Source organism: Pseudophryne corroboree, chromosome 2, assembly GCF_028390025.1.
Source record: "Pseudophryne corroboree isolate aPseCor3 chromosome 2, aPseCor3.hap2, whole genome shotgun sequence".
NCBI lineage: Eukaryota > Metazoa > Chordata > Amphibia > Anura > Myobatrachidae > Pseudophryne > Pseudophryne corroboree.
Genome location: NC_086445.1, coordinates 352,461,720 through 352,605,898, shown reverse-complemented (window position 1 = coordinate 352,605,898; position 144,179 = coordinate 352,461,720). Strand labels below are relative to the sequence as shown.

Sequence of the window (144,179 nt, the reverse complement as noted above, 5' to 3'; positions counted from 1 at the left end):
CCAGGTTAACCAGTGGTATATCATTACAGTATCTCAATACTAAGACTTAAAGTATAATCATACTCTGTGTTTAAGGTTTAAAAGGTTATTATCTGTGTGTATGCTCGCTGTGTGTATTCCGTACACTCAGCGCAGTGTTTGTACGTAACTTGCGTGCCACGTGCGAGGTCTTTGTACGCAAATAGCGTACGGAGTGCGTAGCACGTGCACGTGGTTTAGCGGCTATTACGGCTTGAAGGTATTAGTAAATAGCTTGTGTTAAAAAGGTAGAAAACTGACACTATCAATTGGGGCCTCGTCCTTCCTCCACATATCCGCACTAGCGAACACAAGCAGACTTTATCTGTCAGCAAAGGGGGAAGGTAGTATCCCTTGGTATCCGTGTTGGTGGTTGGGGATACGGTAGTGCTGACTAGATAAGCGTCTGCATCGCTACGTTGTAGGAGTGCTGGTGGAATCCGGAACCGAAGAAGGTAAGAACATTAAGCTATTGTCTTTTTAAATCTGGTTTTAATTTCTATTTGGTGCCAACTGCACACGCAGATTGGATTGCTTGTCTGTTTAAATAGGTTTAAAAGTATTTTTAATCGCTCTGCATAGCTTGATAGTTTTATTTTTAACTCAGGCCTAAAATAACTTTAGGGGCTGGCATGGTGATTTTCTTTGTGACAAAAGGAGCCGCATGGTCTGTCCTCCATTTTGTGTAACCCTCATGGATGTGGAAGGGGGAGGAGCAGCAGCCATTTTGGGAAGGTCAATTTTTTTTTCTCTGAATGGCTGATTTTCAGTTGACTCGGGAAATAATCAGCCATCCATTGTCAAAAAGAAATCATCATTTAATGAGTTTTTAATGCATTTATCTAATCCATATCATAAATCAATTATAAATAGTTCAGATGGGGATTAGTGAAAGTTAATAATAAAATAAATATTTGAACGACACAGAAATAAAACAAAGTTTTTTTTTTCTTTTTCTCCCTTCAAGAGCCTGTTTAACTCTGCTACTTGTGAGATGGGCCATTGAAATGCAAATGAACCTGTGTAACTGGGTTTTTTTTTTTTCTCCCAGCAGTGAAAGAAATCGCCTTCACAGATAGTTAAAAAGCACATTCATATGCAAATTAGAAGCACTGAATAAGGTCTCATAGATGTAATAGTGATTAGTACATATATGTAATATTATATGTGCGTGCTTACATCAATGTATGTTATTAGATTAATTTAGAATTGCATTTTCACCTGTGTATTTTCACATATCTCACTTTCCTGTTTGCCATTTATCATTGATAACGTGCTGAGAAAGATTTGTTGCTATTAGTAGTTAAAAGTAAAAATAATACGTAAAGGAGTAATTTGTAAAACACGCACACGGCTTTGCCTAAAGATACAAGGAAAGATCTGTGTGGTGCTCGGTAGATGATTACAGTTAAAGATCATTTACATTGATATAAACGTGTTAGTTGTATTTCTGTGGACATATCTGGCCTGCGTACACGTGTCTCTAACAAGGGGCAGAACGAGCGTACGCAACGCAAGGGCCGACGCACGGAGCGTATATTACGCAACGAAGCGTACGGATACACCCACGTAATACAAATCACACGATAGTATTGTTTTAGTAGGCGATACGGAGGCAACGCAATAATAGCGCAAGTCAATCTCAGTGTCCTAAATTTTAATCTAAAAGGAACCTTCTCTAGTTGCAACTCCTCTGGTACTAGACTGCGATACTGAATGAAAGGGATTTCTGTACAGAAACGAAAGTAAAGAGTATATGAGGTGAAAGAGTGTGTGTATACATATAAGTTTCTCATTTTTGGTTGGAACCTAGAAGTCGAGTTCTCGTGAGGTACATCCGTGAAAGTGACGGCGCGTGGTGGCTTGGGAGGCATCCCTTGTTAAATATTGAAATAAGAGCATTAGAGTATAGCAGATTAGGAGGTCTACTGTAGACACAGACCAGGAGGTCACGGACCAGGAGGTCCAGAGACAGACCAGGAGGTCTAGGTACAGCAGACTAGGAAGTCCGCTATAGATAGAGTCAAGAAGCACAACCACAGGAGGGTTGGTGCGGTACCCATATAGGCCATTACGCTCTGGCTGAAGGAATTCGCAGCCGTGATTTTCGATTCCGTTGGTCGTTCCGCACATAAGATTAGTTGCTTATGTGCAGTACGATTGTACCGCATGTAATTGTGTGCATTAGTTTGTAACTTGACCCAGTACCGTTTGCGTACGCTAGAGGGGTCATAAACGCTATTTGTACATTCTAACGTGATTTGTGTACATTTTTTTATTTTAAGGGAGGTTCGCTGGTCACTCAGGAATTCTCTAACAACCGATACTTGCTGGGGACGGGTAACCTACTCCCACACGCCCCAGTAAATAAAGGTTTATAGGGGCCCTAGGTTGGGTACAGCAGCTCTGAGTCAATGATTGAAATACTGGCCAACGTGGGCGAGAAGTGTGTGAAAGCACTCGGTTGAACTTTCACCGTCGGCCTACCCCGGACATCTTGGTTTTTGTAAGGGTTCGCTGAAGACCCTGATTTGAAGGTCAGAGGTAGTGAAAGCAACACCTGCAAAGATGGGGGCCAGTTGTTCAGGTAGGGGGCGAGCAACCTTGGTTCAGGTTGATTTAGTAAGCCGGCCAATAGGGTCGGCAAGGTATATCATGTGTGAGAAATACGGTTCACACACAGAGGTTTTGTGCGATGAATGGGAAAGAATGACTGTGCATGACGGGGAAAAGTTCCCACGGGTAGGCAGTTTTAGCCCCAAGGTGTTACAAAATCTAAGGAGAAGGATATGTCTCATTAAATCTGCAAAGAGACGGATCCGACATTATGATTGTTTACAGTTATGGCAACGGGAAGGTGAGAGACAAGGAGGATTAGCTTACACAGCTGACTCTCACTTTGGTAAGAAAAATATGGCAACAAGAGAGAAAGTGGTTACAGAGAATGGCACACTGGGGTATGATAAACATGCACTTAGCAACTGTATTATTGATGATAAGAATAATTGTAACCAATGTAACAATGATAAAAGTAAAACTGTTAAATGTACAACTGATAACCCGTGCAAGTTGCACCCCATGTTAAACTTCCCTCAGGATTACAAGCAAGAAAGTGAGCCCAGCACGATGTCGACACCTTTTCCAGCAGCCATCATACAAGACATCCAGGTGGACGCGACCCAATCGGTAAAGGCAGTAGTCAAACCCCCTAACGGAGGGTCAGGTGAGGTCGTGTCCACAGGTACGTACGGTGTTATATATCACGCACAAACAAATGTACCTCATATTGTAGAGCCAACACAAGATGATGTAGTTGAATTTAATCCTGTCAGGGTGATCACAGTCCCCAATGGGAAGACTGACGCTCAGGGAATCATTCCCGCCAGGGACAGTGCAATGCGCCGTCCCTGGTCCCGGACAGAATTAAGAGCAATTATGTCTGAATTCCCTGATCCTAGGAAAGATCTAGTTGCATGTCAGAGGTTTATTAAAGAACTAGGAAACTCCACAGAACCCACCAACAAAGAGTGGCGGACAGTGCTGAGGGCATGTTTGCCCTCCAGTGTTGACCCTGCGAAGTTTATTACTGATTGTAAGTTAAACACAGAAGTACCTCGTACGGAGGAACACAATCAGGAATGTATTAAGCAGATCAACCGACAGTTAGGAGTATATTTCCCAGCCGTTGTCGAGTGGAACAAAATCTTCTCCATAAGACAAAAAGAAGGGGAAAGTACTTCTAATTATTTCAATCGAGCACTGCAAGTAATGGCTAGAGACACTGGGATCACGGACATTGAGAGAAATGCACAGCATAGAGAGATAGCGGTTAAGGTATTAATGAATGGTTTAAAGGAAGTGTTGAGAACAAGGGTACAGACCACCAACCCAAACTGGAGAAATATCTCGGTGGCTGCATTAAGAAAGTCCGCTGTGGGGCATGAGCAAAACATCAGCAAGCACAGGGAAGCACAGGGAGGTAAGAAGCCTCAGATCCCTGTGGGTAAGTCAAAGGTGATAAGGTGTTATAATTGCCAGAAGGAAGGTCAGTTTGCATGTAGTTGTAGGTTTAAAGATCCACAGAAGGTATATCAACCCCCTAGACAAAAACACGAGCAGAGTTATGACACACAAAATTGTAATCAGGGATCATATAGGAAGAAGTTTGGGCCGCACCTGTAATATGCAGTCAGGAAAGGTGATCATTAGGACTGATAGTAAGCCTGAGGTTACAGTCAATGAAATTGGGAGGTCATTCCTTGAAGGCACAGGGACGGCCGGGTAAACTTTGTAATTTATCTGTAAATGTTTCTTTTTCCCCATCTCTGACGTTCATCGTCAGAACTCAAACATCACATAGCTACTTGGTCTTTGCAGAAGTCTACCTAACCCCAGTGTGACCTACCGACATCGGTGTGTCCTGGCCAGGCACAAAAGGGTGGAGTGTGGAAATACTGGTGGGGGAGACTGCGCAAAGATACCAATGGATGTGATGGTGTGACAGCCTGATGGTGAGCGGAAGATCTGACAATTTTTTGTTTGTTTGTTGTTTTAGGTAACATATATATGAATTGTTCTCTCTCTCTCGGTTTTTTTTTCTCTTCTCTCTCATGTTCTCATGCTTTACAGATGGTATGTCACACATCAGTTAGACAAATGGTAATGCAAGATTTTTGCTCCTTACAGAAAGATCGCTGATTTGGAAGGAATATTGCACCACCGGAATGTTCGTTTGGAAGACTGAGAGACAGCACCTTTGAGATGACAACAGAGCAAGAAGAACAACAAGACTAGAGGACAAAAGCATCGTAACATTTTTCTTTCCCCTCAAATTATTTTTTTTGTACCCCCATTACAAATTTCTCTTTCTACTCCTCTAAGATGGACTTGCCCCAAGAGACTGTGATCCGGATTTTCCTGTTGACCCTGTTGTTGACCAGAGCAGTCTGTTTCGGTGAGAGTACCATGGAGGTCGAGAAAGGATCTGGAATGGGTTCTGATGACCAGGATGGAGGCGTAGATTTCCAAGAGCAGCACAATCACCGAGTAAAGGCGAGTATCAGAAAACGATCTGGTAGCATTGACAATAGAAGGAATTGTGAAGGATTGTTAGCTGAAGAGAACTGCATCTGTAGGCATTGCGACAATATAGTTGAGGATGGGTGCATCAAGAAATGTCAGTCCAGTTTTAATGTCCACATGGACCGGCATCCATTGAGTGACTATCACTCCTTAGTGGGTAAAGTGTTAAACCAGACAGACTGTTGGGTATGCTCTCAAGTACATCAAGGTCATAGCAAATCAGGACTAGTACCATTCCCTTTAACTGTAGGAGAGGTACTTGAGTTAAGTGGTGGGAGGCCGGTGGACAAGAGGTTTAATATCTCTAGTCCTCCTAGTTTGAAGCTCCACAAGTATCATGTGGATAAGTCCTTAGTATGCTTTAACATTTCCAATCCCCGATAACCGGGAAATTGGGAAGTGTCATGGAGTAATCAAACCATGACATTTTCATATAGAGCCGATAGAATGCCCATAGACACAGAGCTTATACGCCAGATAGCCAACAGTGGAAAATATTTCCGGTATAAGTACACTCTAGGAAGTAGGACCATGCGAGTTGGAGAAGTATCACCAGGATACTGTGCACATATCGTACAACCGGATACGTGTACTAGACAGATGGGAGAGTTAGGGTTAGGAGATTTCACATGGAAAGTTTGTAACATGGTTATGTCATACTCCGTCCCATATGTTCTCCCCGATGATGCATATTTCATATGCGGGAGGAAGGCGTATAAGTGGCTTGCCCCAAACTCAGAGGGATTGTGTTACATTGGAAAAGTACTGCCTGAAGTAATGACTGTATCCCATATCAAAATGAAAGACATTCACCGCGGTGCCCAAGCTCCTTATACTCACACTCATTACGAGCACGTTGTTAAACGGCACCTGATTGAGAGGACAGAGCATCCGGCCTCTGATCTGATCCATGAATCCACCGGGATTCAATTCCTACTCGCGTTAGATATCACTCGTACCGCCAGAGGAGTGATAAATTATAGATATATATCTGCGCTAGCAAACTTGTTAGACAATATCACCGAAATGTATGACGACACGTTCAGGTACACTGGGAAAGAGTTACAAGCCTACAAAACAGAGCTGGTTCAGCATAGGATGATTCTCAATTATCTCACGGCAGTGACAGGCGGGTATTGTGTTACCCTAGCAACTCAATATGGAGTAAAGTGCTGCACGTATATTACAAACAGCACTGAGGACCCGGCCGAGGTCATAGACCAAAAGATGGATGACATTTTGCAATTGAAGTGGGAGTTTCGAAGGAAACACAATCTCACACTCGCTGCTGTGGGTAATGAGCTGACCAGTTGGGTGTCATGGTTGAACCCACGAAATTGGTTCTCTGGTTTAGGAGAATGGGCCCAAGGTATTATAATGGATGTAGGGAAATTTCTCTTGTGTATTCTGGGAGTCGTCATATTGGTTGGTCTGATATTTAGATGCGTTCGGACTTTAACGAAGTGTAAAGGTAGTACCAGAGTGATGAGTCTGAGGAGCGAGGACACTGTATTAACAACAACTAATTTGATTTATGACCCAACGATAGAGACAATGTTGTGATGAAAATGTGATTCCACGGTCCGTTTCTTTCACCCGTTTCTCCTTTGTTTTCCTCCAAGGTACAAAGACATCCGCTTGGAAGAAGAATTTGACAACCTATTTCATACAGACCATTGATGAACTATGTCACAGACCCCCCCAATATCCCTAGTGACTTTAACTTTTTACGAAAGCCCAATAATTTAGAGACTGTAATTTTATGGACACTGGAAAAGCTTTTGTCGCCACCTATAGCAGGAGCACCGAGAGACATCGGACAACATGCACATCGGGACAGGACATCAGACAAGACCTCAATCGGCGACTGTTTATTTAAACTCACATAGTTTACGACTGCATTTATAACGATTGTTTCTTATCTTCATCTCTACAACCTCCAGGTAGTATCTCACATAGTCGACAGGTGATTCTCACATATTAGCATTCACATGTTCCCCCCCCTTCATGTATCATCAACTAAATGTGCGCCCCCATTTGTTGCAACCAGAAGCCGAAAAGAGCTCGGTAGAGTTTGACAGCCCATCCACAGACCCGTGATACGGGATAAGAAGGATTCAAATGTATACTTCGCAATACCTCGAAGCTTGATTTAAAACACGTACGGCACGATGATACATGACCCCTCAAACATGGATTTCATACACACATGCTTTTCACTAGGTCATACTTTTCCCACCTTCTCCTCTCCTCCCTTTACCCAATCATAAAAAGGTATTTACATGATGACATATATTTTTCTGTTTGAACTGTTTAGGAAGTGGCAGTTATTGGTGACTTCCAAAGGGTGGACTGTCAAAGTCGAAAAATATAGCGACCTATGATGCCTTGTACTAACCCCATGCGCTTGCCCGCTGCACGTGCACATTCTCTCCCGTGCGTGCGCATATTCGCAGTTGCGTGACGGCGCCTCCACGGTCGTGCGCTCAGGCGCGTGGTATGTGCATTTACGGTAGAGTTTGTGTGCGTCTGGCGGGCGACTCGATCGTTACATAGTTAATCCAAATAGTATATTTTATAGGTTATGGTCCCTTTAATAATATCTGTAAGTATGTTTAGTGTAACTGGTTCATGAACAAAGGAATTCCTCTTTGCATGATACGAAGGGTCAGACAGGGTCTGAACAGTGGTGTTTAGTACCTAACCGAAGAGTATTTTATTAGAAACATTCCGGTGTTGGTTAGGAAGAGATCGGTCGCTCCAGCGTATAGTTATGTTTAAAAGAAGTTAATGGACTTTAAAAGTATTTGCTGTTTTATTACACATGTGGTGTGAGTCCTGAGAATCCCTCCCAGCTGAGCATTTTGGAATAGTCACAGCCCACCTGTTCAAACTAACCTATGACCTTTTGTTATAATGCAAAGACAGGTTTCTGTGTCCAATGAACAATAAGATTGCAGGGCCCTTTGTAGTGTACTGTACTTAGTGTATATAAGAACAAGCCAGGCTGGGCCAGCTCAGTCTACTCTCCACAAAAGGTTTTCATCATTGACTAACTAGAGAGCTGGATCCAGGACTGCACAGCGATCATTCCCCACGTGTGTAAGTTCTCTGTAACCAACTTAATCTCTATCTGTATTTGCGATACTCTCTCTCTCTCTCTGTTATTGTTTAGGATTAAGACGCTATTGTATAGTTATGTGTAGTTATTCTGTTTAGATATTGATGTTAGTTTGTAGTGTATAAGCTGTTAACTGTATTTTCCCTTTTTACATAGCTAAATCTCGTTAGTAAAGGTGTTGGAACCTCAGCAAGGTGTCTGTGTTTCTCTAGCTAGTACAAAGGGTTTCTGAGTATCTCAATCACTCAAACAGCTTGCTTAAATATCCAGGTTAACCAGTGGTATATCATTACAGTATCTCAATACTAAGACTTACAGTATAATCATACTCTGTGTTTAAGGTTTAAAAGGTTATTATCTGTGTGTACGCTCGCTGTGTGTATTCCGTACACTCAGCGCAGCGTTTGTACGTAACTTGCGTGCCACGTGCGAGGTCTTTGTACGCAAATAGCGTACGGAGTGCCTAGCACGTGCACGTGGTTTAGCGGCCATTACGGCTTGAAGGTATTAGTAAATAGCTTGTGTTAAAAAGGTAGAAAACTGACACTATCAACACTCACCAAAATGAGCTCACTTATCCTCACAACATCAATGGATAAATGGATAAATGAATAAATGATGGGGGTTTAGTTAGTGAATTGGCCAATGCATGGAAGCCTGCATACCGCTCCAAGGTACCCCACCTTCATGCAGGTCCTACACTATCACCAAATCATAAAAATTAAAACCTGGCAACTGTATCACATAATATAACTGCAAATATGCCCACTTGGTGTAAGGTGTACCTGCCATGAACTGCATGGCTTTTAAAAGGTACACTAGTCACCTGACACTGGCTGATAATTTACTAAAGGGCAGCTGACACAGGTTTAGGATAATTGGGGTGCATGAACAAAGTTTGTGGCCACAGTTAATGAGTTAACCAAGGATTAACCCTAAAATATACCAGCAAATAGAAAACCAGAGCACTCGCCACCCCAGAAGCGGGGTGCAGTATCTGCACTCGCCACTAATAGGGTGTGGTGCATGTAGCCTATGGCCACCTACTCAAAAATATAGAAACAAAAAGTACAGCACTCACCAAAATGAGCTCACTTATCCTCTCAACATCAAGGAGAGCGAAATGACAGGCATAGGAATGGAGAGAGTTAAACCTCCTGTGAGGGGTGGACCTAACTGTTATGAAAAGTACAGCCAATGGTAGAGAGGGGAGGGTTCAGTATATATAGGGATGTATAGGCTAGCTGAGTCTCTCTTGCTGCTGGTTTGCCTTCTGGTGAGTGTTGCTGAATTGCATATTCACTAGTGTTTTAGCTAGGCTAGTTAGAGTATTCAGGTTTACACTGAAAACTGTTATACTGTTATATAGTATACTGTTATACTATTATAGCTGTTATACTGTTATACTGTTGTACTGTTATAGCTTCACCCTCCTCTCTCATCTCACCACACACTGCTTTGGGATAATGGGCGCCTCTAGCCCCATCCGTTCTGCCGGGATCCCAGCTCGTTACCGCTCACCAGGCGGTGAAGCTGGGTCCGCGGATGGGCCTGCTGGCTCATCTGCCCGTTCCCCGTCCATCGGCGCCGACGCGGGTGCCCGCGCGGCGGTGGCTGGACGGACCCGGTCTTCCCTGCCCCTGGTTTCGGGTCCGGTAATAACCTCCGTCCGCGAGCGGCGGGGTGGGGCTGGGGGCACGCGGGAGACGACCGGAGGAGGCCGGGCATCGGCCTTCACCTCCACCTCTTGAGGGTGAGGCGCCATCGCGCGTGTGCGCCAGAGCGGGCGGCCAATTTGGGCTCCCATCCCATATCCCCACCCGTCCCCCTTGTCACGGCCACGGGGTGATGCCGGGCGAGGGGGTCGGGGTGAACGGAGAGCGGCGGCGGGTCGGACGAGGCCTGTCGCGGGGTCTCGTCCGGTGGTCCTTTCCAGTGGCCCTGATGCTGGAAGGAGGGTAGCGGGAAGCGGCGGGCCATGTGCACGGGGTGCGCGCACGCACGCGCTCTCAGCCAGTGGCGCCATTCGCGCACGTGTGCGTGCAGTGGCCCCGCCAGTTTCAACGTCTCCCCTGCTGCCTCCCTTGCAGCCGGAGTCCGGCGGGGAGCGGTGGTGGGGGGGGGCGTCCCAGGATAGAGCGCGGCAGCATTGAGCCCTGCAGAGGTGCCTTCCCTGCAGACGGAGAGAGCTCCGGCCTGCGGGGGGAGGGCACGCGCGGGGGGGCCGGTGGTAGGCACAGCAGCGATAGTGAGGGCCAGCAGGCGCAGGATAGGATAGATGAATGGTGGGGGGCCACGCCAATTGTGGTCAGGGGGGCCAGCAGATCACCAGCAGGCCAGGCGGGGCATTGGCCGTCGGGTCCCTTATCAGCACCTGCCGGCCGATGGGCCAGGAGAGGGGCGCTGGCATCTTCGGGGGCTCCCGCCGGTGCCGGCCGCGACTTTAGGTGAAGTCAGGAGGCTTCCGGAGAGTTGGCATCGGCTCTGTTGACGGTGGTGGCGGCATTGGGCCCATTGGCCGCAGCCGCATCCCAAGGGGCAGCAAGGCATTCCAGCGCGCGCGCAGAAGCAAGGGCGTCCGGTACGCAGCCGGGGTCAGTGGCTCAGCAAATAGCGTGCGCTTGCCGTGACCTGGGGGCGGCCGCGGCGCAGTTGGGACACCGGCCAATACGGACGGAGCGCGGACGCGAGGTGGGGACGTCTTTGCCCCGGAATGCTAGGCATGCCCCGGGAGTGGTTTCCGGGTCCAGTGCTTTGTCTTCTTCTTCAGGTGATCGCGGAGAAGTTGAGGTGGACATGAGCGATGAGGAGGATTTCGAAGTTTCCACACCGGAGGACTCCCAGTCCGAACAGTCGACAGCGTCAGGTGAGGTTGAGCAGTCGGCGTCGGGCTCCAGCGCGCGCTCCAGTTCTCTCAGTTCCTCCTCTTCTTCATCCCTGTCGTCGCAAGCGTCCGACGTCAGTAGCACGACTAGGGCAAAAAAGCGTGCGACGAAGTACGCTAAGAGGGCGGCAGTGCAGCAGGAGAGGCGGAAGAGATGCAAGCGGCTTAGCAAGGACGCTCGCAGGGCCAAGAAGCGCCGCGATTTGCCGGGAGTAGTCCACTGTGATTATACGGCAGTGTTGAGGGGGTTGCGGGATAGCTGCCATAGGAAGATCTGCAGAGGCGATTACGTTGATATGTTCGTGCTGACTAAGGACGCGAAGAAGGAGTTTAAGGCAGCGACAGCTAAGAAAGGCATCGGAGCTGAAGCTTTCCGTACTTTCGACAACTGGCTGGCCGGTTTTTGCGTCTTTGCGGTGTGTTATCTGGAAGATAGGCCTGAGGAACATATGAACGTCATACGATACCTGCACTTGATACACGATATGCAGCGCACATCGTCAGGAATCGAATGGCGGATGTATGATGAGAAGTTCCGAGAGAAGCAGGACTGCTTACAGATTATTGACTTTGGTTGCAAGGACGTGGAGGTCTGGCTCCAGGTCACCCGGGCTTCTCAACCCGCAAAGGAGCACCGGATATCGGGGGCGGACGGGCAACGCGTAGGGTCGTCCGCCCAGGGGCGTAGCGCGGAAGGGGGACCGGGTAGGAGAGGTAGGTTGGCTATCCGCGGGGGAGGGCAAGCCACCGCGAGGGGGAAGTGCTTCGCATTTAATAATGCGACCTGTTCCTTCGGCAAGGAGTGTCGGTTTCGACATTCGTGCTTGCAATGTGGCGGCTTCCACCCGGCCTCCAACTGTTTTAAAGGAAATCGGCAAGGCGCGAGGGGAAAGCAAAGCTACGCAAGACCCGGCGCGAGCGGGATCGCTCCACAGGGCCCCAACGCCAATTAATTTGGACGCAATGTCCAAATGGTTGGATTGGTATCCGAATAGTACGGACGCTCAGTTTTTGTTTCAGGGTTTTAAGTTTGTTTTCCGCTTGCCAGTTGCGGGCGAAGTATCGGTCAAGGCTCTCCGGAATCTTCAGCCCGTTCGCACCTTGCCGTCTGTTTTGCGCGAGAAAGTTGATAAAGAGGTGCGAATGGGTAGGATGGAGGGCCCGTTTAGCTCGCCCCCAGGGGATGACCTGGTCATTTCCCCAGTGGGGGTAGTTCCCAAGAAGACTCCGGGTGCCTTTCGGCTCATTCAACATCTTTCTTACCCGTCAGGGTCGTCGGTCAACGACGCGATACCACCGGCACACTGCTCGGTGGTGTACCAGTCGTTTGACGAGGCGCTGGAGTTGGTTCGTAGTTACGGCCCAGGAGCTCTGATGGCTAAGATCGATGTTGAATCCGCGTTTCGGTTGCTCCCGTTGCATCCGGACTCATTCCGTTTTATGGGTTTTCAAATCGGAGCGGAATATTTCATTGACAAATGTTTGCCGATGGGATGTTCCGTTTCATGCTCGTTTTTTGAAAGGTTTAGCACGTTCTTGCATTGGTGCGTGGAGTCTTCTTCAGGGGGTCATGGAGTTGCGCATTACCTCGATGATTTCCTGTGTGTGGGACCGGCGAATTCGCCGCGCTGCAGCGACTTGCTGTTCAGCATCCGAGCGTTGTTTTATCACGTTGGCGTTCCTGTGGCCAAGGATAAAACGGAGGGGCCGGTTTCCTGTTTGTCGTTCTTGGGGATTAAAATCGACACGATGGCGGGATCGTGTCGCCTTCCTCAGGCCAAGGTCGCGAAGCTCCGCGAGGTTATTTGCCAGTTCGTGATGTCGCGCAAAGTCACGCTTAGGCAGGCGCAGTCCTTGCTGGGCCTCTTGAACTTTGCTTGCCGGGTGATCCCGATGGGCAGGGTTTTCTGCCGAAAGCTGGAGAGGGCGACGGCGAAGTGTGCCAGGCCGCATCATTAAATTTGCTTGTCCTCCGAGATTAAGAGGGATTTGCCGTCTGGGCCTCGTTCCTGGAGGACTTCAATGGGGTGCGTATCTGGCTGGCCCCAACGATCGACAATGCTAGGTTACAGCTGTTTACTGACACGGCGTGTTCCTCTGGGTTCGGTTGCTACCTAGAGGGATCTTGGTGCGTGGCTTCGTGGCCTGAGGAATGGCATCGCGAAGGTTTCACTAAGGACCTTTTGCTGCTGGAGCTTTTCCCCATTATGGTAGCGCTGGAGGTTTGGGGCGATCGTCTGGCTCATCGCAGCATTTTGTTTAGATGTGACAATCTGGGCGTGGTGCATGCGATCAATAACCAGAGGGTGAATTCGCTGGTGGTTCTGAGGGTGTTTGGGCGATTGCTGCTGACATGCTTGCATAAGAATGTATGGTTCCGCGCGCAGCATGTGCCAGGACTTGAGAACGGAATTGCCGACGTGTTGTCCCGCGGTCAGTGGGAGAGATTTAGTTTGTTGGCACCCGAGGCCAATGAGCGGGGGTTTCAATGTCCCGGTTATGTCTGGCAGGTGATCGGACCGGACTGGAGGGTCGAGCGATGCGGTCAGTGGCTCCGAACACGCTCAAGGCTTACGGTCAAGCTTGGAGCGAGTGGGAAGAGTTTGTCCAAGGATGTAGTCAAGAAGGTAAGAGCGGGCATCGGATGATGCTTTCTTTTATTTGGTAGCTTTTTGTCACGGGTAGGTCCAGAGTGGTGGTGTGCCGGTACTTAGCAGGGATTTCGTTTTTTAATAGAATCAAGGGTGTCCCTGACGTGACAAAGAGCGGGTTTCTTGTAAAGGCGATGAAAGGGTGGGCGCGCGTGGCGCCAACGCCGCCCGATAGGCGACGCCCCATCGATGCGGCCTTGCTACCGGCCGTCATCGATGCGGTAGGCAGTATCGCGTCGTCAATTTTTGAATCGTTTTTGTTCCAGTTGGCATTCTCCATGGCTTACCACGGAGCCTTTTGGGTTTCGGAGCTGGTAGCGCCATCTAAGCGGGCAGACTCGCGCATGCTTCTGGATGACGTGGTGGTGGGTGAGAGGTCCTTGATGTGCAGATTGCGTCACTCTAAGACGGACCAAGTAGGTAGAGGGCGATGGGTCACTCTGGTACCGTCTCTGGAGGAGAACATTTGCCCGGTGAGATTGGCATCGAGATATGCAGCAGTTCGGCCCGGTGTGCAGGGGTCGTGGCTGCTGCATTATGACAGTTTACCTTTGACGAAATATCAGTTTCGTTGGATGCTGAGCCGCTGTCTGGCGAGCTTGGGCCTTTCACCTGCTGCTTTCGGTACGCATTCTTTCCGAATCGGGGTGGCGACGTCGGCTGCGTCGGCGGGTTTTTCCGTTGCGGAGATTCAGGCAGTGGGGCGATGGAAGTCGTCAAGTTACAAACGATATATTCGCCCAGTTTCATGAGTTTTCAGTTTGATTAACAGTTCAGTTTTATTAGACGTTGTATAAGTTCATGTTGTAAGGTTAAGTACGTCCTTGTGCAGTTTGTGTCTGTTCGTCTCCCTTGTTCATCCTACTCAGAGATTAGCTACTCGCCGCTGCTGGCAGCGGGGGTCTGGAGTTCTTTTGCAATTTTTTGCCTGACTTGACGGACTGAATTCCAATCTACAATTTGGCTGATTAGTTACAACACGAAGTCCCTCAGCAGGTTTTTACGCTTTCACCTCCAGCTGAGTTCTTACATGTTTTTCTCATTTTAAACCCCCCCCCCCTTTTATTTTCCTTATTTTACTTTGATCTTTCCCTTTGTGTGTTTATGTTATGCTTCGATTGGCTGGAAGCTTGTTTAGATCGGCTAGGCCGTGACTTATGCAAGACACGAAATTCCTTTTTTTCTTTTGGCAGATCCTTTAGGTTAATGCATTCAATAAGCTCCTGTTAGGATACTTATTAACCGATTTTTACTCCTTTCCTTCTCTTCAGGCTGGGTAGAAGACGATTTGGCAATGGGTAGTTGGCCACTCTTATGTTTACTGGGCAGCCAGGTTTTTGGCCTCGGAGGGGGCGTAGTTTTTTCCTTGGGCTCATGGCGTTCGTTGGCTTGGTTGGCGGGGGATGATGTGGCAAGATCTGAAAAGTAGATTGGTCAGTCAGGTCAGCGAGCATGGAGTCCCTAGGGTGCTGGTTGTCCATTTGGGTGGCAACGATCTGGGGAAGAGGACATCTTTGGAGCTGCGATGGGCCATGATGGAAGATCTGGCCAGTGTGGCCGCAGCGTGGCCCAATTGTGTTTTGGTGTTCTCTATGATGGTGCCAAGGTTGCATTGGCGAGGAGTGGCGGACGGTCGCCCGATTGATGAGTCCAGGCAAAAGGTGAATGCGGCGGTGGCGAAGTGGGTGTTGGCTCACGGAGGGAAAGTGGTTCGCCACCCTAGGATTCGGTTTCGTGCCAGTCACCTTTTTTGGCCTGATGGTGTGCATCTGTCCAAGGAAGGGATGTTGTTTTTCCTGGAGGATCTGTTTCTGGTGTTGCAGGAGTTAGGTTGAGGGTATGGTGGCGGTGCGAAGACTCTGGGGAAGAGTCTTTCGCTGTTGGCGGAAAACAACGGCAGGTTGTAGTTTGACTTGTTAGTTACAGTTGTTTACAGTATTGGTGCGGTTTAGGTGCACTCACCTCCATTGACTTTTAAGGCCGCTAGATCACCCATCAGGGGGCAGCGTCATCACCCATCAGGGTGGGCAGTCAGCGTGGAGGTCTGAGTCGGGCACCTATTACCTATGTATGGTTTGTGGTAAATTAGGATCATTTGGGTTTTAATGTTTTTTGAGGTTATCGTCAGTGGAAAATAGCCGTTCCTTTTTCTGCCACCATATGCCGGCTGAATCGGCATGTTAACTTAAATTTTACTTTACAGGTTTTTTCTAATGGTTAGGGTACAATAAATAGCTAACAATTTTCTGCCAAATTCAAGTCTCCGTGTCATTATTTCTTGGTATTAAAGGTATTGAATGCTTTACTTTTTGAATAAGGGTCCACACATTATCATTAGGAGGTTTAGGAGAGCGAAATGACAGGCATAGGAATGGAGAGAGTTAAACCTCCTGTGAGGGGTGGACCTAACTGTTATGAAAAGTACAGCCAATGGTAGAGAGGGGAGGGTTCAGTATATATAGGGATGTATAGGCTAGCTGAGTCTCTCTTGCTGCTGGTTTGCCTTCCCGCCCTCCTACTCCATTTGGTAGAGGTTTTGGCACGAAGTGCCTTGTCTCTAAATTGTTAGTTGTGGTTTATCGTTGGCTATTTGTTGGCGGAAAAGAACGGCAGGTTGTAGTTTGACTTGTTAGTTACAGTTGTTTACAGTATTGGTGTGGTTTAGGTGCACTCACCTCCATTGACTTTTAAGGCCGCTAGATCACCCATCAGGGGGCAGCTTCATCACCCATCAGGGTGGGCAGTCAGCGTGGAGGTCTGAGTCGGGCACCTATTACCTATGTATGGTTTGTGGTAAATTAGGATCGTTTTGGTTTTAATGTTTTTTTTTAGGTTATCGTCAGTGGAATATAGACGTTCTTTTTTCTGCCACCATATGCCGGCTGAATCGGCATGTTAACTTAAATTTTACTTTACAGGTTTTTTTCTAATGGTTAGGGTACAATAAATAGCTAACAATTTTCTGCCAAATTCAAATCTCCGTGTCATTATTTCTTGGTATTAAAGGTATTGAATGCTTTACTTTTTGAATAAGGGTCCACACATTATCATTAGGAGGTTTATGGATAAATGAATAAATGATGGGGGTTTAGTTAGTGAATTAGCCAATGCACGGAAGCCTGCATACCGCTCCAAGGTACCCCACCTTCATGCAGGTCCTACACTATCACCAAATCATAAAAATTAAAACCTGGCAACTGTATCACATAATATAACTGCAAATATGCCCACTTGGTGTAAGGTGTACCTGCCATGAACTGCATGGCTTTTAAAAGGTACACTAGTCACCTGACACTGGCTGATAATTTACTAAAGGGCAGCTGACACAGGTTTAGGATACACCAAGTGGGCATTTTTGCAGTTATATTATGTGATACAGTTGCCAGGTTTTAATTTTTATGATTTGGTGATAGTGTAGGACCTGCATGAAGGTGAGGTACCTTGGAGCGGTATGCAGGCTTCCGTGCATTGGCCAATTCACTAACTAAACCCCCATCATTTATTCATTTATCCATTGATGTTGTGAGGATAAGTGAGCTAATTTTGGTGAGTGCTGAACTTTTTGTTTCTATATTTTTGAGTAGGTGGCCATGGGCTACATGCACCCCACCCTATTAGTGGCGAGTGCGGATACTGCACCCCGCTTCTGGGGTGGCGAGTGCTCTGGTTTTCTATTTGCTGGTATATTTTAGGGTTAATCCCTGGTTAACTCATTAACTGTGGCCACAAGCTTTGTTCATGCACCCCTATTATCTTAAACCTGTGTCAGCTGCCCTTCAGTAAATTATCAGCCAGTGTCAGGTGACTAGTGTACCTTTTAAAAGCCATGGAGTTCATGGCAGGTACACCTTACACCAAGTGGGCATATTTGCAGTTATATTATGTGATACAGTTGCCAGGTTTTAATTTTTATGATTTGGTGATAGTGTAGGACCTGCATGAAGGTGGGGTACCTTGGCGAGCGGTATGCAGGCTTCCGTGCATTGGCCAATTCACTAACTAAACCCCCATCATTTATTCATTTATCCATTGATGTTGTGAGGATAAGTGAGCTTATTTTGGTGAGTGCTGTACTTTTTGTTTCTATATTATTGAGTAGGTGGCCATGGGCTACATGCACCCCACCCTATTAGTGGCGAGTGCGGATACTGCACCCCGCTTCTGGGGTGGCGAGTGCTGTGGTTTTCTATTTGCTGGTATATAAATATCTATATATATATATATATATATATATATAAGCATGGATTGATACTGCGCCACATGTGAGATAAAACAAATATGTTGTAAAATGGCAATAATGTACGACACTCCCCTGTGTTACTAATGGGGCGTCAGCTGGTTCCCTCAAAAAATACAGGGGTGGTAATTCATTGAAAGTAATGTAATAGAAAGGAGGGGATGAGGGAAAAGTTGCGACCACGGTGTCAATAAATTAAAAAATTGCCAATAAAATAGGCAATAAATTAATATATAAAAACTATTTTATTATTACATTGAAGATAAAAAAGAGACACATAGAAATTGGGACAACAAGAAATACACAACTGAACTAAAAGCACTAAATGAACATATACACTACAATAAAAATGATAAAATTTTCCTTATCTTAGAATGAGACTTCTTCAAGGGGTAGGGACAGAAAGAGACTGTGTGTCTATTTATAGCCACAGTACTTAGTGGAAGGATTATGACATCATCGGGGTCATGTGATTCAATAAAATAGTATATGCATTACAAACTGCTCATATGTGTGGAGTGATAGTTAACATATTGCTAGGATGTTGTTACAGGAAAAAACGAAGGTATTTGCAAGTTTAAAAGTACTTTAAAAGTTCTTAAATAGTGAAAATGCGGAATTTCCGCCACACTTCCGGTGACGGCGGACGCAGCGCGTCATTTCCGCCCCACTTCAGGTTCCTTCTGCGCATGCGTCCGCGGCGGTTCTGTGTTTCACTGTGGTCCTCTGTATGTGTGTCCATTGGTTACTACTGGAGGCTGCAGTTCACAGGGGGATAGATCAGGTTTAGTTATGTCCATATGACGGTGGCCATTTTCAATGGGATTATGTCCATATATCTCCTGGTTGCGGCGGCCATTTTCTGGTAGTTCATCTGACGATTTACTTGTCAGATACCCCGGTATCCGTGGCAATAGCTCAGTACATATAAAATAAGAAAATAAGAGCATCAGGGATATGTCATTATTTACAACCATAGTCTAATTTGGTCATATATTTGCTGAAGAAAAAAACATAAATAAAGGGATACTTATTCTGCATCAAATAGAGATAAAAATACTGCTATATGACTGCGGGCATAAATGCTATACAGAAATTAAAAAATAAAAATACTTGAAAAAGTAGATTAGATAATGAATAAGGGTGAAGTGGGAGATTGTTATGTCAAAAATATACATACACATATTGTATGTAATGAATAAATAAATATATAAATAGTATAGAGAATATATATAAAATGCACAAATATATACATATAAAAGTGTATATAAAATCAATTTATAATGCGTGGACGTGATTAGAATGAGTGTTACGTAGTGAGTGTGGTAGTGGATATGCACTTACGGATTTGTGTTGATAGGGGGGGAGGGGTAATAGAGTGTCCAATGTGATTTAGTGAATTTATATTCACACGGAGTAAATTCCTTTCTCAGGCCCCTATTCATACCCGTTTTATACAGTACCTGATCTTCCCAGGTGGTCCCCCTTCACTGGTAATGATCAGGCCCAACGCTGCTTGGCTTCCAAGATCGGGCGTGTTTGGGCATTTCCAGCGTGGTTTGACTGTAACGATGTTGTGCCTTCTAGGGTGTCACTCCCGAATAAATTTCACATAAAATATAAATTCTAAAGTGTTGGACGTTACGTGATGGTGAATAATTACTGGAGGTAATGTGAGGTGGAACTTTGGGCAACTGTGGTAGTGATGGGGAAATGGAGGATGAGACGGGGAGTGGGGGGGGGGCGGGGAAACAGTGGGGGGTTAGGGTGGGGCAGGGGGGTAAGGGAGGAGGTAGGGAGGGCAGCGGAGTAGGGGGGGGCAGTGCATTAAGAAATGGGCTAAAGCAAAGCTGATTCTATTACCGTATCTCATAAAAAGGGGGCGATCTCGTAATTGTCGTTAAATCCTTTCGGCTGTAATGTCTGTAATTGGAATATCCAAAACATCTCTCGACGTGACAATTTATTGGCGAGATCTCCTCCCCTGTCTCCCAATTTCACTAGTTCGATGCTTTGAAAGTCATAGCCTCAGGATTGGAGTTGTGCGCAGAAATAAAATGTTTGGAGACAGCATGGCTCTCCACTTTGTTCCTGATGTTTCTCACATGTTCTTGTATCCTCATCTTTAAGGGTCTTTTTGTCTTCCCAATGTACTGTTACGTTGCATCGCCCGCACTTATAGGACCCCACACATTTAGGCCATGTGTGGTCTTTTTCTTGGTTGGTCCTTAACATGCTTGGGGCTAGAAGGTCCTTGAGGTTTCGTGATTTTTTAAAAACTATTTCCGGATGAGGAGGGAGGATTTCTTTGAGAATGGGATCCATGAGTAAGATTTTCCAATGGTTTCTGAATGATTCTCGGATGGATTTCTCGTGCCGGTTGAAGGTTGTTATGAAAGCTGTGCAGTCTTTTGATTTCTCCCTTGTTTTGTACTCCAACAGCTTGGATCTTTCCGTTTCATTGGTCCTGATAATGGCTTCCTTCAAAATGGTATCCGGATATTTCTTTTGTTTAAATCTGTCTCTTTACATTTCTAGCTGCATCTGGCAGTCCTCTGGTTTGCTGCAATTTCTTTTGATTCTACTGAACTGGGAGAATGGGATGTTGTTTTTCCAACTTTTGAGATGATTACTCTTGTAGTGGAGATAACTGTTAGTGTCCACCTGTTTAATGAAGTTCTTTGTTGTAATCCTCCCATTCTCTCCTGTAAAAACCAAATCCAGAAACTCAATGTGCTCTCTACTCGTGTTGGATGTAAAGACAAGATTCATTGTATTGGAGCTGATATGTTTAAAAAATTGGTTAAAATATTCCATGTCACCATCCCAAATTATTAAAATATCATCTATGTACCTCCGATAAAAAATGATATTATTGTTAAAAGCGTGATGGTCATATATAAAAACTTTTTCCCAACAACCCATAAAAAGATTCGCGAAACTGGGTGCAAAATAGTGCCCATGGTGGTGCCACACTGTTGTAGATAAAACTGATCCAAGAACTTAAAATAATTATGGTGAAGAATAAAATACATGATGTCACAAATAAAATCCTTATGGTTTCCTGTTAATGAGGTATCATTATCCAGATATTTCTTGCAGGCTATTACTCCCTTCTCATGCTCAATACATGTGTAGAGTGATTGAACGTCTATTGTAACCCACATGTATGAGTCCTTCCACTCAATGTCCTTAAGAAGGTTCAATACCGACGTTGTATCTTTGAGATATGATGGGAGGTCCTTTACCAATGGTTTTAAAAAGACATCAGCATATACGGATAAGTTAGAGGTAAGTGAGTCTATGCCCACCATAATTGGTCTTCCGGGCGGGTTATCCAAGCTTTTATGAATCTTTTGTAAAAAATAAAAGATGGGGGTAGTGGGTTCTGATCTCATTAAAAACTGGTACTCATCTTTCGTGATGATACCTGTTCTTAGACCGTGTAGTAAGAGTGTCCTTAGTTCTTCAATATAGTCATCCTTCGGGTCTTTAGTTAGTTTTGTGTATGATTCCTCATCTGATAGCAGTCTTTCTGCCTCTGCGATGTACTTGTCCCGATCCATGATGACCAGCCCCCCCCCTTTGTCAGCTTGTTTTATAATGATCCCTTTATTCTTCTGTAGATTTTTGAGGGCCTCACTTTCTCTGTTACTAATGTTCTTTCCTTTTATCTTCTCTTGATCCATGTCACAAAGGTCTTTCTTCACTAGTTCATAGAACATACTGATGTTGCTCCCTTTAGATTCCAAGGGGTAGTACTTGGAGATAGGTTTCAAACCTGATTTAGAGCGGCTTTCATAGTTAGCTATAACCGCATCTTCTTTTTTTAGGAAGTGCCTTTTTAATGTTAGTTTCCTAACAAATTTGTTAAGATCGATAAATGTCTCGAACGTATTAAGGCCTCCTGATGGTGCAAAGGAAAGTCCTTTGTCTAAAAGGGATAACTCTGGTTCTGTTAGGGAATGTTGGGATAAGTTAAAAATGCCTCTTTCTCTTGGATTGGTTATGGTTGTTACAATGTTCTTTTTTTGTATTCCCTCCCTCCTGCCTCCTCGGGATCCTCTTCTTCTGTATGTCTCCTTTTTAGGGGCGATGCATGCCGTATGTCTTCTTTCACTGAGTGCCCTATCGTGTTCTTTGGTCTTGCACCCGTTCTTAGGGATAAAAAATCCTGGTCTCCATTTGAGCCACGTCTCTGTAGGGTCGTGAATCTGTTTGATGTCTTTATGCTATTGGTAGGGGTGTCCTTGGTCCTGTTTTGAGTAGTCTTTGTACTTGTGGGGACAGTTTTCCAAGTCCCCCCATCTGGTTTCTGATTAAAATGTCCATTTGGTCTGAACCTGCTCCAACTCTTCACTCGCCCTTGTTCGTAGTCATTCTTGTCCCTTAAAAATGTCTTTTCCTTCCCTTTAATCACCTCTTCTTCGATGTGTTCCATTCTCTTGTTGAGTACTTTTTTATTAACTTTGTAGTCCTCCTTGTCTCTAAAAGGTTCCAACTCTCTTTCCTTTTGTTTGATTTCCGTCTCTATGAATGAGAGGGATTTTTCTTTTCATCGACAAGGAGTTTCATTAGGTCTATAGAACAGGTGTGTAATATTTTGTCCCATTTTTCTATGAATGCCTCTTCCTGATTGCCAAATGTGGGTTGTTTTAGTAATCTAAGGCCCCTTGGAACCCTATCCATTGATATATAATGCTCAGGGCCCTTAACATCCCACCATGTCTTGACTTCTTTGATGAGAAGTCTTTCTATTCCCCAGAAAAGATCATCTATATCGCATGGTTGGGTTGGTTCATTAACAGCAACACTTTCGTTAAAAATTTTCTGGCACCACACATTTCTTTTACTAGTATGATCTGTGTTTCTCAACATTATGTCGGGTTTACCCCCTCACCAGGCCGCAGTAAAAAATTTATACCAGAAATAAGTATAAAAGCAGGGATTTATACTGCATCACATGTGAGATAAAACAAATATGTTGTAAAATGGCAATAATGTACGACACTCCCCTGTGTTACTAATGGGGCGTCAGCTGGTTCCCTCAAAAAATACAGGGGTGGTAATTCCCTGAAAGTAATGTAATAGAAAGGAGGGGATGAGGGAAAAGTTGCGACCACGGTGTCAATAAATTAAAAAATTGCCATAAAATAGCCAATAAATTAATATATAAAAACTATTTTATTATTACATTGAAGATAAAAAAGAGACACATAAAAATTGGGACAACAATAAATACACAACTGAACTAAAAGCACTAAATGAACATATACACTACAATAAAAATGATAAAATTTTCCTTATCTTAGAATGAGGTAGGTACAGGTCACCCAACGCGTTTCGTCTGATGAGACTTCTTCAAGGGGTAGGGACAGAATGAGACTGTGTGTCTATTTATAGCCACAGTACTTAGTGGAAGGATTATGACATCATCGGGGTCATGTGATTCAATAAAATAGTATATGCATTACAAACTGCTCATATGTGTGGAGTGATAGTTAACATATTGCTAGGATGTTGTTACAGGAAAAAACGAAGGTATTTGCAAGTTTAAAAGTACTTTAAAAGTTCTTAAATAGTGAAAATGCGGAATTTCCGCCCCACTTCCGGTGACGGCGGATGCAGCGCGTCATTTCCGCCCCACTTCCGGTTCCTTCTGAGCATGCGTCCGTGGCGGTTCTGTGTTTCACTGTGGTCCTCTGTATGTGTGTCCATTGGTTACTACTGGAGGCTGCAGTTCACAGGGGGATAGATCAGGTTTAGTTATGTCCATATGACGGTGGCCATTTTCAATGGGATTATGTCCATATATCTCCTGGTTGCGGCGGCCATTTTCTGGTAGTTCATCTGACTTTTTACTTGTCAGATACCCCGGTATCCGTGGCAATAGCTCAGTACATATAAAATAAGAAAATAAGAGCATCAGGGATATGTCATTATTTACAACCATAATCTAATTTGGTCATATATTTGCTGAAGAAAAAACCATAAACAAAGGGATACTTATTCTGCAAAAATACTGCTATATGACTGCGGGCATAAATGCTATACAGAAATTAAAAAATTAAAAATACTTGAAAAAGTAGATTAGATAATGAATCAGGGTGAAGTGGGAGATTGTTATGTCAAAAATATACATACACATATTGTATGTAATGAATAAATAAATATATAAATAGTATAGAGAATATATATAAAATGCACAAATATATACATATAAAAGTGTATATAAAATCAATTTATAATGCGTGGACGTGATTAGAATGAGTGTTACGTAGTGAGTGTGGTAGTGGATATGCACTTACGGATTTGTGTTGATAGGGGGGGAGGGGTAATAGAGTGTCCAATGTGATTTAGTGAATTTATATTCACACGGAGTAAATTCCTTTCTCAGGCCCCTATTCATACCCGTTTTATACAGTACCTGATCTTCCCAGGTGGTCCCCCTTCACGGTACTGATCAGGCCCAACGCTGCTTGGCTTCCAAGATCGGGCGTGTTTGGGCATTTCCAGCGTGGTTTGACTGTAACGACGTTGTGCCTTCTAGGGTGTCACTCCCGAATAAATTTCACATAAAATATAAATTCTAAAGTGTTGGACGTTACGTGATGGTGAATAATTACTGGAGGTAATGTGAGGTGGAACTTAGGGCAACTGTGGTAGTGATGGGGAAATGGAGGACCTGTGGCGAGCTCGCAAGGGGCTGCGTTTCACTTGCCATTCCCCCTGCCGGCATTCTACGGATTGTTAACAGAAATAGAGGAAGCCTTCTGTCAGCGCAGCTTAGCTGCGCCCACAGGAGGCCCGCCGCCATGTTCCCGTTCGCTGGGGCTGCGTGTTATGTCATGCAGCCACCACGATCTCACCCGTCACGCCCCCATTCGCACCGCACTGCCCACACAATGCACTATCTCCACCCTGGAAACGGAGCGTTGCAGCCCCGCAACCGCCTCTGCCTGATTGACAGGCAGAGGCGATCACATTTTCTGCTGACCCCCGGATCATAATAATTCTGGTTGGATAGCGATTTGCGATCCAACATGAATTAGCCCCATAATCACAAACGCCACAAAAAGTGTTAACTGCGATAGCAGAACCATATAGCCACCAGAACCGAGGTGGCTATAAGCAAAGAACTGGAGGTTGTTAACAGGGGTAAAATTATAAATTTTTACATTTGTATTAATAGTGGAAGTGTTTTTAAGCAAATGAAAGATAGAATAATGGAAAAAAAACATTTAACCCCCATCTGTAAGTTCAAAACCCCCATTTCCCATCAATGTACCACCTCAACATACATGTCCCACAATATTTATCCCAAGATCTTTAGGGAAAATTACCTGAAAATAATGTCTTTATTTACCAAATTATACTATTTAAACTCCTCTAAATACGTTATTCTTCATTAGGAGTGGTGTAGCAGGGGCATAACTAGCGCATTACAAGCAGGACACGTGCTCTGGGTGCTGTTGCAGGCCCTGCCGGCGGCCAGGGCATAATACCCACACCAAGCCCGCACACGTGCCAGCTCACATGCCCGCCACCATTGTGCCACAGGCACTTGGCCTTTACAATTGCACAGCCAAGCAAGGCCCACGGTGACTCGGCCTCCCACTTTGCTAGGGCCTGTATCGCGCTCCTTGAGCTTCAGTCTGCTGTAGGCCTCACCGTCCCTACCAGCTCCCAGGGGGGTGAGACAAGAAACACAGAGAGGCACAGAATAAGGGAAGGCGGGAGAGAGAGAGGCATAGAATGAAGGGGGAACACAGGGAGTCATAAAATAAAGGGGGGGGGGGGAATGCAGAGAGGCATAGAATGAAGGGGGGACACAGAGTGGCATAGAATAATGGGGGTGGGGCACTGAGAGGCGTAGAATAAGGGGGGCACAGAGAGGCAAAGAAGGAAGTGGGGACATAGAGAGGCAAATAATGACAGGTGAAAGGGTTACAGAGAGACACAGACTGAAGAGGGAGATGATGCAGGGGGGATGTGATGGTGTGCTGAGAGATGATGCAGGGGGAGGTGATGGTGTAATGAGAGATGATGACGGGGAGGTGATGGCGTGCTGAGAGATGATGCAAGGGGGGGTGATGGTGTCCTAAGAGGCAAAGGAGGGGGAGGTGATGGCGTGCTGAGAGATGATGCAGGGGAAGGTGATAGTGTGCTGAGAGAGGATGCAGTGGGGAGGTGATGGTGTGCTGAGAGACAATGTGGTGGGGAGTTGATGGTGTGGTGAGAAACGACATGGAGGGGAAGTGATGGTGTGCTGAGAGATGCAGGGGGAGATTATGATGTGGCTGAGAGACGCAGGGAGGAGATGGTGTGGCTGAGAGATGCAGGGGGAATGGTGTGGCTGAGATCACAGGGGGTAGGAAATGATACAGAGAACATGAGTTTGGTTGAACCGCTATTGTATAATGATGACCTTGATATTCCTACACAAACAGAAATCTTCCAGGTGATGTGACTTACATGAATAGTGAATACCGACTTAAGACACCATCTTCCCATGGAGGATGCATTTCTTCAGAGGTTCTACATTGCGAGAAACCATCATATAGGTAAGGTGCATGTGCAATGGAAAGGAATGTGCCCAGAGTGAAGAGAGATGAGTAGCGTGTCATGTTGGTATGGCCAACTTTAAGTAGCCACGCCTCTTCTGGTATGTGGCCACACCTATTGTATGTGCCAAAGGCGCGTGAACATAGTGTACTTTGTATTTGTGTGTGTGTTTGGCGCCATTTTTCATCTTGCCCTGGGTGCCGAAGACCCTAGTTACGCCTCTGAATTGCATTCACAATGATTTTGTCACAACAACAAAATCCCACGTTGCTCCTAAATGAATTGACCCCTAAGTGTGTAATGGATAACAGAGTGGTAATGAAAACAAGAAATGACAGATGGTTATAAATAAGATATGATGATTGGCAAGCTACAGTAATGTTGGCTAAGGGAAGAATCACAAATAAAATAAGATTTTACACTTACCGGTAAATCTATTACTCGTAGTCCGTAGAGGATGCTGGGACTCCGTGGGGAATAGACAGGCTCCGCAGGAGACATGGGCACTTTAAGAAAGACTTTAGACTCTGGGTGTGCACTGGCTCCTCCCTCTATGCCCCTCCTCCAGACCTCAGTTAGAGAAACTGTGCCCAGAGGAGATGGACAGTACGAGGAAAGGATTTTTGTTAATCCAAGGGCAAGATTCATACCAGCCACACCAATCACTCCGTATAACTTGTGATAAACTACCCAGTTAACAGTATGAACAAACAACATAGTCTCGGTCCAAACCGATGAACTATAATATAACCCTTATGTAAGCAATTGTTAGGGTCTCCTGCCCTGTGCTGCCACGTCGTCATGGCAACCGGGAGACAAGTGCTAGCGGAGTAACCTGAGCGCAGCTGATACTCCGGTTCGGGTCTTTTGCTGTGCAGTGGTTACAGGCATGGGATCCGGTGCTGGTTTTTGTGCTCACAGTCTGTGAGGTCTGAGGGGGGCGTGGACAGCACCTGCTTTATAAGGCCTCTTCTCAGATTAAGCAGATGCTGCTGAATCTTTGTTGGTTAGTCAGTTCCTGAAAGTTAGCCAGTACTGTGTAGCTTTGTATTTTGTTATTGCTTACTGCAAATAGGCCTGGGCATTTGGTACTACACTCTGCCAATCCAGACCTAGCAGTAAGACTGGAGTCAGTCGTTTAGCCTGCTGAGGTTCTTTTGCTATTCTGTGAACCCAGCAGGTTTGTGGCTGTACTTTCAGACCTGCCTGCATAATCCTCTCTCACTGTGCAGGGCGTCCATGTGTCAGTTTAGTGGCAGTAAGCTGAACCTGGGCTCTGCAAGTGAGAATTAGGATTGTGGAGACTCTCCTTGTGTCTATTATTCCATCTCTGACCAAGGAGTTTACTGCCACACCCGTTGGTAACCCTTTAGGGTTTTGCTGTTGCCCTTAGCAACAGCATTTCGGGTTCTCTACGTATTAAAATACAACATCTTGCTTTTTCCATCTGAGCATTTCTAATACTAGGGAGACACCCAGTTTCTTAGCCTCTGGGCTTCTCTGTTCACTCTGTGTTGGTTTTGTTACCCTATCACCTTCTGTGTACGTTATGTCATATTTCCCAGTCTGTCTGTGAGTTCATTTGTTTTGCATCCCTCTCTGTTCAGACACCAGTACATTCCTGCAGGCACTGGTGTGTATAACAGTTCAAACACCAGTACATTCCTGCAGGCACTGGTGTGCATAACATATTCAGCAGCCCAATACTCCTGTTGAAATTTTGTGGGAATATGGAGCATACCCCTCAAAATACGTTGCAACAGGTGGTCGATCAGGTGCAGGTCCTGACTCGTCAATTTAATGATTTGTCCATTAAAATGCACACCTCCCAGGCCGCTGGCGGAGCTCCCGCAGCAGCAGCACCTTCAGGGGTTAAGGAGCCGAAAGTAAATCTTCCGGATCGTTTTTCTGGAGATCGCTCGCAGTTCTTTTGTTTCAAGGAGAGCTGCAAGTTATATTTCCAGCTTAGGCCTCAGTCTTCTGGGTCAGAGATTCAGCGGGTGGGCATAGTGATTTCCTTGCTACAAGGAGACCCACAGGTCTGGGCATAGGGGTTGCAGCCTGACTGTCCGTCGCTTAAAAGTGTTGATGCTTTTTTTACGGCACTGGGCATGTTGTATGATGACCCTGACAAGACGGCCTCAGCCGAGGCTCAGATTTCGATCCTTAAGCAAGGGCGAAGGCCAGTTGAGGTTTACTGTACGGAGTTTCGGAGGTTGGCCCATGATACCCAGTGGAATGACCCAGCCCTGAGACACCAGTACCGAAGAGGTCTTTCTAACCAGATAAAAGACCAACTGGTACAATATCCCTTGCCTGATAGCTTGGATCAGCTCATGCAGTTATCCATCCGGGTGGATAGACGGCTGAGAGAGCGTAGGCTTGAAAGGGAGACCGAGGTTTCCTTCTTTCCCAAGGGAACCTCAGACTCTGAGGAATTTTCCGAGGAGCCTATGCAGATTGGGGCTACCCGCCTCTCCTCGCGTGAGAAGACGCGGAGGAGACAGCAGGGGTTGTGTTTGTACTGTGGGAATAAGGGTCATGTGGTAGTATCATGCCCAGAAAAGCCGGAAAACTTCAGGGCCTGAGGGTGATGGGAAATATCCTGTCAGGCCAGAAGTCAGAATTTCCCAAGAAGACTTTTATCATTCCGGTGACCTTGAAGATCCTCTGTCAAACTGTCAAGACTGAGGCCTTTGTGGACAGTGGGGCCGACGGGGTTTTTATGGACCGCCAATTCGCCCTGAAACACTCTGTTTCCTTAGTACCCTTGGCGTCAGAAATTGAGATTTGTGGGTTCAACGGGGAACCATTATCCCAGGGTAAAATTACCTCTTGCACTAGCCAGATTTCTTTGTTTATTGGAGCCACACACTCTGAAAAATTGTCCTTTTATGTGACTGTCTGTACTTTTGCCCCATTGGTGTTGGGGTTACCCTGGTTAAGGGCCCACAATCCTCAATTTGACTGGGTCTCTGGGGAGATTCTTAGTTGGGGTACTGATTGTTTCAGGAGTTGCTTGAGCCTTCCAGTCAGGCTCTCGCAGCTAAGTTTGCCAGGATTGCCAGGGTGTTATGCAGATTTTGCGGACGTGTTCTCCAAAAAAGTTGCAGAGGTACTACCTCCCCATCGCCCCTATGACTGTGCCATTGATTTGTTGCCGAATGCTAAGCTTCCCAAGAGCAGGTTGTACTCCCTGTCACGTCCTGAGACTCAGGCTATGGCAGAGTACATTCAGGAGAACTTGGCTAAAGGATTTATCAGACCTTCACAGTCTCCAGTTGGGTCGGGATTCTTCTTCGTGGGTAAAAAGGACGGTTCATTGCGACCCTGCATCGACTTCAGGGAATTGAACCGTATCACGATTAAAAACTCATACCCACTGCCTCTCATTTTGGTCTTGATTGACCAGCTTCGTACTGCCACCATTTTTTCTAAGATTGACCTACGCGGTGCGTACAATCTAATCCGAATAAGAGAGGGGGATGAATGGAAGACTGCCTTTAATACCCACTCAGGGCATTATGAATATTTGGTGATGCCTTTTGGGCTCTGTAATGCCCCGGCAGTCTTCCAGGATTTCATGAACGATGTGCTCAGGGAATATTTGGATAGATTCTTAGTTGTATACTTAGATGACATCCTAATCTTCTCCCATTCCCTGGAGGAACATCGGAAGCATGTACGCTTAGTCCTCCAGAAACTCAGAGACCACCGACTTGGGGCGAAGCTGGAGAAGTGCGAATTTGAAGTTCAGCAAATCGCATTTCTAGGATATATTATCTCCCCAGAAGGTTTCCAAATGGAGGGTTCCAAGGTACAGGCAGTCCTGGATTGGGTGCAGCCCACTAGTTTGAAGGCGCTTCAGCGTTTCCTGGGCTTTGCAAATTTTTATAGACGATTTATCGCTGGATTTTCGTCTATAGTGGCGCCCTTGGTGGCACTCACTAAGAAAGGGGCGGATGTTGCTCACTGGTCTCGTGAGGCCAAAGCGGCTTTTGCCCGTCTCAAAAGGGCATTTGTCTCGGCCAAGGTGCTGCGACACCCAGATCCAGAGCGTCCTTTTGTGGTGGAGGTGGATGCCTCTGAGATGGGTATTGGGGCAGTGCTCTCTCAGATGGGAGTGTCTGATAATCGCCTTCATCCCTGTGCTTACTTTTCCCGTAAATTTTCGCCTGCCGAGATGAATTATGACGTGGGTAGCCGGGAATTGTTGGCTATTAAGGATGCACTCGAGGAGTGGAGACACTGGCTTGAGGGGGCTAAGTTTGTGGTCTCAATTCTCACCGACCATAAGAATTTGGCATATTTAGAGTCAGCGAAGCGTCTCAATGCCAGGCAGGCAATATGGGCTTTGTTTTTTGCTCGCTTTAATTTTTTGATAACATATCGCCCTGGGTCAAAAAACATCAAGGCTGATGCGCTCTCGAGGAGTTTTGCTCCAATCCAGGAGACCACCGAGGAGCCGTTGCCCATTGTGTCCCCATCATTTTTTTAAAGTGGGCATTACCCAGGACCTCTTGTCATTAGTCCTTAGAGCACAGGAGCAGGCTCCTCCAGACCTTCCGGTAGGTCTTTTGTTTGTGCCTCCTAGGTTAAGACAGCGAGTGTTCCTGGAATTCCATGCCAAGAAGTCGGCAGGTCACCCGGGTATTGCCAGAACTCGGGAGTTGCTATCTAGGGCGGTGTGGTGGCCCTCGGTGGCTAAGGATGTGGATCAGTGGGTTCGGGCATGTGACATCTGTGCCCGAAATAAGACTCCTAGAGGGGTTCCTGTTGGCCCATTACATCCACTCTCTATTCCATCTAAGCCATGGACCCACATTTCAATGGATTTTGTTGTGGACTTGCCCAAATCCTCTGGGATGACAGCCATCTGGGTTGTCGTTGACAGGTTTTCGAAGATGGCGCACTTCGTTCCACTGGTTGGGCTGCCATCGGCCAGACGCCTGTCTGAATTATTTATGCTGCATGTTGTGCGCCTCCACGGGTTGCCACTTGATGTGGTCTCTGACCGCGGATCCCAGTTTGTGGCCAAATTCTGGAGGGCATTTTGTTCCGATCTCCAGATTTCTGTCAGCTTGTCGTCAGGCTACCATCCGCAGTCTAATGGGCAGACTGAAAGGGTGAACCAGACCTTGGAGCAGTTCCTCAGGTGTTATGTCTCCAAGTGTCAGACTGACTGGGTTGCTCATCTGTCAATGGCGGAGTTTGCCTATAACAACGCGGCTCACTCTGATACAGGGATCTCTCCCTTCCTTTGTGTGTATGGGCATCATCCTAAGGCCAATTCTTTTGACCCCCTGGACTCCACGCCTGGTGGTTCCTCTGTCGTTTCGGTCCTTAGAGGTATTTGGAGGAAAGTGAAGAAAGCCCTTGTGTCTGTGTCATTAGTGACCAAAAGGGTTTTTGATAAGCGGAAAAGACCCTGCAGCTTCAAATTAGGAGACTTCGTCTGGTTGTCTACCAAGAATTTGAAGTTGAAACAGCCATCTCATAAGTTAGGCCCCCGGTTCATCGGCCCTTATAAGATCACCAGGGTTATCAATCCGGTGGCATTTCAGTTAGATCTGCCCCGTTCTTTGGGTATCAATAAAACATTTCATTGTTCCCTTTTAAAACGGGCGATTAGTAATCCTTCTTCCAGAGGAAGACCTTCCCCTCTTCTGATACGTGGCCAGAGGGAGTTTGTTGTTGAAAGGATTCTTGACTCCAAGATGGTTCGGGGTCGGCTGTCATTTTTGGTGCACTGGAAGGGGTATGGCCCGGAGGAGCAGTCGTGGGTGCGCAGTTGTGATCTTCATGCCCCCAGACTGATACGCTCTTTCTTCTCGCAGTTCCCCGATAAACCCGGTGGTAGGGGTTCTTTGACCCCTCGTCAGAGGGGGGGTACTGTTAGGGTCTCCTGCCCTGTGCTGCCACGTCGTCATGGCAACCGGGAGACAAGTGCTAGCGGAGTAACCTGAGCGCAGCTGATACTCCGGTTCGGGTCTTTTGCTGTGCAGTGGTTACAGGCATGGGATCCGGTGCTGGTTTTTGTGCTCACAGTCTGTGAGGTCTGAGGGGGGCGTGGACAGCACCTGCTTTATAAGGCCTCTTCTCAGATTAAGCAGATGCTGCTGAATCTTTGTTGGTTAGTCAGTTCCTGAAAGTTAGCCAGTACTGTGTAGCTTTGTATTTTGTTATTGCTTACTGCAAATAGGCCTGGGCATTTGGTACTACACTCTGCCAATCCAGACCTAGCAGTAAGACTGGAGTCAGTCATTTAGCCTGCTGAGGTTCTTTTGCTATTCTGTGAACCCAGCAGGTTTGTGGCTGTACTTTCAGACCTGCCTGCATAATCCTCTCTCACTGTGCAGGGCGTCCATGTGTCAGTTTAGTGGCAGTAAGCTGAACCTGGGCCCTGCAAGTGAGAATTAGGATTGTGGAGACTCTCCTTGTGTCTATTATTCCATCTCTGACCAAGGAGTTTACTGCCACACCCGTTGGTAACCCTTTAGGGTTTTGCTGTTGCCCTTAGCAACAGCATTTCGGGTTCTCTACGTATTAAAACACAACATCTTGCTTTTTCCATCTGAGCATTTCTAATACTAGGAAGACACCCAGTTTCTTAGCCTCTGGGCTTCTCTGTTCACTCTGTGTTGGTTTTGTTACCCTATCACCTTCTGTGTACGTTATGTCATATTTCCCAGTCTGTCTGTGAGTTCATTTGTTTTGCACCCCTCTCTGTTCAGACACCAGTACATTCCTGCAGGCACTGGTGTGTATAACAGTTCAAACACCAGTACATTCCTGCAGGCACTGGTGTGCATAACAGCAATAACTATATACAAGTCTTGCAGAAGAAGTCCGCACTTGGGACGGGCGCCCAGCATCCTCTACAGACTACGAGAAATAGATTTACCGGTAAGTGTAAAATCTTATTTTCTCTAACGTCCTAGAGGATGCTGGGACTCCGTAAGGACCATGGGGATTATACCAAAGCTCCCAAACGGGCGGGAGAGTGCGGATGACTCTGCAGCACCGATTGAGCAAACAGGAGGTCCTCCTAAGCTAGGGTATCAAACTTATAGAACCTTGCAAAGGTGTTTGATCCCGACCAAGTAGCTGCTCGGCACAACTGTAATGCCGTGACCCCTCGGGCAGCCGCCCAAGAAGAGCCCACCTTCCTAGTGGAATGGGCCTTAACTGATTTTGGCAATGGCAATCCTGCCGAAGAATGTGCTTTCTGAATCGAGTTACAGAACCAGCGAGCAATAGTCTGCTTTGAAGCAGGTGCGCCAACCTTATTGGCTGCATACAGGATAAACAGCGCCTCTGTCTTCCTGACCCTAGCTGTTCTGGCCACATAAATCTTCAAAGCCCTGACCACATCAAGTGACTCAGAATCCTCCAAGTCTCGAGTAGCCACAGACACGACAATAGGTTGGTTCATATGAAAAGATGAGACCACTTTAGGCAGGAATTGAGGACGAGTTCTCAATTCTGCCCTATCCATGTGAAAAACCAGATAGGGACTTTTATAAGACAAAGCCGCTAATTCCGAAACACGCCTTGCAGAAGCTAAGGCCAACAACATGACCACCTTCCAAGTGAGATATTTCAACTCCACTGTTTTGAGTGGTTCAAACCAAGGTGACTTGAGGAAACTTAATACCACGTTAAGATCCCAAGACGCCACCGGAGGTATAAAAGGAGGCTGAATATGCAGCACTCCCTTCACAAATGTCTGTACTTCAGGAAGAGAAGCCAATTCTTTTTGAAAGAAAATGGACAAGGCCGAAATTTGAACCTTTATGGATTCTAATTTTAGGCCCATCCGGCGTTCAACCGCCATGCCGTCAAACGCAGCCGTGGTAAGTCTGGGAACAGACAGGGCCCCTGTTGCAGCAGGTCCTGCCTTAGAGGAAGAGGCCACGGATCTTCTGTGAGCAACTCTTGCAGATCCGGATACCAAGTCCTTCGTGGCCAATCTGGAACAATGAGGATTGTTCTCACTCTTCTTTGCCTTATTATTCTCAACACCTTGGGTATGAGAGGCAAAGGAGGGAACACATAGACCGATCTGAACACCCATGGTGTCACCAGAGCGTCTACAGCTACCACCTGAGGGTCTCTTGACCTGGCGCAATATCGCTTTAGCTTTTTGTTGAGACGGGACGCCATCCTGTCTATCTGAGGCAGTCCCCACCGACCCGCGATCTGTGCGAAGACTTCGTGATGAAGTCCCCACTCTCCCGGATGCAGGTCATGTCTGCTGAGGAAGTCCGCTTCCCAGTTGTCCACCCCCAGGATGAACACTGCCGACAGTGCGCTTACATGATTCTCCGCCCAGCGAAGAATCCTGGTTGCTTCTGCCACGGCCAGAGTGCTCCTTGTGCCGCCTTGGCGGTTTACATGAGCCACTGCTGTGACATTGTCCGACTGAATCAGAACCGGTTTGTCCCGAAGTAATGCCTCCGCTTGACGTAGGCCGTTGTATATGGCCCTCAACTCCAGGACGTTGATGTGGAGACAAGTCTCTAGAGTTGACCAGAGACCTTGGAAATTTCTTCCCAGTGTGACTGCTCCCCAACCTCAGAGGCTTGCGTCCATGGTCACCAGGATCCAGTCCTGAATGCCAAACCTGCGGCCTTCCAGGAGGTGAGCACTGTGCAGCCACCGCAGGAGAGATGTTCTGGCTCTGGGAGACAGGGTGATCCTTTGATGCATTTGTAAATGAGACCCGGACCATTTGTCCAGTAGGTCCCATTTAAAAGTACTCGCATGGAACCTGCCGAAGGGGATGGCCTCGTACGATGCCACCATCTTCCCCAGGACACGTGTGCAGTGAAGCACTGAAACCTTTTTTGGCTTTAATAGGTTCCTGACCAGAGCTATGAGCTCCTGAGCCTTTTCCATTGGAAGAAAAACTTTTTTCTGTTCTGTGTCCAGAAGGTAAGCATCCTTTATGTCCAGGGAAACCATCCAATCCCCCCTCCAGGCTGGCGATGACCGCTCTGAGCGATTCCATCTTGAACTTGAACTTTTTCAAGTACGGGTTCAGGGATTTCAGATTCAAAATGGGTCTGACCGAACCGTCCGGTTTCAGAACCACGAACAGGGTTGAGTAATACCCCTTTCCTTGCTGGAGAAGAGGAACCTTGACTATCACCTGTTGCAGATACAATTTTTGAATTGCAGTTAACACTAACTCCCTTTCTGACGGAGAAGCTGGCAGAGCCGATTTGAAAAACCGGCGAGGAGGAATCTCTTCTAATTCCAGCCTGTATCCCTGAGAAACAATCTCTATTGCCCAGGGATCCACCTGTGAGTGAACCCAGACGTGACTGAAAAATCGAAGACGTGCCCCCACTTGAGCTGACCCCCCCAGGGAAGCCCCAGCATCATGCGGTGGATTTTGCAGATGTAGGGGAGGACTTCTGCTCCTGGGAACTAGCTGTGTGCAGCTTTTTTCCCTTGCCTTTACCTCTGGCAAGAAAGGACGATCCCCGTACCTTTTTGCTTTTATTTGAACGAAAGGACTGCATTTGATAATGAGGTGCCTTCTTAGTATGTTGTGGGGGAACATAAGGTAAAAAATTAAATTTACCAGCCGTAGCAGTAGAGACAAGGTCCGAGAGGCCTTCTCCAAACAACTCCTGCCCCTTGTAAGGCAACGACTCCATATGGTGCTTTGAGTCGGCATCCCCTGTCCACTGTCGGGTCCACAAGAGTCGCCTAGCAGAAATAGACATAGCATTTATTCTGGAGCTTAGTAAACAAATGTCTCTTTGAGCATCCCTCATATATAACGCAGCATCCTTGATATGCTCTAGGGTCATAAGAATGGTATCCTTATCTAGGGTCTCAATATCCGTAGACAAGGAATCTGTCCATGCTGCGACAGCACTACAAAACCAGGCCGATGCCATAGCCGGCCTAACAATAGTACCAGAATGTGTGTAAATGTACTTCATGGTAACTTCCTGCTTACAATCCGCAGGATCCTTGAGGGTAGCAGTATCCTGGGAAGGCAGTGCCACCTTCTTGGATAAGCGTGTCAACGCCTTGTCTACTTTAGGTGAAGATTCCCATCGTATCCTGTCCTTTTGTGGGAAGGGATACGCCATAAGAATCCTTTTGGGAACTTGTAGTCTCCTGTCTGGAGATTCCCAAGCCTTTTCGCACAATTCGCTTAGCTCAAATGAGGACGGAAAGGTGATCTCAGGCTTTTTCTCTTTATACATGTGTACCCTCGTGTCAGGGACAGGGGGTTCTTCAGTAATATGCAAAACCTCTTTAATAGCAATGATCATGTAACGAATACCTTTAGCCACTTTTGGCTGTAATTTTGCATCCTCATAGTCGACACTGGAATCTGAATCTGTGTCGGTATCTGTGTCAGTGATCTGGGATAATGTGCGTTTCTGAGACCCAGAAGGTCCCGATGCCACTGGGACAGGCATGGTCTGACTACCTGACTGATCCCTAGCCTCAGTCTTGTCTAATCTCTTATGCAATAAATTTACATTAGCATTCAAGACATTCCATATATCCATCCAGTCCGGTGTCGGTGTTGCCGACGGCGACCTGACATTCATGCACTCCCCCTTCTCCTTAGGCGAGCCTTCATCGTCAAACATGTCGACACACGCGTACCGACACACTCCACACACACAGGGAAACTCTTTTCTGAAGACAGGTTCCCCTTTAGGCCCTTTGGAGAGACAGAGAGAGAGTATGCCAGCACACACCCCAGTGCTATATGACCCCGGAGAAAAACACAGAATGTTTACCCAGTAGCGCTGCTGTAATGTATAATCGCCAATTATGTGCCCCCCCTCTACTTTAAAACCCTCTTTCACCGTGTGTCAAGCAGGGGAGAGTCCAGGGAGCTTCCTCTCAGCGGTGCTGTGGAGAGAAAATGGCGCTGGTGAGTGCTGAGGGAGAAGCCCCCTGCGCCCTGCACCCTTACAGTGACCGGAGTGTGTGAGGTGTATGGGAGCAATGGCGCACAGCTGCAGTGCTGTGCGTTACCTCAGTGAAGCACCCGAAAGGCTTCTGCCGCCTCAGAGTATTCTTTCTTCTTTTCTTCCGGCTCTGTGAGGAGAACAGCGGCGCGGCTCTGGGATGAACGCCCAGGACGAACCTGTGTTCCACTCCCTCTGGAGCTAATGGTGTCCAGTAGCCGAGAAGCAGAGCCTATCATTTAAGTAGGTCTGCTCCTCTCTCCTCAGTCCCTCGATGCAGGAAGTCTGTTGCCAGCAGTGCTCCCTGAAAATAAGAAAAAACCTAACAAATATGTTTTCTTAGCAGGAAACTCAGGAGAGCTCCCTGCAGTGCACCCATCTCTTCTGGGCACAGTCTAAAAACTGAGGTCAGGAGGAGGGGCATAGAGGGAGGAGCCAGTGCACACCCAGAGTCTAAAGTCTTTCTTAAAGTGCCCATGTCTCCTGCAGAGCCCGTCTATTCCCCATGGTCCTTACGGAGTTCCAGTATCCTCTAGGACGTTAGAGAAATACGGTTACTACTACAGTAATTGAAATCAGTATGTACCAATTGTGAGATGACTACTGGAAAGCAGTAGGTTTATTTTAGAGGCAGACTGGGAGATGGTTGCAAATAGTAGTCTCAGAGACAAATTGAGAGATTTACATTTCAAGCAGCAAGAGAAAGTTATAATATTAAGCAACAATTCAGCACATAAATATTGGTGATAAAACAGGTAGATGTTGTAGACAGTGGGGGTCATTCCAAGTTAATCGCTAGCTGCCGTTGTTCGCTGCGTAGCGATCAGTGAGAAAAATGGCTAATCTGCGCATGCGTATGCAGTGCACTGCAATGTGCACGCGCGCCGTACGGGTACAAAGTCCTTTGTTGTTTTGCACTGGTTCTAGCGACGATTCCAAACGCACAGCCGATCGCAAGGAGATTGACATGAAGTTGGCGTTTCTGGGTGGCGACTGACCATTTTTAGGGAGTGTTTGGCAAAACGCAGGCATGGCTGAAAAAACACAGGCGTGGCTGGGCGTTTGCTGGCCGGGTGTGTGACGTAAAAAGCCGTCCCTCCATTGTTAGAATCAACGCACACGAAGAGTAACTACAGGGCTGGTCTTGTTTTGCACAAAAAGATTTTGCAGGCGCTGTGCTGCACAAGCGTTCACACTTCTGCAAAGCAAAAAAATACACTCCCCAGTGAGCAGCGACAATGCGTTTGCACGGCTGCTAAAAACTGCTAACGAGCGATCAACTCGGAATGACCCCCAGTGTGCAGGTATGCAGAAGAAAAATTAGAAATGAAATGATGATTAATATTGCTCAAAATAGTGCAGAAAAAATAAGAGATGGACAAATAAAGTATGCAAGGTACAGCGCCGTTTCAAGGGCCGGACATCGGCCTGCGGCCATTGCGTGCACACTGCTGCAGTATTCTATGTGGTTTGGCCAGTCACATAGAATACTGTGAAAACATCCCTCCCAAAATGGCTGAGAGAGGACAGTTTTTAAGGATGCTACAGGAGGAGGTGGCCATTTTTGGGGTGACATTTAATAGACGGAGCCCGGGTTGGAGGTAGGAGGCAAAAAACGTCAGAGCAGTGGCAGCAGCAGTGGCAGCAGCAGAGGGAGCAGGCTAGCAGCATGGCACAACCCCTTGACAATGAGCAGGTACAGTGCCAATTTTAAAGGGCATTATAACTAAGCAAGGCATGGTGCTAGGAGCATTACTGTGTGGGACATAATAAGGTGCAATGGGCATTACTGTTGGGTCTAAATATGGTGCAAGGGGCATTACCATGTGGGGCATAATAAGGTAAGAGGGGCATTACTATGTGGGGCATAATTTGGTGCTAGGGGCATTACTGTGTGGGGCATAATATAGTGCTAGGAGCATTACTGTATGAAGTATAATATGCTGTAAGGTTGTATTTTCCTGCAAGATCACGCCAATATCAGCAAGGCCATACCCCTTTTCTGCTAGACCATGACCCTTTCCACCCATAACTATGGGGGGTGCACTTTTTTTGTGTTCGCACTCGGTGACAAATTGTTAGAAACAGCCATGGCAAGGTATACAATTGTTTGAGCAATAAACACAACTAAGACAAGCAGTAAGTTATATTGGAGACAAATGAGACTTTATTATCAAATATAGGGGTCTATTTACTAAGCCTTGGATGGAGATAAAGTCAACGGAAATAAAGTAACAGCCAATCAGCTCCTACAGTAACTGCCATTTTTCAAACACAGCCTGTGACATGGTAGTTGGGAGCTGATTGGCTGGTACTTTATCTCCGTCCACTTTATCTCCATCCAAGGCTTAGTAAATAGACGCCATAAATGCTCTTTTGTCTTTTTCCCTTTGCTTAATACATCTAGCACTGAGGTTTGTCAGTGATAGCCATGGCTAGGTTGGGATTTCCAATGGAAGTGTTACAAAGTGATGATGACTGAGAACTTACAATCAGGGGCGTAGACAGCCACTCCATGCCGCGGAAAAGGGGGGTTGGGGAGTGGCCTAATAAAGTGTGTGTAAATACATCTTAATATTAAAATATATTAATATAAAATAATTGTGGGGCAGCACACTCCACAAAGGGAGTGTCGTTAAACACAGGGGGGAAGGGGTGGCGTGGGGGAGGACTGCCACTTCCTGCCTTATGTTGTCTTGATGTCGGTCCCTCCTACCCGGCCAGCATCTTCCCAGTGATATTTGGGACGATGACGCTGGCCACTACAGAGCAAAGACTCTGGCACAGTGCCAGACTCTTTGCTTTTTTTTGCTTACAATTACATACTTCTCTTACATACCAGCTACACTCCACACCTTCTCCGTAAACTCACTGCCTCCTGACTCCACTCATTCATTGTTTTGGTTTCTTTAGACAACCTAGACCAGGGGTAGCCAACCCTGGTCCTCGAGAGCTACCAACAGTTAACGTTTTCCAGGTCTCCTCACAGAATCACAAGTTAAGTATTTAGCTCCATCTGTGGATCTTTTAAAATGTGTCAGTGAGTAATGACTGCACCTGTGCACCAGCTAGGTGAGCTGGAAAACTTGAGCTGTTAGTAGCTCTCAAGGACCAGGGTTGGCTACCACTGACCTAGACCATAGGTCTGCAAACTCGGTCCTCATTACCCCACACAGTGCATGTTTTGCAGGTAACCCAGCAGGTGCACAGGTGTATTAATTACTTACAGACACATTTTAAACGGTCCGCAGGTGGAGTTAATTATTTCTCTTGTGATTCTGTGAGGAGACCTGCAAAGCATGCACTGTGTGGGGTAGTAAGGAGTGAGTTTGCAGACCTATGACCTAGACCACAGGTTCTCAAACTCGGTCCTCAGGACCCCACACGGTGCATGTTTTGCAGGTCTCCTCACAAAATCACCAGTGAAATAATTAGCTCCACCTGTGGATCTTTTAAAATGTGTCAGTGAATAATGAATACACCTGTGCACCTGCTGAGTTACTGTACCTGCAAAACATGCACTGTGTGGGGTCCTGAGGACCGAGTTTGAGAACCCCTGACCTAGACCAATGCTAATTACAGGTGGAAGATTATGCTGATTTCAATTGACTGTATTGTTAGTTGTAGTGCTACAGTACTAGGGGAAGTAGGGTTAGGTACCACTCAGGGAGGGTTAAGGTCAGGCTGTGGGGATGGAGGGCTATGGAGGTTAGGGATTAGAGATAGTATACTTACCACTTAGGTGTCAGGATTCTGAGCGTCAGGATGCCACTATCGGTATTCTGACTACTGGCATCCCAAGCCCAGGGATCCTGATACTATCCCGCTCACTTGACACACCTTTGCAAAGACTTTCAGAATATAGGGTTGTCAAATTACATTTTATGAGAAATTGTCACCAAAATCTAATAAAACAGATTTATTTTAATTTTCTTCAACTCACAAATATTTGCCTGCCATTGCTTTTTTTGATAATTGTGATTATGTTAGATGTGGATGCTGATGCATTAGTTTTCTTTGTTAGCACTAGCACAAGCATTGCTACTTGTACAATGTACTTAGTAGTGTGGTAATGTAGCACCTTTTTTAAAAAAATTAAAGAATACTGTAAGTTTATTCCCATCAGACATCTGAGGATAACTTATTGCAGTACTAGTACCCATCATCCTCATCCTCAAAATGCTACAACATTTTATTATTTTGTCTCAAATGTACATGTGGTACCCATGTCTGGGGTACCCTGCTGCACACTAGTTAATGCTGCCGAAGAGGCTTTTATTAGAAGAGACACTGTAAGGGTTAAATCCCTTACCTGGTTGCCCAGCAATGGCCTGGAGAGAGTGAAGAGCTTTGGGGCATTAGGACCCAGGGCAGTCTGTAGGTTTTCCTGAGAGCGTGAAGCCCAGGAAGGTGTGTGATTGGCAGAGAGGAGGAACACGCCAGGAGGAGGAGAGTAATGGGACCCGAGGTTTTGAGCAGTGTGCGGCGTGGTGCAGGGAGTGAGGAGAGCACAGCCGTGTGCATACCTCCCAAAATGACCCTCTCCAGGAGGGACACAATGCTCTGCTTCTGGACTTTTCTAGAAATGTATGATTACCGGCACCTGTGCTGAACAGGTTAATGGATAAGAAAGGTGTTTCAGCACAGGTGATGGCAATCATACAGTAAGAGGGAAGTCCAGGAGCAGAGCATTCCCTCCCTCCTGGAGAGGGTCATGTTGGGAGGTATGCGTGTGTGAAGAGGAAGGGTGAGACGCGTCTGGCGCGAGCGCACACCAGGCGGAGGCCGCGGCTTCCAGGCAGACACCCAGCAGGAGGGAGAGCATCACCACCGCGCTGCAGAGTCGCTGCAGAGAGCAGTAGGAGAGATGGGGAGCGCGGCGGTGTGAGGTGAAAACACCACCGCGTGAGTGAAGGGAGCGGGATGCAGCCAACTACCACTGAACATTGAACAGTAGAGCCAAAGCTCCCGGCAGCCGGCCACTTGAAAAGCAGCCACAAGCAGCCACATGAAAGAGGCTATCAGCTGAAGGACTTACTGCTATAACAGGTACTTGTTAGCCCTATCCCCAATACCTTATATGTGTGGGGTCTGTTATTACCAGAGTGTCCCTCAATGCCCCCATTCAGAGACTGTGCAGACACATAAACCTCCTAATGATAATGTGTGGACCCTTATTCAAAAAGTAAAGCATTCAATACCTTTAATACCAAGAAATAATGACACAGAGACTTGAATTTGGCAGAAAATTGTTAGCTATTTATTGTACCCTAACCATTAGAAAAAACTTGTAAAGTAAAATTTAAGTTAACATGCCGATTCAGCCGGCATATGGTGGCAGAAAAAAGAACGGCTATATTCCACTGACGATAACCTAAAAAAACATTAAAACCCAAATGATCCTAATTTACCACAAACCATACATAGGTAATAGGTGCCCGACTCAGACCTCCACGCTGACTGCCCACCCTGATGGGTGATGACGCTGCCCCCTGATGGGTGATCTAGCGACCTTAAAAGTCAATGGAGGTGAGTGCACCTAAACCACACCAATACTGTAAACAACTGTAACTAACAAGTCAAACTACAACCTGCCGTTCTTTTCCGCAAACAGCGAAAGACTCTTCCCCAGAGTCTTCGCACCGCCACCATACCCTCAACCTAACTCCTGCAACACCAGAAACAGATCCTCCAGGAAAAAACAACATCCCTTCCTTGGACAGATGCACACCATCAGGCCGAAAAAGGTGACTGGCACGAAACCGAATCCTAGGGTGGCGAACCACTTTCCCTCCGTGAGCCAACACCCACTTCGCCACCGCCGAATTCACCTTTTGCCTGGCCTCATCAATCGGGTGACCGTCCGCCACTCCTCGCCAACGCAACCTTGGCACCATCATAGAGAACACCAAAACACAATTGGGCCACGCTGCGGCCACACTGGCCAGATCTTCCATCATAGCCCATCGCAGCTCCAAAGATGTCCTCTTCCTCAAATCGTTGCCACCCAAATGGACAACCAGCACCCTAGGGACTCCATGTTCGCTGACCTGACTGACCAATCTACTCTTCAGATCTTGCCACATCATCCCCCGCCAACCAAGCCAACGAACGCCATGAGCCCAAGGAAAAAACTGCGCCCCCTCCGAGGCCAAAAACCTGGCTGCCCAGTAAACATAAGAGTGGCAAACTACCCAGAGTGCCAAATCGCCTTCTACCCAACCTGAAGAGAAGGAAAGGAGTGAAAATCGGTTAATAAGTATCCTAACAGGAGCTTATTGAATGCATTAACCTGAAGGATCTGCCAAAAGAAAAAAGGGGTTTTCGTGTCTTGCATAAGTCACAGCCTAGCCGTTCTAAACAAGCTTCCAGCCAATCGAAGCATAACATAAAAACACAACGGGAAAGATCAAAGTAAAATAAGGAAAAAAAAAGGGGGGGGGTTTAAAATGGGAAAAACATGTAAGAACTCAGCTGGAGGTGAAAGCGTAAAAACCTGCTGAGCGACTTTGTGTTGTAACTAATCAGCCGAATTGTAGATTGGAATTCAGTCTGTCAAGTCAGGCAAAAAATCGCAAAAGAACTCCAGACCCCCGCTGCCAGCAGCGGCAAGTAGCTAATCCCTGAGTAGGATGAACAAGGGAGACGAACAGACACAAACTGCACAAGGACGTACTTAACCTTACAACATGAACTTATACAACGTCTAATAAAACTGAACTGTTAATCAAACTAAAAACTCATGAAACTGGGCGAATATATAGTTTGTAACTTGACGACTTCCATCGCCCCACTGCCTAAATCTCCGCAACGGAAAAACCCGCCGATGCAGCCGACGTCGCCGCCCCGATTCGGAAAGAATGCGTACCGAAAGCAGCAGGTGAAAGGCCCAAGCTCGCCAGACAGCGGCTCAGCATCCAACGAAACTGATATTTCGTCAAAGGTAAACCATCATAATGCAGCAGCCACGACCCCTGCACACCGGGCCGAACTGCAGCATATCTCGATGCCAATCTCACCGGGCAAATGCTCCCCTCCAGAGACGGTACCAGAGTGACCCATCGCCCTCTACCTACTTGGTCCGTCTTAGAGCGACGCAATCTGCACAGCAAGGACCTCTCACCCACCACCACGTCATCCAGAAGCATGCGCGAGTCTGCCTGCTTAGATGGCACTACCAGCTCCGAAACCCGAAAGGCTCCGTGGTAAGCCATGGAGAACGCCAACTGGAACAAAAGCGATTAAAAAATTGACGACGCGATACTGCCTACCGCATCGATGACGGCCGGTAGCAAGGCCGCATCGTTGGGGCGTCGCCTATCAGGCGGCGTTGGCGCCACGCGCGCCCACCCTTTCATCGCCTTTACAAGAAGCCCGCTCTTTGTCACGTCAGGGACACCCTTGATTCTATTAAAAAACGAAATCCCTGCTAAGTACCGGGACACCACCGCTCTGGACCTACCCGTGACAAAAAGCTGCCAAATAAAAGAAAGCATCACACGATGCCCGCTCTTACCTTCTTGACTACGTCCTCGGACAAACTCTTCCCACTCGCTCCAAGCTTGACCGTAAGCCTTGAGCGTGTTCGGAGCCACTGACCGCATCGCTAGACCCTCCAGTCCTGTCCGATCACCTGCCAGACATAACCGGGACATTGAGACCCCCGCTCATCGGCCTCGGGTGCCAACAAACGAAATCTCTCCCACTGACCGCGGGACAATGCGTCGGCAATTCCGTTCTCAAGTCCTGGCACATGCTGCACGCGGAACCATACATTCTTATGCAAGCATGTCAGCAGCAATCGCCCAAGCACCCTCAGAACCACCAGCGACTTCGCCCTCTGGTTATTGATCGCATGCACCACGCCCAGATTGTCACATCTAAACAAAATGCTGCGATGAGCCAGACGATCGCCCCAAACCTCCAGCGCTACCATAATGGGGAAAAGCTCCAGCAGCAAAAGGTCCTTAGTGAAACCTTTGCGATGCCATTCCTCAGGCCACGCCCCAAGATCCCTCTAGGTAGCAACCGAACCCAGAGGAACCCGCCGCATCGGTAAACAGCTGTAACCTAGCATTGTCGATCGTTGGGGCCAGCCAGATACGCACCCCACTGAAGTCCTCCAGGAACGAGGCCCAGACGGCCAAATCCCTCTTAATCTCGGGGGACAAGCGAATGAAAATGATGCGGCCTGGCACACCCCGCCGTCACCCTCTCCAGCTTTCGGCAGAAAACCCTGCCCATCGTATCACCCGGCAAGCAAAGTTCAAGAGGCCCAGCAATGACTGCGCCTGCCTAAGCGTGACTTTGCGCGACATCACGAACTGGCATATTACCTCGCGGAGCTTCGTGACCTTGGCCTGAGGAAGGCGACACGATCCCGCCACCGTGTCGATTTCAATCCCCAAGAACGACAAACAGGAAACCGGCCCCTCCGTTTTATCCTCGGCCACAGGAACGCCAAAGTGATAAAACAACGCTCGGATGCTGAACAGCAAGTCGCTGCAGCGCGGCGAATTCGCCGGTCCCACACACAGGAAATCATCGAGGTAATGCGCAACTCCATGACCCCCTGAAGAAGACTCCACGCACCAATGAAAGAACGTGCTAAACCTTTCAAAAAAACTAGCATGAAACGGAACATCCCATCGGCAAACATTTGTCAATGAAATATTCCGCTCCGATTCGAAAACCCATAAAACGGAATGAGTCCGGATGCAACGGGAGCAACCGAAACGCGGATTCAACATCGATCTTAGCCATCAGAGCTCCTGGACCGTAACTACGAACCAACTCCAGCGCCTCGTCAAACGACTGGTACACCACCGAGCAGTGTGCCGGTGGTATCGCGTCGTTGACCGACGACCCTGACGGGTAAGAAAGATGTTGAATGAGCCAAAAGGCACCCGGAGTCTTCTTGGGAACTACCCCCACTGGGGAAATGACCAGGTCATCCACTGGGGGCGAGCTAAACAGGCCCTCCATCCTACCCATTCGCACCTCTTTATCAACTTTCTTGCGCAAAACAGACGGCAAGGCGCGAGCGGACTGAAGATTTCGGAGAGCCTTGACCGATACTTCGCCCGCAACTGGCAAGCGGAAACCAAACTTAAAACCCTGAAACAAAAACTGAGCGTCCGTACTATTCGGATACCAATCCAACCATTTGGACATGGCGTCGAAATTAATTGGCGTTGGGGCCCTGTGGAGCGATCCCACTCGCGCCGGGTCTTGCGTAGCTTTGCTTTCCCCTCGCACCTTGCCAATTTCCTTTAAAACAGTTGGAGGCCGGGTGGAAGACGCCACATTGCAAGCACGAATGTCGAAACCGACACTGCTTGCCGAAGGAACAGGTCGCATTATTAAATGCGAAGTACTTCCCGCTCGCGGCGTCCTGCCCCCGCCCGCGGATAGCCAACCTACCTCTCCTACCCGGACCCCCTTCCGCGCTACTCCCCTGGGCGGACGACCCTGCGTGTTGCCCGTCCGCCCCCGGATTCCGGGGCTTCCTTGCGGGTTGAGAAGCCCGGGTGACCTGGAGCCAGACCTCCACGTCCTTGCAACCAAAGTCAATAATCTGTAAGCAGTCCTGCTTCTCTCGGAACTTCTCATCATACATCCGCCATTCGATTCCTGACGATGTGCGCTGCATATCGTGTATCAAGTGCAGGTATCGTATGACGTTCATATGTTCCTCAGGCCTATCTTCCAGATAACACGCCACAAAGACGCAAAAACCGGCCAGCCAGTTGTCGAAAGTACGGAAAGCTTCAGCTCCGATGCCTTTCTTAGCTGTCGCCGCCTTAAACTCCTTCTTCGCGTCCTTAGTCAGCACGAACATATCAACGTAATCGCCTCTGCAGATCTTCCTACGGCAGCTATCCCGCAACCCCCTCAATACTGCCGTATAATCACAGTGGACTACTCCCGGCAAATCGCGGCGCTTCTTGGCCCTGCGAGCGTCCTCGCTAAGCCGCTTGCGTCTCTTCCGCCTCTCCTGCTGCCCTGCCGCCCTCTTAGCGTACTTCGTCGCACGCTTTTTTGCCCTAGTCGTGCTACTGACGTCGGACGCTTGCGACGACAGGGATGAAGAAGAGGAGGAACTGAGAGAACTGGAGCGCGCGCTGGAGCCCGACGCCGACTGCTCAACCTCACCTGACGCTGTCGACTGTTCGGACTGGGAGTCCTCTGGTGTGGAAACTTCGAAATCCTCCTCATCGCTCACGTCCACCTCAACTTCTCCGCGATCACCTGAAGAAGAAGACAAAGCACGGGACCCGGAAACCACTTCCCGGGGCATGCCTAGCACTCCGGGGCAAAGACGTCCCCACCTCGCGTCTGCGCTCCGTCCGTATTGGACGGTGTCCCAACTGCGCCGCGGCCGCCCCCAGGTCACGGCAAGCGCGCGCTATTCGCTGAGCCACTGACCCCGGCTGTGTACCGGATGCCCTTGCTTCTGCGCACGCGCCGGAATGCCTTGCTGCCCCCGGGGATGCGGCTGCGGCCAATGGGCCCAATGCCGCCACCACCATCGACAGAGCCGACGCCAACTCCCCGGAAGCCTCCTGACTTCCCCAAAAGTCGCGGCCGGCACCGGCGGGAGCCCCCGCAGATGCCGGCACACCTCTCCTGGCCCGTCGGCCGGCAGGCGCCGATAAGGGACCTGATGGCCAGTGCCCCGCCTGGCCTGCTGGTGATCTGCTGGCCCCCTTGACCACAATTGGCGTGGCCCCCCACCAATCATCTATCCTATCCTGCGCCTGCTGGCCCTCACTATTGCTGCTGTGCCTACCACCGGCCTCCCCGCGCGTGCCCTCCCCCCGCAGGCCGTAGCTCTCTCCGTTTGCAGGGAAGGCACCTCTGCGGGGCTTAATGCTGCCGCGCTCTATTCTGGGACGCCCCCCCGCCGCCGCTCCTCGCCGGACTCCGGCTGTAAGGGAGGCAGCAAGGGAGACGTTGAAACTGGCGGCGCCGCTGCGCGCACACGTGCGCGAACGGCGCCACTGGCTGAGAGCCAGTGGCGCCGACCCCCTCGCCCGGCATCACCCCACGGCCGTGACAAGGGGGACGGGTGGGGAGATGGGATGGGAGCCCCCATTGGCCGTCCGCTCTGGCGCGCACGCGCGCGCCCACGGGCGCCTGCTCCCGGCAACGGCGCCTCACCCTCAAGAGGTGGAGGTGAAGGCCGATGCCTGGCCACCTCCGGTCGTCTCCCCCGTGCCCCCAGCCCCCCCCTGCCGCTCACGGCCGGAGGTTATTACCGGACCCGAAACCAGGGGCAGGGAAGACCGGGTCCGTCCAGCCACTGCCGCGCGGGCACCCACGTCGGCGCCGGTGGACGGGGAACAGGCAGATGAGCCAGCAGGCCCATCCGCGGACCCAGCTTCACCGCCTGGTGAGCGGTAACGAGCTGGGGTCCCGGCAGAACGGAGGGGGCGAGAGGCGGCCATTATCCCAAAGCAGTGTGTGGTGAGATGAGAGAGGAGGGTGAAGCTATAATAGTACAACAGTATAACAGTATAACAGCTATAATAGTATAACAGTATACTATATAACAGTATAACAGTTTTCAGTGTAAACCTGAATACTCTAACTAGCCTAGCTAAAACACTAGTGAATATGCAATTCAGCAACACTCACCAGAAGGCAAACCAGCAGCAAGAGAGACTCAGCTAGCCTATACATCCCTATATATACTGAACCCTCCCCTCTCTACCATTGGCTGTACTTTTCATAACAGTTAGGTACACCCCTCACAGTAGGTTTAACTCTCTCCATTCCTATGCCTGTCATTTCGCTCTCCTAGTGGCCACAAAGGGGATCATGTTAGGAAATGTGTAATTCTGCAAGAACAGAACCTCCCTGTCACTTAAGAGAGCCTTACTTCTGCACCTGCTGTGATATTTTACATGGACTTTGGCAAGAGACTCCTTTGGAACTGTGTAGTTACTCAAAACCAGAGCCTTCTCTATAATTAAGAGTGCCTTACTTACAGTACATGTTTCCCTGGGGTGACATTCTACGTGAACTTTAATCACATTATCCCAAAACCTGGCACAGGAATAGAACCTCTGTTCTCCTTCTGCCAGTCAAGACTGTTTTATACTTCCACCAACTTGCACGACGAAACTGCATGTTAAAGTGTACATGGTACCCGGAGTAGCTTTATATTCTCTGACTTCTTTATGAACACAGTCACATAACTCTTCTAATTTACTTACCTTTTCCATGGATACAAATACCTCCAACACCCAGTTATTCATTGTTGCTGTGTTATATTTCAAGTTACCCACCCTGCACGCCTTCCTATAAATGCTCACCTGGTGTCCGTTGACATTATTCAAAGAGTTCACCTTTAATGTGCAGGTTCTCTTTCTCAGACACACTGATCTTGCATTGAAACCAAAGTGCAGGAACTGAACATTATTATTTGGTGCACAGCCCCACCTTGAGGACAGTTTAGGGATTGTGACAATTTAGTGCCAAGACGCAACTTACCTTAGAATTATCAGGAGTAGGCAATTGCACTTTAACGTTTGATGTTGCACGTGATTTATGTGATTGTTTGACTAAACCATTTCTGTGCTTTTCAAAGTCGTAATCTGCAATTGCTGTTATAGACACTAATTGCACTGGAGTATTGCAATAATGAGTAATCTATGCAATTAATATTAACAAGAATTGATTTACAGCGGGGACCAGTCACTTCCCATTCAATAAATGGTTGTCACCATTCTCAGGGGAGTGGTCCTTGAGTATACAGTGTTTGGTTATAATAATAATAATAATAATAATAATAATAATAATTATAATAATAATTATAATAATAATAATAATAATAATAATAATAATTTTATTTATATAGCGCTCTTTCTCCAATAGGACTCAAGGCGTTTAACAGATACATAGCATAATATAGTACAGAAAATAATGAAGTACATTTTCATAAAATACAGAAGCATGAAGATACTAAAAGGGACATTATGGAAATGCTTGAGTAAACAGGAAAGTCTTGAGTCTACTTTTGAAGGATTCTGTAGTTGGGGCCTCTCGCACTGTGTGGGGAAGTGAGTTCCATAGAGTCGGAGCCGCATAACTAAAAGCTCGACCCCCAGATGAATTACGGTAGATTCTAGGTACTGCTAAAAGTCCTTCATCTACAGATCGCAGTAATCGAGTGGGGCAGTATGGGATCAGAAGCTGTTTCAGGTACCTTGGGCCCTGGTTATGTCTTCCTGGGGGGTCTCCTTGTCCTTCTGCCTCAGTTATACAGGTGACGTGAAGATAAGTTACTAACCTCAACATCGTTGAGAAGCGTATTCAGCTGACTGAGAGCATGACTGAGCTTCAGGTATCAGTACACTTCACCAACATTACCATTATATCACAAACGTACTGTAGTTTTACTCACTGCTAGGATTATATTGGGGCCATTGCAGAGTTGGAAGTAACATGTCTAAGACTGAGCTGATCTTCTCACCCTCACACATAACCTCACTATCCACAACTTTCTCCTCTAGCCCCCAAGTATGCTGTATTGGAACTATCCTTGACTTCTCCCTCTTCTTAAAACTACACACCTCTTGCAGTCCTGCCATTTCCATCTCAAAAATATTTCCAGGATCAGACCCCTTCTCACCCTGTATGCTACTAATAGTGTTCACTCTAGGTGTCTTTCACAGGACGCTGCGCCCTGCCCCTTTTTTAGAAACCTGAATGCCACCCTGCCCGTTTGTGTGCGCCCTCCCGCCCCGCACTTTGCTGCCTGCCGGACCCCGCCACGCCGCCGGACACACTACTGCAGTCTGATTACTGCAGTGTGCTTAATCACACTGTCTCCCTGCATGAGAGACAGAAACCTCCGCGGCCCGCCCCGTCCCGCCCACCTCATCTGCCTCATCCCGCCCGTCCTTAGCTGTCAGCCGCCGCAGCTCCCCTCCTCTGCGAGATACAGGAGGGCTGGGTTTGCCTCCTCCACCGACGCAAACCCAGCCCTCCCTCCTCTGTGTGCATGGATCAGTGTGGTGGCCATTTTCAACTAGCTCTGCGGTGTGTGAGGGGGGAACCAGCGCGATCAACTCCCGCAGCATCAGCCCCCAGTAAGTAAAATTGGCAGAAAAAAAAGCGGAGATCAAAAATGTGCCATACCTGGTGCAGTGTGTCTCAGTGCTCTCTACCTGGTGCAATGTGTCTCAGTGCTCTCTACATGGTGCAATGTTTCTCAGTGCTCTCTACCTGGTGCAATGTTTCTCAGTGCTCTCTACCTGGTGCAATGTTTCTCAGTGCTCTCTACCTGGTGCAATGTTTCTCAGTGCTCTCTACCTGGTGCAATGTTTCTCAGGGGTGGTATTCATGTGACCGCCGGTCAGCTGACCGACAGTCACATGACCTCCTCCACCAGCTCGACGGGTCACTGTCCCGATGGTCGGCATGCCGACCAACAGGGACTATTTCCACTCGTGGGTGTCCACGACACCCATAGAGTGGGAATAGAACCCGTGGCAACCGCAGGTCGCCACCGAGCCCGCAGCGTGGCGAGCGCAGCGAGCCCGCAAGGGGCTTGCTGCACTCACCCCTCCCCGCCGGGATCCCGGCGTCGGTATGCTGCCGGGATCCCGGCGTCGGGATACCTGGTGCAATGTTTCTCGGTGCTCTCTACCTGGTGCAATGTTTCTCGGTGCTCTCTACCTGGTGCAGTGTTTCTCTGTGCTCTCTACCTGGCGCAATGTTTCTCTGTGCTCTCTACCTGGTGCAGTGTGTCTCTGTGCTCTCTACCTGGTGCAATGTTTCTCTGTGCTCTCTACCTGGTGCAGTGTGTCTCTGTGCTCTCTACCTGGTGCAGTGTGTCTCAGTGCTCTCTACCTGGTGCAGTGTGTCTCAGTGCTCTCTACCTGGTGCAATGTTTCTCGGTGCTCTCTACCTGGTGCAGTGTGTCTCTGTGCTCTCTACCTGGTGCAGTGTGTCTCAGTGCTCTCTACCTGGTGCAATGTGTATAACGTGCTCTGCCTGGCGCAAAATGTATAACGTGCTCTACCTGTCGCAGTGTGTATAGGAGGTTCTACCTGGTGCAGTGTGTATTAGCTGCACTACTGTGTGGTGTAATGTGAATTGCCACTATTATGTGGCCATGCCCCTTCCCCATGAAAACAACGCCCTTAAATTTTTGCTGCGCGTCTTCGGCGAGCACTGTCCATTCTTTATCATGTGGGAATGGGAGGACCAAGCATTATAGTATGTACCTAATTTTGCCCTTCTAACTGAAAAATGTGCCCTCCCGAATGAAAAGTGTGCCCTACCCGTGATCAGCACCCTGCCCTAAAAAAATCATCCACTCTCCGGTCATCTCCAGATTGGACTGGACTGTAATCTCCTCCTATCTGATCTCCTTGACAACTGCCCCTCTCCACTCCAAGCTATCCTCAATGCTGCTTACTGGCTCATCTTCATCTCCAAATGTTTCCTCTCTCTTACAAGCCCTTTTCTTGCTCTCCTTTCCCTTCCGAATCCAATTCAAGCTTCTCACACTCACTTATAAGGCCTTCACCCATTATTCTCCCAATTACATCTCTGACCTTATCTCTCTTTGCACTCCTGCCCATTGTGTTTTCTCCGCTAATGCATGCCACCTCTCATGCCTACTGATTTCTTCTTCCCACTCCTATCTCCAAGATTTTGCATGTGCTGCTCCCTATCTCTGTAATTCTCTACATCTTCCCATCAGACTCTCCACCGCTCTAAAAAACTTTAAACTCTCAAGACTCACTTCTTCTTCAAATCCAGCTGCATCTCATCTCATGTTCTTTTCATTTTCTTTCATAGACTATTTTCTACTCTTGGTTTCCACCTCCCTGATGTTTATTTCAGTGTCATGTCTGCTTATGCACAAAAGTTTATATTCCATGTACTTGACCTACATTGTTTTGTACTGTAAGTTGCGTTTTTCTTTTGTGCATTTGTTTTTGCACTTTGTCAGGCACTGCGGAACACCTTGTGGTGCCGCATAAATAAAGGATCATACTACTACTACTACTACTACTACTACTACTACTATGATGATCCTTATTCCTATAATGAGAAATAAAAAAGTGAACTCCCAATAACCTTCATTACAATCATACATGATTCACTTTTCCATATCATTTATATTTTTCCCGTACTAACATTCCCTCCTACAGTACACTATATTCTATACAGGCACATTCCCTCCTACACCATACTCTGCGCCAGGGGCGGAACTACTGGCAGTGCAGCCAGTGCATTGCACTGGGGCCCTGCCGCACTCAAGGGCCCACAGCCGCCGGCATTACAATGAGTCACAAATGACTCATTGTATCATGCCTCCGCACACCAGCGCTCCCGTCGGGTCTGTGTCCCGCCGCCCGCTTGTGTAACAAACAGATCACGGACAGCCAGAGCCAGCAACAGACACGCTGCCGCGGCTGACGCCCGCCGCCTCTGTAACACACTCAGCGGCAGCGCCTGCGGCAGCCCGGCTAGAGGGGAAGGAGCAGGAGGGGTCCCGGCCGAAGAGGGAGGAGGGTCCGTCCCTCCCTCATACAGACGTACTGGTCGGTCTGACTCAGGTCTCACTGGCTGCTGCTGGCTCTCTCCAGCGCCTCCTCCTCCACACGTCCTCGGTCCTCCTCCTATAATAAAATGCTGCTGCACAGTGTCTTGTGATGTCGATCAGGAAAGGGAGGAGGGGCAGCTAACTCAGCTCCTCCCCCTTCCTGTTTATATTCCGCCCCTCCCTCGGCTTCCTCTCTCTCTCTCTCTCTCTGTGTTTGGGCGCCGGGGATCTGACAAGCATCACGCCAAGATCTCGTGGCCGTCCCCGGCGCCCACTGTCATAATGGGAGGGACTGGGAGAGAGAGGACCTGCTGCTGCTGGTCATTCCCTAATTTCCCTATGTGCATGGTGAGTCTCCATTTGCTTGTATTGCTGCCTGCAGCAACCCTCTCCCTCTGGTAGGAATTAGGTGTTTTAATTGTGTTGCATCACATGTGTAAACACAACAAAAAATATATATGCCTGCCGCAATGTGTAAAAATGGGGAATCTGCCTGCCGCAATGTGTAACAAGGGCACGCTGTCTGCCGTAATGTGTAACAAGGGCATGCTGTCTGCCGTAATGTGTAACAAGGGCACGCTGTCTGCCGTAATGTGTAACAAGGGCACGCTGTCTGCCGTAATGTGTAAAAAGGGTACGCTGTCTGCCGTAATGTGTAAAAAGGGTACGCTGTCTGCCACTATGTTTAACAAGGGCGCGCTGTCTGCCGTTATGTGTAAAATGTGTAAAAAGAGGAATCTGTCCGCTGTAAGGTGTAAAAGGGTCTCTACCTGGTGTAGTGGTGCTACTGTGCGGCGTAATTTGAAGAATGGAAACTACTGTGCACCGTTTTATGAATTGGTATTTTGTGGCCACACCCATTCCCCACGAAGCCACGCCACTATGTATTTTTGCGCGCGCCTGCGGCGCGCACTGCCCCTGTTTTGCATGCAGGGGTGGGGTCTCCGATGCCGTTTCTTGCACACAGTGATAAAATGTCTAGTTACGGCACTGTTGCTAGGTATCCATTTCTCTGGCTCTGAGCAGGTCCCCCTCACCAGATCCTCTCCAGGGGTGAGGGGGTGGACTAGGATGGGATGGGTGGGGGGGCCCAAAGCATTTTGTCGCACCTGGGCCCACCGCTTGCTAGTTCCGCCACTGCTCTGCGCAGAATGCATACTAACATTCACTTCTACACATGCTGTAAGTATGGTGGTATGGGAGAGTACTGCATACAGTACCGGTAAGACATTGACAGCCGTTATGCAGTACCACCGGCCTGACCACCTTGTTTGCAGCCACTGTTATGTGTGAGGGGAGGAGAGCGCAGTGCGCAGCTCTGTGGGGGCATGTGTGTACCTGGCACTGTGGGGGCATATGTGTACCTGGCACTGTGGGGGCATATGTGTACCTGGCACTGTGGGGGCATATGTGTACCTGACACTGTGGGGTCATATGTGTACCTGGCACTGTGGGGGCATATCTGTATCTGGCACTGTGAGGACATATCTGGCACTGTGGGGGCATATGTGCATCTGGCACTGTGGGCGCATATGTGTATCTGGCACTGCACTATTGGGAGGATATATGTATCTGGCACTATTGGGGTCATAGGAGTATCTGGCCCCCCATATGTGTATCACACCTCCATTTTCATTGGTCACACCTCATGTGCCATGTGGCCACACCCATTTTTTGACACACCTTCGGCGTGCGCATACAGTACCACTAAGAAAGTTTTTCTACTTCCACCACTGTTCCTACACATTACTCTGCGCAGGATGCATACTAACATTCCCTCCTACACCATACTCTGCTCAGGATGCATACTAATATGCCCTCCTACACCATACTCTGCACAGAATGCATCCTAACATTCCCTCCTTCACCATACTCTGTGCAGAATGAATACTAACATTACCTCCTACACCATACTCTGCTCAGGATGCTAATATTCCCTCCTACACCATACTCTGCTCAGCAGGGTGCATACAAACTTTACCTCCAACACCATACTCTATGCAGGATGCATACTAACATTCACTCCTACACCATACTCTGCGCAGGATGCATAATAACATTCCCTCCGACACCATACACTGCGCAGGATACATACATACTCTGCTCAGGATGCATACTAATTTTTACTCCTACACCATTCTCTGTGCAGGCAGAGCCGGCTCCACCATTAGGCAGCTTTAAACGGCTGCCTAGGGGCGCCGGCCACTGGAGGGCACCGCATCACTGAATTCATCTAGCAAAAAACTGAAGCATGTCTCTTTATGCGGGTTAGTAAATGAACTTACAGATGGGGAAATGGAACAAAATAAGAAGCATACAAATATATGTATGTCTATACAAACAATTATAGGGATGTAGTCCAGCAGACGCCGAAATCCCTATACCTATCAGAATACCGACACTGGAATCCCGACAGCCGGCATCCTGAATGTTAGCATGCCTGGAAGGGTTAGGGCTGTGGGGAGGGAGGGTTAGGTTAAGGGGGGTAAGGTTCATTAATTTCATTCAAAATGTCGGTATTATGGTGGTCCGGATGCTGCTGTCTATATTCTGACAGCGGCATCCTGTACCCAACCCCAATTAAATATCCCCACTAGACCCCATATACAGCATATTACAGTATATAAAGAATTGACGGCACTCAAAGACTTTTAAAGTGAAAGTATATTGTGAACATAGTCACAAAATGTTGTGACTTTATTTACAATATACTTTATCACTTTAAAAGTCCGTGAGTGTTGTCCCTTTTCTCTGTATATGTATAATGATGCAATTCACGGGAGGTGGTGGTCGCTTTGCAGGTTAGGGGGCGCTAGACTGAAGCTTTGCCTAGGATGCAGAGAGACCTTGCACCGGCCCTGTGTGCAGGATGCATACTAACATTCCCTCCTACATAATTCTCTGCACAGGATGCAAACTAACATTCCCTCCTACACCATACTGTGTTTATATTACTCATTTTCTTTCTTTTTTTAAAAAAGATTTTACTTTATCCTTAATATCATCCCAAATGCACTATTCATTATATTATCACTATTCATTATAATTAGTCTAATTCAGAGATGTAGGTAAACTGATGGTTTACGTATATCTTTGATGTTATTTACACATCCATTTTTGACACGCCTTCGGCGTGCGCACACAGTGCCAATGAGAACGTTTTTCTATTTGCACCACTGGGGTCATTTCGACTTGATCGCGCGCTAGGTTTTTTCGTTGCGCTGTGATTAGGTCAGAACTGCGCATGCGTACGGCTACAAAGCGAATCGTTGCTGGGCGATGGGTTGTACGAAGAATCCATTCGCACGGACGATCGCAAGGAGATTGACAGGAAGAAGGCGTTTGTGGGTGTCAACTGACCATTTTCTTGGAGTGTTTGGAAAAATGCAGGAGTGTCCAAGCGTTTGCAGGGTGGTTGTCTGACGTCAATTCCAGCCCCGGACAGGCTGGAGTGATCGCAAGGGCTGAGTAAGTTCAGAGCTACTCAGAAACTGCACAAAATGTTTTTGCACAGCTCGGCTGCTCATTCGATCGCACACTTGCAAAGCAAAAATACACTTCCCTGTGGGTGGCGACTATGCGTTCGCACGGCTGCTAAAAACAGCTAGCGAGTGATCAACTCGGAATGATCCCCACTGTTCCTACACCATACTCTGCGCAGGATGTATACTAACATTCCCTCCTACACCATACTCTGCTCAGCAGGGCTTAAAGTGGTCCTGGAGAGGTGGTGGAACTCATTCACCCCGCCACCTACCCCCTTTCCCTTACATTACGTGGAGCCAGTGCTAGTGATTTTGGCAGCCCGCTGCAAACTATAAATGAGTGCCCTACTTCCCATACTTTATAAAGGGACATTGATCTCACAATCAAGCAACATGGTCACACAATAGAACACCAATTCAAATGACACCACACAGTAGCACAATCTTATTCAAATGACACCGCATGTAGTGCCCCTGATTCATATTGCACCACATTGTAATGCCCCTTATTCAGGTTACATCACTCAGTAGTGCCCTTTATTCACGTTGCGCGACAAAATGGTACCCTTTATACACATTATGACACATAGTAGTGTCCCTTATACAGTGCCCACATTAGTGCCTGTCACAACTGAGGGCCTGAGCTGACGGGAGGCAGCCTCAGTTGTAGGGGCTGAGATGTACCGGAACCTGGGAGGTTGTATCAGACCCCTGGACATGTAAGTAACATGAATAATAACTGCCCGAAGGCGTGACCACGACAACTTGGATAAAAGTCAATGATGTTTATTATGACAACTCCGCAACACAGCAGCAGTAAAAGAAAACGTAAAAGTCAGCAAAGAATAAATACAGTTCCTGGGTACTACAGGATGGCAGGAGCCAAAGGGCACTGGTAGTGTGAGATAGTTCTTATAATCTTCTAGATGGTAAGTCCTTACCAGGCCCGACTGTAGCAATGGAGATAACCCAGGATTGTACCAGCTGGTGTTCCAGGAAAAGCTGGGTTGCTGAAGATAAAACGGCTGCTGTGGATACTGGCTGGAACCAGACTGTTGTTAGCACGGAGTGGATACTGGCTGGAACCAGTTAAATAATAAATGAACTTGGGAGCGATGAAATATGAACTGAAATGTAGAACTTGAGAGCGGAGAAATAATAATACAGGTGGAGAGTGGTAAAGTGTAGAAAGGACACCGGCCCTTTAAGAGAAGCTGTACTCTGCTGGAAGCTGAGCTGGAAGCAGGTAATGTTGTAGCTGGAAACAGATGAATCCACAATGGATTGGAGAGTCAGGCTACACCGCAGGTGGAATGCTGGTGCGGGTCTCTATGGTGGAAGTCTTGAGACAGGAGCTGGAACCTGGAAGACAATCACAGGAGAGAGACAAACAGGAACTAGGTTTGACAACCAAAGCACTGACGCCTTCCTTGCTCAGGCACAGTGTATTTATACCTGCAGCAAGGAAGGGATTGGCTAGGCAATTATGCAGATTAACAATACTGACAACAGATTGGAGAAAATGATCAGCTGACAGAATCCAAGATGGCTGCGCCCATGCAGACACTTGGAGGGAAGTTTGGTTTGTAATCCATGTGGTAATGAAAACAGTAATGGTGGCGCCGGCCACTGGAGACAGGAGACGCCAGGCTGACAAGTGCACATCCAACCACGCGGACACAGCGGAGGCCGCGGCTGACGTAATCGCCACTCTGACACTCTGCATGCAGAAGCTCAGGGACGGCGGCGGAGGCCGCGGGAGACGCCATGCCAGATGTAATATGGCGTTTACTGTGACAGCGTCCCAGAGTGACAGGAGAGGATACAGGAATGTACACATCAGGATAACAGATGGGATCCTGTCCTGGAGCGCTGAGCCAGCCTTAGGAGGCATCTGATGGGTAAGAAATGGCGTCCAGATACCCGGATCGTGACAGCACCCACCCCTTTAGGAGTGGCCCCAGGACACTTCTTTGGCTTTTGAGGAAACTTGGAATGGAACCTCCGGACCAAGGCAGGAGCATGGACATCAGAAGCATTGGTCCATGAACGTTCCTCAGGACCATAACCCTTCCAGTCAATAAGATACTGTAGTTGACCGTAACGGTGACGTGAGTCCAGGATCTTGGTCACTTCATACTCAACGCCTCGTTGAGTTTGGACTTTCGGAGTTGGAGGAAGTGAGGAATGAAACCGATTCAAGATCAGCGGTTTCAACAGGGAAACATGGAATGTCCTGGGTATTTTTAAGAAGGGAGGCAACTGAAGTCTGTAAGCAACAGGATTGATGACTTGTTCAATCTTGAAAGGACCGATATAGCGAGGTGCAAACTTCATACTGGGAACTCTTAACCTCAAATTCTTCGTGGATAACCATACCCGATCACCCACCTTGAGAGCAGGAACTGCTCGACGCTTCTTATCCGCAAACTTCTTGTACCTGAACGATGCCTTGAGCAGAGCTGATCGTACGCTCTTCCAGATATTGGCAAACTGATGCAAGGTGATATCCACTGCGGGAACAGAAGTTGCTGGAAGCGGTTGGAACTCAGGGACTTTAGGGTGTAATCCAAAGTTAGTGAAGAATGGTGTTGAAGCAGATGAAGAATGATACTGGTTGTTATGACAGAACTCGGCCCAGGGAAGTAATTGAACCCAGTCATCTTGAGAGGAGGACACATAGATGCGGAGGAAGGCCTCCAAGTCCTGATTCACCCTCTCGGTTTGACCATTGGTCTGAGGATGGTAAGCCGTGGAAAACTTTAGCTTGACTTGAAGGACTTGACATAAACTTCGCCAGAATTTGGCTGTGAATTGAACTCCTCGATCTGAGATAATTTCTTCAGGAAGACCGTGGAGTCGGAAGATCTCTTGTATGAATACTTGAGCCAACTTGGAAGCTGACGGAAGACCGGTGAGAGGAATGAAGTGTGCCATCTTGGTGAACCGGTCAACTACCACCCAGATGGTATTGAACTTGTTGCACATGGGTAAATCTGTAATAAAATCCATCGACAAATGGGTCCAAGGTCGACGGGGAACAGATAGTGGAACCAGTTGCCCCGCAGGCGACTGGCGGGATACCTTATGTTGAGCACACTTTGGGCAAGATGCAATAAACTCCAAGACGTCCTTTTTCAGAGTTGGCCACCAATAGGACCTAGAGATAAACTCCAGGGTTTTTTGGATACCTGTATGTCCGGCAAAACGGGAAGCATGGGCCCAATGCATGAGCTTCTTCCTTAGCATCGGTTTCACAAAACTTTTCCCTGATGGGGGCGTAGAGTCCATCCCTACCGTGGAGAATGCCAACGGATTTATAATAGGATGCTTGTCTGAAGACTCTGACTCATTTTCTTGCTCCCATGAGCGGGAAAGGGCATCGGCCTTGCGATTCTGAGAGCCCGGACAGAACTGGAGTTTAAAGTCGAACCTGGAAAAGAAAAGTGCCCATCTGGCCTGACGAGGGTTGAGACATTGTGCGCCTTTCAGATATAAAAGGTTCTTGTGGTCTGTAAGTATGGTGATTGAATGAGAAGCTCCCTCCAACAGATACCTCCACTCTTCTAGAGCGAGCTTGATGGCTAGCAACTCCTGGTCGCCAATGGCATAGTTGCGCTCAGCTGGGGAGAACTTCCGGGAGAAGAAACTGCAAGGGTGTAAATGGCCATCTTTAGCCCTCTGAGATAACACCGCTCCTACTCCAACGGAGGAGGCATCCACCTCTAAGATGAAAGGAGAGTCGATGTCAGGCTGTTTCAGAACAGGCGCAGAGATGAACCTTTGTTTTAAAAGATGAAATGCTTGCATGGCTTCTTCAGACCACTTGGACGGGTTAGCACCCTTCTTAGTGAAAGCAGTAATAGACGCCACAATGGTGGAAAAGTCTCGTATAAACTTTCGGTAATAGTTGGCGAACCCCAAGAACCTCTGGACCCCTTTGAGGGTTAAGGGTATCGGCCAATTTTGGATTGCTTGTAGTTTCTCAGGATCCATCTCTAGTCCGGAACCGGACACAATGTACCCTAGAAACGGAATGGACTTGACTTCAAAGACGCATTTCTCTAATTTGCAATAGAGATGATTGACACGGAGACGGGACAGAACCTCTTTAACCCAAAAACGATGTTCCTCTAAATCGTTAGCAAAAATGAGGATATCGTCTAGATAGACCACGACATGACGGTATAGAATGTCTCTGAAGATCTCATTGACAAAATGCTGGAAGACAGCTGGGGCATTACTTAATCCGAAGGGCATGACGAGGTACTCATAATGTCCGTCACGGGTGTTAAAGGCGGTCTTCCACTCGTCACCCTCACGGATCCGGATGAGATTGTATGCACCTCTCAAGTCCAGCTTTGTAAAGATGGTAGCTCCGCTAACTCTGTCAAAGAGCTCAGTAATCAGGGGTAAAGGATAACGGTTCTTGATGGTAATGTCGTTCAAACCTCTGTAGTCGATGCACGGCCGCAGACCACCATCTTTCTTTTTTACAAAAAAGAAGCCTGCGCCGGCTGGGGAAGAAGAAGGTCGAATGAACCCCTTTGCTAGGTTCTCTTTAATGTATTCCTCCATAGAATGCGTCTCAGGCAGAGACAACGGATAAGTTCGGCCTCGAGGTGGAACCTTCCCTGGAACGAGATCAATCGGGCAGTCCCATTCTCTATGAGGAGGGAGGATATCAGCAGAAGCTTTACTGAACACATCCGTGAAATCTTGATATGGAGGAGGTGGAACATCAGACGACCTGGGGGAGGAAGAACAGACAGGCAATACTTTAAACAAACATGTCGTAGCACAGGAGGAACCCCATGCCAGGATTTGCGTAGTCGTCCAATCAATTGTAGGATTGTGAAGACGGAGCCATGGAAGGCCCAGGACCACAGGATGTGTGGCTCTTGGAATCACTAAAAAAGAAATAAGTTCGGAATGAAGAACTCCCACTCTCAGACGAACTGGTAGAGTCCTTAAAGAAATAACTGCATCAAAAATTTTGCTGCCATCCACGGCAGTTAAAGAAATGGACGAAGGAAGTCTCTCGGTGGGTAGGGACCACCGTTTAACATAGGCTTCGGTAATAAAGTTCCCAGCTGCTCCGGAATCAAGGAGGGCAATGACGTTCCGAGAACGTTGAGCAACTTGAAGCGAGACTGGGAGATTACAATCTTGAGGAGATGGAGAGGAGATCATTACTCCTAGCCGGCCCTCTCCTTGGCGAGCTAGGATTTGGAGTTTCCCGAACGTTTGGGACAGGCATTAATGGTGTGAGACGGAGCTGCACAATAGAGACAGAGAGACTCGGAGAGACGTCTTCGGCGCTCAGCAGGAGTTAAACGGGAACGGCCAAGTTGCATGGGCTCATCTTTAGATGGTGACAGTTGACGAGGAGGAGGAGCAGAAGATTTTGGAGCAGATGATCTTCCACGCTCAGTTGCTCTCTCTCTGAAACGTAAATCAACTTTCGTGCAGAGTGAGATTAGCTCATCTAACTTAGAAGGTAAGTCTCTGGTAGCTAACTCATCTTTAATACGCTCAGATAAGCCATGCCAGAATGCAGCATACAGGGCCTCGTCGTTCCATGCCAGTTCGGATGCCAGGATCTGGAACTGTATCAGATATTGTCCTACAGTACGTGACCCCTGGCGTAAACGGAGAATCTCGGATGAAGCTGAGGTTACCCGGCCTGGCTCGTCGAAGATGCGCCTGAATGTTGACACGAAGGCAGTGTAGGAAGATAGCAGGGTGTCGGACCTCTCCCATAACGGTGATGCCCAATCAAGGGCTGAGCCACTGAGAAGAGAAATAATGTAGGCAATTTTTGTACGGTCACTGGGAAAATTGCCAGGTTGTAGCTCAAACTGAATCTCACACTGGTTGAGAAATCCCCTGCAGAATCTTGGAGATCCGTCAAATTTTGCTGGCGTTGGAAGATGAAGACGTAGAGCAGAAATGGGTAAGGTGGGTGGGGTTATAGCTGGAGTCACTGTGGTTGACGCACCAGACGCGCCTGATCCACGGAGAGTTGTCTGAATCCCATCCAGCCGAGTAGAGAAATCCTGGAGACAGCGGATGATGTGGCCCTGTGCAGCCTCCTGATGTTCTAGTCGGGCTGCCAGTTCTTGCATCGGCCTGGCCGCTTGATCCTGGTCTCCGGCTGGATTCATTAGGTCAGTGCTTACTGTCACAACTGAGGGCCTGAGCTGACGGGAGGCAGCCTCAGTTGTAGGGGCTGAGATGTACCGGAACCTGGGAGGTTGTATCAGACCCCTGGACATGTAAGTAACATGAATAATAACTGCCCGAAGGCGTGACCACGACAACTTGGATAAAAGTCAATGATGTTTATTATGACAACTCCGCAACACAGCAGCAGTAAAAGAAAACGTAAAAGTCAGCAAAGAATAAATACAGTTCCTGGGTACTACAGGATGGCAGGAGCCAAAGGGCACTGGTAGTGTGAGATAGTTCTTATAATCTTCTAGATGGAAAGTCCTTACCAGGCCCGACTGTAGCAATGGAGATAACCCAGGATTGTACCAGCTGGTGTTCCAGGAAAAGCTGGGTTGCTGAAGATAAAACGGCTGCTGTGGATACTGGCTGGAACCAGACTGTTGTTAGCACGGAGTGGATACTGGCTGGAACCAGTTAAATAATAAATGAACTTGGGAGCGATGAAATATGAACTGAAATGTAGAACTTGAGAGCGGAGAAATAATAATACAGGTGGAGAGTGGTAAAGTGTAGAAAGGACACCGGCCCTTTAAGAGAAGCTGTACTCTGCTGGAAGCTGAGCTGGAAGCAGGTAATGTTGTAGCTGGAAACAGATGAATCCCCAATGGATTGGAGAGTCAGGCTACACCGCAGGTGGAATGCTGGTGCGGGTCTCTATGGTGGAAGTCTTGAGACAGGAGCTGGAACCTGGAAGACAATCACAGGAGAGAGACAAACAGGAACTAGGTTTGACAACCAAAGCACTGACGCCTTCCTTGCTCAGGCACAGTGTATTTATACCTGCAGCAAGGAAGGGATTGGCTAGGCAATTATGCAGATTAACAATACTGACAACAGATTGGAGAAAATGATCAGCTGACAGAATCCAAGATGGCTGCGCCCATGCAGACACTTGGAGGGAAGTTTGGTTTGTAATCCATGTGGTAATGAAAACAGTAATGGTGGCGCCGGCCACTGGAGACAGGAGACGTCAGGCTGACAAGTGCACATCCAACCACGCGGACACAGCGGAGGCCGCGGCTGACGTAATCGCCACTCTGACACTCTGCATGCAGAAGCTCAGGGACGGCGGCGGAGGCCGCGGGAGACGCCATGCCAGATGTAATATGGCGTTTACTGTGACAGCGTCCCAGAGTGACAGGAGAGGATACAGGAATGTACACATCAGGATAACAGATGGGATCCTGTCCTGGAGCGCTGAGCCAGCCTTAGGAGGCATCTGATGGGTAAGAAATGGCGTCCAGATACCCGGATCGTGACAGTGCCCCATTTACACAGTTCCCACAGTAGTAGTATCCGTACACATAATGACCACAGTAGTACCACTTATACACATAATGCCAACTGAAGACCTGCTTATACACAAAATGCCCACAGTAGTAGTTCCATTTATATACAGAATGCCCACAGTGGTAGTGCCCCTTACACATAATACCAACAATAGTAGTGCACCTTACACATAATGAAGACAGTAGTGCTACTTGTACACATAATGCCCACAGTAGTGCCCCTTATACACATCTCTGCCTGTGTCCCTCCAGCATCATCCCCACCTCTCTTCCCTTCAGCCCCCTCTCATCTTGTTTTCAAGATGCACAGAGCCTGCTCCTCTTCATGGCTCTTCTTTACTTCAGCAGTGGTGAAAGCATGACATCACATATGCTGTTCCGGAATAGGAAGCCACTTGGATCTGAGGAGGGGATGAATGCTATCCAACAAACACAGCGTGTGTGAGTACCAGGAGGGGTGGGCTGTAGATGGAGGAGGACCACAAAGCCACCAGGACCTGAGGAAAGGGAAGTGGCTGCAGTTCATCAGTAACACTAGCGCTGCCTGCATCATGTATCGACGTGGGTGGTGTTGCGGGCTTTTCTGTTGAAATTACTGTGCAGGCCAATGGATGAGGTGGAACTAGTTACCCCTAACATTACAGGTGGTGGAACACAGTTCCACCTCATTCCCCCTCACTTTAAGCCTTGTGCTCAGGATGCATACTAACATTCCCTCCTACACCGTACTCTGCGCAGGATGTATACTAACATTCCCTCTGACAACATACACTGCGCAGGATGCATACTAACATTCCCTCCTACACCATACCCTGCGCAGGATGCATACTAACATTCCTTCTCACACCATACACTGCGCAGGATACATACAAACATGCCCACCGACACCATACTCTGCTGAGGATGCATACTCATTTTCCCTCCTACACCATTCTCTGTGCAGGATACATACTAACATTCCCTCCGACACCATACTCTGCACAGGATGCATACTAACATTCCCTCCTACACCATACCCTGCACAGGATGCATACTAACATTCCCTCTGACAACATACACTGCGCAGGATGCATACTAACATTCCCTCCTACACCATACCCTGCACAGGATGCATACTAACATTCCCTCCTACACCATACTCTGCGCAGGATGTATACTAAAATTCCCTCTGACAACATACACTGCGCAGGATGCATACTAACATTCCCTCCTACACCATACCCTGCACAGGATGCATACTATAACATTCCCTCTGACACCATACTCTGCTCAGGATGCATACTAATTTTCCCTCCTACACCATTCTCTGTGCAGGATACATACTAACATTCCCTCCGGCACCATACTCTGCGCAGGATGCATAATAACATTCCCTCATACTCCATACTCCATATAAATATTTTACTTTATCCTTAATATCATCCCAAATGCACTACTCATTATATTATCACTATTCATTATAATTATGGTCTAATTCAGAGATGTAGGTAAACTGATGGTTTACGTATATCTTTGATGTTATTTACACTGTGCATGTGTAGGATCCGCACTGCGCATGTGCAGAATGGGTCCTGTGTTGTCGGACGCAGTGCCCCCTTAGCTGCAGTCTGATTGACAGGTTGTTTGTGTGAGGGATGGTGACAGGAAGTTTTTCCCAAAACAGAGGCATGATGGCTTCATTTTATGGGAGTGGAGGTGGCAGTGTCTCTGTCTACCAACGCTGATTTATTGGCCTCTGCATTGCAGTGACGTGCGGAGGGTGTGAGGCAGAGCCTTTCCTGTCATACTCATGATTAAACCAGAGTTTTGACTATATAAAGTATATGAAAAATACGAAAAATGTATTATAAATATCTTTTTGTATTAATCCAATGATTTTTATAGCCAAAACTCTGGAGTAAAATGTATATGATAGGTGAGGCAGTGCCTCCCCTGCCTACCTTTTCCACACATCTCAAAACTCACCCAATTTCCAGCAGTGTATATACTGCTGTACCTGTGTATAATGCCCACATGAACTGTTGGGCTCATAAATTGTATGTAAATCTGGCTCTGGTACTAGCCAGCTTCACCTCAGCCATTTACCTCACCGCACGTGACACGTCTCTGCTGCAGCGTAAATTTGCCGACCATCCTGAGGGACCTAAAGTTTACTCAGATGGTCGATGTTCACAAGTGATCTGATGTTGCATCTTCGGACTCAGGAGTGGATCACACAAGCCATCAGGAGGCATCTATTAATAGAAGACTCCTACTGCAGCAATAGCATATTTTTGCCCAGTATCTGCGTACAGATGTAGTTGCTGTGCTTACTTTGTTCAGCTCCGAATCAGGCCCTACATTTATTAACAGTTGTGTGTGTGTGTGTGTGTGTGTGTGTGTGTGTGTGTTTGCATGTGAGGGTGGAAGGGAGATACAGGTAATTTGTACATTAGAAAGAGCATTCCATAAATTAGCTAAATGAGAAGTGCTGCTACGCATCAACCAAGTGCATATAGAAGATAAAGGTTAGACTAGTCAGAGGATATGTCACTAGTCGCAATCACAAATAATACTTCCCCTTAAAACAACCCACGAACAATAACTGCTAAACTCTTTTTATAGTATAGATTTTATGTGTAAAGACAAATTAATTTTTTTAGTTTCTACCTAATTATCTCAGTTATGTTTCGTGTCATATAATTGGCTTGATTCTTCTGGGGCTGAAAGTTTTTGGTGAAGTTTAGGCAACTCTAGACTGACCTAGGCTAGGCTGGATGTGCCACAAGAGTTTATGTATGATAAGTCAAATACAATTAAAAGAAATTAAAGATGTTAAAAGAATACAGTGAGCAAGATATGCAAAACTTATTTTATTACACTATTAAAAACATAAGCTGTCTTTTGTTATGAATTAAATTGTATTTATTTAACACAAGTGTCTTCACTAAAACATGATGTTTTGTTAGCAGATTTATCATAATGTGAAATGGTAACAATTTCCAGTCTTTTTTAAAATGTAAAGGAATGTAATATTGCAGCAGTCCCAGCAGATGGCAGCAAATATCTTTCATTTGCATCTACCATTTTTCTATGGACGTAAGTTTACTCTTATTTAAGACACTTAAGGTGTTTAATAAGATGAATATGTCTGGTTATTAAAATTCATATATTTTAATTTAAAAGTGAAATTTACATTATCCTTTATGCAATGCTAACATGTTATTTTCTCAATATATTTTTAGTTTGTACATCCAGATAATGAAAGCAGATGTACAGGACACACTGAATTTATATAGATAGTTAGATACTGTATAGATACTGTAGATAGATATATAGAAAGATCTTGACAAAATGTTATATCCAGGAGTTGTGTAATGTCTAATAACCACCACTGGCAATTCCCTTGTCTTACAATGAATATCATACAGATGCAAGCACATATCTTACAAAATGACATAACTAAAAGTATATAGCTTTGTTATTATATTTTCATTAGTTGAATGTTTGGATTTTGTTTTGGGTGGGCTTGATAAGAGGCAGAATAGGCCTATTTGTACTTTATTTGAACAATGCATTTTCTTGATTGTGCAGGGAAAAACATTGGATGGATACAATTTGCAAAATCAGGTATCCCTGGAGTGCAATCATGCAAAGACATCACCCTCATATGGGGCTATATTTAATCAACAAAACGTACAGTACTAGCACTTTCCTATTGCATGTACAAAAGATAAACATCCTGACAGACATTATTTACTGGTCTGTATGGCCCACATTTGTGTGAACATGCACACAGTGAAATTTGCTTTTATGAGAACACCTTGTTCCACCCCAGTTCAGCCTCTTTGGCTATAAGGGTCAATGCATCTACATTGCGTACGACCCATCATACCATATTTGCATGCGCTCGGTTTCTGAACATACGCAGTGCAAATTCATGCAAAATGACACAAGGCAATCTCTGCATAAGACACTTATTCTGCAATTTATAATATATCTCCTTTTCCTTTCATAAACTCGTGATACTAAGTACTATACTTATGTCTATCATTAAGAAGCAAGGTGAGACCTGATGGCTATGTACTGTAATAATATGCTCCTTTCCATGTTTATTTTCTAGCAAGGCCTATAACTAAACAGGCAGGCACATTGGTGTCTTTCTCTTCCTGAGACTGAAGATTTTCTCATACACATGACAGGGTACACCAGAGCATTGTATACTGACAATGTGTGTTATTGTATATTCTTTCATACACTGTATGTTGAATATGGGACACCTGTAAGACATATGTCAGTAGTAAGAGGGTCTTGGGAGATCTAAACATTCTATTATCTTATAAAACTACATCTGAGAAATAAGGCGGATCTTCACTTTTCCATATACTGGCTGGCCATTATTTCCTGGTCTTGTGCACAATAGCATTATCCAAAGTAGTTTTTCTTTTTCTTAGTTCTGGGAGAAAAAAAAATTAAATAGCTTTCTCTTTGGTGGACCTACAAGGAATGTCCACTGTTCCCCTTGAAATTAATGTATTTATGATTACCGGATGGCAGAATAATTAATTATATTTGTACACTAGTGGAAGTGCGGCATTTCTTAGTCATAATTAAGTCTTTGGATCTTTTAGTTTTTCCACTTGTTTTCTGTAGGTTGTTTGTGTCTGTGGATTTTCAGTGGGGTCAGGTAATAAATAATACACTAGTCACTATACTGCTCAGTACAGAGAAACAAATGGCTCAATATTTGGTTTGCTATTCAATAAATTCAGCCATAACATTCCTATGTATACAAATAGAGTTGATGATTCGCAGGAATGTGGCTAGTACATTATTTTTTTTTTTTTTAATAATTACGGTAAGTTGTTTAAGCTTTTCTGGTATTTCTCTAGTGTGGTTTTTTTTTTTTTTTACTTTGAGTTTTATTTATTTTAACTTCACAGAGCATGTAATTTATTAGTAAAGTCATTATGTGTTACACAACAATTGAAACATAGGCCCTCATTCCGAGTTGTTCGCTCGCAAGCTGCTTTTAGCAGCTTTGCACATGCTAAGCCGCCGCCTACTGGGAGTGAATCTTAGCTTATCAAAATTGCGAACGAAAGATTAGCAGAATTGCGAATAGACACTTCTTAGCAGTTTCTGAGTAGCTCCAGACTTACTCGGCATCTGCGATCAGTTCAGTCAGTTTCGTTCCTGGTCTCCAAGCGTTCGGCCAGACACTCCTCCGTTTCTCCAGCCACTCCCGCGTTTTTCCCAGAAACGGTAGCGTTTTTTTCGCACACGCCCAGAAAACGGCCAGTTTCCGCCCAGAAACACCCACTTCCTGTGAATCACATTACGATCACCAGAACGAAGAAAAAACCTTGTAATGCCGTGAGTAAAATACCTAACTGCATAGCAAATTTACTTGGCGCAGTCGCACTGCGGACATTGCGCATGCGCATTAGCGACTAATCGCTTCGTTGCGAGAAAAATATAACGAGCGAACAACTCAGAATGACCCCCATATTGCAGTATGTTCAGTATTAGAATTGAGAATAGGATTATTAAGACAAATCATTTCCACCCACAATGGGTATTGTGTATACAGGTATCCCTTATCCAAAATGCTTGGGACCAGAAGTATTTTGGATATGGGATTTTTCCGTATTTTGGAATAATTGCATACCATAATGAGAGATCATGGCGATGGGACCTAAGTCTAAGCACAGAATGCATTTGTGTTTCATATACACCTTATATACACCTTACAGCCTGAAGGTAAGTTTAGCTAATGTTATAATATACTTTGTGCATTAAATAAAGTTTGTATACATTCACACAATTCATTTATGTTTCATGTACACCTTATACACACAGCCTGAAGGTCATTTAATACATTATTTTTAATAACTTTGTGTATTAAACAAAGTTTGTGTACATTGAGCCATAGAAAACAAAGGTTTCTCTATCTCAGTCTCACTCAAAAAACTGTATTTCGGAATATTCTGTATTTCGGAATATTTGGATATGGGATACTCAATCTGTATCAGAATAATTTGAACCATTAATTGCAGTTCTTGTTTGTTTAGATAAAGCATATGACTACTTTATTTGTTGTTTTTGGTTGTCATCCCAAAATCCTTATTCCGTTGTCAATTTCTTTTGAACTTCCAGCAGTGGACACTATGAGGTTAACTGTATTAGGGATGATGCCCACAATTTAGCGTGAACCTATGCAACACACATACTGTATGTTAGCATCTAAATTGTGTTTTGTGATATGCAAAATACAATGGGGCTGTAAATTAAAGTGTGTTATTTAAGGGTGAATTTGGGGGAAAATTAAAACCATTTAGCATGCTAATTGACAAATAAGCTTGCAAACCTCCAATTAATCTGAAATTAACATTGGTCAACATTCATAAGGTCAACAGTTAGTATGTCTATTCCAGAATGTCGACAGGATATGTATGTTGACAGTCAGAATGTTGATGCGTTCATTAGGTTGATAATCAATATGTCAACAACGTGGTTAAAATTTTGACATGTTCAGAATATCAACACCAAAATGTCCACATTTTTTTATTTTTTTATTATTAGGGCTAGGGTTAGGTTTAGGTACAGGGTTAGATTTAGGGTCAGGGTTAGGTTTAGGACTAGAGTTAGAGTTAGAGTAAGAGTCAGGGTCAGGGTTATGGTTAGGATTAGGGCTAGTGTTAGGTTTAGGGTCAGGGTTAGTGCTAGGGTTAGGGCTAGATTTAGGGTTAGGGTCAGGGTTAGGTTTAGGGTTAGGTTTAGGATTAGGTTTAGGGTTAGAGTTAGGGTCAGGATTAGTGTTAGGTTTAGAGTTAAGTTTAGGGATAGGGTTAGAGCTAGGGTTAGGTGTATGGTTAGGATTAGGTTAAAATAAGAATTTTGTTTTTTTCATTTCTGGTTTGGACATATTAAATGTCGACATTTTGAACATGTCGACACTTTAACCATGTTGGCCAAATTGCATATTGACATATTGGTGGTCGACCTAACAACCATGTTGGCATTCTGACTGTCGACATTCAGATTCTGTCAACCTTCTGGTGTGGACATTATGCTGTGAAAAATATCACTGAAAATCAATTAAAATCATGTAAAATCACAAACTTTAATTCACAGTTAAGAAATCTAAAATGTGACATTTAATATTATATCAAAATGATACTAGAGAGTCTGGATAAACAATAGCTAAACCAACCTTTGGCAATAATGTCAAGAATATGCCAGTGCTTAGCTTTTACTTATGTCTTAAGCTAAGTACACACTATACAGTTATTGGGCTGATTTGCCAGTAATTGGGAGATCGGCCTGATTTTTTGTATAGTGTATATCAATGACAGTTACAGTGTTTCACTGATAACTTGAACAAATATTGCTCACAAACACGACCGTTCGATTTCCCGATCTGTTGGGCAGCATCGAATATCTCAGCCACAATCTACTGATATCGAAGTGTGTGTGCATTTTCAATAATCTGACCATATGTCCAGGGGCAAAAATCGGGAAGTGTGTCGATAAACCGACTTTTCTCCCTCGGCGAATGTAACAAAAAATTTACAGATTTTTAATAAATAACTAGAAGTGTGTAGCAGACATATTAGGTCCTTTCTCTAGCCGAATAATCACCCCAGTTTTCGTCCTGATCAAAAAATCGGACAGTGTTTACTTAGCTATAGTGTCATGTTGGTGTCATGTAAAAATCCATTATTTCTTCCACAATGTAGCTCCTAGGCTGAGAAGTTGAATATACATGACTTTCTGTTTCCCATAAGGCAACTTTGAAACAACAATCTTTTGGCCTAATATACATTGTTAACCTTTTTAATACACTTCAAACTGATCACCATATTTATCTGTCCACCTTCAAATCTGCTTCTTCTATCGGTTCATTTCACATTCTCCAACAAATGAATCCTTGTCTAAATCTACTTTGAAAATCACTAATAGCTTCCACATTTCGTTTGTAAAGACCCTTGAGCTCAATCAGTTCTCCTTTGAAAAACTCATTCAAAAATCACTTCTTATAGAAAGCTATGAAACATGTAAGGGAAAAACAAATTGCAAGCTATTGTTTCTTCAAAGGACATATGCAATAATTGACTGAAAAAGTTATGGACCAGGGGACTGATATACCTGAAATTCATCAAATTAAATTTCTCTTTAGCTCAGGGTGCCAAAATGGGGGCCTGAGTCAGAGATATACGCTGTTTTGATGTTTGTGGTGCTGAGCGAATATTGGCGATCTGTGCATACATCTGAGTCGCACTGCGCAAGTGCTATGATGGTCCTGTGACGAAGATCGCAGATAAGATTTATTCGCAGTGTGACTGACAATCAGGTAGCCTTTGGCAAGTAACGGGGGAATGGCTATAAAAAGGCAGGGGTTTTGCAACATTTTTGGGGTAGGTTGCAGCCTGCGTCTGCGATCTAGTATGCAGATAACATGGATCTGAAGCATGAGTACAGGCGGCCATGCTCCATGACAAGGAGACTCTTTATCAAAGGATCTGCGACTATGGCTGCGTCTTAGTTTGTATACAAACACTAAGATCTGCGATGGCACCGTTGGGTATTTCAATACACATCCTGGTGGCTGCAACATTTGTTTAGTCTTGCACAGTCACTGTGTACTAATTCACAGCTGTGATTACATTAACATACAACTATGAATCAGGCCCATTGTCAGCGCTTTTCTCTATAAAGAAGGTACTGGTACTCAGGAAACAAGCAGTCGCCTAACGTTACAAGTTCACACAAGATTTTTATCAGCTTCAGTACACTGGACAAGTCTTTAGACAATCATTTTATTCATTTCCAAAGTTATTTCACGTATTTCTTCCTGTTTTTGGAAACAAATTATAAGATTTAAAAAAAATGATATAAAAAAAAAGTTTGGATACTGCGGATCACTGAGTAACATGCATATGCTCTGATTTTCTGATTCTGACTTTAGCAATTATTTTCTACTCCGCTTGTTGTCCACCTAACAAAGCTTTGGCCTGATCTGTGGCTCTCCTCCTTTTCCACTTGCCCCACCTACTGGACTTTCCTTGACTATCAATTTTTCAATTGTTGTATTATCAGAAGCAGCTAAACGCCATGACCCATAAGAATTTATCAGCAATATGTCTTTGTTGGTCCTTCTACGAAAAGCTGGCGTCCCCTTTAGAATGTTTGGCTCAGAGTTATCTTATATAGCGCAGCATATTCCGTTGCGCTCTACAGCTGGGGCAACAGTAAAACAAAACTGGGTAGAAACAGTCAGACATATAGGTAAGAAGGCCCTGCTTGTAAGGTTACAATCTATAGGGAAAGCTTACAATCTATAGAGAATCTGTATCCCCTGACAGCCCTGAAATAGTATGAAAGTGAGGATGGCATTTGGCTATTGCTACCAATAGACTTTGTTACTAGAGGTGACTCCCATAGCAACCGACTGAGCCAAAGTAAGTAAAATGCTTTTTCTCCAGGCTGTAATTAATTGGAACTTGAAATAAATACATGCATAGTTATTGGTTCTTTATGGTTTTCTCAATCCAATCTCTTTTGGTTGAACCATATACTACTGTACCAATCAGAAAGAGATGAATACACCTTGATGATCTATGCAAGATACTGGATTGGGGGCCACTCTTTCCTCCCATTGTCCTGCAAAAATGTTTATATCTAGGTATACAGATGTGTCCATGTTTATCTTGGCCTTTAATAGGATTAACTGAGACTGGGTAGCCAGATTTAATCCCTTGCTGTCATGACTTAATCCCATGCTGTATTGTTCTCTCTGTATTGTATTGCAGCTGAGAACAATAGATGAAGGGTTTATGTAAATAAACCATGGTGTGCCTAGGCGCAGCAAAGAAGCCAAGATAACCGTGGATCTATCTGTATATAAATGCGAAAGCCCTCACTCACTCACTCACTCACTCACTCACTCACTCACTCATCACTAATTCTCTCACTTCCCGATAGGTTAGGAAGCTGAAATCTAACATAGGTATTAATCAGGTGGGAAATAGGAAAACTACATAATTAGATTATTAATAAACCTCCCCTAAGGGGATGAAAAGGGGGTTGACATAATGATGTAATTACCAATGCATGGCTTGCATTGTGTGAACGATAACGCCCAAACGAACAATCGGATCAAAATTTGGATTACACCTCCAGTGTGTAGAATTTAATAAACTACAAAAATGGTCCTGTCACTTCATACTGTATCTGCTATGGGTGCTCCTCGGTTAACACCAAGAACCATGGATAGATTACATGTCTTACACGTCTCAGATTTACCAATTTTTAACACTCATGTACATTTACAACCGTGAAAATAAGAAACTCCCGCGTGAAGAACAGGTAGAGCACATAATAAATATATATGTATGTATATATATATATATATATATATATATATATATACATATTAGTGATGAGCGAGGTTCGGTTTTACTCGGTTTTACTCGGTTCTCAAAACGGCATCTTATTGGCTATCCAAAACACGTGACATCCGTGAGCCAATAAGATGCCATTTTGAGAACCGAGTAAAACCGAGTAAAACCGAGTAAAACCGAATCCGCTCATCACTAATATATATATACAAACTCCACAAGCCGGCACTCCACAGATAGCTTCCAAGTAACTTGCCAGGTGCTCTCACCGGGCCAACAGAACCCCTACTATATACTCCATGACATAGAGGCACTCCCGGACTTCAGAAATAGTGAAACAGCGTGGTGGTTTTAATTCAACGTTTCGGGGTACTGCCCACCGTCATCAGGACAAACACATATCAACAAGTGCAATCTGAAAAAAAACAGGAAATCACATTGTATGATTTTTAAACAATTTACTTGTATATTCTTGTGGAAAATAAATATTTGGACACCTATCAAGCAGCAAGATTTCTGGCTCTCACAGACCTGTTACCAGAGCTGGATTAAGGCTTTGGGGGGCCTGGGGTACTTACGACAGGGGTGCCCTAAAATGTAATTAAAATCGTAATCACTACAAAGTATAATATAAATATACACACACATATATATGTGTGTATATTATATATATATATATATATATATATATATATATATATATATATACATAGTCCAGTATATGAACCCGCACTCGAATGCTGGCAATAATGCTTAAGTGGTGGGTGCCATCAGCAAAATAATGTAGAAAAAAAGACAGGGAAACTGCAGCACTCCAAATGCATAAAGGTTGTATTAATACAACCTTTATGCATTTGGAGTGCCGCAGTTTCCCTGCCTTTTTTTCTATATATATACATACCTAGAACCTAAACTTTAACTATAGCCACACTTACTTTCTTTGGACAGCTGTCACTCAGCTGTCCTGTGTGCAGCGCCGGTGTTTGCTGGTGGGGAGCCGAGACAAGCAGCGGGGAGCCGGGGGAGCCAGTGTTGCGGGCAGCTCAGCAGCACCAGTGTTGTAGGAGTCTGAGAGCTGGCTGATAATGGGTGCTGGGCTGGCTGCTGCCTCCACGGAGTCCACATGCGGCTGTCCTCCCTCCTCCTTCCCTGCAGCCTGCACGCCCAGTGGCAGCCAATGACTGACCCGCAGGCTGCTGCTCCTCATAGAATAGGGGATTCTATCATCAGGAAGGCAGATAGGGCAATCTGCTACCGGGACCGTGATCGCCGTACAGTCTGTTGTCTCCCGGGTGCTCGGGTATGGCACATCGCGGACCGGGTAGATAGATTGTTGGGAGGGGCTGGCAAAGACCCGGCGGTCTTGGTGCACGTTGGCACCAATGACAAAGTTAGCGGAAGGTGGGATGTCCTTAAGAAAGACTATAGGGACTTAGGAAAGAAACTGAAGGCAAGGACATCTAAGGTAATATTCTCGGAATTATTACCAGTGCCACGCGCTAGTCCAGGGAGGCAGAGGGAGATTAGGGAGGTAAATGTGTGTCTTAGGGATTGGTGCAGGAAAGAGGGGTTTGTGTTCCTGGAACACTGGGCGGACTTCTCAGTCATGCGCCATCTCTTTTGTCGTGACGGATTGCACCTGACTGAGGAGGGGGCAGCGGTGCTGGGGGGAAGGATGTTTAGAAGGTTGGAGGAGATTTTAAACTAGGAGCCTGGGGGGAGGGTTTAGCTAGTAACTACGGGTCATGCAGTGAGAATAGTGGGGATGGCAGTAGTAAACGCAATGGGGGAGAAGTTGGGGGGAGGGTAAGAGCAGGCGGTAAGGTTACTAACATGGGTACTAAAAGGAATTTTACCAAAGCACTAACCAATGACGATTACAGGTCATCCTTGCCACATAAGGTGAAAGATGTCCCTAACGCAAGGGAAAATACTTATCTTAGTTGTATGTATGTAAACGCCAGAAGCATTACTGGTAAAAAGGGTGAACTAGAAATACTTGCAGCAAGCAAACAGTATGATATTATAGGCATTACTGAAACTTGGTGGGATGAATCTCATGATTGGACATTCAATCTAGAGGGCTATACACTGTTTAGGAGAGACAGACTAAATAAAAAGGGTGGAGGGGTGTGTCTGTACGTAAAGCCGTTTTTAAAACCTAATATCTGGGAAGATCGTCAGGAGGGGACTGTAGACACTGTTGAGACATTATGGGTAGAAATTGCAAGCGGGGAAAAAGGAACAAAAAAGATAGTATTGGGTGTATGCTATAGGCCGCCTGGTATCAACGCATCTGATGATGAATTGTTACTAAAGCAAATTGAAAAAGTAGCAGGAGTAGGAGACATAGTAGTGATGGGAGATTTTAACTATCCAGAGATAAACTGGAAAAACGATTCATGTGATACTGCTAGGGGCAGTATGTTTTTAAACACACTAAATGATAACTACCTAGTCCAACTAATTGAGGAACCAACTAGGTACAATGCAATCTTAGACCTGGTATTAACAAACAATCAGGATTTGGTATCGGGTATTATAGTAGGGGAACCCATAGGAAACAGCGACCACAATATGGTCACATTCAATATCAGTTTCTACAAACAGCCCTATACTGGCTCAACTAGGACTTTAAACTTTAGCAAAGCCAACTTTGAAATGATGAGGGTATTTTTCAGGGATATTGAATGGGAAGGTTTGTTTGTAGGAAAAAATACTACGGAGAAATGGGAGGTACTAAAATTCCTGCTAGCTAAAAATACACTCAAATATATTCCTATGAGTAGCAAAAAAGGGAATAAAAATCATAAACCGATGTGGCTTAACAAAAAGATTAAGGAACTTATGGACAAGAAAAGGCGAGCATTTAAAAAATACAAATCTGACGGGGATGCAGAGTCATTTCAGCAATATAAGGAATGTAACAAAAATTGCAAAAAGGAAATAAGAGCGGCTAAAGTAGAAACTGAAAAACTAGTAGCAAAGGAAAGCAAAGCGAATCCCAAAAAATTCTTTAAATACATTAATAGCAAGAGATTAAAAAAGGAGAGTATAGGCCCTTTGAAAGACAAGTTGGGAGTCTTAAGCAAAAATGATAATGACATAGCGGACACACTAAATGAGTTTTTTTCAACAGTATTCACTAGAGAGGACCCAATTCAGGGACTGACACACAATCTCAATAATGACAATATCACACTGATAGGTACTTATTTAAGCGAGGAAGTAGTCTGTGACCGATTAAAACATTTAAAGATTAATAAATCACCAGGGCCCGATGGTATTCATCCAAGGGTTCTAATGGAGCTTCACTCTGAACTGGCAAAACCACTATCTTTGATCTTTGAGGATTCAGTTATATCAGGTATGGTTCCCAAAGACTGGCGTATAGCGGAAGTAGTGCCTATATTCAAAAAGGGAAGTAAAGCTGAACTAGGTAATTATAGACCAGTTAGTCTTACATCTATAGTGGGGAAAGTATTGGAAGGTATTCTAAGAGATAGTATTCAGAAGTTCCTTGAAACCAATAAGGTCATTAAAAGGAATCAACATGGGTTTATGAAGGACAGATCCTGTCAAACCAACTTACTTGGCTTTTATGAAACAGTAAGCGCAAACCTAGATCAGGGTAAAGACGTGGATGTAATCTTTTTAGACTTTGCCAAAGCGTTCGATACTGTACCACACATGAGACTTATATACAAGCTACAAGAATCAGGGCTAGGAAGCACAATATGCACTTGGGTCAAAAACTGGTTAGATAATAGGAAGCAGCGCGTTGTGGTTAATGGATCTTTTTCAACTTGGACTGAAGTGCTAAGTGGTGTGCCGCAAGGCTCAGTATTAGGACCGCTATTGTTCAATATTTTCATTAACGACCTAACAGAAGGTCTAGAGAGCATGGTGTCAATTTTTGCAGATGATACCAAATTGTGTAAGGCTATAAATACAGAGGAGGATGCTGAGTCTCTTCAGAACGACTTAGTTAAATTAGAAGCATGGGCAGCCAAATGGAGAATGCGCTTCAACACAGACAAGTGTAAGGTAATGCACTGTGGTAACAAGAACAAAAATTACACCTACCTACTAAATGGGGTAAAATTAGGGGATTCTGTACTGGAAAAGGACTTAGGTGTCCTCATAGATAGCAAGCTAAGAAGTAGTATCCAAAGTAGGACTGCAGCAAAGAAGGCTAATAAGATATTAGCATGCATAAAACGGGGTATTGATGCTAGGGACGAGAGTATTATACTCCCGTTATATAAATCACTAGTGAGGCCACACCTTGAATACTGTGTACAGTTCTGGGCACCGTACTACAAAAAGGATATCCTGGAGCTTGAAAAGGTACAGAGGAGGGCGACCAAACTAATTAAGGGCATGGAGACGATGAAATACAAGGAAAGGCTTGAAAGACTAGGCATGTTTACATTGGAAAAGCGGAGACTAAGAGGGGATATGATAAACATCTACAAATATATAAGGGGACAATACACAGAGCTTGCGCAGGACCTGTTTTTGGTTAGATCAACACAGAGGACTCGTGGACACTCGCTCAGGTTAGAGGAGAGGAGATTCCGCACAATACGGCGTAAAGGCTTTTTCACGGTAAGGACAATACGTGTTTGGAATTCCCTGCCCGAGGGAGTTGTAATGGCGGAATCTGTCAACACCTTTAAGAATGGGTTAGATAAATTCCTATTGGAAAAGGATATCCAGGGGTATGGTGCATAGTCATGCATTATAGTTACTATAAATAGGGATTAAATGCAATGGCTGACAGCAGCATCAGTCAGAAATTTTAGTCAAATCATCATGCATAGGACACCACAAATAGGTTGATCTCGATGGACAATTGTCTTTTTTCAACCTCAGATACTATGTTACTATGTTACTATGTTACTATGTTACCTTATTGGACAGCTGAGCTGTCACTCAGCTGTCCTTCCATCACAGGCAGTGAAGTCAGTGGAGCCGCCGCCGGGAGCCAGAGCCGCCAGGGACAGCAATCACTGAGCTGCCCTGCCGTTGCGTGTGGCGCTGGCTCCCGGGAGCGCAGCGCAATACCGCAGATCTAGTCTCTGTTCCGATCTGCTGCGGCGATGGGGGGCCCTTTGAAAAAAGGGGGCCCGGGGTACTTATCCCCGGGACCCCCCTCTTAATCTGGCTCTGCCTGTTACTTCTTCTTTAAGAAGCTCTTCTATCCTCCATTCATTACCTGTATTAATGGCAACTGTTTGAACTGGTTATCTGTATAAAAAACACCTGTCCACACCCTCAAACAGTCAGACTGCTACCTCTCCACCATGGCCAAGACCAGAGAGCTGTCTAAGGACACCAGGGACAAAATTGTAGAGCTGCACAAGGCTGGGATGAGTTACTCGACAATAGGCAAGCAGTTTGGTGAGAAGAGATCAACTGTTGGCGCAATTATAAATAAAATGGAAGAAATACAAGATCACTGACAATCTCCCTCGACCTGGGGCTCTATGCAAAATCTCACCTCGTGGGGTATCAATGATCTTGAGAACGGTGAGGAATCAGCCCAGAACTTCATGGGGGGGACCTGGTCAGTGACTTCAAGAGAGCTGGGAACACAGTCACAAAGGTTACCATTAGTAACACAGTACGTTGTCATGGATTGAAATCCTGCAGCGCCCGAAGGGTCCCCCTGCTTAAGCCAGCCCATGTCCAGGCCCAACTAAAGTTTGCCAGTGACCCTCTGGATAATCCAGAGGAGGATTGGGAGAATGTAATGTGGTCAGATGAGAGCAAAATTGAAATTTTTAGTATAAACTCCACTCGCCGTATTTGGAGGGAGAAGAATGATGAATGGCATCCCAAGAACCCCATACCCACTGTGAAGCATGGGGGTTGAAACATCATGCTTTGGGGCTGCTTTTCTGCAAAGGGGACAGGACGACTGATCCATATTAAGAAGAGAATGAATGGGGCCATGTACCATGAGATTTTGGGCAAAAACCTCCTTCCCTCAGTAAGAGCATTGAAGATGGAACATGGATGGGTCTTCCAGCATGACAATGACCCCAAACACACCACCCGGGCAACTAAGGAGTGGCTTCGCACAGGTCAAAATACCTGCAACAGTGTGTGAAAACCTGGTCAAGAACTACAGGAAACGTTTGACCTCTGTAATTGCCAACCGAGGTTATATTACAAAGTATTGGGTTAAACTTTTTGATTGTCCAAATATTTATTTTCCGCAATAATATACAAATAAATTGTTTAAAAATCATACAATGTGATTTCCTAGGTTTTTTTTTCAGATTCTGTCTCTCACAGTTGACGTGTACCTATGATGCAAATTACAGACCTCTCTCATCTTTTTAAGTGGGTCAACTTGCACATTCAGTGGCTGTCCAAATACTTTTTTGCCCCACTGTATGTGTATCTATCTATCTATCTATCTATCTATCTATCTATCTATCTATCTATCTATCTATCTATCTATCTATCTATCTATCTCTCTATCCATCTATCTATCCATCTATCTATCTATCTATCTATCTATCTATCTATCTATCTATCTATCTATCTATCTATCTATCCATGATCTATCTATCTATCTATCTATCTATCTATCTATCTATCTATCTATCTATCTATCTATCTATCTATCTCAGTCAGAGATTACGGTTCACAACCAGAGAGTCAGATTGCATCTATTCTACCTATCACTGCACATCTGGAAACGTATTGCACACAACTCATATATACAGGGTGATTCAAAAGTCGCAGTACACCCTTTTGTTTCAAAAACTGCAGAAAATTCAGAAAACTGACTTAGATTCAAGATGGCTAATTTGAAGATGGCACCCATGTTTGGTACATACTCTAAAAGATAGCCCACCTCACCCATACCTTACTGGAGTATTCAGTTTCCCATTTCCTGCACAGTTTTTGAAACAAAATGGTGTTTTGCGACTTTTGAATCACCCTGTATATATGAGGTGTGTGCAATACATTTCTGGATGTGCAGTGATAGGTAGAATAGATGCAATGTGACTCTCTGGTTGTGAGCTGTTATCTCTGACTGACTGCGAGCTGCTTTTGGGGAGCAAGCACCTTCCAAAAACCACTGTTTTAGTGGTTTGCAGAATTTTGCAGCGGAAGACAGTTCCTGGAAGATGAGAAGCGATGTGCTCGACCTGTGGCTGCATTCAGCAAGGAAAACATTGCTGCTGTGTGGGCCATAGTTGAGGTAGACATCAGAGTGACTGTGGCCCAGTTAGGATCTATCTTCTTGATACTCCACAAAAGCTTGGCCTGAGTTAGGTTTGTGCACACTGGGTGCCCCATTAGCTGACTCAAGAGTAGAAGGAGGCTTGGGTGGCTTGGTGCTGCAACAAGCTGACCAGGTTTGATAGCGGTCGCTCAAACTCTGGCTGGGAGATAGTGGTAATGAATCCTGGATCTACAGTTTTGATCCTGAGACCAAACAACAGTCAGCCCAGTGGTTTGCAGTTGAAGGTGCGCTGCTATGGAGGTTCCAGTGTAATCGCAGTGTAGCTAAGCAGATGTTGGCTATTTTTATGGCTAAGACTGGTCATGTAGCTACCATACCACTCGCACAGCAGCATACGGTCACTGGGGATTGGTACGCCAACCAATGTTTGCCGCAAGTGCTGGAAACCATTTCCAATTGCCGCCCAAGAACTCAAGCTTGTGGTTCCCTTTTCCATCACAACAATGCACCTGCCACAAGTATAAGAAAGTGGTGGATTTTCTGGCCCATGAATGCATCCAGGAGCTTGGTCATCCACCATACTTTCCAGACCTGGCCCACTGCAAGTTCAAATCAAGTGCAAGATGCATGGGATTTGTTTTGAGTCAGCAGAAGCTGCAGTGGAGACTTTCATCCTGCACATAGAAGCCATACTTGCTTCAGACTAGTCCAGCTGCTTCACCAAGTGGTTTGAGCTCATGCAACTTTTGGCAAATACTTTGAAAAAATGTAGTGTGTACTTTGCATGCAAATATAATACTTTTTTTATATATATATATTTATATACTATTAAGCATATACTGTATGTGTGTGTGTGTATATATATATATATATATATATATATATATATATATATATATTTAATATATATATATATATATATATATATATATATATAAAAATTTCTCTGGGCTCATACCGTATGTAATAGGTATTGTGAGCATATTGAATATTTGTTACGACCTGCAGCTGCATACCCTTAGTGATTAATTATGCTCTCTTTCTGTCTTGGTTGCTGATTGGTTCAGCTACCTTTTATATTCTCTGTTTGCCACTCCCTCAGTGTGCTGGTTATAGTTTATACTACTGTGTAAACTGCTGGTCCATTTTACTGGCGTTCGCATACCCTGCTTTACCTGTGGATACTCTGCCAGATTCTTTGTCAGCTGGAAGTCCTGCCTAGCTCTTGTCTGCACCTCAGTCCTGTTCCTGTGCCTGCCCATCTCTTGTTACCCTCATTGTTGCCCACGTCCAGCTTGTGATATTACAACTGCATGGTGCCTCACTCCACATCACTGTGTCATCTCTGCTCCAAGCTGGGAACCAGTACCAACGCAGACCTATCCTTTCGTCCTCCAATTAGTCTGTATATTTGTCATTCAAGGTCTCCAGTCAATTGTGTAAGCTCCTTCTGCTGAGGAATAAGACCTGTTGGCAACCTAAATACCGGTGTACGTGTAAAGTACTAAGGGAACAGCGGAGGGCTGCTATAGGCTTCAAGACACGTTATCAGGGCTCTAGTAGTCTTACTCACATTGTACTTGAGTTCCTCTAACAGTATTACAGCTTTCCCATAGAAAACCATTTTTGCCTGTTTAAAAAGTGATCCAATTGGAATTACATCCTATGCTTCCCATGATGAACACAGCACATGAAAACCTCCATATTTGGCCAGTCTATCCCTTTAATCAATTTAAATATAAAATGTCAAATTCACAAAATTATATTTGTGAGTTTGCCCAGCATCATGTAAAGAGTAAGCTCAAAGTTTATTATAACTAGTGACACCAAAACAACTAATGCATAGTATACCATAGACTGTTTCTGCCTGCGGCCACAACTATTTTGTCATTGTAAGCGTGTAATAGTGTACAAGCCAGAGGAGTGTTTTCTGACTTAAAGTCAAGTCCAGTGGCTTATTCAGCAGTGTGGTTTATTGAGAAGTAAGGGTACAGCCATACTCATGCTTACACTGGTTGAGACATGAAGTGGAGCCTGTAGCAAAACAGGGTCATCAGAGCTCATCAGTCGATGACTGCCCTCTGGATGTGGGTAGCAGTACAAATGCTGTAGCAGTACAGAATGCTGTAACAGTGGCAAGATATATCAGGTCTCCTGGAGCTAAGGGGGAGATGTCCGTTTCCCACTATGTCACTCTACAAAGTAACAAGATAGCGCAGTAAATGCATAGTAGTAACTCCAGTGTCCATCTTGGTTAGGGACTGAAGCATTCCCTGAGGTTACATGCACTTCTGTACATGTGTTATGCAGTCCAGCCAATTGGACAGAGGATAGGTGGAGTCAATGGGCAGACAACTGAAAGGAAACCGAGATGGGGAGGGACTGCTGCTGTGCTACTGTGTAATATAATATGAGCGCACACAGCCTAAATAGGGCAATAAGTAGCACGCGCCCAATGCTATAGTGTGACAGTATATTTCAGTGGCCAGTTGCTGGCCCAAGGGGCTGAAAGTAGGACCAGCCTGGGGGGGGGGGGGGGGCATTTGGTACCATGCCCCTTGGCCCAGTCCACCATTGCATCAGACATAACATTAAGACAATGTGCCTAATTTTGTGTAGGTCCCCTTGCACTGCCAAAATAGCTTTGACCCTTCGAGGCATGGACTCCACAAGACATTTGAAGGTGTCCTTTGGTATCTGGCATCAAGGCGTTAGCAGCAGATACTTTTAGTCCTGTAAGATGCAAGGTGGGGCCTCCATAGCTCAGACTTGTTTTTCCAGGACATCTCACAAATGCTCGATTGGATTGAGATCTGAGGAATTTGGAGGCCAAGTCAACACTTAGAACTCTTGGTCATGTTCCTCAAACTATTTTTGGACAAGTTATGCCTGCTACCCAGGAATACCATTGCCGGGGTGTACTTGGTTTGCAACAATGTTGAGGTGGTAATCGGGCTCTAGCTCGACCTTAATTAGATCACCAGTAAATAGATCAATCCACTAATGGTTGACATGGGAAAGGTCAACATGGTCATTAAGTCGACATGTAAAAGGTTGACTGCGCAAAAGTTAAACAGGTACAAAAGGTTGACAGGTTCAAATGGTCGACACACAAATGGTTGACACGCATGGTCAATACAGTTTTTCTTCTTCATTTTTTCAACCTTTTTCACACTTTACAATTCACAAGGAAAATGATTGGGAATAATAACCTCTAGCAAAGTGAGCCATGCAACGGGATGCTGTACACTAACTGGGGTTCCCTGTACTCTTACGAAGAAAATGACACCAAAAAAATAAAAAATACTGTCAACCTTTTTTGTATTAACCATTTGTCATGTCGGACCTTTTCAAGTGTCGACATTTTGCACCTGTCGACCTTTTGCACTGTTGACCTTTCACATGTTGACCTGATGACCATGTCGACCTTTGCCATGTTGACCATTAGTGGTCAGCCTAATGACTGTCGACCTAATTAGCGTCGATCCAGTGATCCATGCCCATTTTGGGAGGCGGTCAAGATCCCGCCAGACGGAATCCCGGCGGTCGAAATCCCGACGCCGGAATCCCGACCGGCACAATCCTGACATATTCTCCCTCCGTGGATGTCCACGACACCCATAGAGGTAGAATAAATTAGTGGCGAGCGCAGCTAGCCCGCAAGGGGCTGTGTTCCGCTCGCCACCCCTGTCGGGATTGTGTGGTTGGGATTCCGGCATCGGTATTTCGACCGCCGGGATCCCGTCCAGCGGGATTTAGTACTTTAGTAGGTGGTACAGAATGTGTCAAATAACATCCACATGTATGCTGGGGCCCAAGGTTTCCCAGCAGAATATTGCAAAGAGCATTATTGCCTTTTTCTCACAGTGCATCCTGGTGCAATCTCTTACTGAGGTAACAAAGCCCATACACTCCCACCATCCACATGATGTAAAAGAAAACATGATTCATCATACCTGGCCACCTTTTTTCATTGCTCCATGGTCCAGTTCTAAAACTCATTTGCCCATTGTAGGCACTTTTGGAGATGGACAGGGGTCAGCATTAACATGCTGATCAGTCTGCAGCTACATATGCAGCAAGCTGTGTTCTGACTCCTTTCTATCATAACAATTATAAAAGGAGCGCAATTATGTATGCAATATTTAATCGTAAAACATACATTAAAATGAATAGTAGATGATCACCGTAATTAACCACCTGTATATATACAAGTCTGTAGAACCAGTGCACTTTTACTCTGGATCAATAGTGCAGAATGTTATGGAGACATATAAAAATCACAGTTCTTAGAAGCTTGTAGAACGTGGCTCATAAGGCACTGTGTGTGGCCTTCTCTGCAGTTAATTGTCCAGATACAATGGTTCAAAGTGGTATTAAACAGTGGTGATAGCTGTCTTTAACGCGTTTCTCTGTTGTAGCAGTAAGAACGGTTTTATCAGAAGGAAATCCAAAAATTGTGGGACTCAAAAAAGTGGGCGCTTGTTACAAATATAAACATATACCAAACATTACGTTCCTGCGGTTGTAGATGGATAGAATCTCCACACAGCAGCTTGAAAAGCCTTCGCTTTTCTTTTGAATGACTCTCTTCCCTCAGGATGGTGTTGGCATGCAAAAAGAACAATATACATACAGTATGTGTAAAAGTTTTTTATAAAAAAGATCTTCAAGTCTCTCTTAATGTATGGTGTATGCAGCACACATTCTCAGGAGATAGTGGGTGGGCTTCATTCACCAAGGGAGCGTACCCTAACTCTCATTCCGTATGATGAATTAAGCGTATAACGGTATCTTTTATCCACCACGGTGTAGGAAATATACATTTTATGATGAACCTCTTTATACAAAAGGTAAGCTTACCCCACTCACACAAAAGCAAGTTTGATAGAAGCACATAAAGGTTTCTTTTATGCACAGGGAAATTTCTCAACTGTGAATATAAGGCGTACCCTACTCACGGGTAAGATGGTTGTGTTCAAGCATATCTGGGTTTCTTTAAAAGACTTGGTACGTGTGTTGTCACCATCATTTCATCCCCATATATGGGTTATCCAAAAGTGCACACCAGACAAAATTGTAGCAGCGGAGAGCAACATAAAAAAATATTTTTATTTGTTAAAAAAACAACAACACACAATTGGGGTGTAGCATAAAAATACTATAAACTGTACAAAGTCCAAAAGTTGTTACCACAGCAGAACTCATGCATCACTTAAAAAAATCAAAACATCAAAAACAAACAAGAAAAAAGTTTTAGAAAAATAAAAAGGTTTAAAAAGTATGTAAATGTCAGTTCATACCTAAATGGTGTAATGGATTGTCCACACTCTCAGCTGGTTAACTCGTTTCGGCCTTACATAGGCCTTTATCAAGACATGCTGAGAGAGTGGAAAGACCAGATATTTATATGTGGAACAACCAATCAGATGTATCCAATTGATGACATACATGATTAAACATATCCGACACAAAAAAGATACTAAAACATACAGAAATCCTTGCTATATAGTTTGACAAGTGTGCAACATAGACACAATACTTAAAATACCAATGTCTAATTAATCAGTTGTGTAGGATCTCTATAGCAACCATATCCCAACAGGATATCAACATCCGTTTTTTGATATTCTACTATGGGTTTAAACAAATGATCTCAACTTTATTTCTAGGTCCATCTGGTATAATACATCTTGTGAAAGCCTCTTGGAAGGTGTAATATATATTAGATGACTCAAAGCATCTAGGGTTCAAACCCCACATAGTAATGGACTCCTACGTGCCATTATTATTTCTATTTCATTCTTATTATTATTAGTTATTTTATATTTTTCAACTGATCATGGCAGATATTGTTTAATTTGAAATAGTATGAGTTATTATTGATGATATGAAAAATACTACTCCAGAGACCTACTCCACAGACCCTAAGAATGAAATAGAAATAATAATGGCTGGTGGGGGTCCATTACTATGTGCGGATTGAACCCTAGACGCTTAGATTGGTGTTTGCTGATAAGGCCATATGCTGACCATCGGGATCCCCAGCGCCGGACTCCCAGCTCCAACCCATTGTTTCTACAAATGTATTGCCTGTCTTCATCATAGTGTGACCAGACACACGAGAGTGGTATATCTATCTTATAAAGTTGTCCCAGGTGTTACCAAATAGTTCTACATGAGGAATGTAGGATCAAACAGATACAGAAAAGGAGGAAAAAACATGTTCATTGCACCAATCATCTTTTTTGAGGATTGATGTCAGGTCCTCTGTGTTTTGAATTAAAATTTTGAATTTTTTTCTGTCAGAAATGTATATATCTAAGTGAGGCAGTGATGGTCTGCTGTCAAGAAGGCAGAGATGGGCTCAGGGGTGTTTTAAGAGAGGAGAGGGCCCGTGGGCAGACTCATGGTGGGCCCCTCCTCTCCTCGGTGCCGTAGACTTCGGCAATGTGCTGGAGTCTACTACGCATGCACAAGTCTTTGAAAACATGGCTTCCGCAATGGTCCGGAGACTAATTTCCTAGTGCGTATGTGCAGCAACCATTTTGGGACTGATTTTTTCCGTGGCTGCTGCGGCTTCAGCACCCGTCGCGGGACTCCAGAAAGGTAAGTATTAACACAGCATGGGTGCAGTGTGTGCGGTGTGGGCTTTCCTGGTCCCAGGGGCCCGTGTGCACTGCACACATTGCACCCATGGCAGAAATACCAATGGATGGGCTGCTGTCAGTGAAGAAGGGATGGGCTGCTGTCAGTGAGGCAGGGATGTGCTGCTGTCAGTGAAGAAGGGATGGGCTGCTGTCAGTGAAGAAGGGATAAGGGATGGGCTGCTGTCAGTGAAGAAGGGATGGGCTGCTGTCAGTGAAGAAGGGATGGGCTGCTGTCAGTGAGGCAGGGATGTGCTGCTGTCAGTGAGTCAGAGATGTGCTGCTGTCAGAAAGACAGGGATGTCAGTGAGGCAGAAATGTGCTGCTGTCAGCAATGCAGGGATGTGATACTGTCAGTGAAGCAGTAATGTGCTGCTTTTCTATTAGTGTCTTTGTGAATGATGGTGTTGTATACCATTGTGGAGTGATATTGCCATAACATTGATGAGGTTTTGGTGAAAGTTGAAAGTAGTTCCAGCTTTTGGATACGCTGGGTGATGTGTGGTCATTGGGAAATAATATACGGTCATGGAATCACTGGCGTATTTATAATGGGTGCAGTGTGTGCTATGCACACGGTCTTCCGGTGTCCAGGGGGGCCCACACGGCACACCCTGCACCCATTATTTGTAATACTTACCCTACGGAGGTCTGGGGTGAAGTAGCAGTGCTGCAAAAATCACTGGGAAAATGGTGCTGCGAGCAAGCACACGGGCCTCCTCCTCTTAGGTACACCCCTGCATGTAATCTAGTGTGTCTAGTCATGTTAGTGAGATTTCTATAATTAAAATCCACCATTTTATAATAAATATGTACAGTACATACTTATTTATAAGGGGTGTGGTATGCGTGACCGGCGGTCAGCATACCGACGCTGGGATCTGAGCAGCGAAATGCCAGCGAGGGGGCTAACGTAAGAAGTGTCTTGTAGGCTCGCTGTGCTCGCCATGCTGTGGGCTCTGTGGTGACTTGTGGTTGCTATGGTTTCTACTCCCACTCTATGGGTGTCCTGGACACCCACGAGTGGAAATAGTCCCTGTTGGTCAGCATGCCGACTGTCGGGATTGTGAGGGTGCGGGATGTAGGGGGAGGTTGTGTGACCATTGGTTTCCTGACCGCCGGTCACATAACTACATCCCATTTATAAGGCATAGCACTCTCCACTACTACTGTATATCTGGGGTGCATGTGGCATGTGACCACTTTGTTTAAACAAAAACATCATGGGAACTCAGCTCTCTCCATATACTGTATACTATAAACACTTCAAACTGTATTGTTTGTAAAATCAGGGAATGCTATAACATTCATTCTAAACATAAAATATGCTTTCTGGTTTCAGGATTACCTGCACATAGGCAGTGCCGGTTTCAGACACGTTCAACATGGGTGGACGTACATGGTTCCAGGCTAGTAAGGGTGCACAGGCATTGCAAATGTGGTGCCGGCCATCAGCCAATCACAGCTCACGGCTCATGATTGGCCGCCAGACAATGAGCTTTGATTGGCTTATGAGCCAGCGCCATACACAAATGGCCCTCATCCACCAAAGCATACCGTAGACCAGACTCATTGAGGGTGAAGGAGAGATGTGCACTGTGCTGCGCTCTCCTCTCTTCCTCTCAGACATGAGTAGCAGCAGTGGCACAAGCAGTAGCCCAAGTCCAAAAGCGGTGTACACTACTGGTGGCATTTCATGTATCTGACATTGCTGGAGGTATAATTTGTGTGTGTGTGTGTGTATGTGTAATATATATATATATATATATATATATTATAGCATTATGTGTAACTGGCACCTCTAGGGGTCATTATGTGTATCTAGTGCTACTAGGGGCACTACATGTATGACACTCTTCTATGGGTATTATGTGTATCTGGCACTACTGGGGCAGTATATGTATCTGACACTGCTGGGGGTATAATGTGTATCTGGCATTACGTGTAACTAACACCTCTGTGGGTATTATGTGTATCTGGCACTACTGGGAACATTACGTGTATCTGGCACTGCTGGGGGTATAATGTGTATCTGGCATTATGTGTAACTGGCACCTCTGGGGGCATTATGTGTATCTAGCGCTAATAGTGATATTACATGTATCTGGCACTACTGGGGGCATTACATGTGTATGGCACTGCTGGAGGTATAATGTGTAGCTGGCAACTCTGGGGGCATTATGTGTAACTGGCAACTCTGGGGGCATTATGTGTATCTGGCACTACTGGGGGCATTACATGTATCTGTCACTGCTGGGGATATGTTTATCTTGCATTATGTGTAACTGGCACCTATGGGGGCACTATGTTTATCTTGCACTATGGGGGTATTACATGTATCTGGCACTGCTGTAGGTATAATGTGTTTCTGGCATTATGTGTAACTGCTAACTCTGGGGGCATTATGTGTATCTGGCACTAATGAGGGCAATACATGTATCTGGCACTGCTTGGCGTATATTGTGTAACTGGCATTACGTGTAACTAGCACCTCTTGGGGCATTACAGAATTTGTATCTGTCACTACTAGGGCATTACATGTACCTGGCACTGCCGGCCAGGGGCATTATGTGTATCTGGCACTGCTGGGAACATTACATGTATCTGGCACTGCTGGGGGCATTATGTGTAACTGGCAATACGTAATTTACCCAATCCTCATTTCTGGCGGCAGTATGTGTAAGCAGCTATTACTGTGGTCATTATATGTAAGGCTGCCACTTATGTGTGTAGAGGAGGGAATGATAATATATATATTTCTCATTTGATAACATAATATGTAGTTGCAAGGCCACACCCACTTTTCCAGGAGTGTGCACACTTAAAAAATTCTCACTCAGGGTGTTAGTAGGGCTGGAGCCCTTAAAGGAAAGACATCAACAATGCACCTTGGCTATTATACACCTAGGGAATCACCCGACACAAATTGGAATAAATGAGTTAATCTGGGGTCAATCCGAAAGAAAAAGTGACCACAAAAGAATAAATATATATATAAAATGTCGAAAAAAGGATCTGCATTTCTGCTGTTCATAGATTAAATGATATGTCTAGGTGCAAATAATCTAAAGGGGGGTACTCACGGAGCGATCGCTGCTTAAAATCTAAGCTATCTGACTGATTATCTCTCTCCAAGACTTAATAAATAGATCCACTAAGTGGAGAGAGATATAGTGGTCAGAGATTAGAAACCAATCTGTCTGTCTGTCTATCTATCTGTTTCATGGTTATCACAAGAATGTCACAGAATATGGATTATTTATACTGTAAAACTAGATACACAGTATAAGATTATCTGTCCAATCTTTCTGGTTGGAACGAAAATCTGGTAATGTATGGGAGCAATGACAATTGACCATTTACTCTCAAACACTGGAAAACAGACAAAAATGGACATTCAGACAAATTGGTTAAATCCATTTGATTTAACCAATTTATCTGAATGAACATTTTTGCACATTTGACAGCTTTTGGGTGCTCTAGTCTCTGTCTTGTTATTATTTACCATCTTACAGTAAATTCTTTCTAATAAACTGTATCTCACCTTCACTATGAAAAAAAATGTGTGTTGAAGGCTTATGATGAGTTCGGTATGTAATACCGCTCGTCGGGATGCCGGCGGTCACATGACCAACACTGGCATCCTGACATTGAAGATCTCAACCTAGGAGGGGGTAAGTATTTTTACCCCCCCCACAACCCTACGGAGGTGTTGGCTATGGCTAACCCTCAAGGGTGGGCGGCTAGGGTTAACCCTCAGGGAGGTAAGGGGGCTAGGGCTAACCCCCCTAGTGCCTAAGCCTAAACCTCCCCCCAAGGCCCTAACCCTAGCAGTTACTCCAATACATACCTTCAGGATGTTGGCTATCGGCGTTCAGTTGCCGGTCTCCTGAGTGGTGTTGGGATTGGGATTCACATGACCGCCGGCAACCCATCCATCGGGATGCTATATGCATTCCCTTATGATGGTAAGTTTTATTTTTTTATTTTTTGTGTGCTTTGTACTGAAATATGAAAACAACCTCTAGAGATCCTCTGTATGCCCCTGCCAGGTACTCCTATTTTTGTTGCCAAATCCTGACACTTCCTGTTAATCTCTAATCTGCTCCATTTTCTGCATGTCTGTCACTCTCACACGGACTTTATCACTCTCTACTTTATCTCTCTCCAAGGCTTAGTAAATAGACCCATAAGGGGCTATTGTACTATACCATGGAGAAAGATAAAATGGTCGGAGATAAGGAACCAGCCTAATCTATCTATCTATCTATCTATCTATCTATCTATCTATCTATCTATCTATCTATCTATCTATCTATCTATCTATCTATCATATAATAAACATTTGAAAATTGTAATATTGGAGAAAATGATGCGCTAGTTAACATTACGGCCCAAATGTAATAGCCTGCAAGATGCAGGAAGTGCAGGGTTTTGTGTGAGTCTGGTCAGATTTTTAAAGCTCCAATCATTTACACTGCATAACCAAGTTGGTTTTGCCATTAAGGGTGGGTGATCAACTATGATATTTTCTGTACTTCTGCTTACAAAATGTACTGTAGTTGCACTGTCTGCACAGCTTCATGTCTAACTATTTCAAAATGACAAATAGCAAGTTACTGTTAAGTCTGTGTGTTTTAACCTGTCCCTTAGGAAAAACAAATCATTTTTTATAGCTACATTTAAAATAAGCTAATTTGAAACTGAAAATATGTTCAAAGCAAAATAAATGCTATAATATTATACAGTAGTATCACAACATCAAAAGTACCCAAGGAATGTCATCATGTAATATGCTTAGATGTTGGTTATAATTAGTATAAAATGTTGTCTAATTCTGTAAACAGCTATGAAAGAACAGAAAGTAGACTTGACAAAGTGGCCTATACCACGAAAAATTTACATTGTATAAAAGGCAATTACCCAAAACCCTTAGGTTGTTTGAATCCTAATATAACCATAATCTATGCATTTTCTTGATAATATCTAATTAGTGCGAGGGCAAACCATCCATAATTATAATTTATACTTTTTAAATATTGACTTAAAAAGTGTAGCTGTTGCCTTTTGTACAGCTTGTTCAATGAGAAGTTAATACAAGCACACTTCAAAATGATTTGGATATGTAATAGAAAATAAATTATGGGATATGTCTGTTGGGTATTATCATGTACTGAAAATTTCCAGTTGAATTAGAGATAATTTTCTGGTATTGTTCTGTTTTCCCATTGTGAATATAGTGACAATTGCTTAGTAGAAGGGAAATATTTCTCAGTATTTGTCAAACTCCCAAAGTATTTGTATAATAACCACTTGAGATATTACAATACAGTCTTTAACTTAAATTGAATTATGTGTTTAATGCTGCATTAAGACCTGATGAGAATGAATAAAGTACATTTAACCTTTTTATAAATTGTTCATTTTAAGGAACAGTCACTAAACCATATGCTCATACAATTTGTTGTTCTAACTCATGCTGTAATGTTTATCTATACATATAATAAAACTGTAAGGGTTGTGTCTGTACATAGCAATTTTTGTTGCGAAACATACTTTTAGGGACTGGTTATTTTTTCGGAATTTTTATCTGTCTGTTTGTTCCGGCATCATGCGAAAACTACTGGATGAATTTGGATTGTGTATTCACTATTGTATAGCTTAGTGACCTAGAAAGAAACTGAGGCTTGTATGATCACGATGTGACATCAGGGAGAGGAGCAATTAAGGAAAAAACAGATGCCTGGAAGCAGTCCTAATGGAGGCGAGGTCTGTTGAGGGAGTGGGTTCTATGGGGGCAGAATCCCTCCTTTCAGGGTCTGAATCAGAGTTGGACTCAGTTGCGGTCCTCTTTGCATCTTTCACTGCAGTTGTATCTTCAACTTTATGCTAATGCCACTACAATCCACTTTCCAGATGTACATCTGTGCATCCGAATATGCAAGGACTTAGACACCCACTTTCAGTGTCTACAGACTTTGCAATCATGCTTTGTGCATCTTTAGATGCCACATTAGTCACAACCTTTGAAACTTTTACCAGCCTTATCCTAGGTGTAGATCATTCATCTAAGTATGGCCTCCAATGTGAGCAATTCAACATCTCTATAAGCAGTTATTTTCAGCAACACGCCCATACTAAGACACATCTGATTAGCCAACCACCTTTAACCGCCTTGGAATGCCCAATACATTTCTAATAATGGCCCCATACAGAAAACAAATACATTGGCCCTCACAGGAAAAAACCCACTGAGACCACCGACAGGAAAATAAAACACATTGGCCCCCACAGAACAAAAAACACATTGGACATCACAAAAGAAACATAGGGTGTATAGAGTATGTTACTGGGTTGTGTGGGGCGGTACTGTGTCTATTGGGCCAGATGGCAGTGTTGGGAGCCAGGGGGAGGAGGTGGTAGGGCTTGTACTATATATCCCTGCTGGCCTAGGTGTGTGTGTGTGGGGTACTGTATATTCAGGAGGCCAGAGGTTAGGGAGGATTACAGGAATGTTCCAGAGGCAAGGGTGGAAATTAGTGAGAATACTGTTCTTTGAGGCCTGGTGCTCATGCTCCATACACTACGCCACTGCTATGAGCAGGGTGGGAGTTACAGTGGGAAGCAGGTAGCAGAATGGGAGTAGAAGTAGTATGGGGCACATCAGTAGCAGTAGTGCAGAACAGGGGGACAGTCTAAGAGTAGTAGTGGTGGGAGTAGGGGGCAGGATACAAATGGTAGTGGGGAGCAGACTAAGTAGTAGTGGTGGAGAGCAGGGTGTAGGCTGGGAGTAGTAGTGGTTGAGAGCAGGGGGAAGGTTGGGAGCAGTAGTGATGGAATGGAGGGGGTAGTCTGGGAGTAAAGGTGGTGGACAGCAGGGGGTAGGCTGGGAGTTGTAGTGGAGAGCAGGGGGCAGGCTAGGAGTAGTAGTGGGTAGTGGGTGGCAGGATGGGAGCATTAGTAGTGCAGAGTAGGAGGGCAGGTTGGGAGTAATAGAAGGGGGGCAGGATCAGAGTAGTGGTTTGAAGAAGTGGGCAGGGTGGGATTGGAAGGGACTTGGCTAGAAAGTTAGAATAAGCTTGTGACAGAATCTACTGTCCAAGGTTCATTCTGACTATGTTGTAGTACAGAATTGAACCATCAGCTATTGTTCTTAAACAGGGCCAGGTATGATGTGTTATGCTGGACCAGTCACTAGACACTAATAACAGGAAGCTGGGAGCAGTTGGAGCCCTCTGAGGTCACAAATAACTATAAAAGGTTAAAACAGGGAGTGACTGGCTATCTTCCCTCATCACCAAGGGATTAATTGCATCAAGATCCCATTGTTCTCCCCTAGGACTGAGTCAGACACTGGGGCATGAGAACAGCAGGGGGGATCTCTGCATGACTCATCTCTTTTACAGACCCTCATTGAGCTCTTCCAATCAGGAGGGGCTTTGGTGGTGGAAATTGGAAGGTTTTTTAAAAAGGGAATGCAAGAGATCTCCAGGGTGTGTGTGAGTTTGACTTCTTAAAGCTACTAGTCCTGGAGTCTCAGCTCCTGCTAGTGTGCTGAGGATTTTGCCTGGGAGCATTGTGGCTACTGGATTATCAACTTTTCTCCGGATTTGCAGACTTGTTGGCTCTGCTGTATGAACACTGCTTGAAACTCCTGTGATTCTACACAATTATACTACATCTGGACAAGAGCATGTGGGAAAGTGCTGGGAAGTCTGACGATAAACTGCTGTTTATTGGGACCTGTTGTTCTGGGGTTAATTTCAAATGTGTTTATCTTATAGTTGATTTAGAGAGCTTGTACTAAGTAAATCCCTAATAAATATATGGTTATATCTTTATCTGTCTCCTGTCTGCGTGACCTGACCCAGAAGTCCTGGAGTACACTCTGAGTTTATGCTCTAATACTTCTGGTCTTCACAATTGGTGGCAGACAGTGGGGTCACGCAGTCCCATCCAGTGGGAAGAGCATAAGGTGCTGTATAGAGATACACCCAAGTTCTACAGGAACAGGTTTCAGTAAAAAGTAGCCAAGTAACATCAGTCCCGTCAGATAACCCAAGAGACATCTCAGGAAGAATGGCTAGTGAAGCTGCAATAGGCGATTTGAGGGAAGTAGAGAAATATTACAGGAGGACTAGGAAACAGCAGTTGTTTGAGTTCTGCAAGCTAAAGAAGATCCCCTGTAATGGAACTGAACAAAAGGAAGTGTTAATCAATCTACTATTGGAGTTTGACAGAGCTCACCCAGGGGAGATTGCTCTAAGTGATGAGGAGGAAGAGCAAATCCTAGCAGTGGGGACAAGAATGGGGAGAATGCTGAGACCAGAGGCAACACCTGAAACATTGGAGCAGTGGATGAAAGCCCTAGGGGACAGAGCTACCTCTAGGGAGAGGGCAGGAGTAATACAAACTGTGCTGGGGGTAAATATCTACCCGGAGGGACCAGCTAGACAGGCTGTGCAAGAAGAAGAAAGTAGAAAGCCACGTCTAAGATATGGAGATGTGCCCAGATTTAAGGTAGAAGAGACAGACATTAATAATCATCTGCAGGTTTTTGAGAAACTGATGACCGTGCACCAGATTGATGAGGAGGAGTGGGCTTGTTATGTGGGACCCAGTTTAACAGGCAAAGCTCAGCAAGCCTATCAATCTCTAGCAAATGAGGATGTGGGAAACTACCAACTGGTGAAGAAAGCCCTGCTGGCAAAATTCCAAGTCACCCCCGAATCCTATCGGGCAAAATTCCGGACTCTAAATCGTGGGGGGGATGACTCCCATGCTGAATTTGCCAGACAACTGAAGAGAGCATGCCAGCAGTGGTGGGATGGACGACATGTGTATTCCCCTAAACAAATCCTGAATGAAGTGGTGCTGGAACAATTATTAAATAAAATGGCACCAGAGGTTCAAGAGTGGGTGGCTGACCGTAAACCTCCAAACCCAGAGTCAGCAGCCCGAATGGCAGATGAGTATCTTGCTAACTGGGTCAGATGGAAGGCACCCAGTGTACAGCAACAAGGAACACAGAGAACGGGAATGAGGGAAACCCAGAAAACCAGACCATTATCTGCCCCAGCTTACCAGAGGGATGCCGCACCTCGACACTCACTAGTGCAACAGTCCTATCCTTGCAGATGTTACCGATGTGATAAGCCAGGGCACATGCAGAAGGATTGCACTCGGTTTCGAGGACCTTATGTGGGAGCTCGTCCTGCCCCAGTTAATGTGGTCTACCAACCAGTGGGGGGATTTGATAGGGAATATCCCCATCCTGATGCACCAGAGGTGATGGATGGTGTGTATGAGGTGGACCTGGTAGTGGGGGAGGGACGCCAAACTCCCAGAAACATGAAAGGTAATTTGCAGTCTGTCTGGGTGGATAACCAGGAGGTCCAGGGTTTGAGAGATTCAGGAGCCTCCCTTACCCTCATAGAACCTGACCTGGTGTCGGCAGACAAGATCCTGGAGGACCAAAGGGTTAGAATCACCATGGCAGGGAATCAAGTTTGGGATATCCCAGTAGCTCGAGTGCATCTGTACTGGGGAGCAGACCATGGCCCTGTGGATGTAGGAGTTCTTAGCGGCCTGCCAGCAAAAGTCATTTTGGGAAATGACCTAGGACAGGGACTGGTCACACATTTTGTTCAAGTGGTGACCAGGAACGAAGCCCAGAGAATGACCCCCTCAACAGAGACAAACTCTGCATCTTCATCCACCCTGGGGCCCACTCTTACTCAGATCCAACACACTACTGCTTCTGAACCCAATCCACAGGTGGTGAGTATGCCCATCGCTGAGAATGATATGTTTATAAATAGGAGTACCGCAGTTGACCTGGGGGAGGTAGATAGAAGTGAATTCAGAAAGCTACAGAAAACTGATCCCACCTTAGCCAAACTTCGAAGTGCAGCAGATAGTGGGTTATCTGGCTCTGAAGGGTATAAGGTAGGATGGGTGAATGGGCTATGTATAGAATTTCTCCTATAAGTGATGATCTGGACCATGGCAGTGCCTTAAAGCAATTGGTGGTTCCCCAAAGATATCGACAGCAGCTGTTGACCTTAGCCCATGACATACCAGCAGCTGACACTTTGGGGTCAGGAAAACTCTTGCTCGAGTTTGGAGAAGTTTTTTTGGGCCCAAGGTATCCCATGATGTGAAGCATTATCGAGCCTCATGTGATACATGTCAGAGGTTAGGAGGTGTATCACAAAGAGCCCCTCTACACCCTTTACCTATAATTGGGGAACCCTTTCAGAGGGTAGTCGTAGATATAGTCGTGCCTCTTAAGATTCCTAGTCATTCAGGAAAAATATATTCTGACCCTCATAGACTTTGCAACTCGATATCCCGAGGCTATAGCACTCTCCTCTATAGATGCAGAGCATGTAGCTCAGGCCCTGAGTGACATATTTAGTAGACTGGGCTATCCCCAAGAGATTGTAATGGATCTGGGGGCCCAATTTCAGGGGGAATTGTAACAGACATTATGGGTAAAATGGGGAATACGTCCCTTAAGGACCACCCACTATCACCCACAGACTAATGGATTATGTGAGAGATTTAATAGAACCCTCAAACACCTGTTGCAGGCTTATGTGCAATCAGAGGGGAGGGACTGGGAAAAGGCACTGCAGCAGCTCCTGTTTGCATATAGGGAAGTGCCACAAGATTCTACTGGGTTTTCCCCCTTTTAATTGTTGTATGGCCGCAGGGTCAGAGGACCACTGGATCTAGTCCATGAAAGCTGGGAAGGAAGCTTTATTGATCATGGTCAACTCATCCTGCAGTATGTGGCACAGATGCGGGAAAAGATGGCGAGGTTAATGGCCTTAACACAAACAAATCTCCAAGGGGCACAGGCCCACCAATCTGAATGGCATAATCAGAATGCCAGACTCAGGGAATTACACGAGGGACAGAAAGTAATGGTGCTTATTCCTTTACGTAAGAATAAATTACAGGCTACCTGGGTTGGCCCTTATACTGTGGTAAAACAGTCAGGCCCAGTGAATTACATTGTTGCCCTGGATAAGGCTGGCCGACAAGTCAGAAATTTCCACATTAATCATCTCAAAGCTTATGTGGAAAGAAATGTAGCAGCAATGGTAGTATGTTGTCCCCTCATGGAGGCCCCTGAGTTAGATCCCTTACCTGATTTGTTAGAGGAATGCAAGAACGGCAAAGGATTGGAGGCAGTCCAATATGGGGAAAAACTTAGTGTTGCCCAACGTCAGGACATGGGGAAGGTGTTAATGGCCCAGGCTTTGCAATTTACATGTATTCCAGGGACCATCACCCTCACTCAGCATGTGGTAGATACAGGGGAGGTCAAGGCCGTCCAGCAAATACCATACCGAGTCACGCCTGAGCTAGCAGGCAGCCTCAAAAGGGAGATTGATGAGATGCTGGCGTTAGGGGTTATTGTGAAGTACAATAGTCCATGGGCAGCCGGGGTAGTCTTAGTTCCCAAGAAGGATGGGACCACCAGGTTTTGTGTGGATTACCGATGTTTGAATGAGGTGTCTGTCACAGATGCATATCCCATGCCCCTGGTGGAAGAGTTGTTGGAGAGATTAGGGGGAGCCACCTATGTAACCACCCTAGATCTTAGCAAAGGATACTGGCAGGTCCCCTTAAGTCCCGAGGCCCAAGAAAAATCAGCGTTTACCACTCCATTTGGGCTTTATCATTTTTTGTCTATGCCCTTTGGCATGAAGAATGCCCCGGCCACATTTCAAAGAGCTATAGATGTAATGCTGGAAGGGTGTCAGGATTTTGCACAAGCATACCTAGATGACATAGCTATATTTAGTTCTTTCTGGGAAGACCATCTATCACATGTGGCTGAGGTCCTCAGGTGTATTCAGCAGGGTGGGTTAACCAGCCGTCCTGATAAATGCCAAATAGGAATGGCTGAGGTGCAATATCTGGGTCACCAAATGGGAGGGGGTAAGATTAGACTAGAGTTAGCTAAAGTGGAAGCCATTCTAAACTGGCCAAGACCTTCCAATCAGAAACAAGTAAGAGCATTTTTAGGATTAGCTGGCTACTATAGGAGGTTTGTTCTCCAATACAGCACATTGGCCAAACCTTTGACTGACCTGACCAAAAAGAAATATGCTAGACAGGTTGCATGGTCCCCTGAGTGTGAGAGTGCATTTGTGGACCATAAAGAAGCCCTCCCCAGTGCCCCAGTACTAGCTGCCCCTGACTTCTGCAAGAAGTTCATTGCTCAAACTGACGCCTCTAGTTGTGGTTTGGGAGCAGTGTTAAGCCAAGTGGGGGAGAATGGCCGTGACCACCCTGTGGTATATTTGTCCCATAAACTGGTGGATCGGGAAGTGGCTTATGCCACCATTGAGAAAGAATGCCTGGCCATTGTGTGGGCCTTGAAAAAGTTACAACCGTACCTTTATGGACAAGAATTTACGGTGGTGACTGACCACAATCCACTTCATTGGTTACAAAAGACAGCTGGGGACAATGGGCGATTACTACGATGGAGTCTTGCCTTGCAAAGTTTTAACTTCTCCATCTCTCACAAAAAGGGCCGTGAACACACCAACGCCGATGGATCATCTAGGAGAGAATAAGGAAACAGCATCGCACCTGGTAAAGGTCACATGGCTGGTCCAGGAAAAGGATCCAACCCTGCTCCCTTGATTTAAGAAGAGGGAGGTATGTGACAGAATCTACTCTCCAAGGTCCATTCTATGTTGTAGTACAGAATTGAACCATCAGCTATTGGGGGTAATTCCAAGTTGATCGCAGCAGGAATTTTTTTTAGCAGTTGGGCAAAACCATGTGCACTGCAGGGGAGGCAGATATAACATGTGCAGAGAGAGATAGATTTGGGTGTGGTGAGTTCAATCTGCAATCTAAATTGCAGTGGAAAAATAAAGCAGCCAGTATTTACCCTGCACAGAAACAAAATAACCCACCCAAATCTAACTCTCTCTGCAAATGTTATATCTGCCCCCACCGCAGTGCACATGGTTTTGCCCAACTGCTAAAAAATTTCCTGCTGCGATCAACATGGAATTACCCCTATTGTTCTTAAACAGGGCCAGGTGTGACGTGTTATGCTGCACCAGTCACTAGACACTAATAACAAGAAGCTGGGATCAGTTGGAGCCCTCTGAGGTCACAAATGACTATAAAAGGTTAAAACAGGGAGTGACTGGCTATCTTCCCCCATCACCAAGGGATTAATTGCATCAATCAGTTTTCCCATATATGAACTTGGCTCTTGTATGGCTCACCTCCCACAGTGTAACCTTCAAAGTGCGCCCAACATGGCTGCCCCATATGGTACACTTGTGGATGGGATGAAAAATACATAGGCCTGATGGTTTTGATGGAACCCTACTTTGAACTTTAGGACTCTGAAATCACCCCCATTTTGTGTCATCTCTTCTAGGGGTGGACTATTCCACCCTGGGTAATCCTACGCTGAGCGCCCAAGATGGCTGCCGCACCTGGTACCTTGTGAGGGTGGAATACACAACCCTTGGAAGTTATTACCCAAAATGCCTACACCAATCCTGCATTATGCTTTCTGTGTGCTTAAGGTTTTTTTTTTATGTCTGTGTGGCTTATCTATTGTTGTATTACTCAAATCCTCTGTATTTTGTGCATTGTTTTTGATATCTGTAAAGCGCCTTGAGTCCTGTTGGAGAAAGAGCGCTATATAAATAAAATTATTATTATTATTATTATTATTATATCAAGATCCCATTGTTCTCCCCTAGGACTGAGTCAGACACTGGGGCATGAGAACAGCAGGGGGATCTCTGCATGACTCATCTCCTTTACAGACCCTCATTGAGCTCTTCCAATCAGGAGGGACTTTGGTGGTGGAAATTGTAAGGTTGTTTAAAAAGGGAATGCAAGAGATCTCCAGGGTGTGTGTGAGTTTGACTTCTAAAAGCTACTAGTCCTGGAGTCTCAGCTCCTGCTAGTGTGCTGAAGATTTTGCCTGGGAGCATTGTAGCTACTGGATTACCAACTTTTCTCCAGATTTGCAGACTTGTTGGCTCTGCTGTATGAACACTGCTTGAAACTCCTGTGATCCTACACAATTATACTACATCTGGACAAGAGCATGTAGGAAAGTGCTGGGAAGTCTGACGGTAAACTGCTGTTTATTGGGACCTGTTGTTCTGGGGTTAATTTCAAATGTGTTTACCTTATAGTTGATTTAGAGAGCTTGTACTAAGTAAATCCCTAATAAATATATGGTTATATCTTTATCTGTCTCCTGTCTGCGTGACCTGACCCAGAAGTCCTGGGGTACACTCTGAGTTTATGCTCTAATACTCCTGGTCTTCACAAAGCTGAACAAGGATCTCACTTCCTCCATGCAGCTCCTGGGTCCTGGTTACCACCTCTCCCTCCATGCTGACAGCAGACTCATTCAGCATTTATGGGTCCTGCTTCTTGAGCAACTCACACTTGTCTCTTTCCTACGTGTTTCTTAGGGCTTGGTCACAGAGGTGGACATGAACTGCGGCCAGGAGAGAAGGCCACATCTCCACACAAGATGCACCTAGGCTCCTCAGTGCTATGCCTGGCTGCCTGCAGCAGTGCATGCCTCATCACCGGTGCCAGCCAATGTTTGCAGTACAGGTTGCACTGGCTGCAGCCCACAGTCATTCCGAGCAATGCACTGAGCACGAACAGCGCTGTCTGTGTGATAGATAGATGCACTATCACTGCAATCCAGTCAGCGGTGGGTGGCCCTGGGTGGGAGAGGGGGGCATGTCTGCTTAAAGATAGGGGTCATGCAGCTGTGGCCATACAGGCTGCACGTTTAGCCCTGTTAATCACTAGACCTATCACACATGTGACTGCAAAGGCACAGCTCAGCCTCTGAGGTTATGGGCTGTGGCTGTTATGAGAGGAAGGGTCCGGCCCAGCTGTTTGTAACCCTGTATCATGGAGGGGCAATCTGCCTCTGTGTTTCTAAATATGGAAAGGTAGTGTTCCGATCATGATTCTGCTGAACTTGACCCCGCTCAAGTTATGCTTAAGGAGTATTAATCAGTCATTTCCAGTGATACTGATTTATACATTTGAACCTTAGATAGGAATAGTTAATAAGCTGATGTTATAAAGTGTAATAGGTGTATATAAAATTGACTGCATTATTATAAAACAAACCAATACGTACCCATTGAAGTGTATTCTTTGTCAAAGAAGTTACCTGACCCCAGTGAACAAAACAATATTGTGTTCCTACAGTTCAAAGGTCATTTTAGCTATCCCAAGCTAGCTAGGTACAATCCAACTAACTAATCACACTCATTGCTTGGGTGGAGGCACATTCTTGTTAAACCCATTCCTTTCGAGAAAAAAGGTGGGTTACAGGAACATAAAGGAATTTGCATAAACTGGAGCTGTGCATGATCCCATCGTGCAGCCCAGTATCTGCAGATAGAACTCATTGTTAAGCAGAAAATAATTCCTCTGCAGCACAAGATTTAACAATCTCAGAGGAAACAATGTATCTGGACCCTTATATGATGTGCTATTCATTATGAGATCCTGTACAGCCTGCATACCTCTCTCATGTGGGATGTTGGTATACATGCAAACAACATCTGCTGTGCATAGCCAATATGTTGTTAGTAAATGACCAAGATTCCTCAACTTTTCCTAAAAGGTTGCAGTACCCTTCAGATAGTATATTGGGTTTGTACCATAGGCTGTAAATAAAAATCTATAAATTTGCAACTTGATAAAACATTGAATCTCATGTTCATACGATTGGAGGTCCCGGAGGCTTTCACTTGTCCTTATGTAGTTTAGGAATTGTATAAAGAATAGGAATCCATGGGGCTACAACTGGAAAGCTGACTCAGTTGATTTAGATATATGACCTTGCTCTACCGCTTGCTTCAGAATGTTAAACAATTCTTTATTATATTCATCTGTGGGGTCTTTAGATAATTTGCAATATACTGATGTCTCAGATAGTTGACGGTAAATCTAGATTTATAATCCATCATGTCTTGAATCACTCTCCCTCCCCCCTTATCGGAGGGACGTACTGTGATATTCTGGTAGCCTGATAAATCCTTTAGTGCTTTGCGCTCTGTCATAGATACAGTAGATTATAAGACACTGTAGGAGGATGTGTATTGCACTCTTGTACACCATTATTTAAAGTCTGTGTAAAGTTTTTATAGCAGAGTTGTTGGACACCGGATCAAATGTTGATTTAGATTTCACTGGACATTTAAGCTGAGTTGTCAAAACTACATTCTGTTTTCCAGTGGATGACCTCAGCGGAAGTCCAGATTGTGCACACTTTCTCACATTGGTTTACTACCTGTCAGTATTGTATATAAGGTAAGATTATGTAATGTAGTATTTTACTTCTGAGGACGATTGATTAAATTGATACATCAAGCTTTAGGTGTGTTTTGCCCTGCATTATTTCAAAGTCCGCTAGGGCCATCTTCGTATATAGGTATACTGTATAGCGCACTGGCATGGGAGGGCACTCGGCAATGCTGCATGCTTACTAGTGAGTGCCGAGTATACTGTTTTGGATATATATATATATATATGTGTATGTATGTATTTATATATATATATATATATATATATATATATATTAAAAACAATAAATACTTCCTATGTATATAATGATTCTATAGAAAAAAACTTCTTTCTCTTTATTACATTACACTTTTCATTGTGCTTTACGGACTTCTATTAATAAGTACTAATGCTTTCTTAATTTGTTTCCTTTTCATGCTGCGGGATGCACATTATGCTTTGTATGAGGTCTGAAGACCCATTGGTCCCCAGACCTGAATCCAACGTATCTGCCTGTCACCCAGCATTTGTCTTTCCCGCTGTCACTCAGTTGTATCAGCCTGTGTCTCAGCAGCCAGCCGGCGCCCATACCAGTTCTCAGTGATGCCCGATCTCACTCAGCTGCAGCCCTTGCCAGCCATTGCCAACAGCTGGCTGCCTGACCATCAGCGCCTCAACACCTCTGGGTCCCACATGGTCTTACTTTCTGTATTGGCTCCTAGCTGCTGGCAATTGCAACCCTTATGTTGTATAAACAGGACATGCACACTTTAACAAACCAATCATTTCAGCGACAGGGTCTGCCACACAACTGTGGCTGAAATGACTGGTTTGTTTGGGCCCCCACCAAAAAAGAAGCAATCAATCTCTCCTTGCACAAACTGGCTCTACAGAGGCAAGATTTCGACCTCATCCTTATCCTCTGATTCCTCACCCCTTTCACTGTGTACATCCTCCTCCTCACAGAGTATTAATTTGTCCCCACTGGAATCCACCATCACAGGTCCCTGTGTACTTTCTGGAGGCAATTGCTGGTAAAGGTTTTCCCGGAGGAATTTATAAATAATTTTGATGAACATCATCTTCTCCACATTTTCTGGAAGTAACCTCCTACACTGATCGCTGACAAGGTTACCGGCTGCACTAAACACTCTTTCAGAGTACACACTGGAGGGGGGCAACTTAGGTAAAATAAAGCCAGTTTGTGCAAGGACATCCATATTGCCTCTTTTTCCTGCCAACATACGTACGGACTGTCTGGCATGCCTAATTGGATGCTGTCACTCATATAATCCTCCATGATTCTTTTAATGGTGACAGAATCATATGCAGTGACAGTAGACATGTCAGTAATCGTTGGCAGATCCTTCATTCCGGACCAGATGTCAGCACTCGCACCTGACTGCCCTGCATCACCCCCAGCGGGTGGGCTAGGAAATCTTATCCTTTTCCTTGCAGCCCCAGTTGTGGGAGAAAATGAAGGAGGAGCTGTTGACGGGTCACGTTCTGCTTGAGTTGACAATTTTCTCACCAGCAGGTCCTTGAACCTCTGCAGGCTTTAAACCTAGGATCGAGCATGGTGGCCAAAATGTAGTGCTCTGATTTCAACAGCTTGACCACCCTTGAATCCTGGCAAAGCGAATGAAGGGCTCCATCCACAAGTCCCACATACTTTGCTGAATCGCTTCGTTTAGCTCCTCCTTCAATTTCTCCAGCTGCTTCTGTAAAAGCCTGATGAGGGGAATGACCTGACTCAAGCTGGCAGTGTCTGAATTGACTTCACGTGTGGCATGTTCGAAGGGTTGGAGAACCTTGCACAAGATGGAAATCATTCTCCACTGTGCTTGAGTCAGGTGCTTTCCCCCTCCTTTACCTATATCGTAGGTGGATGTATAGGCTTGAATGGCCTTTTGCTGCTCCACCATCCTCTGAAGCATATAGAGGGTTGAATTCCACCTCGATACCACCTCTTACTTCAGGTGATGGAAGGGCAGGTTCAGGAGTGTTTGATGGCGCTCCAGTTTTCGGCATGTGGTGGCTGAATGCCGAAAGTGGCTCGCAATTTTTCGGCCTACCGACAGCATCTCCTGCACTCCCCTGTCATTTTTCAAAAAATTCTGCACCACCAAATTAATTGTATGTGCAAAACATGGGACGTGCTGGAATTTGCCAAGATGTAATGCACGCACAATATTGGTGGCGTTGTCCAATATAACAAATCCCCAGGAGAGTCTAATTGGGGTAAGCCATTGTGCAATGATGTCCCTCAGTTTCCGTAAGAGGTTGTCAGCGGTGTGCCTTATGGAAAGAATGATACATAGCATAGCCTGCCTAGGAATGAGTTGGCGTTTGCAAGATCTTGCTACTGGTGCCGCTGCTGTTCTTGCTGCGGGAGGCCATACATCTACCCAGTGGGCTGTCACAGTCATATAGTCCTTAGTCTGTTCTGTTCCACTTGTCCACATGTCCGTGGTTAAGTGGACAGTGGGTACAACTGCATTTTTTAGGACAGTGAGGCCACTTTTTCTGACGTCTCTGTACATTCTCGGTATCGCCTGCCTAGTGAAGTGGAACCTAGATGGGATTTAATACCGGGGACACAGTACTTCAAACAATTCTCTAAGTCACACTGAACTAATGGCGGATACCTGACGCACGTCTGACACCAACATAGCTTTCAAGGCCTCAGTTATCCGCTTTGCAAAAGGATGACTGCTGTCATATTTCATCTTCCTCACAAAGGACTGTTGGACAGTCAGTTGCTTAGTTGAAGTAGTACAAGCGGTCTTCCGACTTCTCCTCTGGGATGACGATCGACTCCCAGCAGCAACAACAGCAGCGTCAGCATCAGCAGGCGTACCACTCAAGGATCCTCCGGAGGAATCCCGGTTAGGAGAGGACTCCTCAGTCTTGCCCGGTTAGGAGAGGACTCCTCAGTCTTGCAGTCCATGGCCTGCAGGACTACTGATGTTCCTGACTGAGAAAGAAGTTGATGTTGAGGGAGTTGGTGTGGCTTGCAGGAGCTTGGGTACAATAGGAAGAAGGGATTTAGGTGTTAGTGGACTGCTTACGCTCTTACCCAAAGTTTTACAACTTGACACTGACTTCTGATGAATGCGCAGCAGGTGACCTATAAGAGAGGATGTTCCTAGGTGGTTAACATCCTTACCCCTACTTATTACAGATTGACAGAGGCAATACACGGCTTAACACCTGTTGTCAGGATTTGTGGAGAAATAATTCCACACCAAAGAGGTGGCTTTTTTGGTATTTTGCCCAGGCATCACAATGGGCTTACACATCCCACAGACAACAGGTGTCTCCCCCGGTGCCTGATTTAAACAAACCACATCACCATCAAAATCCTCATCATCAACTTCCTCCTCAGCGCCAGCAACACCCATATCCTCATCCTGGTGTACTTCAACAGTGAAATCTTCAATTTGAATATCAGAAACTGGACTGTGGGTGCTACTTCCAGCACTTGCAGAGGGCATGCAAATGGTGGAAGGAGCCACCTTGTCCCATCCAGTGTTGGAAAGGTCAGGCATCGCAACCACCAACACACTTGGACTCTCATTGGGGATTTGTGATACCATCTTAGAATGCACATTTCTTTGCTGTGCTTTTTCCAGCTTCACTCGTCATTTTTCTAGCGGGAGGATGAGGGCTTCCATTGTCATGTGAAGCTGAACCACTAGTCATGAACATAGGCCAGGGCCTTAGCCGTTCCTTGCCACTCCGTGTCGTAAATGGCATATTGGCAAGTTTACATTTCTCCTCAGACCATTTCAATTTCTTTTTTTGGGTCTTTTTACTGAACTTTGGCTTTTTGGATTTTACATGCCCTCGTCTGGGTGTGGTTCATCAAATCGACAGTGTCTAGGTCGACAATGTTTAGGTCGACCACTATAGGTCGACAGTCACTAGGTCGACATGGATGGAAGGTCGACAGGGTTTCTAGGTCGACATGTGCTAGGTCGACAGGTCTAAAGGTCGACATGAGGGTTTTTAAAAAAAAATCTTTTTTTGAATTTTTTCATACTTAACGATCCACGTGGACTACGATTGGAACGGTAAAGTGTGCCGAGCGAAGCGGTAGCGGAGCAAAGGCACCATGCCCGAAGCCTGGCGAGCGAAGCGAGCCATGCGAGGGGACGCGGTGCACTAATTTGGGATCCCGGTCACGCTACGAATAAAACGACACCCAAAAAAAAAAATCCTCATGTCGACCTTTAGACCTGTCGACCTAGCACATGTCGACCTAGAAACCCTGTCGACCTTCCATCCATGTCGACCTAGTGACTGTCGACCTATAGTGGTCGACCTAAACATTGTCGACCTAGACACTGTCGATTTGATGAACCACACCCAGACGAGGGCATGTAAAATCCAAAAAGCCAAAGTTCAGTAAAAAGACCCAAAAAAAGAAATTGAAATGGTCTGAGGAGAAATGTAAACTTGCCAATATGCCATTTACGACACGGAGTGGCAAGGAACGGCTAAGGCCCTGGCCTATGTTCATGACTAGTGGTTCAGCTTCACATGACAATGGAAGCCCTCATCCTCCCGCTAGAAAAATGATGAGTGAAGCTGGAAAAAGCACAGCAAAGAAATGTGCATTCTAAGATGGTATCACAAATCCCCAATGAGAGTCCAAGTGTGTTGGTGGTTGCGACATGTGCTAGGTCGACAGGTCTAAAGGTCGACATGAGGATTTTTTTTTTTGGGTGTCGTTTTCTTCGTAGCGTGACCGGGATCCCAAATTAGTGCACCGCGTCCCCTCGCATGGCTCGCTTCGCTCGCCAGGCTTCGGGCATGGTGCCTTTGCTCCGCTACCGCTTCGCTCGGCACACTTTACAGTTCCAATCGTAGTCCACGTGGATCGTTAAGTATGAAAAAATTAAAAAAAAAGAATTTTTAAAAAAAAACCTCATGTCGACCTTTAGACCTGTCGACCTAGCACATGTCGACCTAGAAACCCTGTCGACCTTCCATCCATGTCGACCTAGTGACTGTCGACCTATAGTGGTCGACCTACACATTGTCGACCTAGACACTGTCGATCTTCAGACCGGATCTTCCCTCTACTATCACATTGGGCATCAACCTTGGCAGATGACGTTGATTGGATTTCATCATCTATGTCATGACTAGTGGCAGCTTCAGCACTAGGAGGAAGTTGTTCTTGATTGTTACCTATTTTATCCTCCAAATTTTTGTTCTCCATTATTTTTTGGGCGTTATATAACAATATGCGGTACAGGAGAGCGTACCTCTACATCACACAGGGCAAACCCTGTGAAAATTATTTGGATTAAATATTAATAACCCCTTTATTTGGAGTAAATAATATACAGCATAGGACAGCATCACTGAACTTATATGGCAGCACCACTGGACTGCACTTATACGGCAGTACCACTGGAATTATATGGTAGTATCACTGGACTTATATGGCAGTACCACTGGACTGGATTTATATGGATGTATCACTGGATTTATATGCCAGTACCACTGGAATTATATGGCAGTATCACTGGAATTATACGGCAGTATCACTGGAATTATACGGCAGTACCACTGGACTTATATGACAGTACCACTGGACTGGATTTATATGGCAGTATCACTGTACTTATACGCTAGTACCACTGGAATTATATGGCAGTATCACTGGAATTATATGGCAGTACCACTGGATTTATATGCCAGAGCCACTTGACTGGATTTATACGGTGGTATCACTGAATTTATACGCCAGTACCACTGGAATTATACGGCAGTATCACTGGAATTATATGGTAGTATCGCTGGATTTATACGCCAGTACCACTGGTTTTATACGGCAGTACCACTGGACATATACGGCAGTATCACTGGATTTATATAGCAGTACCACTGGACATATACAGCAGTATCACTGGAATTATATGGCAGTACCACTGGACATATACGGCAGTATCACTGGAATTATATGGCAGTATCACTGGATTTATACGGCAGTACCGCTGGACATATACGGCAGTATCGCTGGACATACAGTATACGGCAGTACCACTGGACATATACAGCAGCACAGGGACACCACCACTGGATTGATGCAGGACAACACAGCACCACTGCAATGGACTGGACTTATACAGCAGGACTGGACATATGACAGCAGGGGACACCACCACTGTGACTGGACTGATGCAGCACAAGATGCTACAACTGTACTGATACAGGACAACCCAGCACCACTACAATGGACTGGACTTACACAGCAGCACTGGACATATGGAAGTCAGAGGACACCACCACTGTGACTGGACTGATGCAGCACAAGACTCTACCACTGTACTGATGCAGGACAACACAGCACCACTGCAATGGACTGGACTTACACAGCAGCACTGGACATACTGTATGGCAGCAGAGGACACCACCACTGTGACTGGACTGATGCAGCACAAGACTCTACCACTGTACTGATACTGCACAACAGCACCACTGCAATGGACTGGACTTACACAGCAGCACTGGACATACTGTATGGCAGCAGAGGACACCACCACTGTGACTGGACTGATGCAGCACAATACACCACCACTGAACTGATGCAGCATAACACAGCACCACTGGACTGGACTTATACAGCAGCACTGGACATATGGCAGCAGAGGACACCACCACTGTGACTGGACTGATGCAGCACAATACACCACCACTGAACTGATGCAGCACAACACAGCACCACTGGACTGGACTTATAGAGCAGCACTGGACATATGGCAGCAGAGGACATCACCACTGTGACTGGACTGATTCAGCACAAGACACTACCACTGTACTGATGCTACACTCTCCAATGCCATTGTGAAAATGGCAGCGATGCGCGACTCCTTATATGGAATCCAAACCCCGCGAGAATCCAACAGCGGGATGATGACATTTTGCCTAGTTCTGGTTTCCGGGTCAGGTGGGAAAACCCAAGCCCCCGGCATGCAGAAGTCCATATTCTTGTGCTACATAAGTTGGGCGGTATGACAACAGCCATTTTAGATCTACAGACAGTCTTGTTATTGATACAGTAGCTATTTCTTACTGAATCCAGGGTCCAGCATGCTGTTCCATTCCCATTCCTCCTGCCTGCACCGACTCTGGTATGAATAGTAACGGATGTGTGGCTTCTTGTGTTATTAAAAATGATGCTTATCTGACTGCTGAAAATTGCTTATCCAAACCAAATCTATCTTAAGGCCAGTACTGACGGGAGAGATGTGTGCTGAGCGATCTTAACGCAGACCGCTCAGCACACATCTCTCCCCCCGCTCAGCACAGCGTGTTGTGTGCTGTGCGAGGGGGGGGGGGGGGGGCGCTCACTTCACACAGTGCTGAAGTGAGCGACCCGCTAGATTGAACCTGCATGCAGGCTTAATCTAGCACCGGAGATAGCGATGTGCGGGGCCGCGCATTGCTATCGCTGGGGGACATATACACGACAGATCCGTGCTTAAAATCTAAGCAATCAAGCCAGATTGCTTAGATTTTAAACATGGATCTCTTCGTGTATAGCCTCTTTTAGACCATTTAAATATGATCTGGCACATAGAATGTTGCCAGAGTATTATGCTGGTCATACATTAGGACGACTCGCATTATATGCGAGTCATCTCATGACCCCCCCTCTGCACCAGCTCCCCGGCGTACGATAGATCGAAAGGTGCTTTTGCCCCTTGCAATCTATCATACGATCTGTAATGGACTGCGCATCACATCGTAATCACACCAAAAACACGATGTGCATGCAATGGGTCGAATGACCGGTCGATATCATGTATTCATACATGATATTGACCTTTCATATGGCTGGCATTAGGCTGCTACTGTAGCTGTAGTATTCCTGCTGTCATCCTGTGGCTGTTTCTTTCTGATTATTGCTGACCTGGTCTGCATTCCGAATTCCGTTTGAGTTGATAATTCAGTTTTCCATTGATCATATGCTTCTAGCTGGGATCTTTAAATATTATTATCATTTGAAATAGAAATACCATATAATCATAATTATTGTGCCTCAAAACTCCACAGTCAGAGTAAAAAAATCATGCAACATACTCGGACATAAAACCCCCCCCACAAGTACAGACAATGAAACTGTTGACTGAGTGACTTTGTACTTGCAGAGCAGATCCACTATAAAATAGGGGTGGATGTGATATGTATTTGACACCTCTGTCATAGTATTAAGGGAAAGCCAGCAGGGGATTATCGTGGAATAGGAGAGTTGTTGAAAGAATAAATTGTGATGAGTACAAAGTGAAGTAAGTTAGAGAAACATAACAGCTAAACCAGACCACTGCCACATCTTGCTTCCTTCAGTCATGTCAATGGTGTAAGCCTTTTATCTCAGATTTTGGAAGCTGTATTACATTAAGAACAGTTTACTGCCATCAATTCAAGCTTTGTGGATCTCATTAGAAGCAGTTTTAAATATTGGTAATAGGTAAGGTAGAGGCTCTTCGCATAGGAATTACCTTGAAGTGTCTTAGCGTAAAATAAATTATTATAATGTAAAAGAAAATCTATATGTTGTCTAACAATGTAGATGCCCTAGTTGTTACTGTAACACACAATACAGGTTGTGGGTTTGATTCCTTTGATGTTCGTGCTGCAGAGGATGATGCAATGTTTCTTTAGACAGATCTACTGTACCTTAGTAATAGATTCAAGAGGGGAAATGGGGTCATCGGATCACATGCTCTCCCTGTTGTCTTTGGGACAAATTATTTTTCACTAATAACTATTGGCAGGCACTAGCTTTGCACAGAAAAAATGGTAGTGGGTGGTGCTGCACACATCAGCCAAAATACCAATAGATTATCAAAATAGTATATAGAATTTATTAAAAAAGCACAAATGTGTATTAAACAACACAATACAATTAGAAATATCAATGACACTCACAGGAATAAACATAGCTTGTAACACATGCTGGATAATAGCCTTACAGATGTGTCCATGATGTATGTGCCTGAGCATTGTAGCAGGTGGAATGCCGCACACGCGGGCGACACAGTACACCGCACTGCAGTCCAGTTCACACCATGTGATCCTCTGGGATTATGGGTGCGAGTGCAAACATGTGCCGGCCGGCACTTTTCTCATGTCATGTATGCCGTGGTATCCTGTGGCAGGGGCAAGGACGTACAGGACACATCTGTAAACAGGTAGAAATAGTAGGGAGCAGTGAGAAATTTAATGGTAAGAGGAGTGGGGTCTCACCCATATATCAAAGTCTAACTGTGATGTATAGTGCAGATAGGATATATTCAATAGTATCTGCAGTTATGTAGAAATATAATGTGTCAGTCAGTCCTGCTAAACAATGAACTGATGGTGAGAAATGAGCAGACCCAGTGGCTGTGAATGTCAATGAGACACCTCAGTGTCAGTCAGGGCAGTTTCTACATTCGGGCGACCCATGCATTTGTACGGGGTGCCCCCAGCTGCCTTCACTCTCCTGTATCCCCCCGCCCCACCGTTTTACTCTACCGTCTGGGACTGGAGGCTGTGGTGTATTCAGCAGCCAGACCGAAGGCAGTGACAGTCCCACTCAGACTCTCAGCGAGACCACCGCAGCACTCCAGTCTGCTGAGTATTTGTGTTTCTGGGCATATGTGTTTCTGGCATTGGGGACATACAGTATGTGTAATTAGCACTAGGGGCATATGTTAAATTGGCACAGTGTCATATGCGTAATTGGCACTGGGGACATATGCGTCTCTGGCACAGAGGGCATATGCATCTCTGGCACAGGGAGCATATTATGTGTATCTGGCATTGCACTGTGGGGGCATATTATGTGTATCTGGCATTGCATTGTGGGGGCATATTATGTGTATCTGGCATTGCACTGTGGGGGCATATTATGTGTATCTGGCATTGCACTGTGGGAGCATATTATGTGTATCTGGCATTGCACTGTGGGGGTATATTATGTGTGTCTGGCATTGCACTATGGGAGCATATTATGTGTATCTGGCATTGCACTGTGGGGGCATATTATGTGTATCTGGCATTGCATTGTGGGGGCATATTCTGTGTATCTGGCATTGCACTGTGGGGACATATTCTGTGTATCTGGCATTGTACTGTGGGGGCATATTATGTGTATCTGGCATTTCACTGTAGGGGCATATTATGTGTATCTAGCATGGCACTATTTGGGGCATATGTGTATCTGGCTCTACTGGGGGCATATGTGTATCTGGCACTGCACTACTGGGAGCATGTGTATCTGGCACTATTGGGTGCAAGTGTGTATCTGGCACTGCACTATTGGGTGTGTATGTGTATCTGGCACTCTACTGGGGTCATTATGTGTATCTGACACTAGCTCGGGACCTTATATGTAAGGAACACTACTGAGGGCGTTATGTGTAAGGCTGCTAATTATGTGTGTAGAGGTGTGGGTGACAATATATTTATAGTTTGATATAAAGTTGTGAGGCCACACCCACTTTCCCAAGAGAGCATGCGCATTAGCGGGTGCATCAAAATTTCTCACTCAGGGTGCCAGTAGGCCTGGAGCCAGCCCTGACTGTGTGGGGATGAAAATGGTGGCATTTTTTTATTCCTGTGGTGGCCACGGTCTGTTGCAGGGTCAAAAACTGGGGTGTAATGTAGCCTTTTCCTGCGAGGCCACTCCCATTTCAGTAAGTCCACACCCATTTAGTGAGGCCACGCCCCCTCATTGGTAGTGTGCGCCTTCGGCGCTCACAATTTTTTTTATATTGGGGTGTGGGGGAGGCACTTAACGGTGAGGGGGCACTTAACGGTGAGAGCCAGCACTTATCGTTGAGAGCACCATGTTAATACAGCACTAAGACTGTCCTGTATGCTGGGAGAGCTCTAGCGGTGCAGTCAGGCTGTGATACTGCACTGAGCTCCCATCCCAGTCCATGGCAGTGGTCTGTAGCAAGTTCAATTGCCCTGTGCTTTACTGTACTATTGACAGCCAGGGCTCATCAAGGTCACTCTTACTAACATACACTTCCTGGTGGGTTTCCCCTCCCCAGGGACCAACCACCTCACTACATGAGCAGTAAGTCCCTTCTACTCCACCTTCTACCTTCCACCTCAGTTTGAGACATGGCCCACTCCTCCACCTGTAAGGTGAGAGGTACCAAGTATGACAAACTGTAGACTCTGTCGCAACACACTGGAGCCTGGTTCATATTTACCAGTTGGTGCCATGGGGCTCTTCTGTTGTGTAAAGTGGAGAGAGACTGCGCTCACTAAGACAGGAATATGGTGCTGCTAGGCCTAGAGGTAGACATACCGGAGAGCGTGATATACTCTCACCCCAAGAAATTATAGAGTTTAGTGTACCATTCAGGAGGGTACACCGTAAAGGGTGGTCTGCAGGACACACCTGATAGAGGTATCATTACCACCAAATAAATTACGATTTACTCATCATTGCTATACATGGTCCTTATTGTTCTCAGACAGAGACCCAGAACAACCCCGTGTGGTTCTCTTCCTACATAATTTTCAATTCTTCTCCTGACCTCTATCCTCTTTCTCCACTTTTCCTATTCCCCTCCTAAGAGTGCGCTGACCTTACCCCTTAACGGCTCTTCTGTTGTGGGCAGAAATCCATCACTAAAAAGCTTGGTGAGGTGCCTTATTCGCTGACAATCAGTTCCACTTCCCGACTGCTGCGGGGACCACCAGTATCTCTTCCCTGCAGCTGGTGTGGTCAGTTCTGTCTCCCAGCAGCTGTGGGTGTCATTGATTGCAGATATTTTTCAAAATCTAAAGGGTCAGGTACGCCACACGTGATGTCACATACAGTATGGCACCAGATTCAAACATCCTCCTAATAAAGGGAGTCTCAGAGCACTGCTTATGTACCAGAGTATTAGGCATGCATCCTTTACTCGAGTCTGTTCTGGCATTGGCATTCTCTTGACCTGATTCTGCCTGTCTCTTTGTGCAATGTTGCCCTCCTTGTTCATACTTATTTCTGTCGACTATGATCCATCTCATTTTCTGCTTCTATACCCACCAGTCCATACTATGTATAGGAACCAAACCAGCTCAGCGAGTGCTGCGCCATTGTTCCTTGATGTAATTATCCAGTGGTTATCAAGCTGGTACAAGTTAGGGGGTGTCATGAATTAATATACGTCTACCTGTGCCTGTAGAGCAGTAGTGGAACGACAAGTCCCAGTACACCTTGTCAGTTGTATATAAAATGCTTAATGTACAGTATGCAGTCACTGGGATGCATACTTTCCTATGTGGCAGTTACTTATATGCTGTCTGTGCTGCATGGTAGTCACTAGGGTGCTGTCTGTCTGGTATGGTGGTCCACATCAGGGCCACAACTGGGAGTAGCGGGGGGCACTGGAAGGCATGTGCCCAGGGTGCTGGATTTGAGGGGGTGCCAAGATGGTTAAAGACAAAAAGCAGGAAGCCTGTGATGAATCGGAAGCAAGCTCTGGTGGGCATAGGCTTGTGACCAGACTCCGTGCCTACATCAATGGGGATGGGGGCCCATATTACTGTCTTGTCCCATGTGACAAAAATCCTAGTCTTGGCCCTGATATGTACTTGTATGGCATTCAGTGGGATCCCGTTAGTGCAGTATGGAGTACACTGGAATGCCATCTGTGCAGTATGGCAGACATTGAAATGCTGTTTGTATGGCATGGTGGTCACTAGGATGCTGTCTGTACTATATGGTGGTTAGTAGGATGCTGTCTGTGCTGTATGACGGTCATTGAGATTCTTTATAGTAGTGCCTTAGTTTCATGTCTTCCATAATTGCAATTAATAAAACACATTTAATATTGTAACTTCCTGGCTAATACTGATGTTACATATGAACTGTGTTGTGTACTGCTTCTCCAAATAACAACTCTGGGCATTTTACCCACGGGTACAGACCACGTGACTCATTTAGTGGCTAATTAAATCTGCCCTATAGATGGAGTTCCCTACAGTACCATAACTTGTAAAGTAAGAGTTTTCTATACTGTATAAGTAAACAGGGGCATCATCAACACTACTCAGAGTTGGAAAAGGCCACCTATAGATGCACTGCCATGCCATTCAAGATAGAAAAGGGAAACCCACTGGTTCATGGGATCACTGTACCACAGGTAATTTTATCAGTCCATTGTATTGTAATCTCCACCCAAAAGCTACTGTACATTACACAAAAAAAATTTGGGGTTAGGTTGGCTGCGGCTAACCATGCCCAGAGAGGTGGAGGAGGTGAGGAGACAGCCAGGTCCCAGTATCTGCACCATGGCTCTGCAAGGCAACAGGACCAACACATGTAGTGGCTTGACTGCACATGCGCAAAACCCCGGCGTCTATGGACTGCTTTGGCTGCAGCCCATAGAAGCCGGATTGGGCTGACAATCATGCAGGGAGTAGCTTCCTACTGGAAGCATGCTCTCTGCTAATTGCAGCCTGGTCTACCAGAGGGAGAAAACACCTCCCATTGGGACTGCCTGCCCTGCAGGTGAATGACAGTGACTTCCTATTGGAAGTTCTACCTGTCAGTCACAGACACTAAAGGCAGTCCCATTGGGAAGCCACTCCCTGCATGTAAAGGTTTTGACGCTTGCCAGATCCATTGCGCAGGTGCCAGGACCTGGCTGTTTCCTCACCTCTTTTCTCCGGGAACAGGGGTACCGGCAGCCAACTCCTGTAAGTACGTAAGAGCACCCACTGTATATAATACATACATACAACATATTAACAAAAGTATTTTATTATACACAAAAGTGGCACATTATATCATCTATCTAATGTGGTGCAGCACTAGTATGGACACATTATAGCATAATAAGGACACATGATACTGTGGTATCTCATCAACGTTTCAATATATTTGTCATATTGTCATCAGGATAAAATAAAAGAACAAACACATACCTTATATGTGTTTGCTGTGGGACCGCTCACCTGCCCTGCAGCCGCGGCAACTTATGACGTCATTAACCTCAGGCGTCCTGACGGTGTAAGTAATAGTGACCCACCATTAAAGTAACAGTATACAGGACTATACAGCAGCAACAAACTTGTTAACAGTAACATATAAAAGGATACAATGTTTCATATAGAAGGATACGATTTTTCAATCTTTCCCTTAGAGGCACAAAGACAACTTCTATGGCAGATACCGTACATAATAAGCATATATTATTAACTAACCATATTCAAAAATTGAATAAAGAAAATACATGAAAATGCACAAAAAATGTTTATCTAAAACAGGAAAAAGGCACACTATAATTTAACCCTTTGGGGTAAACTACTCCCAGGGCCATTTGTTCGTATGGGCTAAATGGGCAGTTGCCCAAGGGCCATAGGAATATAAGGGCCCTAGGCTGATAGCTGATGGTCCCCTTTTTCCAGGGGTACCACATTTTCAAAAATTGGCCCTGGGGAACCAACGATATCCGACTTCAAAGCAGTGGTCACCGTTCGAGCCTGTTAATTACCCTTCACAGCCAGATATCCCATGTTCTGTCAGATTTACAGTTTTTCTGAGGGCATACATCAAAAGGGACTCTCCCCTTTTGGTGGACACTGGAAGCTGGTTTCTACTATGCCCAGAACCAGAGATACCAACCTTCCAGAAGCTAGTTTCTGCTCCAGCTCCACGCACCTGGTATGCAGTTTTATATTTTTATCGGTGGATTGCTCTGGCTCCTGAACTCTGATCCCAAGTCCCCTGTACCTCCTGAAAGGCTGGATTCTCTAGTTTTTTTATCCCATTGAAAGCTAAGAAATCTATTTCCAGGATATGGCAATATCTGCAGTCAAGCAAGCTGCCCTCCCACTGGAAAATAATGAACATTAAGCACACTCCACTATCCAATTGGTATGCTATACTGATGGACAGGATGCAGTCAGAATACAGACAGCAGCATTCCATCCATCAGAATCCCGACAGCCCCCAGAAAGTACCCTAACCCTCCCCTGCCCCATACCTTAACCCTTCTTTGTGGGTGCCTAACCCTAACCCTTCCTGGTGATGCCCAGCCCTCACCCTCTCGTCCTCGATGATTGGAAATTGCGATGATCGTGACTTCTGGGTTGACCGATCAGCAGTGAACGGTAACATGGCAGGTACTAGGTGTGTGTGTGTGTGTGTGTGTGGGGGGGGGGGGGGGGGGGCAGGAATCAGAAGGACCAGAGGAGCTTCTTTTCCTGCTGCTGCATAATCTGCTTTCTGACTGAATGCATCAGATGCAACCATGTCAGGGAAAACCCAGCCTGGGGTTGGCACATCTGATGCAACCATGTCAGGCAAGTGCAAAGAGTCAGCAGTGATCGCACTGAGCCCAAAAAAAAGTGGGTCCCAGGGACCCCTCACTTTTAAAAATTGGGGTCCTACCGGTCTTTTTCTGGGTCCCACCGGAATGAAGGTTCATATTAATCTTAATCTTATTTGGACACTACAAAAGTGTTGCAAGGTGGGGGGATGGGGTGACAATGCTGCTGGGCTGTGTAGCATGCAGGACACCCTGCACCAGAGGTTTAACTAGACATTTTGGTGCCCTTAGGCAGAAAGTGAAATGATGTTCCACCTCCCAGACCGGGAAGTGCAGGCAGTGCGCGCCGAAGTCGCGCCGCAAAATTTTAGAGGCATGGCTTCATGGGGAAGGGGCGTGACCACATAATAGTGCCAATTCACATTACACCACACAGTAGTGCCGCTTATACACATTGCACCAGGTAGAACCTCCTATGCACACTGCGCCAGGTATAGCCCTTTATACATATTGCACCAGAGAGCACGTTATACACTTTGCTCCAGGTACAGCACATTGTACACTTTGCTCCAGGTAGAGCACTTATACAAATTGCACCAGGTAGAGCACATTATAAACCTTGCACCAGGCAGAACAATTACACACATTGCACCAGGTAAAGCACGTTATACACATTGCGCCAGGTAGAGCACGTTACACACATTGCGCAGGTAGAGCACGTTACACACATTGTGCCAGGTAGAGCACGTTACACACATTGCGCAGGTAGAGCACATTACACACAATGCGCCAGGTAGAGCACATTACACACAATGCGCCAGGTAGAGCACGTTACACACATTGCGCCAGGTAGAGCACGTTACACACATTGCGCCAGGTAGAGCACGTTACACACAATGCGCCAGGTAGAGCACGTTATACACAATGCGCCAGGTAGAGCACGTTACACACAATGCGCCAGGTAGAGCACGTTACACACAATGCGCCAGGTAGAGCACGTTACACACATTGCGCCAGGTAGAGCAAGTTACACACAATGCACCAGGTAGAGAGAGCACGTTATACACAATGCACCAGGTAGAGCACGTTATACACAATGCGCCAGGTAGAGCACGTTACACACAATGCGCCAGGTAGAGCACGTTACACACAATGCGCCAGGTAGAGCAAGTTACACACAATGCGCCAGGTAGAGAGAGCACGTTATACACAATGCACCAGGTAGAGCACGTTATACACAATGCGCCAGGTAGAGCACGTTACACAAATTGCGGCAGGTAGAGCATGTTACACACATTGCACCAGGTAGAGCACGTTACACACAATGCGCCAGGTAGAGCACGTTACACACAATGCGCCACGTAGAGCACGTTACACACAATGCGCCAGGTAGAGCACGTTACACACATTGCGCCAGGTAGAGCACGTTACACACAATGCGCCAGGTAGAGAGAGCACGTTATACACAATGCACCAGGTAGAGCATGTTATACACAGTGCGCCATGTATAAAACGTTACACACATTGCGCCAGGTAGAGCACGTTACACACATTGCGCCAGGTAGAGCACGTTACACACATTGCGCCAGGTAGAGCACGTTACACACAATGCGCCAGGTAGAGCACGTTACACACAATGCGCCAGGTAGAGCACATTACACACATTGCGCCAGGTAGAGCATGTTACACACATTGCGCCAGGTAGAGCACGTTACACACATTGCGCCAGGTAGAGCATGTTACACACAATGCACCAGGTAGAGCACGTTATACACAATGCGCCAGGTAGAGCACGTTATACACAATGCGCCAGGTAGAGCACGTTACACACAATGCGCCAGGTAGAGCACGTTACACACAATGCGCCAGGTAGAGCACGTTACACACAATGCGCCAAGTAGAGCACGTTACACACAATGTGCCAGGTTGAGCACGTTACACACAATGCGCCAGGTTGAGCACGTTATACACAATGCACCAGGTAGAGCACATTACACACAATGCACCAGGTGATCACTTAGACACATTGTAGCCACCATCTCGGACTCCCAGTTGTCGTCCCCAGACATAGTGATTGCGGGTGTCAGTGGAGGGGGTGTCTACAGTGATCGCGGGTGTCAGCGGGGGAGGGTGGTGTCCACAGTGATTGCGCGGGAAGGGGGTGTCCATAGTCATCTAGGGTGTCAGTGGAGGGGGTGATCTTGGGTGTCAGCGAGGGAAGGGGGTGCCCACAGTCATCTCAGGTGTCAGTGGAGGGGGGGATCGTAGGTGTCAGCGAGGGAAGGGGGTGCCCACAGTCATCACAGGTGTCAGTGGAGGGGGTGATCATGGGTGTCAGCGAGGGAAGGGGGTGCCCACAGTCATCACAGGTGTCAGTGGGGGTGCCGAGGGGAGGAGTGATGACTGACATGTAGTGCAGCAGCTGTGGTCCTCTTCCTACTCTGGTGCTGCAGCGATGGCCACTGAGCCCAGTGTGACAGATGTAGGAGCCCGCTCTAAACCCCCCACCCCGCACATATAAAGCAACCAGCTCTCCTCTCCCCCCACACAACACACACACAGTCACCGGCACTCACTCCCCCCCTTCCCCGCAGCACATACACGGGCACCAGCTCTCAGCCCTGACATCCCCTGCCGGAAGAGCACATATAGTCTCCGGCGCTCCACCCCCCCCCCCGGCACATTATCACCAGCGCTCCCCCCGCAGCACATACAATCAATAGTGCCCGTTCACCCCGCAGAACAGTAAGTCATCAGTGCTCCCCCCGCCGCAGCACAGTCAATCACCAGCGCTCCCCCCGCCGCACATACAATCACTAGTGCCCGTTCACCCCGCAGCACAGTCAGGTGTAGATGTATTAACCTGGAGAAGGCATAAGGAAGTGATAAACCAGTGAGAAAGCAGTGTTAAGTGCTCAGCTCTTAACTGTTCATTTACATATGGGAGCCAATTGGCTGGTGTGTTTATCACCTTGCACATATCACTGATTTATCACTACCCTATGCCTTCTCCAGGTTAATACACCTGCCCCTCAGTCACTAGCGCTCCCCCTGCCGCACATGCACATACCTGCCAGCCTCACTGGGAGTCTTGCATAATGTTCCAGGGAGCCGTGCGATCATGGCTGGACCCTGTGAACGAAGCCACTGCACGTTAACAGGTGAGGAGCGGTAAGGCTCCACCTCCTATTTAAATCCAGGATACAGCAATCACTCTGATTTGCTGCTGCGGAGCGCGTCCCCGGGGACCCTCCCATTTTTTAAAACTGAGTCACCGGACTATAAAAGTGGGTAAAATACGCGCTATAGCGTGTTTTTGCGATCTCTGGTCAGGGATGCAATCAATTATTCTATAGTGAAGGCTACAGCCTGTTTGGTATGCCCTGAGTTAATTGCAGCATGTGTTGCCCCATATCAGGGCCGGACTGCCCATCCGGCAACTGCCAGAAGGGCAGATGGGTTTCTGGGCCGGTCCGACCACTCAGAGAGCCTGGATGGGCACACGCAGCTCAGCCTCCTGGCCCTCTTTTTGCCCTCCTACACGTCTATTAATTAAAGATTAAGCATGTGGTGAGGCCCCCCCTCCCCCCCCGATGCGTGACATGTCCCCACAGGCAGTAGCTGCACCCTGTACCATGTGCGTAGCTCCTGAAATGTTTGTGCCTGCTCCTGATACATGCACACGCCCCTCAAATGTGTGCATGCACACTAAAATGCCAGGGCTGAAAAGCCGCCCCAGTCCGTCACTGCCCCATACATTCCTTAAACTTACAGTATGTTCCATTTTACTTATATAACTTAAGCCACAAGGTCATATACTGTAATTTAATATATTACAAAGGCACAATTCAAAATCATGTCACAGTCTCACATATAAGCACAAACTCGCCAGTTACACATGTACACTTAAAGCTGCCAAATTTAATACAATTCTAACAGGTCGTTCTGGAAGATGGACTACTAGAGATCAAGGGATCAAGTTTTTTTCAGTTAGATCCAATGTGGTATCGCTCTGAACAAAAATTATGATACTACTGCGATAACCCAGTCCTTCCTTTTTGGGGATAAGATCATGGTTTCAGTGCCAATCCAAGAGAGTAAGCTCTTCGCCCATTAGAAGGGACCCTATGAGGTGGTAGAGGTGGTTGGCCCTGTGAACTATATGGACTGGCAGGCAAGGTTGAGGAAGGAAGAGCAGATATTTCATATAAATCTATTGAAACTATGGACTCATGAGGATTCAATGCCAAGGTTGCTGAGTATGGTAGTAGAAAAGTTCTTGATTACCATAGAACTTACCTTGTCCACAAAACAAAAGCGGCAGGTGGAAGAGATGGTACAATGGAACAAAGACATGTTATATTCCTTACCAGGGTGCATGGCATTGATTGAACATGATATTGTCATGTCTCCTAGGGGATTAGTAAAAACAAAAGCTCTACCGGATCCCTGAGGCTAGGCAAAGGGCAGTTAGAAGGAAGGTGGAGAGCATTGTCCAACTGGAGTAAATTGAGGAGTCTACCAGTCAGTGGTGTAGCCTGGCTGTGCTGGTTACATACCCCAATAGCAGCTTACGGTTCTATAATGACTTTAGAAAGTTAAACAGCATGTCCCAGTTGCCTATCCAATGCAGCGCGTGGACAAACTGGTGTAAAGTTTGTCCATTAGCAAATGTTTACCCACACTTGATCTTATAAAAGGCTACTGGCAGATACCTCTTAAACAAGCAGCCAAGGAAAAGACCAGTTTTTCTACCTCTCAAGGCCTTTTCCAATACAAGGTCCTACTCTTTGGATTATATGAAGTGCTACCCACTTTTCAAATGGCTATGACCAAGGTAGTGAAACCCTATATTGCCTATGCGGGAATGACATATTTATTTATACACTCACAAACTGGGAATCACAACTTCCTAAGGTTGATGTAGTACTGGCCTTATTGTTGCTACTTGCTGGGGAGAGAATTTTCCTTAATCACAGTCTATTTTCCATTACAATGGATGCAGAGAAATCAAGAAGTGAACACCAAATTTACCAGGAGGTTCGTGGTGCTTCAACTTTTTCAGTTTACAGTGGGGCATAGGCCTAGAATCCTACACAAAAATGCAGCTGCACTGTTCTGGAAAATGACCTTCCTCGTGAGGTCCACGACACTAGGCAGAAGGATATGTGAAAATAGGAGCAGTGTGCTACAGAGAAATCAGGGCTATTTAGCTGATAAATCCAGAGAAGTCATATATTTGGAGGATGGAAAATGTGTGTCTTACCTGCAGTGCACCTCTCTCCTGCAACCTGCTGCAGCTGAAAGCATGTAACTGATTAACCAGAACACCTGGGAGGAACATCCTTAAGAAGCAGAAACTAATTATGGCAAATAGTGGGCGGGGTAGGCTTCCACATGCAGTCACATGGATTTCCAGCATTCATGGGTGGATCCTCACATTAGCATAATAAAGTAAGTAGGATACCAAATGGAAAAGTAGCGGCAGATGCGTGTTACTCAGAATCAGCTCCATAATGTGAGTGTTATTAGAATATAAATAGGTCCCTTTTTTTTCTCCTTTTTTTCTTATTGTTTGTATTGTTTTGCCCCTTGTATTTTAAGGTAGAGAAAAGTGATTCAAGTGTTTGTAGACAAACTATAAAGAGACACATCTTTATATTTATTTTCTCCTTTTCCCCTGGGTAGTATCTAGAACTTTAACATTTGGCTTGAAAATACGTCTGTAACTGAATTATGAGAAGACGCTGCACTGAATTACACACTTGAGGAATTTGAGTAGATTCAACAGTCAGAGCAAAAATAACAGGTGAGCAGCTAATCATCCTTGGCGCTAAGCAAGACAATGGGCCATGCATGTTGCAAATGTTAAAGATTTCTTTACTATTCCAATACAGGAACTAGCTGTGAATATATTGAAGAGAGGAATCGGTGTGCTCCTACTAGTCATGTGGATGAAATAGAAGGTGATGCATGTTTGTTGCAGACATTTCTTCGTCTCTCTGTTTTTTTTTTCAATTTTCTTTTAATCCCAAACTCGGCTTGTTGCTCTTCAAATTGAAATATCCTGAACAGATGTAAAAACACATGTGAACCACTGGTCGCAAGCTGTGCAAAGCTTTACTTCATCTGCTTATGATGTGAGCCTTAAGGAGATCTTTTTAAAATTTCATCACTATTCAAAAAGATAATTAATACGTACCCCCAGGCTTTGATTATGCTATACCCAGTGTGTACTGCTGGTACAAAAATAATGAGGCTCTCATCAGGTCCAATGAAGACTTGCAGCAAACATTCAGTTTCTACAAGAAATTTAACATTCAGCTCTGGTACTATGCAGGTAGCGTAATCTAATTTTCATTTGTATCATAACACAATAGATAAGACTGTTTGTTACTAGTGCAGTCATTATGTTTACATGAAATCTCGGTCAGGATTATTAAGCAGATGGGCATTTTAAAAGCTTAATTGAGATTTTGTAATCGGAACAATTTCTTTGTGGTGTAAATATAAACTGGTTATGTGGAATTGTTAGAAAAATATTAATCATGCGCAAAATAAAACATGGTATTGGGATGAACATTTTACATAGAATAGTAAGTGGGGCATTTTCATACTGCACTGTAAGTAGAAAAGCTTCTATACGCATTGCTAAACAGAAGACATTTTTACACACAGTACAGTATATTATTTATTTTATAAGGTGGCTTCAGAGCACATCTGGGTAAAAGTAAAATACATTGAATGCGTGCTTCTTGGGGAGGGTAAGTGGAAGGAAGCATTGCCCATGCCCCTGTTATATTAACTGTGCTCCCTTCTTATGTAATTGTCCCATGTATCCAGTGAGTGGTAATAATATTGAAGCATCTCCTCAGATCTGTACACACTGGCCACGCTGTTACTTCACTCACATGCAGGAAGGAAACATCTGTACGGTTGGTGTAATGGTTAGCATGACTGCCTCACAGCACTGAAGTCTTGGGTTTGATTCCCACCTTGGTGCTAACTGTGTGGAGTTTGTATATTCTCTCAGCACTTGCGTGGATTTCTTTTGGGTTCTCCGGTTGCCTCCCACAATTGAAAAATATATTGGTAGGTTAATTGGCGTCTAACAAAAATTAACCTTAGTGTGTTGTCTGTGTGCTTGTGGTAAGGACTGCTTGTGTACTTGTGGTAAGTGGGGCTATTAAATAAAAAGACTGTACTAAAATAAACCATACTCCGTGAGTTAAAGGGAGTGGGGGAACATTGACCTTGGACTATACCAAAATGGTTTTGCAAGTTTGATCTAGAGATGAGCGCCTGAAATTTTTCGGGTTTTGTGTTTTGGTTTTGGGTTCGGTTCCGCGGCCGTGTTTTGGGTTCGACCGCGTTTTGGCAAAACCTCACCGAATTTTTTTTGTCGGATTCGGGTGTGTTTTGGATTCGGGTGTTTTTTTCAAAAAACACTAAAAAACAGCTTAAATCATAGAATTTGGGGGTCATTTTGATCCCAAAGTATTATTAACCTCAAAAACCATAATTTACACTCATTTTCAGTCTATTCTGAATACCTCACACCTCACAATATTATTTTTAGTCCTAAAATTTGCACCGAGGTCGCTGTGTGAGTAAGATAAGCGACCCTAGTGGCCGACACAAACACCGGGCCCATCTAGGAGTGGCACTGCAGTGTCACGCAGGATGTCCCTTCCAAAAAACCCTCCCCAAACAGCACATGACGCAAAGAAAAAAAGAGGCGCAATGAGGTAGCTGTGTGAGTAAGATTAGCGACCCTAGTGGCCGACACAAACACCGGGCCCATCTAGGAGTGGCACTGCAGTGTCACGCAGGATGTCCCTTCCAAAAAACCCTCCCCAAACAGCACATGACGCAAAGAAAAAAAGAGGCGCAATGAGGTAGCTGACTGTGTGAGTAAGATTAGCGACCCTAGTGGCCGACACAAACACCGGGCCCATCTAGGAGTGGCACTGCAGTGTCACGCAGGATGTCCCTTCCAAAAAACCCTCCCCAATCAGCACATGATGCAAAGAAAAAGAAAAGAAAAAAGAGGTGCAAGATGGAATTGTCCTTGGGCCCTCCCACCCACCCTTATGTTGTATAAACAAAACAGGACATGCACACTTTAACCAACCCATCATTTCAGTGACAGGGTCTGCCACACGACTGTGACTGATATGACGGGTTGGTTTGGACCCCCCCCAAAAAAGAAGCAATTAATCTCTCCTTACACAAACTGGCTCTACAGAGGCAAGATGTCCACCTCATCTTCACCCTCCGATATATCACCGTGTACATCCCCCTCCTCACAGATTATCAATTCGTCCCCACTGGAATCCACCATCTCAGCTCCCTGTGTACTTTGTGGAGGCAATTGCTGCTGGTCAATGTCTCCGCGGAGGAATTGATTATAATTCATTTTAATGAACATCATCTTCTCCACATTTTCTGGATGTAACCTCGTACGCCGATTGCTGACAAGGTGAGCGGCGGCACTAAACACTCTTTCGGAGTACACACTTGTGGGAGGGCAACTTAGGTAGAATAAAGCCAGTTTGTGCAAGGGCCTCCAAATTGCCTCTTTTTCCTGCCAGTATAAGTACGGACTGTGTGACGTGCCTACTTGGATGCGGTCACTCATATAATCCTCCACCATTCTATCAATGTTGAGAGAATCATATGCAGTGACAGTAGACGACATGTCCGTAATCGTTGTCAGGTCCTTCAGTCCGGACCAGATGTCAGCATCAGCAGTCGCTCCAGACTGCCCTGCATCACCGCCAGCGGGTGGGCTCGGAATTCTGAGCCTTTTCCTCGCACCCCCAGTTGCAGGAGAATGTGAAGGAGGAGATGTTGACAGGTCGCGTTCCGCTTGACTTGACAATTTTGTCACCAGCAGGTCTTTCAACCCCAGCAGACCTGTGTCTGCCGGAAAGAGAGATCCAAGGTAGGCTTTAAATCTAGGATCGAGCACGGTGGCCAAAATGTAGTGCTCTGATTTCAACAGATTGACCACCCGTGAATCCTTGTTAAGCGAATTAAGGGCTGCATCCACAAGTCCCACATGCCTAGCGGAATCGCTCCGTGTTAGCTCCTCCTTCAATGCCTCCAGCTTCTTCTGCAAAAGCCTGATGAGGGGAATGACCTGACTCAGGCTGGCAGTGTCTGAACTGACTTCACGTGTGGCAAGTTCAAAGGGCATCAGAACCTTGCACAACGTTGAAATCATTCTCCACTGCACTTGAGACAGGTGCATTCCACCTACTATATCGTGCTCAATTGTATAGGCTTGAATGGCCTTTTGCTGCTCCTCCAACCTCTGAAGCATATAGAGGGTTGAATTCCACCTCGTTACCACTTCTTGCTTCAGATGATGGCAGGGCAGGTTCAGTAGTTTTTGGTGGTGCTCCAGTTTTCTGTACGTGGTGCCTGTACGCCGAAAGTGTCCCGCAATTCTTCTGGCCACCGACAGCATCTCTTGCACGCCCCTGTCGTTTTTAAAAAAATTCTGCACCACCAAATTCAAGGTATGTGCAAAACATGGGACGTGCTGGAATTGGCCCAGATTTAATGCACACACAATATTGCTGGCGTTGTCCGATGCCACAAATCCACAGGAGAGTCCAATTGGGGTAAGCCATTCCGCGATGATCTTCCTCAGTTGCCGTAAGAGGTTTTCAGTTGTGTGCGTATTCTGGAAAGCGGTGATACAAAGCGTAGCCTGCCTAGGAAAGAGTTGGCGTTTGCGAGATGCTGCTACTGGTGCCGCCGCTGCTGTTCTTGCGGCGGGAGTCCATACATCTACCCAGTGGGCTGTCACAGTCATATAGTCCTGACCCTGCCCTGCTCCACTTGTCCACATGTCCGTGGTTAAGTGGACATTGGGTACAGCTGCATTTTTTAGGACACTGGTGACTCTTTTTCTGAGGTCTGTGTACATTTTCGGTATCGCCTGCCTAGAGAAATGGAACCTAGATGGTATTTGGTACCGGGGACACAGTACCTCCAACAAGTCTCTAGTTGGCTCTGCAGTAATGATGGATACCGGAACCACGTTTCTCACCACCCAGGATGCCAAGGCCTCAGTTATCCGCTTTGCAGTAGGATGACTGCTGTGATATTTCATCTTCCTCGCAAAGGACTGTTGAACAGTCAATTGCTTACTGGAAGTAGTACAAGAGGGCTTACGACTTCCCCTCTGGGATGACCATCGACTCCCAGCGGCAACAACAGCAGCGCCAGCAGCAGTAGGCGTTACACGCAAGGATGCATCGGAGGAATCCCATGCAGGAGAGGACTCGTCAGAATTGCCAGTGACATGGCCTGCAGGACTATTGGCATTCCTGGGGAAGGAGGAAATTGACACTGAGGGAGTTGGTGGGGTGGTTTGCGTGAGCTTGGTTACAAGAGGAAGGGATTTACTGGTCAGTGGACTGCTTCCGCTGTCACCCAAAGTTTTTGAACTTGTCACTGACTTATTATGAATGCGCTGCAGGTGACGTATAAGGGAGGATGTTCCGAGGTGGTTAACGTCCTTACCCCTACTTATTACAGCTTGACAAAGGGAACACACGGCTTGACACCTGTTGTCCGCATTTCTGGTGAAATACCTCCACACCGAAGAGCTGATTTTTTTGGTATTTTCACCTGGCATGTCAACGGCCATATTCCTCCCACGGACAACAGGTGTCTCCCCGGGTGCCTGACTTAAACAAACCACCTCACCATCAGAATCCTCCTGGTCAATTTCCTCCCCAGCGCCAGCAACACCCATATCCTCCTCATCCTGGTGTACTTCAACACTGACATCTTCAATCTGACTATCAGGAACTGGACTGCGGGTGCTCCTTCCAGCACTTGCAGGGGGCGTGCAAATGGTGGAAGGCGCATGCTCTTCACGTCCAGTGTTGGGAAGGTCAGGCATCGCAACCGACACAATTGGACTCTCCTTGTGGATTTGGGATTTCAAAGAACGCACAGTTCTTTGCGGTGCTTTTGCCAGCTTGAGTCTTTTCAGTTTTCTAGCGAGAGGCTGAGTGCTTCCATCCTCATGTGAAGCTGAACCACTAGCCATGAACATAGGCCAGGGCCTCAGCCGTTCCTTGCCACTCCGTGTGGTAAATGGCATATTGGCAAGTTTACGCTTCTCCTCCGACAATTTTATTTTAGGTTTTGGAGTCCTTTTTTTACTGATATTTGGTGTTTTGGTTTTGACATGCTCTGTACTATGCCATTGGGCATCGGCCTTGGCAGACGACGTTGCTGGCATTTCATCGTCTCGGCCATGACTAGTGGCAGCAGCTTCAGCACGAGGTGGAAGTGGATCTTGATCTTTCCCTAATTTTGGAACCTCAACATTTTTGTTCTCCATATTTTAATAGGCACAACTAAAAGGCACCTCAGGTAAACAATGGAGATGGATGGATTGGATACTAGTATACAATTATGGACGGGCTGCCGAGTGCCGACACAGAGGTAGCCACAGCCGTGAACTACCGCACTGTACTGTGTCTGCTGCTAATATATAGACTGGTTAATAAAGAGATAGTATACTCGTAACTAGTATGTATGTATAAAGAAAGAAAAAAAAACCACGGTTAGGTGGTATATACAATTATGGACGGGCTGCCGAGTGCCGACACAGAGGTAGCCACAGCCGTGAACTACCGCACTGTACTGTGTCTGCTGCTAATATATAGACTGGTTGATAAAGAGATAGTATACTCGTAACTAGTATGTATGTATAAAGAAAGAAAAAAAAACCACGGTTAGGTGGTATATACAATTATGGACGGGCTGCCGAGTGCCGACACAGAGGTAGCCACAGCCGTGAACTACCGCACTGTACTGTGTCTGCTGCTAATATATAGACTGGTTGATAAAGAGATAGTATACTCGTAACTAGTATGTATGTATAAAGAAAGAAAAAAAAACCACGGTTAGGTGGTATATACAATTATGGACGGGCTGCCGAGTGCCGACACAGAGGTAGCCACAGCCGTGAACTACCGCACTGTACTGTGTCTGCTGCTAATATATAGACTGGTTGATAAAGAGATAGTATACTCGTAACTAGTATGTATGTATAAAGAAAGAAAAAAAAACCACGGTTAGGTGGTATATACAATTATGGACGGGCTGCCGAGTGCCGACACAGAGGTAGCCACAGCCGTGAACTACCGCACTGTACTGTGTCTGCTGCTAATATATAGACTGGTTGATAAAGAGATAGTATACTCGTAACTAGTATGTATGTATAAAGAAAGAAAAAAAAACCACGGTTAGGTGGTATATACAATTATGGACGGGCTGCCGAGTGCCGACACAGAGGTAGCCACAGCCGTGAACTACCGCACTGTACTGTGTCTGCTGCTAATATATAGACTGGTTGATAAAGAGATAGTATACTCGTAACTAGTATGTATGTATAAAGAAAGAAAAAAAAACCACGGTTAGGTGGTATATACAATTATGGACGGGCTGCCGAGTGCCGACACAGAGGTAGCCACAGCCGTGAACTACCGCACTGTACTGTGTCTGCTGCTAATATATAGACTGGTTGATAAAGAGATAGTATACTCGTAACTAGTATGTATGTATAAAGAAAGAAAAAAAAACCACGGTTAGGTGGTATATACAATTATGGACGGGCTGCCGAGTGCCGACACAGAGGTAGCCACAGCCGTGAACTACCGCACTGTACTGTGTCTGCTGCTAATATATAGACTGGTTGATAAAGAGATAGTATACTCGTAACTAGTATGTATGTATAAAGAAAGAAAAAAAAACCACGGTTAGGTGGTATATACAATTATGGACGGGCTGCCGAGTGCCGACACAGAGGTAGCCACAGCCGTGAACTACCGCACTGTACTGTGTCTGCTGCTAATATATAGACTGGTTGATAAAGAGATAGTATACTCGTAACTAGTATGTATGTATAAAGAAAGAAAAAAAAACCACGGTTAGGTGGTATATACAATTATGGACGGGCTGCCGAGTGCCGACACAGAGGTAGCCACAGCCGTGAACTACCGCACTGTACTGTGTCTGCTGCTAATATATAGACTGGTTGATAAAGAGATAGTATACTCGTAACTAGTATGTATGTATAAAGAAAGAAAAAAAAACCACGGTTAGGTGGTATATACAATTATGGACGGGCTGCCGAGTGCCGACACAGAGGTAGCCACAGCCGTGAACTACCGCACTGTACTGTGTCTGCTGCTAATATATAGACTGGTTGATAAAGAGATAGTATACTCGTAACTAGTATGTATGTATAAAGAAAGAAAAAAAAAAACACGGTTAGGTGGTATATACAATTATGGACGGGCTGCCGAGTGCCGACACAGAGGTAGCCACAGCCGTGAACTACCGCACTGTACTGTGTCTGCTGCTAATATAGACTGGTTGATAAAGAGATAGTATACTACTAATATTATATATACTGGTGGTCAGGTCACTGGTCACTAGTCACACTGGCAGTGGCACTCCTGCAGCAAAAGTGTGCACTGTTTAATTTTAATATAATATTATGTACTCCTGGCTCCTGCTATAACCTATAACTGGCACTGCAGTAGTGCTCCCCAGTCTCCCCCACAATTATAAGCTGTGTGAGCAGAGCAGTCAGACAGATATATAATATATATAGATGATGCAGCACACTGGCCTGAGCCTGAGCAGTGCACACAGATATGGTATGTGACTGACTGAGTCACTGTGTGTATCGCTTTTTTCAGGCAGAGAACGGATATATTAAATAAACTGCACTGTGTGTCTGGTGGTCACTCACTATATAATATATTATGTACTCCTGGCTCCTGCTATAACCTATAACTGGCACTGCAGTAGTGCTCCCCAGTCTCCCCCACAATTATAAGCTGTGTGAGCTGAGCAGTCAGACAGATATATAATATTATATATAGATAATAGATGATGTAGCACACTGGCCTGAGCCTGAGCAGTGCACACAGATATGGTATGTGACTGAGTCACTGTGTGCTGTGTATCGCTTTTTTCAGGCAGAGAACGGATTATAAATAAAAGTGGTGGTCACTGGTCACTATCAGCAAAACTCTGCACTGTACACTACTGAGTACTCCTAATGCTCCCCAAAATTAGTAAATCAAGTGTCTAAACGGAGAGGACGCCAGCCACGTCCTCTCCCTATCAATCTCAGTGCACGTGTGAAAATGGCGGCGACGCGCGGCTCCTTATATAGAATCCGAGTCTCGCGATAGAATCCGAGCCTCGCGAGAATCCGACAGCGTCATGATGACGTTCGGGCGCGCTCGGGTTAACCGAGCAAGGCGGGAAGATCCGAGTCGCTCGGACCCGTGAAAAAAAACATGAAGTTCTGGCGGGTTCGGATTCAGAGAAACCGAACCCGCTCATCTCTAGTTTGATCCCTCTCGCACAGATAGTTTGCTGTCACAAAGTATCCAAAGAAGTTGTATTTTCCTGTGCGCCATAAAAATGCTTAGTTCAAAAGTAGAGCAAAGTGATAACTTAAAACCTTTAGTTAAATGTAACAAAATGCCCACTGAATCTCTCCGTATGCTAAATGAGGCTTACAGGGCAGATTGTATGTCACATGCACGTGTGTTTGAGTGGCACAAAAGAATTAGAAATGGTTGTGTTCAAATTGACCATCAACTCAGCATCAGAATGGTAGCATAAATGGTAGCCATTGATAAAGAAACTGTTAGGCAAGTTGTGCTTCTTAATATAACATAAGTTTGTGCTAAGATGGTTCCAAGGCCTCTCACTGCCAAGCAGAAAGAAAAGGTAAAGCAAATTTGTACAGATATTTTGGGACAAATTCAAGTGGATGCGCATTTTTTTTAAATAAAGTTATTATCTGTGATGAAACATGTAGGTCTTCCAGTACAATCTTGAGACAAAATACCAGTCTATGGACCTGAGGGGTCATTCCGACCTGATCGCATACTGCCATTTTTTCACAGCGGTGCGATCTGATCCTGCTCATGGGTCGCAATGTGCAGGCGCGTCATTGCCCGGCGACGTCCGCCGCCGGGCAGCGATGAGAATAATGAAGAAAGCGTACGCAGCAGCGATTGACAGGAGAGGCTGGCCGGGGATGTCAACTCACCATTTTCTGGGAGTGTCGAGGAAAATGCAGGCGTGCCCGGCCGTTTGCAGGGAGGGATCCTAACGTCAGCTTCAGGAAGGATCATCGCAGCGGGTGAGTAAGTCTTGAGCTGTGCAGAGACTGCACAAACTTTTTGCTTGTGCAGCTCTCTGCACAGCCGATAGCAGCCCTGCACAGCTCAAACCCCCTCTCCTGTAGCCGGCGATTACCTGGTCGCAGCAGTGCAAAAAATAGCCTGCGTGCGACCAGGTCGGAATGACCCCTCATATTCAGAGATGGATGTAGATCGCTGCATATGCAGCAAGATCTGCATCCCTCTCCTCACATGCTGGGGCCGCCCATCTCAGCTCAATTAAATTATAGATGCATCGAATTAAGGTTGACCCCCGGCAGCGCAGCCTGGCTGTGCTGTCAGGCAGCCCACCGCCATTTTGTAATTAGAACGGCTGCATGTGACATCACGCAGGCACCCTGAAAATGCTCCTAGAATGCCTCTGTTCAGCCCACCATGCCCCCATGCTGCGTTGCTTCTAGGGATGGGCACTGGAAATTTTTCGGGTTTTGGGTTTTGGTTTTGGGTTCGGTTCCGTGGCCGTGTTTTGGGTTCGAACGCGTTTTGGCAAAACCTCACCGAATTTTTTTTGTCGGATTCGGGTGTGTTTTGAATTCGGGTGTTTTTTACAAAAAACCCTAAAAAACAGCTTAAATCATAGAATTTGGGGGTCATTTTGATCCCATAGTATTATTAACCTCAATAACCATAATTTCCACTCATTTTCAGTCTATTCTGAACACCTCACACCTCACAATATTATTTTAGTCCTAAAATTTGCACCGAGGTCGCTGGATGGCTAAGCTAAGCGACACAAGTGGCCGACACAAACACCTGGCCCATCTAGGAGTGGCACTGCAGTGTCAGGCAGGATGGCCCTTCCAAAAAATACTCCCCAAACAGCACATGACGCAAAGAAAAAAAGAGGCGCAATGAGGTAGCTGTGTGAGTAAGCTAAGCGACCCTAGTGGCCGACACAAACACCTGGCCCATCTAGGAGTGGCACTGCAGTGTCAGGCAGGATGGCCCTTCCAAAAAATACTCCCCAAACAGCACATGACGCAAAGAAGAAAAAAAAGAGGCGCAATGAGGTAGCTGTGTGAGTAAGATAAGCGACCCAAGTGGCCGACACAAACACCTGGCCCATCTAGGAGTGGCACTGCAGTGTCAGGCAGGATGGCCCTTCCAAAAACTACTCCCCAAACAGCACATGACGCAAAGAAGAAAAAAAAGAGGCGCAATGAGGTAGCTGTGTGAGTAAGATAAGCGACCCAAGTGGCCGACACAAACACCTGGCCCATCTAGGAGTGGCACTGCAGTGTCAGGCAGGATGGCCCTTCCAAAAAATACTTCCCAAACAGCACATGACGCAAAGAAGAAAAAAAAGAGGCGCAATGAGGTAGCTGTGTGAGTAAGATAAGCGACCCAAGTGGCCGACACAAACACCTGGCCCATCTAGGAGTGGCACTGCAGTGTCAGGCAGGATGGCCCTTCTAAAAAATACTCCCCAAACAGCACATGACGCAAAGAAAAATGAAAGAAAAAAGAGGTGCAAGATGGAATTGTCCTTGGAGCCCTCCCACCCTTATGTTGTATAAACAGGACATGCACACTTTAACCAACCCATCATTTCAGCGACAGGGTCTGCCACACGACTGTGACTGAAATGACTGGTTGGTTTGGGCCCCCACCAAAAAAAAAGCAATCAATCTCTCCTTGCACAAACTGGCTCTACAGAGGCAAGATGTCCACCTTATCATCATCGTCCGATTCATCACCCCTTTCACTGTGTACATCCCCCTCCTCACAGATAATTAATTCGTCCCCACTGGAATCCACCATCTCAGATCCCCGTGTACTTTCTGGAGGCAATTGCTGCTGGTGAATGTCTCCATGGAGTAATTGATTATAATTCATTTTAATGAACATCATCTTTTCCACATTTTCTGGAAGTAACCTCGTACGCCGATTGCTGACAAGGTGAGCGGCGGCACTAAACACTCTTTCGGAGTACACACTGGAGGGAGGGCAACTTAGGTAGAATAAAGCCAGTTTGTGCAAGGGCCTCCAAATTGCCTCTTTTCCCTGCCAGTATACGTACGGACTGTCTGACGTGCCTACTTGGATGCGGTCACTCATATAATCCTCCACCATTCTTTCAATGGTGAGAGAATCATATGCAGTGACAGTAGACGACATGTCAGTAATCATTGGCAGGTCCTTCAGTCCGGACCAGATGTCAGCATCAGCAGTCGCTCCAGACTGCCCTGCATCACCGCCAGCGGGTGGGCTCGGAATTCGTAGCCTTTTCCTCGCACCCCCAGTTGCGGGAGAATGTGAAGGAGGAGATGTTGACAGGTCGCGTTCCGCTTGACTTGACAATTTTCTCACCAGCAGTACTTTGAACCCCTGCAGACTTGTGTCTGCCGGAAAGAGAGATCCAACGTAGGTTTTAAATCTAGGATCGAGCACGGTGGCCAAAATGTAGTGCTCTGATTTCAACAGATTGACCACACGTGAATCCTGGTTAAGCGAATGAAGGGCTCCATCCACAAGTCCCACATGCCTAGCGGAATCGCTCTGTTTTAGCTCCTCCTTCAATGCCTCCAGCTTCTTGCCTGATGAGGGGAATAACCTGACTCAAGCTGGCAGTGTCTGAACTGACTTCACGTGTGGCAAGTTCAAAGGGCAGCAGAACCTTGCACAACGTTGAAATCATTCTCCACTGCGCTTGAGACAGGTGCATTCCACCTCCTTTGCCTATATCGTGGCCAGATGTATAGGCTTGAATGGCCTTTTGCTGCTCCTCCATCCTCTGAAGCATATAGAGGGTTGAATTCCACCTCGTTACCACCTCTTGCTTCAGATGATGGCAGGGCAGGTTCAGGTTTTTTTGGTGGTGCTCCAGTCTTCTGTACGCGGTGCCTGTGCGCCGAAAGTGGCCCGCAATTCTTCTGGCCACCGACAGCATCTCTTGCATGCCCCTGTCATTTTTTAAATAATTCTGCACCACCAAATTCAAGGTATGTGCAAAACATGGGACGTGCTGGAATTTGCCCAGATGTAATGCACGCACAATATTGCTGGCGTTGTCTGATGTCACAAATCCCCAGGAGAGTCCAATTGGGGTAAGCCATTCTGCGATGATCTTCCTCAGTTGCCGTAAGAGGTTTTTAGCTGTGTGCGTATTCTGGAAAGCGGTGATACAAAGCGTAGCCTGCCTAGGAACGAGTTGGCGTTTGCGAGATCCTGCTACTGGTGCCGCCGCTGCTGTTCTTGCAGCGGGAGGCAATACATCTACCCAGTGGGCTGTCACAGTCATGTAGTCCTGAGTCTGCCCTGCTCCACTTGTCCACATGTCCGTGGTTAAGTGGACATTGGGTACAACTGCATTTTTTAGGACACTGGTGAGTCTTTTTCTGACGTCCGTGTACATTCTCGGTATCGCCTGCCTAGAGAAGTGGAACCTAGATGGTATATGGTAACGGGGGCACACTGCCTCAATAAATTGTCAAGTTCCCTGTGAACTAATGGCGGATACCGGACGCACGTCTAACACCAACATAGTTGTCAAGGCCTCAGTTATCCGCTTTGCAGCAGGATGACTGCTGTGATATTTCATCTTCCTCACAAAGGACTGTTGGACAGTCAATTGCTTACTGGAAGTAGTACAAGTGGTCTTCCGACTTCCCCTCTGGGATGACGATCGACTCCCAGCAGCAACAACAGCAGCGCCAGCAGCAGTAGGCATTACACTCAAGGATGCATCGGAGGAATCCCAGGCAGGAGAGGACTCGTCAGACTTGCCAGTGACATGGCCTGCAGGAATATTGGCTTTCCTGGGTAAGGAGGAAATTGACACTGAGGGAGTTGGTGGTGTGGTTTGCGCGAGCTTGGTTACAAGAGGAAGGAATTTACTGGTCAGTGGACTGCTTCCGCTGTCGCCCAAAGTTTTTGAACTTGTCACTGACTTATTATGAATGCGCTGCAGGTGACGTATAAGGGAGGATGTTCCGAGGTGGTTAACGTCCTTACCCCTACTTATTACAGCTTGACAAAGGCAACACACGGCTTGACACCTGTTGTCTGCATTTCTGTTGAAATACTTCCACACTGAAGAGCTGATTTTTTTGGTATTTTCACCAGGCATGTCAATGGCCATATTCCTCCCACGGACAACAGGTGTCTCCCCGGGTGCCTGACTTAAACAAACCACCTCACCATCAGAATCCTCCTTGTCAATTTCCTCCCCAGCCCAAGCAACACCCATATCCTCATCCTGGTGTACTTCAACACTGACATCTTCAATTTCACTATCAGGAACTGGACTGCGGGTGCTCCTTTCAACACTTGCAGGGGGCGTGCAAATGGTGGAAGGCGCAAGCTCTTCCCGTCCAGTGTTGGGAAGGTCAGGCATCGCAACCGACACAATTGGACTCTCCTTTGGGATTTGGGATTTCGAAGAACGCACAGTTCTTTGCTGTGCTTTTGCCGCAAGTCTTTTTTTTTTTTCTAGCGAGAGGATGAGTGCTTCCATCCTCATGTGAAGCTGAACCACTAGCCATGAACATAGGCCAGGGCCTCAGCCGTTCCTTGCCACTCCGTGTCGTAAATGGCATATTGGCAAGTTTACGCTTCTCCTCAGACGCTTTTAATTTTGATTTTTGGGTCATTTTTTTACTGATCTTTTGTGTTTTGGATTTTACATGCTCTGTACTATGACATTGGGCATCGGCCTTGGCAGACGACGTTGATGGCATTTCATTGTCTCGGCCATGACTAGTGGCAGCAGCTTCAGCACGAGGTGGAAGTGGATCTTGATCTTTCCCTATTTTTTTAACCTCCACATTTTTGTTCTCCATATTTTGCGCACAACTAAAAGCCACCACAGGTATACAATGTAGATGGATGGATAGTATAGTATTACTTATACTTATGGACGACGACTGACGACACAGAGGTAGGTACAGCCGTGGCCTACCGTACTGCTGCTTAGTGCTTATATATATGATATACTGTATAACGGACCTGGTGGACACTGTCAGCAGACTGCTAAACAAACTAGTATGAAGAAAGAAAAAAAAACACACCACAGGTATACAATGTAGATGGATGGATAGTATAGTATTACTTATACTTATGGACGACGAGTGCACTGACGACACAGAGGTAGGTACAGCCGTGGCCTACCGTACTGCTGCTTAGTGCTTATATATATGATATACTGTATAACGGACCTGGTGGACAGTGTCAGCAGACTGCTAAACTAGTATGAAGAAAGAAAAAAAAACACCACAGGTATACAATGTAGATGGATGGATAGTATAGTATTACTTATACTTATGGACGACGAGTGACGACACAGAGGTAGGTACAGCCGTGGCCTACCGTACTGCTGCTTAGTGCTTATATATATGATATTATACTGTATAACGGACCTGGTGGACAGTGTCAGCAGACTGCTAAACTAGTATGAAGAAAAAAAAAAAAAAAACACCACAGGTATACAATGTAGATGGATGGATAGTATAGTATTACTTATACTTATGGACGACGAGTGACGACACAGAGGTAGGTACAGCCGTGGCCTACCGTACTGCTGCTTAGTGCTTATATATATGATATTATACTGTATAACGGACCTGGTGGACAGTGTCAGCAGACTGCTAAACTAATATGAAGAAAGAAAAAAAAAGCACCACAGGTATACAATGTAGATGGATGGATAGTATAGTATTACTTATACTTATGGACGACGAGTGACGACACAGAGGTAGGTACAGCCGTGGCCTACCGTACTGCTGCTTAGTGCTTATATATGATATTTATACTGTATAACGGACCTGGTGGACACTGTCAGCAGACTGCTAAACAAACTAGTATGACTATGAAGAAAGAAAAAAAAAACACCACAGGTATACAATGTAGATGGATGGATAGTATAGTATTACTTATACTTATGGACGACGAGTGCACTGACGACACAGAGGTAGGTACAGCCGTGGCCTACCGTACTGCTGCTTAGTGCTTAATTATATATATAATATACTGTATAACGGACCTGGTGGACACTGTCAGCAGACTGCTAAACAAACTAGCATGAAGAAAGAAAAAAAAAACACCACAGTGTTTTTCAGGCAGACAAACGTATACTGGACTGGTGGTCACTGTCAGCAAAACTGTGCACTGTACTCCTGCTATAACTGCTCCCCAGTCCCCACAATTAGGCAGTTTGAGCAGTGCACTCAGCACAGATATATCATGCAGCAGTGCAGCACACTGAGTGAGCACAGATATGGTGGAGCATTTTTTTTCATGCAGAGAAACAACGGATTAAACTCAAAACCCTGCACTGTACTCCCTAACAGCTGCTCCCCATCCCCAATCCTCCCCACAATTAAAACTAAGTCACTCAGTTTTTTTTTCTTTCTAATACAACGGAGAGGACGCCAGCCACGTCCTCTCCCTATCAATCTCAATGCACGTGTGAAAAATGGCGGCGACGCGCAGCTCCTTATATAGAATCCGAGTCTCACGAGAATCCGACAGCGGGATGATGACGTTCGGGGCGCGCTCGGGTTAACCGAGCAAGGCGGGAGGATCCGAGTCGCTCGGACCCGTGTAAAAAAAAGGTGAAGTTCGGGCGGGTTCGGATTCCGAGGAACCGAACCCGCTCATCACTAGTTGCTTCCCTGCGAACGCCCACCGCTGTCAATTGCACTAGGGCCACATCCTTCCAGGATGCAGCTGCAATGTATAAGGTTGTGTACGTACAATGCGACAGCTGCACATGCGCAGTTTGTCAATGCTGGCAAACTGCGTTGCAGGCTTCTGATGTGGCCAACTCCGAATAAGGTCCCATGCACTGGAAAACACCATCATCACCACAAATGCACAAAGCACCTCAAAGCAAATCCAGTTCAAAGCCATGTTAATTGTTTTATTTGATATCAAGGGTGTTATTTTGGCAGACTGGGTGCCAGAAGGTCCAACAGTGAATCAAGATTACTACAAAAATGTTTTAGAAATTTTGCCAGAAAGAATCAGAAGAAAGTGTCCAATGGAGTTGAGGGAAAAATGTTTCATCCTCCTCAGGACAATGCACCAGCCCACACAGCTCTCTGTGAATCAGTTTTTGGCCGAGAAACAGATTGCAGTGTTAGAACACCCTCCATACTTTCCAGATCAACTACCATGTGACTTCTTTCTTTTCCCTAGAGTCATATCTGTACTCAAGTGAACCTGCTTTGCATCAGTTACTGAGGTAAAGAAGATAACAACGGAGCTATTGAGACAACTGACAGATAATGAGCTACAGCACAGGTTTGACCAATGGAAAAAAAAATGCAGGGGGCCACACCTTGTATACAGTAGATTGTAAGCTCCACTGTGGCAGGGACTGATATGAATGCTTAAATATTCTCTGTAAAGCTTTGTGGAATATGTATACACCATATAAATAATAATAAATAAATCTTTATCAGGCAGCTCCCCTCTGTGACCATTCTGAGCCATGTCATTGGCTATTAGTAGCTGTCATTGAGGAATAGACATGAGATTCTGTTAAAGCATGACACAATCAGTGAAAGGGGAGCATAGAGGGACAGTTGCAAACAGTCTGGACTGTCGAGGTCCAAGAAGTTTTTGCTTTGGGGGTAAAGTTCCCACTCAGATGCTGGATATACAGTAGATAGGAAAAAATTATAGTGGAGAAAATTGTACTTAATCATATACATAGCTATACTGAAGAACCTGCTAGCTTGTGTAGTGCACCAGCTTAAGCCTCATGTTACGTGCCATATATGATATGAAGGAAGGTGTGGGCATGAAATGTTCTGTCATTTGCTGGGAATTTAGAGGGCTCTAATCTAATCTGTTAGGTGCAAACAAATTTAGGTATGAGCCCAGATGCAGCTGCATAGGGTTTGAGCTCAATCTCATCAACAGTCAGGGACACTACGTTATTTTAAGTGATAGAATGGTGACTCAGTGACCCATGTTTTTCAAACACATTGGGGGAGACTGGGCAGTGGGAATCCCTCTACACTCTAAGTGCATACTTCGTT

At 45.8% G+C, this 144,179-nt stretch overlaps 1 long non-coding RNA gene and 1 pseudogene across 1 annotated transcript; one reads left to right on the top strand and one right to left on the bottom strand.

Annotated features, from left to right (window-relative positions):
- Positions 1 to 24,408: 24,408 nt before the first annotated feature.
- LOC135051537 (5S ribosomal RNA) lies at positions 24,409 to 24,527 on the bottom strand (annotated as a pseudogene).
- Positions 24,528 to 41,025: 16,498 nt separating this feature from the next.
- Positions 41,026 to 126,913, top strand: LOC135050804 (uncharacterized). The gene is made up of 3 exons (XR_010241831.1): positions 41,026 to 41,092; positions 126,635 to 126,755; positions 126,844 to 126,913. It is a non-coding gene; the product is annotated as an uncharacterized LOC135050804 (long non-coding RNA).
- The last annotated feature ends 17,266 nt before the right edge of the window (positions 126,914 to 144,179 follow it).